The 121,896-nt window shown below is 35.5% G+C and overlaps 1 protein-coding gene across 2 annotated transcripts; it reads right to left on the bottom strand.

The window, feature by feature from the left end:
• Positions 1–5,080: 5,080 nt before the first annotated feature.
• TFPI (tissue factor pathway inhibitor) lies at positions 5,081–52,268 on the bottom strand. Of its 2 annotated transcripts, none has more exons than XM_022567226.3 (7): positions 51,516–52,268; positions 45,925–46,122; positions 39,594–39,638; positions 33,228–33,404; positions 32,455–32,550; positions 9,726–9,905; positions 5,081–9,052 (listed from the first exon to the last, which is right to left on the bottom strand). In XM_022567226.3, the coding sequence occupies exons 1-7, from the start codon at positions 51,634–51,636 to the stop codon at positions 8,946–8,948; spliced, it is 924 nt and encodes a 307-aa protein (XP_022422934.1). In that variant the 5' UTR covers positions 51,637–52,268; the 3' UTR covers positions 5,081–8,945. The 2 variants fall into 2 exon arrangements, with proteins under 2 accessions (XP_022422934.1, XP_089772706.1); XM_089916580.1 differs by lacking the exons at positions 5,081–9,052; positions 9,726–9,905 and adding exons at positions 19,107–20,232; positions 39,981–39,992 and having other exon boundaries at positions 39,594–39,616; positions 45,921–46,122.
• Between the last annotated feature and the right edge of the window lie 69,628 nt (positions 52,269–121,896).

Here is a 121,896-nt window from a genome sequence, read left to right as displayed (position 1 = left end):
TCCAATATTACTCATATATGAATAATAGTATAAGTTTCTGAATATTTGGAAGGACGACACAAGGAATAATGGTGATCATTTTTTAAACTTAAAATTTCTTAGAAACATAAGATATAGTTAAATACTTTAATATGAGTTTTACATGGGTTCATTATAAAAATAAAAACATTCACTGCTTTTTACCCCTTTTACCCATGTTCCATATTAAAAATTTTATAGCACCTCTTAGGCAATTATCTCAAAAACAAATTATTAAAATTTTCTAAAATTCTAAATATAAAAATTTTACATCTTTCTTCATTAATCTTGTTAACAGTAAAACTACTTAATCTCATTTCTCATTTTATGAAATTGTTACTTTAGCAAACAAAATTTACCTAAATTTTCCTACTCTAACTTTTAATTGCCTGATTTATTTGAATAATTCTTACAGATCAAACTATATTTTAAAACTTTGGGAAATAATAAATATTCAACACATTTTAATATCAATAGCTATCATCTTATGGATACTTACAATGCAGCAAACACTATGCTAAATACTTTCCATGTGTGCTCTCATTTACCCTCATAATCATTTCACAGGCAAAGAAGAGAGAGTCAGGCTTATTGAGTACAAATCCAAATTGGTTTGAATCCAAATCCTATGCTGTTTATTATTGCATTTGATTTGATGTTTGATGTTTTTCTTCTACAACACTTAAAATATTCTTCATTTGTGTCTGACAGTTTACTGGCAGCCAGTAGATAAAGAGAAACTGTGGGATTTACTGGATTTTAAAGCTTTTCTTCCCAATTAAATGATGGTATGTATGTGTGTGTAGCTTGTGAAGGAGAAAAATAAAGAGAATATGCAAAAGGTTGAATAAAATTTTTCCTAACGTATACTTAGCTTTATAATTCCACAAAATTTCTCATTGAACAGTGGCAGATATTTTGAGAAAAAAAATGGTAATTGTTTATTTCTTCATCTCTGGAGTAGAAACTTCTTGGCAAGATGGATCATTTAGGTAGCTCACAGCTGTTTGCATTTTGAAACTCTCTGGAAATCTCCCTAGAGTGATTTACAAATTTTGTAGAACGTTCTGTTGAGAATAGGGAATACGTTAAAAAAAAATTGACTTTTGAAGGTCAAAATTCTTGCTTTCTGATTCCAAAAATTGACTAAGAAGGAAGTATTGAAAGTTTCCTCTAACTTGAGAGCACCTGCAGCTTAAGAAAGAGAGGTCAGTAAATTGGAATTACACTCTTTATGAAAATACAGATTAAATACGGATGAAAACCCCAAAGACACTCAGGTTCATAACTGACTTAGCTGATATTATCTCATGATAAATGAAGAAGAGCAAATTATCAGTAGTGTTGACAGAAATGGCTTAATTTTGGTTCAATTGAATTTGCTTAAAACTTATTAGTTAGAATAAATTGTAGATTGAAATAAAATATTTTGGTACTTGAAATAATTTACGCTTCACTAAATTTTGCTAGCTCTTTCAAGAATTATTACAAAAAGAGATTAAATACTTTATCATAAGCAAAAACCAAATGTTAAGGCATTCAGAATCTTCCAAAGTGAGTGGGCCCCCTGTAAAGTAGTAACTTGGAAGCTTGTCATAAAAAACTTCTGTTGTTTATGGACTAATCAGGCACTGAAAAAGAAAATCTGTTGCAGGTGTAGTCAGTTTAGATAAGGCAAGCTGCATCCACATAGGCTAGTTTTGGAGGAATATAGCAGACCACTGAAAATGACTTCCTTAATCTACGTGGAATGTGGTTATTACCAACAGAAGAGCCTGGCCAGTGTTGACTTTTGTTTTTTAGTCACAGAACATCTTCACGTTTGTTTTGGCTTACCATGTATCGGTGTTGGAGGCTTTAAAATAGAGAACATTTTTATAAAATTCTAAAATGCCAAACTGGAAGAATTTTTATAAGCAGTCAAGTCCAAAACACTATTTCTAAATATGAGTAAATGTGGGGTAAACAAAATTAGATGACAAGCAAATTCATCCACCAGGTAGTGTCAGTATTTGTATAATAAACAATATCTCTTAGTTCACACTTCAGAACTTTTCCCCACAGCCTCTGATGGAAAGTGAAAGCCTTAAACAACTTTACATTTATTTTAGTTAACAGCTTTTTTGCAGCTAAGCACTCCAGGTACATAATTGAAAGATCAATTAGTACTAAATGTGTATAACAAGTAAAGAGCTATTCCTCATCCCTCAGACTTCCACATCCAACTTTTTTCTGGCTTCCTTCAGTTCTTGCTGTTGAGAGGCACAATTCCTTTTTTTATTTCTGCTTCTCGTATGTGACCTATTCCTCCATATTTTCCCCTGTTCTTTAGAATTTTCTCTTCATCTGTAGTGTTTGAAATTTCGTGTGTGTGTGTGTGTATGTGTAGAGAGTGTGGTGGGTAGGTTTCCCTTTGTTGAATACAATATCCCATTTCAATAAAGGAAACATGTTATTAGTTCTATAAAATTTCCCTCTCCTCAATTTTATCTCTTCTATTTTTGTAGAACTTCTATTACAACAAGTTTGGGCTCTTGAATTGAATTCCGAATTTTCTTACTCTTTTTTTCCTCTCCCATTTTCCTTTTCTATGGCTTTTTCCTTCTACAGCTTAGATATTTTCATCACTTTTCTCTCCAATTTCTTAATTTTAAAAATGTTTATTGTATTTTAGCGTTTTTTCTTCATAATCTAGTGTTCTTATTCTGTTCTTTCTCTGCAAATACTAATTATAAGGGTTACAATAAATGGAAAGGTATTTAGCTTTTTTTACATCCCTCAGTAACACATTGAATTTTTCTGTGGGGTTTTTCTGTAAAAGTCATTTACACATCTTTTGTGGGATTAACTGTTAAGTAGATTAGGGTTTTTGTTCTATTGTCACTAGTATGTGTTTTCTGTTTTTCTTTTTTTAAATTTATGTTTAATTTTATTGCTATTTTCCTATTTAGCCTACAGAAATACTATCGATTTCATATGTTAAAATTGCATAACGTAATCTTGCTGAACTCCAGTGTTCTGTTGTTTTAGATTCTCTTGGATTTTCAATTATGACAAGCATATTATATGCAAATAACTAATATCATGGTAATATTTATACCTAATTTCTGTTTCTCGTCTTTTTGCTTTGACTGTAAAACTAAGACAGCCTGGATATGTTAATAGCAATGGTAATAGAGAGCATCTTGCTCCTGTTCCTGAGTTTAATGAATATGTTTCTAAAATTTTACCCCGAAGTATTATATAATTTTTGGTAGATATCCTTTACCAGATTAAGGAAGGTCTCTTCTCCTTAATTTGCTAAATTTTTAACTCATAAAACAAGTATCAATTTTAATCAAATGATTTTTCTTTATTGAAAATGATAATTTGGCTTATACTTTTTGTTAATATTTTTTCATTACATTAAACAACAATCGCATTTGAACCATCTTTATATTTCTTGTAAATCATCAGTATTATTGGTTTTTCCTTTTGCCTCAAATAACAATATGGCTCAGTTACTGACCCTGTCTTTAAAAAATTTTTATATTTTCATCATGGATATTTGCTTTATTTTTGATTTATAAAAATACTACATTACGGTATATTTATCTTGGTTACTGAGTTTGTTTATGTCCCTTCCAATTTTGTGCCTGAGGCAAGCGTCTCACTTGTCTCACTCTACTCCCAGCCCTGCCAGTCAGATCACATATTTCAGATAGTGCTGATACCAGCCAGATATTTGGGAGTAAATTTGTGAATCAAACCTGGTCAGTCAGAAAGTTACATTTCTCTAAACATGGCATTTGGCTCAAGGCTGGCCATAAGACATTTGGGTCAAAGAGAGGGAGACCAGGATTTGTTTTTGTTTTTAAGTTAAGATTTTATTATTATTATTACTGCTGCTACTACTATTATTATTATTAAAGCAGTTTTAGATTCACAGCAAAATTGAAGGAAAGGTACAGAGTTTTCCCATATCTCCTCTACCATAACACATGCATAGCCTCTCCCGTTATCATTATCCCTGACCAGAATGTTACATTAGTTACAGTTGATGAACCTACATTGACACATGATCACCCAAGGTCCATAGTTTACATTATGGTTCACTCTTGCTGCTGTACATTCTATGTTTGGACAATATATAATGACATGTATCCATCATTATGGTATCATACAGAATATTTTCACTGCCCCCCAAATCCTGTGCTCTGTCTATTCATCTCTTCCTCCCCCATGCCCCCAACCCCTGGTAACCACTGATATTTTTACTGTCTCCATAGTTTTGCCTGTTCTAGGCAAATGCCATATATTTGGAATCATACAATATGTAGCTTTTTCAGATTGGCTTTTTTCACTTAGTAATATGCATTAAGGTTCCTCCATGTCTTTCCATGGCTTAGTAGTTCATTTCTTTTTCGTGCTGAATAATATCACATTGTCTAGATGTAACAGAGTTTATCCATTCATCTACTGAAGCACATCTTAGTTGCTGCCAAGTTTTGGCAATCATGAATAAAATTGCTATAAGTATCTGTATGCAAGTTCTTATGTGAACATACATTTTCAACTCCTTTGGGAACACCAAGGAGCATGGTTACTGGATGGTAGAGTAAGAGTATGTTTAGTTTTGTAAGAAATTGCCATACTGTCTTTCAAAGTAGCTATACTGTTTTGCATTCCTACCAGCAATGAATGAGTTGCTCTTGCTTTACCACATCTTTTCCAGCTGTTGGTGGTGTCAGTGTACCTTATTCAACCATCCTAATACGTGTGTAGCTCACTGTTGTTTTAATTTGCATTTCCATGGTGACATATGATGTGGAGCATCTTTTCATAAGCTTGTTTGCTGTCTGTATATCTTCTTTGAGGTGTCCGTTAAGGTCTTTGACCCATTTTTAATAGGGTTATTTGTTTCCTTATTGTTGAGATTTAAGAGTTCTTTGTATATTTTGGATAACAGTCCTTTATCCAATGTATGTTTTGCAAATATTTTCTCCCAGTCTGTAGCTTGCCTTCTAAGCTCTTGATATTTTGCAGAGCAGAAGCTTTTAATTTTAATGAAATCTAGCTTATCAATTATTTCTTTCATGGATCATGCCTGAGGTCGGGACTTTATTTCAATTCTTTGAGGTAAGAGAGTACAAACTTTTCTAGAAAACTTTACTCTGAGAGGATGTGGGACTTAAATTCTGGAAGTCATCTTGAAATCCTGTGAGATTAGAAAATAAAGGCAAAAAATGTTGGGCAGCAGAATCAGAAGTGAAGATAGATTGAATTCTGATGACAATATGAGACCCTGAATCCAACCATAATGCAGTCAGATACCTTTGACTTTTTCAATTTTTGTGATAAAAAATATCCCTGTTTTGTTTCAGACTGTGTGGGCCAGAATTTTTCTCATTTGTAAGCAAATTGATGAGGAGATCATACCTGTTGTCCTAAAGCTCTATTTTATTTATTGTTACGTTATATGATTAAATGCCTGTGCACCTCTCTCTCTTTGGTAAGATGAATTATCATGTATTATTACTCCCTTTAAAAGTGGTCTGAATAATCCTAGCCAAGACTTCAGCTATGTGGTTAGACTAGTTCAGAGGTTGGGCCTGAGCGGCTGACAAGATCAAGGTTTCCTGTTCTGCAAAGCAGAATGCAGGGAAGGCAACTAAGATGTGTCCATGTTCAAGTCCTTGAGAAAGAACTAAAGTCAAAGAACTAAAAGTCAAAAATTGGAGAAAGTAAATACAAATGCTAATTTCATAAAAACGAGACAAGAGCAGGAAGAGCTGGTGAAAAAATCAGAAAGTCCCCTAAATAGTTGGTTACTTTAATGTCATATTCTTCCTTCTTCTGGTATAAAAATTGGACAGGCCTCCTTCAATAGTCAGGATCCTTCAATAGTCAGGATCCTTCAATAGTCATTTATATAATATATTGTCATATGATATATATTTAAATATATTTATACAACTATATGAGATGATTGGTAGAAATATATATGGAATAAATTAAACGTAGACTATATGGATTATAAGGCATAGCACACTAATTTGCTGAGTAAGAAATCATAACACATGGATGCCCATTTATAACTGAAGGGATTATTAGCAAATTCCAATTAAAGGAGGTAAGTAGAGTGGAGCTTGCGGAATAATTTTTTTCTTTGTCTTAGAACTCTTTATCTTTGGAATAACTGAAGAGCATTAATTTTTACTTTTTGAAGTATAAAAAACTCATGAGTATAACAGTCACACTTTACTATTCAGGATAATATATTTTATTTCTTATACTGTAAAAAATAAAATCATTTGAGCAATTTTCAGCATACATGGTTAATTTTGAACAGAGAATAAACAAAGTCGGTAAATAAGCATTATATGCTGTATAATGTAATTCTATATAAAATTCACAGTTAGATGCATTTGATTATGCAAAATAAGGGAAAACAATACCACCAGCGACAATCTTATTTAAAAACACAGTAAACATAATATTCATATGCATTAAACATTGCAAACCATCTCTCAGTGTGTGTCTTTCTTGACTAAGTAATGAAGCCATGAATAGTTGTTGGCGAAAATAGTCAACTCACCAATGTGCTGTTTATATGTCCTTGGTAGCAACTTGCAACTTGACCTAGGGAGACTTTACCCTTTATTTAAAGCTATTGCTATCCATGTATAAAAGACAACAGGAATATTTCACAAGAGATTTTGATTTCCAAAAGCTCCAAATTCCACAGCAGAGACTCAGTTTAAGGCAGTTACTTATGTATGAATATTTGAAATCAAGATATAGAAATTTTCTTAAGTGAACAAATTGACACTATTTTTCAATGATATAATTTTTATGCCATAGGGTGTATATTAGAACTTTTCAAATTATGCCTCAAAATACAGTGATTTTATAGTTCACATCAGCTGTACCCTGACTTCACATGAATGGTCTGGAGGGGATCATATTTTTAAATAAAAAATCAGCATGAATAAACTAAGTAATTAAACATATATTCAGTGATCAGTGAATACCACTTTAAATTGAAATAGTCATGAAAGAGTAGTGTAGGTAAGTGCAAAAATATATATAAATATATCAAAATTGGGGGATGGGGTGGGGTTAAGTACCAATTACTGAGTCATCGAAGGATTTTGAGTGGTGGAGAAATATATGAATTAATTCTTAAGTGGTTGCCAAGGTTTGGGGAAGGAAAAGGAGTGAATAGGTAGAGCAAAGAGGATTTTGAGGACAGTGAAAATACTTCGTTTGATACTATAAATGGTGGAATCATGTCATTACACATTTGTCCAAACCCATAGAATGTACACCAAGAGTGAACTATAATGTAAACTGTGGACTTAGAATTATTATGTTTTGTCAATGTAGTTTCATCAGTTGTAATAAATGTCCCACTCTGTTGCAGGATGTTGATAATGGTGGAGGCCATGCATGTGTAGGGTCAAGAGTTATTTGGGAAATCTTGAAATGTCCTCTCAATTTTGCTGTGAACCTAAAAGTGCTCTAAAAAAATAAAGCTTAAGGAAAAATTTAAAAAATAAAAGAATTAAATTAATAATGATATGAAGAATGAAGTAGATGTAAAAAGCCTGGGAGTTAGATGAACTTTATGAAAAAGGAAGCGTTAGTGTTTAGAAACTGATTGGAAGTAGTATATGAGAGAAAATAAGAAATCAAAATGGGTTCAAACTTTCAAGCCTGAGGAGCAGGCAGAATTATGATACTATTGCTAGAGAGAAGTAATTAAGCTAAACTAAATGGATAAAGTGGTTAGTTGTTTCTAGATGACAAGTTCAAATTTTAATGTGAAATTTGAAGTGAACATCATAGAATCTGAAATATCTAGAAGGCTGTTGAGATGTCAGACTGTACATGACTCAGCAGAGAAGGAAAGGTATAGATCTGGATAAAGTGAATTAACTCCAGAGAAATGTTAGTTAAAAGCCTGAGAGTGAATAACACATATGTTTTCTAGTAGAATCTTCCTTGCTCATAATTTTCTCTTCCTTTTCTACAGAAATAACATGACTGTTTTAAAAGCATGAATTACTGGTTGCTTTGTGTGCAAAGCCTAATTATAAATGAATAGGTTTCAGGAGTTTTAAATATACTTGCTATTTTTGGTAAGAGAAAAGTTTGTCAAGCAATAAAATTAGGAAGTACATAAACAATTTCCTTTTGATTGTCACTAAGAAATTCCCTTTCCCACCAAGTCTTCTCTTATCATGATCTGTATTTAACACACAGCTATTCAGCCATCTTTACTGATATGATGAGCCATAAGCAAATAAAAGTTACATCAATCAAAATCAGGCAGGCACATGACGTAGAGTTGACTTTCTTTGTTCAGATATGGTTTGGCTCAAGATTGTTCGAGGTGCTGGTTAATGCAAAAGGAGAAAAAGTATGTCTAGGGAGGGAATCACATGACAGAATTCTGTTATTACCAGCTCTTTCCAAATGAGTGATCTTTCCAAATTGAGTGATCTTTATCAGAAGAAGATGCTTGCCACTATTTTAGATATGAAACCCCAAAACCACTTGATCTTTAATAGTTGTATTTCTTAATCTGGACATAGGCTGTAAAAAATATAATTGTATACATGATCAAAACAAATAAGTGACAACATATTCTGAAATAGGATGATCACCAAATGGTAAAATGGACTGATTTGATGTCAGTTGTATGATAAATTGTAGTTAAATGGCAGATAGTTAGAAAGGGTTTGAGAGAATAATAAGTTCATAGTAGACAGTTAATAAGTTATAGCCATAGAATAAGCAATTTGACCAGATAAGTAAAGGAACTCTGATGCAAATGCATTAATAGCAGGTAATATATGAAAAATTCATTAAAAAGATTTCAGGAGAGAAAAAAAAGTTTTATCCAAAATATTTAGTAGAAATAATGTTGTAATGTAACAAATTTATATCTTTTTAACAAAAATTTCTTCATATACTATTTTCACTGGCTGCTTCTTTCTTTTTCTTTTGGTTTTAATTAATCCCCCTTTTGATATTCTTTGGGTGAAACCTAAAAAGGAAGATAAATAAATTTATGCATGATAAAGTAACAACATAATAAAACATTTAATCTAAAATTTCTTCAAATTATCTTTTAATGTTTAAAACCAAAAAACATGTAATGGGTTTAAAAGTCTTTAATTTGTCTATATCTTTGTGTAAACAACCTCTTTCTAAGGATGTCACTTTGCATAAATGGGTAAACGTTATTGATTTTTATTATTCACCTTGAGCTACAAAATAATACTCATTTTATTAAAGTGGACATGTGGCTATGTGGAGTTATAGATGATTTTTATTTACATATTAATACTCTATAAATATGCAACATTTTTATTGTCAGAAGAAAGTAAATACATTAAAGTTTTGTGCATTAGAAAGCTTAAAGATATTTTGGTATAATCCTTTAAAATGAAAGCTTAGTATGTAAATATTAAAAGAATAAAATATTTTGTTTAAAATTGATTTTTTTCTATGAAGACACATTAAAAGGAATTACAGTTAACATATCTGGCAATATTATCAAAATGTAGTTGAAAAGGGGACACTTACTTAAATCATAATACTGTTTCTTATCATAAATAGAACTCATTCATACTTTCATAGATTAAAATTCATTCATAATTTCAATATAATTATTATCTTAAACACTAGTGAATTAATAGGAAGAATGTCCTCTATACCTTTTTTACAAGTCTTAAGACATGCTTTTTTAGAGGTAAAATTGTTTTCATTCCCTCCACATCCACTGTACTTAAAAGGGCGGCATTTCCCAATGATTGAATTGTAGTAGAATCTACTCTCATTGGCTTGACATAATCCTCTGTCTGCTGGGCTCAGACACCAGGAGGGGCCATAAAATTCTAAAAACATCAAGAAAACATGGTAAGCCATATATGATAGTTAATCTGAAACTTTCATATTTATTGTTTATAGATTAGTCTTGTGGCATGTTTATGTAAAACAGTAATCTGAATGAATTAAAGTAACAAAATTCATGTATTTCAATTCCAGGAAAATGTTTAACCAATCTCCAAGTGTCCACTATACTGACACCTTTCTCCAATAAATGTAAAAGTAGGTACATTTGTTAAAGGAAAGGAAAAGAAGTTGTACACTTCTTTTCAAATGCTACTCTTTATGTGACAAAACTAGTTGTACATAATACAAACAACCACTATTCAACAATTTAATTTGTGAAAATTTATTAACCATATCAATTTTTAAAAAAATTATCATTGTTTACATATCATTTGTTCATGAGTATTCAACTTTGCAAAAAAAGTCCTGATGAGCAAAATCCTTACTCATTGTATGACACAAACTGAAGCTGAGAAAGAGTTCTTTCCCTGACTAAAGTTCTGAATGATATAACATATCACAATTTAAAGCGCAGGGAATCAGGTATAGCAAATTCTAACCTTAAGCTTTGGAAAAGGAGCTCAGAAGAGATGATCTGGCTTAGTAATAAAGTTTTCTTGTGAATTGAACCATCAGTTCTAGATGAGTTAGATATTTTTGCAAAGGAAGGAATATTGCTAAAGGCAGGAAAGGTCAAACATTTACAGGTTTAAACCAGACAGACAGGCTGGTCTGTCAATGGGACCAACCACTTTCAAAAACAGAAGGAAAAAAAACATGCAATTAGGGTAATGAAAGGATAACTCATTTCCTTAAGGCGAAGCAGAAAAATGGTTTCAGCCCAATGATAATTTTTAGCTCCTTCTGGAATTCCTGTCAGTGAGGGGAAGCTGGTACTCTTCAGTAGCAGAGCTAAACTGCTTGATATTATTGGTAAATCAGTACTGCAGGTAAATTGGTGGATGGTCAGGAATCAATAAAAGAGAGCTTTGGTGGCTTTGCCAAGTAGTGAGATGTGGTACAGCAAATGCAGATGGAGAGGATTTGCTAAATGTACATCACTGGCAGAAAATAGAACTTTGAGGAATCCAGTAGCAATGAAGGCAAATAGGTTGTGCAAAAAAGCAAGAAGTGGTTTGATGGCAAGTGAACCCCAGGTGAATAGACTAAAAGAGAAATAAAACAATTTGAGAAAAAAATGAAAAAGATCTTAAATTGATAAACACAATTTTATAACCTCCTGCCTTCTATGTATTTAAATATTAGAGTGTCTTGATATAACGTCTCATGTAAAGAGAAATTCTGGAACATATAAGAGAAGCAGTGGGAATACTATGGGAATAATTTATGATAAAACATTGTAGAAAGGTGACATTTTCTGTCAATTCAAGAACTGAAATCACATTAAAAATTTTTGTATTATTTAGTCTTTGACTAGGTGTGTAGACACTGATTTTTTTTTTTTTTTTTTTTGCGGTACGTGGGCCTTTCACTGTTGTGGCCTCTCCCGTTGTGGAGCACAGGCTCCGGACGCGCAGCCTCAGCGGCCATGGCTCACGGGCCCAGCCGCTCCGCGGCATGTGGGATCTTCCCGGACCGGGGCACGAACCCGTGTCCCCTGCATCGGCAGGCGGACTCTCAACCACTGTGCCACCAGGGAAGCCCTAGACACTGATTTTAAAAGAAACTCCTAGGATCTATAAAACATCATTCAAAATCATGTAGTCTAATTTATGTTTGGCCTCACCCCATTTGGGGGTTACAGTGCATGATTATTGCCATCATAAATCAAATTTAAAATGTACTTGGTGAGAATGTGTGCTTAATTTTTTAGAAAATGTCAAGGTCTTTTTGCCCCAACAATGGCTCAAGTAAGAGGAAATTTCTAACAACCTAGGAGAGATATGTTCTAATTGAGTCCAATATTGTGCAAGCTTTTCCAATAGGAATGTTGTGGATTCTCATTAATCCACAGCCAAGAATATGAGATGATGAGATGGTTATCAGTTGCCACCACTTCTAATTCCATGAGTCATCCAAAGTCATCACCTATGTTCAGAAACAAATGAAATACCCCACAAGCAATTAGCCTGATTTGAGAAACAGAGAAAACAGAGGAAATTGCTATTTTTTGAAAAATTATCCTCAGAAAGCACCCACAGATGCTTCATAGTATATGTGTAAGTATGATGATATGATTTATACATCAATTTCACTTTAGCATTTTGTACACAAGATGTCATTAGCCCTCAGTAAGTTGAAAATAATAATATGGATGTACTTGTAAGTTGTACACTTCTTTTCAAATGCTAGTTATTATGTCTTAATAGCAATGGCCTACCTAAAGTTCCTTATTCCGGGACAGAGAGAGTTTTCTGATGACAGGGAGCAAAATCGTCCTTCTTTTTGCTTACAATCTAGAGTAAAACTGGCCCCATAACAAAATCAATGCCATTTCAACTTGAGCAAAAGTTGGCTTGGATATCTGGGGCTACAGTCCCTAGATTAAAGGTAACAAGGGATGTGTCTCTGTTATCACAGGCCAGGAGCCTCAAACATCTTGTGAAAGCTAGAACCAAAATGATCTCTCCAGTGGGATCTGAAACCATGGAGCACACACCACAGTTTTGGTGGAGAGATGTACTGGAGCGTCTGTATTCCTTTGACGACCCAGTCTTCCAACAGTTTGCCACTGACCAAATCTACTCAGAAGCCAGAGAAAGAGCATGAAGAAGGCAGGGGATTAGTTTGAAAGCAAACAGACAGTTGACAGCACAGATCCATCAAAAAGAGTTTTTCTACCTGTTAAATTGTCCCAGGCATCAGATTGCCTCTACCCGAAGCTCTTTGTGACTTCTGAATCAGAGGATGTGTGGAATGCTGCTTTCTGACAGCCTGGCATCTGGTGTGCAGACTTGAATTGTCCCTCTTACCAGATAGCAGCTCCTACTCAGAAAGTGTCTGTCCATGACTGACCCGATGACAGCTGTTTGTCTATCTCATTTATTTGTCCTGTTTTAATCACTACCTACACAGATCATCAAACACAACTCACATTTGACCCAGGTCAATATAGAGAAGTAAGAATATTTTGATTAGGGGGTTAAAGCTTGAAATTAATCACTAAGAATGTTGTATTTTAAATTTTAAAAATTATGTATTTAATAATGCAATAAATTATCATCAGTTGGGGATTCTTCATAATGTCATTACTCTTCAGAAACATGAATTATACCCACTACATAAACTAATCTATTTCTCCTAAAATCATTTAAACTCTAAGCAGTTAAGACTATCATTGGATTATTTTAGCATAAACAACAGAATTAAACTAATGAAGCAGATGGTTTCTCAAGGACATTTTAGCTCCAAGGATTTTTTGGGTCCTTGATTATCATCTGATTCAATCTCCAAAGGTGAGGAAATAGAAATATTTTTGCCCCCTGTGAGGAGATAAGCTTGACTGTTTTCAATTAACATATTTATTCTAGATAAACACAGGCACTCACCTATTCAAAATCCAGACTTTGATATCTACAGTGAAAGAAAATATAAAGATTTTGAAGTAGTTGCACAATGTGATATTTTGGTCTAGATTATAATTATTCACAGAAATTTAAGATCGAATAAAAAGACGCTAACCTGACTTCTGTTCTTTTCCAAAGTAATTTAATAACCAAATGCATTCTGTCTTGATCTCGCCATTAATAACAATTTGGATAGCTTCCATTTAGAGGGTCTATGATAGATTTCAGAATTCAGGATCCACTTATATTCTGCCAGGAGCTGCCATGATGTAGTATGACTGGTAAACTATAAGGTGATGCTCCAGAGCCAATGTTATATGTAAAGTGCCTTATGCAATTGCTTTGAAACTTACACACTAAACTTTGAATTTTGTACTCACTTGAATCTTTACTATGGTGTCTCTCTTACTGTCCCATTTTACATGCCTATATTTAGGCTTTTATTTTACCAACGAACTTAGGTTTTAGGAACTACCTCATCACTTGTTGAATAAATTATTTTTTGTCTTCTGAGATTGTTTTAGGGAATTGAATAACAAATCTTTCCTTTGAACAACAAATTCTTTTTTCCCATAATTTTATTGTGAAGAAAAAGATAAAGATTTTTATTTTCTAATTATACTTTATCATTGTAAAATGTTGAAATAATATAAAAGTATGACAAATATAAAACAAAAGTTCTCCATAATTTGACCCTTGTCCTTTAAACCACCACCAGTGGTTTGGGAATATCTTCCCCCAAATCGTTTGCATATGCAAACATATTAGTATACTGTTCTGTCTCATTATTATATTTGATAATATTTTCTGGCTTGTTTCCACATTTCTTCATCTGTACACGTCATTCTTTTTTTTTTTTTTTTTTTTTGCGGTACGTGGGCCTCTCACTGTTGTGGCCTCTCCCTTTGCGGAGCACAGGCTCCGGACGCGCAGGCTCAGCGGCCATGGCTCACGGGCCCAGCTGCTCCGCGGCATGTGGGATCTTCCCGGACCGGGGCACGAACCCGTGTCCCCTGCATCGGCAGGCGGACTCTCAACCACTGGGCCACCAGGGAAGCCCTACTACCTCATTCTTTTTAATGTATGCACAGTATTTAATTTTTTGAATTGACTACAGTATATTTAATCCATTATTGTGTATACATAGATTACTTCCGTTTATTTTTTTCAGTTCCAGACAGTGGCTCATGAACATCCTTATATACTGGTTCAGATATTTCTAGGAGATATTTCTAAAATTAGAATTGTGCAAAAGCTATATTCAATTTATAATTTGGTAGATGCTGTTGCCTTTTCCACTAAAAGTTTACATAAATTTATACCTTTACAATAGTGTTTAAAAGTGCCTAAACAATTTAACAAAAAGAAAAGTGCCTAAAAATTTTAACAAACTTGGACCTTACTGCATTGTATTTATTTACCATTTGTTGCTTTTATTTTCTCTTCATACCCACAAAAGTGGAAGTAATTGCTCATTACTCAAATGTTCTGCGAATTTACAGAAACTAAGGTGCCATTGATTTTAAGATGCACCATTATTTTATGCACTGTTTATAAAGAAAAAAAAATACAATTACACTGTTACATACCATAAGTTACAAGTTTCATCATGATCTGAACCATGTTAAAACATGGAAAAATATGTACCTCACAATCAATAAAATATGATAGTTTATCTTTTTGTGTCAACACCCCAAAAGTAAGCACATACATATACATATATAAACACACACAAAAAGCTGAGAGGGTATGTAATCAGTGGGAAAGGTGATCACTGTAGAGATGTTTTTATGAGGTAGGGAGCTTAGAGTTTACAACTCTGCAAAATAGATTCTTTTGTGCTAAGCCATTCTATACTGCTGGGGATCCTCCAGAAGATACTTTTACAGTATTTTATTTACTTCATGATGAGTTGGAAACAAAAATAGCAAAGAAATAGTAAAAGGAAATATGTTAGAATATTAATGGTGAGTGTCTCCACGTAATGCAAATATGGCTAATTTTTTCTTCTACTTTTGTATTTTTTGCAAGTTGTCTTCAATTATAATGCTCAAATTATGTAATAATAAAATATATAATAAATATTAGAGATATTATATAATAAAAATATTTTTAGGGGGATACCAGTGTTATGGGGTCATAAAGAAAGGCTAGAGATTATAATCTATTTCAGATTAGGAATGAAGAATAAACCTGTCACTTGTAAATTTACTATTTACAGATAGTAACTTTGTACTATAGGGAAAGCATGTATCTCCATTCACTAGGTAGAACTGGTGTTAAATGGGTAGAAACTGACATGCCATATAGAAAAGAGGGCAGGCAATGGGAAAACAAGCACTATGGAACTTTCTTTTTTCTGTGTGTACTGGGCCACTTAGCTGAGGTTGAAATGTAAAAGGTAAGCTGCCAGGACACTTGAAACTGAAAGGTCATGGGGAAATAGACTGTCAGAAACCTTGCCCAGACAATGAAGCCCCACAGATTAAACAGGAGGAAGGGAAATTAGGTTGATATTTATTCGGTTGGATTTCCTTGCCTAGATATTGCCTAATCCATGGACAAAGTTCACAAAACTATTTTCATCCAGGGATTTTTCTAAATAAAGCCACAAAGGAAGAAAGCCATAGTAAAATCACAAATTATGAGACTCTTATGAGTAAACTTATACTAAGATAATTATACCTTATAATACATTAGAAAAACTTTTCTTCATATCTGCAACATTGAAAACCCTATAAAATTTTAGTAAAAGGTGAAAAGTAATGCTTATTTAGTCCCTTGATCAGCTTTCAAGAAATTTTAATAAGCAAAGGAGGTAGAGGGAATATAGGTGAAGGAAAGCACAGGTCCGAATATTCCTGGTTTGTTGAGGTACTTCACAAACTCCAAGCTATCTGAAGAGCAGAGTACATGGAGAGTATAGTGGGACACAAGGCTGGAAAAGCAGATTTAGACAAAATTAAGAAGGTCCTTGAATACTAATATATTTGGTTTTTATGACGTAGATATTAATAAATGACTGAACATATAAAAGGATGAAAGAGACAAATTCTGATCTATCTTTATGCATGAAACAAACACAATCAGGCATGTGTCAGCTGAATCCAGTAGGGGACTTGCAATAGAGGAGAATATAAGATAACCCTAACTAAAGCAGTTACAGTGGGAATGGCTAAAATTAAGCACCAGAGTGAATGTGGGTAGTGAGACAGCTAGAAAGAAGGTAATTCTAATATTTCTAGACTGGTTGACTTAGAAGATGGAATATTTCTAATGTATTATGAAATATAATTAGAGTATAAAATATAGTCAGTAGTTTCAAAATTTGTCATTTTATCATGGCTTTCTTTCAATGTGGCTTTACTTAGAAAATTCCCTGAATGAAGATGGAATTGTGAACTATGCCTATGGATTAGCCAGCACATAGGCAAACAAGTCCAAGACGTTAGATAGAAGATGGAACTCAGGTTTTGAGAAGACAGAAAATTTTAATTTTGACAATCCTTCAGTGCAAGTACAACATCATGACTATGTCCTCCCTTCATCTATGTATGCCCCTATTTCTCAGGCATGCCTGTAAAAGACAAAACCACCCTCTTATTTATTATTATTAAACTCCCAGTCTGCATGACAAATCCTGTCATATAGAAGGCACTCAATTATTATTGAACTGAATCGAAATTTAGAAACATAACAGATCTGTACCTAAAGTCATAAGATAAAGTTGGAAACACAGGTTTGCAAGTCCTCTGATTAGAAATAAGACCCAAAGACACGAAACAGGTATTGGCATTTTATAATTATGTTTGAATTTTACAAGTGCTTTATGTTATTTCAGGTAATCATAGTATTAAGTATATTAAATACAGACACTTCAAATCAAGGTTACATACTTTAGTTGTATTAAAAATTATTACTAATAAAGTGCATACAAATGATACCCCTGATTATTTTATTTTTTCCTGCTTTAAACCTCTGTTGATACTGGATAATCATTGATACCACCATCGTGAAAAATTCAAATATTAATACCTTTGAGCTCTTATTTGTGCTAAACACTGGGTTAAGATAAGTCATTACAATCTTCCCCGAAATGTTATGAGCTATCACTCTTCACGTATAACAAATGAGGCACCTGAGGCTGAAAGTTGTGTAATTTTTTTCAAGGCCACAGAGAGAGTCTGCAACAGCAGAACTGGAATTTAAACCACATCTTTCTGCCCATAAAGCCAATGTTCTTAACCACTATGATATGTCTTCTGAAAACTATTTAGAAAACAAAAATAACTGAGCAAATATATTTAATAATTATCAGGTAAAATGAAAGTTGTCACAACTTATCCTTTATGTTTCATTCTCAAAGTCTCTGTTCTTTGAAGCTCAGATTCAGTATGTCTTAGAAGCTTCTTACCCTCAGTTATGTGAGTGGAGTTGGAATTTATCAAGTTTGTACAGGAGAAATATACCTAATCAAAACAGGTCATCAAACAAGGAGGCTGAAGACAAGTTTTGGGAGTAACAGTGCTGAGCCAAACTGTATTCAGAGAGCTCAAACATTTGAAGGCAAGAATTATTGAGTTGGCATGTTCAGCCTGGGCAGATTCTAGAAATAGACCAAAGTTCCAGGATTTTATGCCCTCTCTGATCATATTTGCACTGGCCAGTTGGATCCATTTAATAGCATTAAGATGTGATAGAAAACTAGAAACCTCATTCTGCTGTGTCCCTAGGAAAGATAAAGCTGGAATTTTCCTAAAATATACATTTTATATCAATGCTTCTCAAATTCATTCCTGCAAAGATTGTCCAGCATTCAAATAGAAAAAGGGCAAAGGCTTACACGCAACACAGAGTAGCACAGGGTTTTCTAACCTATTCCTATCTCATTCCTAACATGTCCTATAGCAGTCCATACCAAAATCATAATATAGGGATTTTTCCTTTTTAGCCAAAAACATGTGCCATCAAATAAATCAATGAATTAGTATTATTAATTTATTAGTTTGTAGTTTGTATTGTATTTTTGAATAAGTTGTTTTGATTTATAGTTGTGTAATGGTCACATGCCAAAGAAGTTTATTCCTACCATTTTACTTGTTCATATAAAATTAATGTCATTCAAAATAATTTGGTTTTCAAAATGGAGGTCTGTGAATTTTCTCTTTTAAAGGTATCCATATATTTAGAAACACTTCTCTGGAGGAATCTTATGACTGGGGCAAAAAATTTATCCTTGTTAAAACCAGAGATGGTTCAGGAAGAAAAGGATTAGCAAAAGTAGTCAGTGGTCACCTAGAGTGACTATAGTCAGATGGCAGCACTCTTGGCAGAGATGAAGTGCTACATTTTTGTTTCTCACCAGATCTCCTGCCAAGAAATAGTAGGTCTGATGAATCCTTACCACAAGTTGTTATCAATTTTTGTAAAGCCAGCTTGAAGGCACCTGATTCACCACGCAGGAATATTTAGATTATGAGGGAAGTTTCTGTGCTTCTTGGTTTGAGAACACAGTATGAAAAACAGGATACTTCTTTGGGACTATGGAAGCGGGTTGTTGATGAGTGGGGTTTTCCAGAATTGTTGACACTGCTTAGTGATTAACTGTGGTATACAGCTAAGTGTGTAACTCTTCAGTTGATGGAGGTCATTTTCTTTCCAAAAAATTTCCATGGTTGTAATAGTCTCCTTTATGTAACCACATCTTCAACAAGAGGCCAAATAGGTGACAACATTCTCTTGCAAATCTGTAAATTGACCATATCAGTAATGGTGTTTGGTGTCAATCAGGCAATTTCCGAGCATAACACCTCTTCCAGAAGGCTGATAACCAAAATTTTAAAAAAGATGTGTGTGTGTGTGTATGTGTGTGTGTGTGTGTGTGTGTGTCTTTTCTACCCATTTTTTTCACATATATATGGAATCTGGCCACTAGGTCATACAATGAATACAGTCAGGAGAGACATAGAGTTCCAAGTACCCAAATGGCCTTCAGAATACCATCCAATCATTCTCCCTTGACCTGGAGGCTGCCAGGAAGCAACATGGAACTAGGTCAGGTATATAGATGTTCATTTTCTTAAATAGCAAGTACCAGACTGGGTTGGCAATAGACTTTTGAAGCCTACTCAAAGTTTTTCTTTCCGAAATATCATATAGCTGGTGTAGTTCCAAGACAGCTATTAAGAGTTGATATACAGGGGCTTCCCTGGTGGCACAGTGGTTGAGAGTCCGCCTGCCGATGCAGGGGACATGTGTTCGTGCCCCGGTCCGGGAGGATCCCACATGCCACAGAGCGGCTGGGCCCGTGAGCTATGGCCGCTGAGCCTGCGCGTCCGGAGCCCGTGCTCCGCAACGGGAGAGGCCGCAGCAGTGAGAGGCCCGCGTAGAAAACAAAAAAACAAAAAAAACAGTTGATACACAGAAGCAAAGGAAGCTATGAGCAGCAGAAGGATAATCTACTTTTTTCATGAATGAGTCAAGTCCACTCAAAAGGCCCAGTACCAATATGAACACTTGAAAACATTAGTTTTTCTTTGCTAGTTAGATGTTTATCAAAGAGCTATATTGAGAGGAATATATTAACTCTATGCATATATTAAAACTTTATTAATAGTATCCTATGAAAGGCATCACATATACCATATAAATATTAAAGAAATACCAAAAAACAATTATTAACATATGCATAAAATGCTATGTAATCTTAAAATGAATATGGATGCATGAATGCAGATGTTCAGAAAGACTTGGTAAGTGTGATCAGCATTCTTCCAACCGTCATTTGTTCTTTCTGTTGTAACTGTGGATTACAAAATTAATAAATAAAAAAAATATTAGTCTTCTATCCTGTGCCTAACAGTGGGATAAACACTAGGGGAGGGAAGTCTACAAAATATATAATCCATGGTCTCTTCCTTCAAAAAACTTGTAATCTAGTCAGTGAGGCAGAGCTGACACATCAAGCAATATAAATATTAAATGAATCAAAATAAAAAGCCAGGGGAAAGAGAGAGGAAGAAGTCTTCCTTATGGTGGTAAAAAAGCAGCTTAGATACGATGAGGAAGGCCAGTGAGTTTTAGGTGGGAGAAAGCAGTGGATAACTTGTGTTTAATAATAATGAAGAGAGTGGATAATTTGTGTTTAATGACAATATCTATTCTGAATGGACAAAAAACTTTTTTATTTACAGGATAGTGAGACAAAATCTGGAATAGGTAGACAGATAACAGACAAATTTAAGCCAAGTGGATGAGGCTAAATTAACATGGGGAAAAAATGTATCCATTAAGTTAAAAAGCTTTTCTATAAAGCAAGAGAAATATGTAAATTTGCTTGACTCTAATATAATGAATGTATCTAAGTAGGCCAGTCATGTCAAAAAAGGTCATATCTTATACATGTTATATATAGCTCTGATTCTCCATCTCCGTCTTTTATGTCTACACATATACACACATATACATAAAATGTTTTACTTGACTTATGCCTGGTATATGACTATATTAATAATATATGTAGTATATCTGAGTTATAGCTGAACTCTGTGATATCTATTTATCCTCCTTATCTACCTATCTAATGTCTACAACATCTGGTTTGCCAGAGCTTGTATTAGTTCATGCTTATTTTTTGGTATATCATGTTCCAACATATTGTGCTTTTTAAAAATTGAAATGTTTTAAAATAAAACTATAATATTTATCCACCAAAATTACAAACCCAATTTTCTGTCTATATGTATATATTTTAAATAAATAAAATTTTTTTTTAGCATTCTCCTTTCATTTCTATTAGCATCCCAGTTTGGTTGACATATGATTGTTGTAATCTAAACATGAAGGATTGATAGTCTGAAGGAAACAGGTTAGACTGAAAATGGAGAAGATGAGAATGGACATTTCATCAGAAAAAGCAATAGAATTTAATGACTGACTAGAACAGAAGTGATCAAAAGAGATTACCAAATGCTCAAGCTGAAATAAATGGAAAACTGGTGGCAGAATTCTGAAAATTTGGAAAGCTGGAAATAATGATAACTATAAAGAAAATTTTTACAAATAAAATTCTTTTGGTTTCAAAGCCCCATGATACTTCTGCATGCCAATATTCTCAGTTTGTTTCTAGGAAACACATTTGAACTGTTTAAGTTCCCACATATGTATTTAGCTCTATTGTGAATTCTCTTTTAAAGGTTAATTGTAATTTTTTTACTGTATATGTACTGAAGCACTTATTTGAATAATTAGAGATTTTATAAGTGGTTGAAATACCACCTTTTCCTGCAAATGGGAATTTACAAAGAGTTGTTTTACAGATGAGAAACTAAGACCTGGGAACTAAGGCTTGTATTGCTCTGAATTACATGGGTAATAATGATAAATCATACTTATGTAGCACTCAATAGGTTATCAGGTACTGTCCTAAGCAAGTTATGTATATTGACTGATTTCACCTCACAATAAAACCTATGAGGTAAGTACTATATTATTAACATCCTCATTTTGCAGTGGGAAAAAATAAGGTTCTGAGAGGTTAAGAATTATCTTAAGGTTGCACAGCTAGTAAGTGAAAGAAATGGGATCTGAGACCAAGTCTTCAGGCTCAGAGTCATTTCTCTTATCCACTATATTTTAGTGCCAATCCCAGCAGGAAAGTCAAGAAGAACCAGTTGTGACAGTCTTTCATTCTGAAGATCTTACACAGAACTGCATACATTTAGAGATATTGTGTTAGAATTATTTCTCTCCCACATGTACTGAGCACATATTTATTGTAACTATGCAGAGATCCTCACAATTCAGGACAAAAAATCAAAATCAAATAATTTGCTCTCACTTTTGCACAGGGCCATGCTTACAAAACATTTATAAAAAATCTCTTTAGGGCTTCCCTGGTGGCACAGTGGTTGAGAGTCCGCCTGCCAATGCAGGGGACACGGGTTCGTGCTCCGGTCCGGGAGGATCCCACGTGCCGCGGAGCGGCTGGGCCCATGAGCCATGGCTGCTGGGCCTGCGTGTCCAGAGCCTGTGCTCCACAACGGGAGAGGCCACAACAGTGAGAGGCCCGCGTACCGCAAAAACAAAACAAAACAAAAACCTCTTTAAGGAAGAGCAAGTTTCAATATTTGAGGTCCCCTATGTAGCCTATTAATATTGAAATATGGAAATGAAAGGAGAAAATTAAACCTCAGTTGTGCTTAATAAGCATTCAAATATCTTGAGTCAAGAGGGTTCACTGGAAAATATATATTCTCATGCTAATTTGCAATATTATGGTTGAGAATAAATAGCAATTAAAAAAAATTACCAAACCATTTTCCAGTAACATTGAACAAAATTTCTAAAATGTTTTTCTATTATCATCAGAAAGAGAAACATTAAAATTATATTTATAAATATTTCACTTAATAACAACACAATCTAGCTATATTTTTGGAATATTCAAATACCTGAGGATTGTTTTTAATGAAAAGAATTTTAAATGAATGCTATTCTATTTGTATTGCAGGGCATATTCTTATTCCTGTACACTGAATCAAAACCTTAAAGGGTTTACATCTTTTCAAAAGAACCTAATATCCACGGAGAACCTTACACATTTGCTAAAACGTTGAACAAGTTTTTACATAAACATAGAACTGTATTTTCTTAAATTATTATAAAATGTATTTATATAATTGCAAGCAGTGACAGATGTAATACTTCACTGCTCTAATTATAAAATCTAAAGACTGAAGGCATTTTGAATATACTAACTCCCTCTGAAATTTTGCATGCCCTTTATGACACTGCAAGTACTATTGGAACACTATTTGAATGCCTGCAACTTGGGGAATTTAGTCACTGAAGCACTCATTCATTTTTGAAGACCTCACATTAAAAATAAACACTTTACAGAAAGAAATTTGTACTTTAGATTTCATTCATTAATTCTGATTCTTAGGCTGGGTTGAGGGAGATAAGGAACCGGGGGGATATGGACAGGGAAGACTGAAATGGAGAAGATTGAGTGAGGCATGTACAGAATTTAATTTTCCTTTCACATGACAGTGTTTCAAGTACTGAGAGTATATATAATGTTCTCTCTTAGATCTCACATCTCCTTACACTTTCCAGTCCTAAGTCTCAGTCCAGTGACTTCTAAGGTATGGCATTCAGGGCTGAAGCAAGTCCACAGACATCATCAGGTCAATGTAGGACTATATTCCTCATTCTAGATAAACCACAGACAACATTTGCAGTCCTTTAAATCCATCTGGGCAGAAGTTTTGCTTGCTTGTTTGTTTTTTGTAAAGAAAGATGCTCAAAGACATTCTGGTTCTGAACCCCGTCCAATTCTGACACATGGCTGGGGTAGAGAACCTGTGCCCCAGACACTATGTCTCTTTTTACCCTAAGGCTGAAATTTTAATAGCCGCAGAACTCTCAACACATGCCACCTTTACGTTTAACACTTATACGGACTGCTTCTAAGCAAAATCTCCAATTTCTGAATAAGCACTTGTGACTTTTTAAATTTAGAAAGAATTACATTCATCCCATTAACTTTCAACTTTTTAGGTTGTTTCTGTCTAGATATTTGTGGTGTCTGGTTATGTTTTCCAGTATTTCCATTATTTTCCCAGCTCTGCATTTTTGTGAGCATATTTCCTGTATGTTTGTTTAAATTTGACAAATATGTTGACAGGACAGAGTCCAGAAAAGTGTTCTGCATACATCCAAAAGAAAATTCTCTCAGAGTGACATAGCCTTACGGATGGTTAGTCACCGAATTCCTAATCTGTCCTGTGACTAACACCAGAGAACTTCTCCAACGCTATGCTCAATTTAAGAACACTTTAGGGGGGGACCTTGAAGATGGCGGAAGAGTAAGACGCAGAGATCGCCTTCCTCCCCACGGATACACCAGAAATACATCTACACGTGGAACAACTCCTACAGAACACCTACTGAAGGCTGGCAGAAGACCTCAGACCTCCCAAAAGGCAAGAAACTCCCCACGTACCTGGGTAGGGCAAAAGAAAAAAAGAAAAAACAGAGACAAAAGAATAAGGACGGAACCTGCACCAGTGGGAGGGAGCTGTGAAGGAGGAAAAGTTTCCACACACTAGGAAGCCCCTCCGCGGGCGGAGACTGCGGGAGGCGGAGGGGGGAGCTTCGGGATCGCGGAGTAGTGCACAGCGACGGGTGCGGAGGGCAAAGCGGGGAGATTCCCGCACAGAGGATCGGTGCCGACCGGCACTCACCAGCCCGAGAGGCTTGTCTGGTCACCCGCCGGGGCAGGCGGGGCTGCGAGCTGAGGCTTGGGTTTCGGTTTTGGACGGAGCGCAGGGAGAGGACTGGGGTTGGCGGCTTGAACATAGCCTGAAGGGGTTAGTGCACCACGACTAGCCGGGAGGGAGTTCGGGGAAAAGCCTGCACCTGCCGAAGAGGCAAGAGACTTTTTCTTCCCTCTTTGTTTCCTGGTGCGCGAGGAGAGGGGTTTAAGAGCGCTGCTTAAAGGAACTCCAGAGACGGGCGCGAGCCGCGGCTAAAAGCGCGAACCCCAGAGACGGGCGCGAGCCGCGGCTAAAAGCGCGAAGCCCAGAGACGGGCGCGAGCTGCGGCTAAAAGCACGAACCCCAGAGACGGGCGCGAGCCGCGGCTAAAAGCGCGGACCCCAGAGACGGGCGGGAGACGCTAAGGCTGCTGCTGCCGCCACCAAGGGGCCTGTGTGCGAGCACAGGTCACTCTCCACACCCCTCTTCCGCGGAGCCTGTGCAGCCCGCCACTGCCAGGTTCCCAGGAACCAGGGACAACTTCCCCGGGAGAACGCACGGCGGGCCTCAGGCTGGTGCAACGTCACGCCGACCTCTGCCGCAACGTCACGCCGCCTCTGACGCCGCAGGCCCGCCCCGCACGCAGTGCCCCTCCTTCCCCCCCCCACCCCCGGCCTGAGTGAGCCAGAGCCCCCGAATCAGCGGCTCCTTTAACCCTGTCCTGTCTGAGCAAAAAACAGACGCCCTCCAGCGACCTACACGCAGAGGCAGGGCCAAATCCAAAGCTGAGCTCCTGTGAGCTGTGAGAACAAAGAAGAGAAAGGGAAATCTCTCCCAGCAGCCTCAGAAGCAGCGGATTAAAGCTCCACAATAAACTTGATATACCCTGCATCTGTGGAATACCTGAATAGACAAGGAATGATCCCAAATTGAAGAGGTGGAATTTAGGAGCGAGATCTATGATTTTTTTCCCTTTTCCTCTTTTTGTGAATGGGTACGTGTATGCTTCTGTGTGAGATCTTGCCTGTATACTCTTGCTTCCACCATTTGTCCTAGGGCTCTATCTGTCCATGGTTTTTAAAAAAAATTTTTTTCTCAATAATTAATTTTAATTGTAATAACTTTATTATACTTTACCTTCGTTCTTTCTTTCTTTCTTTCCTTCCTTCCTTCCCTCCTTTAGACAACGAATCACCCCAAATTGAGGAGGTGGTCTCTGAGAGCAAGATTTATGATTTTTCCCCCTTTACCTCTTTTTGTGAAGGTGTATGTGTATGCTTCTGTATAAGATTTTCTCTGTATAGCTTTGCTTCCAACATTTGTCCTAAGGTTCTATCCGTCCCTTTTTTTTTTTTCTAAATATTTTTTAATTCAATAACTATATTATAGTTTATTTTATTTTTACTGTATCTTCTTTCTTTCTGTCTTTTTTCCTTCTTTCCCTCCCTCCTTCCTTCCTTCCTTCCTCCCTCCCTCCCTCCTTTCTTTCCTTCTTTGCTTCTTTCTTTCTTCCTTCCTTTCCTCCTTTCCTTCTTTCTTTCCTCATACTTCTACTAATTCTCTCTACTTTTTCTCCCTTTTATTCTGAGCCGTGTGGATGAAAGGCTCTTGGTGCTCCAGCCAGGAGTCAGGGCTCTGCCTCTGAGGTAGGAGAGCCAACTTCAGGTCACTGGTCAACAAGAGACCTCCCAGCTCCACATAATATTAAATGGCGGAAATCTCCCAGAGACCTCCATCATAACACCAGCACCCAGCTTCACTCAACGACCAGCAAGCCACAGTGCTAGACAACCTATGCCAAACAACTAGCAAAACAGGAACACAACCCCACCCATTAGCAGAGAGGCTGCCTAAAATCATAATAAGGCCACAGACACCCCAAAACACACCACCAGACGTGAACCTGCCCACTAGAGAGACAAGATCCAGCCTCATCCACAAGAACACAGGCACTAGTCCCCTCCACCAGGAAGCCTACACAACCCACTGAAACAACCTTAGCTACTGGAGACAGACATCAAAAACAACGGGAACTACGAACATGCAGCCTGCAAAAAGGAGACCCCAAACACAGTAAGATAAGCAAAATGAGAAGACAGAAAAACACACAGCAGATGAAGGAGCAAGATAAAAATGCACCAGACCTAACAAATGAAGAGGAAATAGGCAGTCTACCTGAAAAAGAATTCAGAATAATGATAGTACGGATGATCCAAAATCTTGGAAGTAGAATGGACAAAATGCAAGAAACAGTTAACAAGGACCTAGAAGAAATAAAGATAAAACAAGCAATGATGAACAACGCAATAAATGAAATTAAAAGTACTCTAGATGGGATCAATAACAGAATAACTGAGGCAGAAGAACGGATAAGTGACCTGGAAGATAAAATAGTGGAAATAACTACTGGAGAGCAGAATAAAGAAAAAAGAATGAAAAGAACTGAGGACAGTCTCAGAGACCTCTGGGACAACATTAAACGCACCAACATTCGAATTATAGGGGTTCCAGAAGAAGAAGAGAAAAAGAAAGGGACTGAGAAAATATTTGAAGAGATTATAGTTGAAAACTTCCCTAATATGGGAAAGGAAATAGTTAATCAAGTCCAGGAAGCACAGAGAGTCCCATACAGGATAAATACAAGGAGAAATACGCCAAGACACATATTAATCAAACTGTCAAAAATTAAATACAAAGAAAGCATATTAAAAGCAGCAAGGGAAAAACAACAAATAACACACAAGGGAATCCCCATAAGGTTAACAGCTGATCTCTCAGCAGAAACCCTACAAGCCAGAAGGGAGTGGCAGGACATACTGAAAGTGATGAAGGAGAAAAACCTGCAACCAAGACTACTCTACCCAGCAAGGATCTCATTCAGATTTGATGGAGAAATTAAAACCTTTACAGACAAGCAAAAGCTGAGAGAGTTCAGCACCACCAAACCAGCTTTACAACAAATGCTAAAGGAACTTCTCTAGACAAGGAACACAAGAGACGGAAAAGACCTATAATAACGAACCCAAAACAATATACAAAATGGGAATAGGAACATACATATCGATAATTACCTTAAATGTAAATGGACTAAATGCTCCCACCAAAAGACACAGATTGGCTGAATGGATACAAAAACAAGACCCTTATATATGCTATCTACAAGAGACCCACTTCAGACCTAGAGACACATACAGACTGAAAATAAGGGGATGGAAAAAGATATTCCATGCAAATGGAAACCAAAAGAAAGCTGGAGTAGCAATTCTCATATCAGACAAAATAGACTTTAAAATAAGGACTATTACAAGAGACAAAGAAGGACACTACATAATGATCAAGGGATCAATCAAAGAAGAAGATATAACAATTGTAAATATTTATGCACCCAACATAGGAGCACCTCAATACATAAGGCAAATACTAACAGCCATAAAAGGGGAGATCGACAGTAACACATTCATAGTAGGGGACTTTAACACCCCACTTTCACCCATGGACAGATCATCCAAAATGAAAATAAGGAAACACAAGCTTTAAATGATACATTAAACAAGATGGACTTAATTGATATTTATAGGACACTCCATCCAAACACAACAGAATACACATTTTTCTCAAGTGCTCATGGAACATTCTCCAGGATAGATCATATCTTGGGTCACAAATCAAGCCTTGGTAAATTTAAGAAAATTGAAATTGTATCAAGTATCTTTTCTGACCACAACGCCATGAGACTAGATATCAATTACAGGAAAAGATCGGTAAAAAATACAAACACATGGAGGCTAAACAATACACTACTTAATAATGAAGTGATCACTGAAGAAATCAAAGAGGAAATTAAAAAATACCTAGAAACAAATGACAATGGAGACAAAACGACCCAAAACCTATGGGATGCAGCAAAAGCAGTTCTAAGGGGGAAGCTTATAGCAATACAAGCCCACCTTAAGAAGAAGGAAACATCTTGAATAAATAACCTAACCTTGCACCTCAAGCAATTAGAGAAAGAAGAACAAAAAAACCCCAAAGCTAGCAGAAGGAAAGAAATCATAAAAATCAGATCAGAAATAAATGAAAAAGAAATGAAGGAAACGATAGCAAAGATCAATAAAACTAAAAGCTGGTCCTTTGAGAAGATAAACAAAATAGATAAACCACTAGCCAGACTCATCAAGAAAAAAAGGGAGAAGACTCAAATCAATAGAATTAGAAATGAAAAAGGAGAAGTAACAACTGACACTGCAGAAATAAAAAATATCATGAGAGATTACTACAAGCAACTCTATGCCAATAAAATGGACAATCTGGAAGAAATGGACAAATTCTTAGAAATGCACAACCTGCCAAGACTGAATCAGGAAGAAACAGAAAATATGAACAGACCAATCACAAGCACTGAAATTGAAACTGTGATTAAAAATCTTCCAACAAACAAAAGCCCAGGACCAGATGGCTTCACAGGTGAATTCTATCAAACGTTTAGAGAAGAGCTAACACCTATCCTTCTCAAACTCTTCCAAAATATAGCAGAGGGAGGAACACTCCCAAATTCCTTCTACGAGGCCACCATCACCTTGATACCAAAACCAGACAAGGATGTCACAAAGAAAGAAAACTACAGGCCAATATCACTGATGAACATAGATGCAAAAATCCTCAAGAAAATACTAGCAAACAGAATCCAACAGCACATTAAAAGGATCATACACCATGATCAAGTGGGGTTTATTCCAGGAATGCAAGGATTCTTCAATATATGCAAATCTATCAATGTGATAAACCATATTAACAAATTGAAGGAGAAAAACCATATGATCATCTCAATAGATGCAGAGAAAGCTTTCGACAAAATTCAACACCCATTTATGATAAAAACCCTGCAGAAAGTAGGCATAGAGGGAACTTTCCTCAACATAATAAAGGCCATATATGACAAGCCCACAGCAAACATCATCCTCAATGGTGAAAAACTGAAAGCATTTCCACTAAGATCAGGAACAAGACAAGGTTGCCCACTCTCACCACTCTTATTCAACATAGTTTTGGAAGTTTTAGCCACAGCAATCAGAGAAGAAAAGGAAATAAAAGGAATCCAAATCGGAAAAGAAGAAGTAAAGCTGTCACTGTTTGCAGATGACATGATACTATACATAGAGAATCCTAAAGATGCTACCAGAAAACTACTAGAGCTAATCAATGAATTTGGTAAAGTAGCAGGATACAAAGTTAATGCACAGAAATCTCTGGCATTCCTATATACTAATGATGAAAAATCTGAAAGTGAAATCAAGAAAACACTCCCATTTACCATTGCAACAAAAAGAATAAAATATCTAGGAATAAACCTACCTAAGGAGACGAAAGACCTGTATGCAGAAAATTATAAGACACTGATGAAAGAAATTAAAGATGATACAAATAGATGGAGAGATATACCATGTTCTTGGATGGGAAGAATCAACATTGTGAAAATGACTCTACTACCCAAAGCAATCTACAGATTCAATGCAATCCCTATCAAACTACCACTGGCATTTTTCACAGAACTAGAACAAAAAATTTCGCAATTTGTATGGAAACACAAAAGACCCCGAATAGCCAAAGCAATCTTGAGAACGAAAAAAGGAGCTGGAGGAATCAGGCTCCCTGACTTCATACTATACTACAAAGCTACAGTAATCCAGACAGTATGGTACTGGCACAAAAACAGAAAGATAGATCAATGGAACAGGATAGAAAGCCCAGAGATAAACCCACGCACCTATGGACACCTTATCTTTGATAAAGGTGGCAGGAATGTACAGTGGAGAAAGGACAGCCTCTTCAATAAATGGTGCTGGGAAAACTGGACAGGTACATGTAAAAGTATGAGATTAGATCACTCCCTAACACCATACACAAAAATAAGCTCAAAATGGATTAAAGGCCTAAATGTAAGGCCAGAAACTATCAAACTCTTGGAGGAAAACATAGGCAGAACACTCTATGACATAAATCACAGCAAGATCCTTTCTGACCCACCTCCTAGAGTAATGGAAATAAAAACAAAAATAAACAAATGGGACCTAATGAAACTTCAAAGCTTTTGCACAGCAAAGGAAACCATAATCAAGACCAAAAGACAACCCTCAGAATGGGAGAAAATATTTGCAAATGAAGCAAATGACAAAGGATTAATCTCCAAAATTTACAAGCAGCTCATGCAGCTCAATAACAAAAAAACAAACAACCCAATCCAAAAATGGGCAGAAGACCTAAATAGACATTTCTCCAAAGAAGATATAGAGAATGCCAACAAACACATGAAAGAATGCTCAACATCATTAATCATTAGAGAAATGCAAATCAAAACTACAATGAGATATCATCTCACACCAGTCAGAATGGCCATCATCAAAAAATCTAGAAACAATAAATGCTGGAGAGGGTGTGGAGAAAAGGGAACACTCTTGCACTGCTGGTGGGAATGTGAATTGGTTCAGCCACTATGGAGAACAGTACAGAGGTTCCTTAAAAAACTACAAATAGAATTACCATATGACCCAGCAATCCCACTACTGGGCATATACCCTGAGAAAACCAAAATTCAAAAAGAGTCATGTACCAAAATGTTCATTGCAGCTCTATTTACAATAGCCCGGAGATGGAAACAACCTAAGCGCCCATCATCAGATGAATGGATAAAGAAGATGTGGCACATATATACAATGGAATATTACTCAACCTTAAAAAGAAATGAAATTGAGCTATTTGTAATGAGATGGATAGACCTAGAGTCTGTCATACAGAGTGAAGTAAGTCAGAAAGAAAAAGACAAATACCGTATGCTAACACATATATATGGAATTTAAGGGGGAAAAAAATGTCATGAAGAACCTAGGGGTAAGACAGGAATAAAGACGCAGACCTACTGGAGAACGGACTTGAGGATATGGGGAGGGGGAAGGGTGAGCTTTGACAGGGCGAGAGAGAGTCATGGACATATACACACTAACCAACGTAGTAAGGTAGATAGCTAGGGGGAAGCAGCCGCAAGGCACAGGGATATTAGCTCGGTGCTTTGTGACAGCCTGGAGGGGTGGGATAGGGAGAGTGGGAGGGAGGGAGACGCAAGAGGGAAGACATATGGGAACATATGTATACGTATAACTGATTCACTTTGTTATAAAGCAGAAACTAACACACCATTGTAAAGCAATTATACCCCAATAAAGATGTTTAAAAAAAAGAAAAAAAGAATATATTGTACAACATGGGGAATATAGCCAATATTTTATAATTACTATAAATGGAGTATAAACTTTAAAAATTGTGAATTACTATATTGTACACATTTTACTTTATAATATTGTACATCAATTATACTTCAATTTAAAAAATAATAAATTTTTAATTAGCAAAAAAAAAAAAAAGAACACTTTAGGATGCTTTTGACGCACTGCTGCCATTACAATGATGAAGTTGATAATTCCTAGCATTATTTTATAAGATAAATTTGGTGCAGAGTTAAATATCATGTAAAAGTTTTCATGGGATATGTAATCAAAAGCCTACTACAAAGCATACTTTAAAATAGATTAGGAAAATTATCACTTTTCTGGGACAAAAGGTCTTAAGCAATTTTGAATCTCAGTATTTCAACACACCTATTATTAAATAAAAGAAGTAAAATTTTCTAAAAAGCATAGTTCTCATATACATTCTATTTCTATTGTTACCATGATAATATTTTTCTGGCAGCAATTAAAAGAGAGTCTTACCGAAGAAGCTGGGTACCTTGGTAGGCTGGGGAGTCAAGGAGTCATTATTCACAGCATCAAGCTGGGTTCTATAATCATCCACCTGGAAATCATTCACTGGAAAAAAATACAGCCAATTAAAATAGAAGACATTTTCACAAGCTCATAATTGTACGCATAAAGCAAAGCACAGAAGTTGTGTTAAGAAAAGTAGATGTCTAGAAATTTTATTCACATTGGTATGTTAAATTAGTGAATCTTTATATATCTTTATATCTCATATATATAAGATATATATATATCTTTATATCTTTATATATGTATCTTATACTATAATATTTTCACGAGTAACTTTGTGGTTCTTTGTCAAAACAAAAAAGGTAACAATTAATGTTTAAGTCACTCCTTTAATTTTAGGCTCAGATAAAACTGACTGATTTTAGGTGGTAGTTTCTAAAGAACCACGTGCTCTCAAATTTTTATAAGCCTAAGGGATTTCAGCAGTCCTACTCTTGTGCCTAAATTGTACTACAGTATTCTCAGAAAGGAAGATTAAATAATGTAACCTAAAGACAATTTCTATGGAAATAATTTCCACTATAAATTTCTTAATTATCTGTTTCTTAAATAAACTAACATGGTGACTAATTTCTATCAGATTAAGAGTTACTACAGTGGATCTTCATTTGCATGGCTGCAACAAAATCTGGGTAAGCCTGAACATCCTCTAGGATGCCTTATTTTAAAAAGAATGCCTATAAAATGAAGTAAAAGGAGATGAGAAATGAACGTACATGTGTCCTCACAGGTGTCCTTGCATTCTTCCAGTGATTCAAAGTTGTTGAGATTGCCAAGGCACCCACCATACTTGAAGCGTTCACACTGCTTTGATTGATTGTTATAAAAATACCTAGTAATATAACCTCGACAGATTCCAGCATCTTCTTCCAAAAAGCAGAAATCTGGCTTTTCTAGAAATTATAAAAATGTCAGAAAGCAGTATTCCTTTTTGTTAATAATTTAATTACGTTAATTAAAAATATAAATGGTTAAGTTGAAATTATTTAAGGAGCAAATATGAAAAGATAAAGATAAAAGGTAAAATATAACTTTATCCACAACTATACCTACTGTGACATTTAGAATAAGGGAGTTACAACTATTGTCATACATTGTGTCTATTGGAATTTCAAATTCTAAATTTCTCACAGTAAATTAGTAGGGCATTAACTATCAGCTCTTTCATGAACTGAGAGGATAAAAGATATTGGGTCTTTTTACCCTTGGTTTGGAAGTCCAAAATATTATGGCAAAAATTTGGTTTAATTATTTTTATTAAGCTTATGTGCATCAACATTTAGGAAAGATCTACAAATATTTCTTATTTTTCAGGTGTGCAGTCTCATTTAAGTATACTTTGTTGCTTCATTAGAATGGTTTCAATTTTTTAAAAAGGGAGAAGCTTTGAGGGGTATGGAAGCTTTCATGGCTATACTTAGAATTTCCTGAATTCTTATGCTGAAATTAATATCTGTATTAGGTATGACATCCTCCTCCACTGTGTCTCTTATTTTTCTTCCAGGCATTGGAATGACTCCAATAGTGCAGAGGCAGACAGGAAATACATGTTCAGGGATTGGAGAGGCTTTTGAAAAAGTCTAATACCCATTCTTTGATAGTGCTCCAAACCAGGCTAAACATAGCTGTCACAAAAGTTGTACCACTGTGATCTACATTACAAGCCTTGTTTACATGCATACTCTGGAAAGAAAAGCAATAAATTATTTTTAAAATTATGATGATTGCAAGATATATTGGGCTTGAATTTTTTAGGGCAAAGTTCCAATATCCCCATTTCTTTCCCCCTGCAACTATATATTACCATAGCTGCAAAAATGAACAGTAGCATCTTCTCACATCTTAAAGCATCTTGCATTTATCTCAGGGAAGCAATATTCGTGAGTGCTTTATTATAAAAACAGTATGTATTTAATAATGTTAATGATTTCTGCAACAGTAGAAAAACCAATCCCCTATGAAAAAATTGTTTTACTAATTAAAACATCCTATTTTAATATAGAGTAAAATATCTATTTTCTATGACTTCTCAAAGTACCAATTTGAAAGTTATTTTGTTCATTGTTTACTGCCTCTTGTTTCTTAAGGTGAATGTAACTATTATTCCCATGGTTAAGTTTAATATATGGGACAAGGAAAAATCCTACTTCTTTAAATTTTTATAATACACCTTATCTTTGATAAAGGAGGCAAGAATATACAATGGAGAAAAGACAGCCTCTTCAATAAGTGGTGCAGGGAAAACTGGACAGCTACATGTAAAAGAATAAAATTAGAACACTCCCTAACACCATACACAAACTCAAAATGGACTAAAGACCTAAATGTAAGGCCAGACACTATAAGACTCTTAGAGGAAAACATAGGCAGAACACTCTATGACATAAATCACAGCAAGATCCTTTTTGACCCACCTCCTAGAGAAGTGGAAATAAAAACAAAAATAAACAAATGGGATCTAATGAAACTTAAAAGCTTTTGCACAGCAAAGGAAACCATAAATGAGACAAAAAGACAACCCTCAGAATGGGAGAAAATATTTGCAAATGAAGCAACTGACAAAGGATTAATCTCCAAAATATACCAGCAGCTCATGCAGCTCAATATCAAAAAAACAAACAACCCAATCCAAAAATGGGCAGAAGACCTAAATAGACATTTCTCCAAAAAAGATATACAGATTGCCAACAAACACAGGAAAGGAAGCTCAACATCACTAATCATTAGAGAAATGCAAATCAAAGCTACAATGAGGTATCACTTCACACTGGTCAGAATGGCCATCATCAAAAAATCTACAAACAATAAATGCTGGAGAGGGTGTGGAGAGAAGGGAACCCTCTTGCACTGTTGGTGAGAATGTAAATTGATACAGCCACTATGGAGAACAGTATGGAGCTTCCTTAAAAAACTAAGAATAGAATTACCATATGACCAGCAATCCCACTACTGGACATATACCTTAGAAACCATAATTCAAAAAGAGTCATGTACAACAATGTTCACTGCAGCACTATTTACAATAGGCAGGACATGGAAGCAACCTAAGTGTCCATCAACAGATGAATGGATAAAGAAGATGTGGCACATATATACAATGGAATATTACTCAGCCATAAAAAGGAAAGAGATTGAGTTATTTGTAGTGAGGTGGATGGACCTATAGTCTGTCATACAGAGTGAAGTAAGTCAGAAAGATAAAAACAAATACTGTATGCTAACACATATATATGGAATCTATTTTTAAAAATGGTTCTGAAGAACCTAGGGGCAGGACAAGAATAAAGACACAATCATAGAGAATGGACTTGAGGACACAGGGAGGGGGAAGGGTAAGCTGGGACAAAGTGAGAGAGTGGCATGGACCTATATACACTACCAAATGTAAAATAGATAGCTAGTGGGAAGCAGCCGCATAGCACAGGGAGATCAGCTCGGTGCTTTGTGACCACCTAGAGGGGTGGGATAAGGAGGGTGAGAGGAAAATGCAAGAGGGAGGAGATATGGGGATGTATGTATACGTATAGCTGATTCACTTTGTGATACAGCAGAAACTAACACAACATTGTAAAGCAATTATACTCCAATAAAGATGTTAAAAATGTTCAGGTGCACCCTGCCCCCCCCACCCCCCAGGCTTCTGACCAACAAGGCTGTAAATCTGAGGTTCCACACCCCCCTCTTTGGGTTTGATTAATTTGGCTCACGGAACTCCAGAAAAGTTTTCTTACTAGATCACCAGTTTATTACAAAAGGATATAATTCAGGAACAGCAAGGTGGAGGAGATGCACAGGGCAAGGTATGTGGGAAGGGGCGGAGCTTCCCTCTCCAGGCATCCACTCTTCCCGAATCTCCCCAAGTTCAACAACCCGGAAGTTCCCTGACCTCCGTCCTTTTGTGTTTTTATGGAGGCTTCATTACACAGGCATGAATAATTAAATCATTTGTCATTGGTGATTGAACTCAACCTCCAGCCCCTCTCCCCTCTCCGGAGGTGGTGGAGGGGGAATGGGATTGAAAGTTTCAACCCTCTAATCAAGGGGTTGGCTCCCCTGGCAACCAGCAGTCCTCCCAACTGAGGAGCTGTCCCGGAAGTCACAAAATTAACATAACAAAAGATACATTTAAGGCTCAAGTCAGGAAATTCCAAGGGTTTTTTGAGCTCTGTGCCAGGGACAACAGGAGGAAGACCAACTATATCTTTATTATAAATCACAATATCACAAATAAGAAACATTCAAACAACCCAACAGTAAAATAAGCAATGGATTTAAACAGGTAATTCATGAAGATGTTCAACTTCACTCAGAATTCTAAAAGGAATGCCTATTAGAACCACACCGAGGCCTAGGTGTCTAGGCCAAGAGAAATGAAATCACATGTGCACACAAAAACTTGAACCCTAATGTACCTAGCAACATTATTCCCAAATGCCAAAAGGTGGAAACAACCCAAATGTCTATCATCTGATAAATGGATAAACAAAATGTGGTCTATCCATATAATGGAATATTATCCTGTCATAATAAGGAATGAAGTACTGAGATCTGCTACGACATGGATGAACCTTGACAACATTATGCTGAGTGAAATGAGTCAGACACAGAAATCCATATATTATCCATATATATCTATATATCCATATATTATATGATTTCATTTTTATGAAACATCCAGAATAGGCCAATCTATAGATGCAGAAAGTGGATTAATGGTTGCCTGGGGCTGGGGGAGCCGGAAGAAATGGGGCAGTGTCTGTTAGTGATTACAGAGGTTTTTTTTTTGGGGGGGTGTGATAAAAATGTTCTAAAATTGATTATGCTGATGGTTGCACAATACTAAATATACTAAAGTTATTAAATTGTGTACTTTAAATGGCTGAATTGTTTAGCATGTGAATTATATCTCAATAAAGCTGTTTAAAAAAGTTTTATAATATACTGTATTACAAGAGAAAGAAAAATACATTTGATCACTAATTTGATTTGTTTAGGTCTTAGTATGTATTTATGAAATTTTAAATCATATTAACAAATAATATAAGAATTCTATGTTTAACAAAAGGGAGTAGGTCAAAAATATTGCATACAAAGAAGAGAAAACAGTAACAAATTATTCTGAAAATATGATTAAGGAATTATACAACTGAAAGTTGCCATATTTATATGAGGCCCCATTCTAGGACATACATTTATTTTAGGAGTTGAAATTGCATACTTGTAAAATAATTCTGCTTAGGCCTAGAGTTTAATATATCTACGGTCACAAATTAAGAAATTCATTCCCAATATTCCTCAGATAAATAAAGTTCTAACGTTTGTATTGAATCTGCATACACAATCCTTGCTCTAAATTGATGCTCAGTTAAAACCCAGAAGGCAGGCTTTAAGATATATGCCAACTTCCACAAACCACATGATTTTCACTACTAACTTTTGTTTGAGGCTGCATACTTGGCAATTGTCTTAAAAAAAACTTTCTCCCAAAAGGGTTGTAAAGAATCCCCATTGTCTTTATAACTGTTCTGATGTGATGTTAGGAAGCATATCACAAAGTTGACTTCAAATCAATATGCTTAAAGGTCTTCATCATGGATTGGTTTTAGCATCTGAACATTTTTTACACACGTGAATAGTATCCATAGCTTTACTCTCTAACTTTCATATATAATATCAAATAAGAATGTTTCAATTCTGAATCATTAAATATAAATTAAGTAGCATAATTTTCCAGTAAATTTCCCCTGCATATAATTTTTTCCTAAATCTACATTTTTTTTTTTTTTTTTTGCGGTACGCGGGCCTCTCACTGTTGTGGCCTCTCCCGTTGCGGAGCACAGGCTCTGGACGCACAGGCTCAGCGGCCATGGCTCACGGGCCTAGCCGCTCCGTGGCATGTGAGATCTTCCCAGACCGGGCACGAACCCGTGTCCCCTGCATCGGCAGGCGGACGCTCAACCACTGCGCCACCAGGGAAGCCCCTAAATCTACATTTTTGAAAAAAAATATACTAATGTTTAAATGTTGAAGATATCATCTTTTACTTGATGGACAAAAAAACCCTATTTATAAATATGCTATATTCTTTGATATTACAGATAAGAAGAATTTCATTTAATTGAAGTATTGAACACTTCTGTAAAAATTAATTCAATATTTATAGAAAGTTATTTTAAAACTTATAAATAAATACATTTACTTATGTTGTTTGTACAAACTTTGCTGAATTTATTTTATAACTTTTGATTGAATTTCTGGACAGTAGTTTGTCTTAAGCTTATCAGTGAGTTATAGAATTTTTCAGCTCTTTCCCACATAATTAAATCAAAGTTAGTAAAACTAAAATTCACTTTGAATTATGTAGCTTTTTCATGTCCTGAATTAAATAATTTGATCTTTTTGTTCAATATTTTCTCATTTAAATGTAAATGCTGTGAATGGTAATTGAGCAAAGTCAGCTTCTAGACCTTTATTAAAAGGAGCATGTCTTTCTTCATCTCTTGTAACATTTTTCTTGTACTGATATAATATATTCACCAAAAAGTAATTCTTTTTAGTTAAAAACTATAAATAATTTAAATCACAAAATCAAAAATATGCAAATGCTAAATAATGTTGACAAAAGCAATTATTTATTGTTAAATATCTCCACTTATTTTTGCATACAGGCTGTTGACAACTCAAAGGCATATATATATTCAGGGTAATACTGGACGAAACTTGCTAAAGCCACACAATGCTGAGATTATGAAAGGATTAGAGATCTGAGAAATAAAGTAAGAACAGCAACATCTAAATCACTATTTTGGGGATGTTAAAATAGCATGTGCATGGCTCTGGATTGTTACTGATCTAATACCAGATATCACACTGAATTAGAATGAGTAAACACAGTGTTTGAAGTCTTCCCTTACCAAATATCATGTATGTTATTTCTACGTTTTCATTATATGCACTGAAACAAAACACCATTTCAAAGATCACATGGATTTATGATGAATCTCATAGCAGAGAAAGCTAAGAATTGAATTGCTAAGTGCCTTATGTAAATGCTACTAATGAGCATACAAATGAATATTCACCTTTTTGCAATGTTGTCTTTGTCCTTCTAGTTTTCTTTGGATAATCTGCAAGTAAAACAGTATATATGTATCAATTACTACAATTTATAATATAATGTTATGACTTTCAATTTAACAAACTAGGGTGATATGTTTATTACTATTAAAATTATTCTTATACAGAATGTCAATAAATAAATTTCTTATTTGCTCTACAGATTAAATTATTACAGTATAACCATGAAGTCACCTACATTTTAATATAATAATGTCTCAAAAACTATTTTAAAACTTTCTAACACATTTACAAAAATAATAATTCATGGTGAACTAAGTTTGCTATTCAAAATATCTATGATTAAAATAGTTATTTATTAAAATAATGTGAAATGTGAAAGTAATTCAAACAGCCTATTTTGCCTATAAAAACAGATCATTTCTATAGAGGAATGGAAGTAGGGGTGAAAGGAACCAGAATTACCTCCTTCCCCGATTCCTTCTTCTGCTTCATTATCTTAATCCAATTACAAGCTTCATTGTTATTTCCAATTACAGAGGAGAAATGAAGCAAATGGTATTTGTGATGTAATTTTTAGTTTAATCTCATAGAATTATTGGAATTACTCCACTTGAGAACTAGAATGCTACTTGTCTTTGACCCATTGTATTTCAAGTATGGATTCTAAATTCTAATTTAAAGGATAATGAAATTCAAATTGATATATTATGTAAAATTTTGATTTGTTCACGTAAACATTAGGAAAACTAAGTGATATTTGATTTGTTGTATAATCAATTGTTTTACAGAGAAAAGCTTTGTTCAAGGCAGCTTATTATTAGTTGTATGGCCAGAGAGACATAAAGGGAGGGAGAGAGAGGCAAGAGAGAGAGAATATGAGTATGAGTTGGCTTAAATGCCCCTTTCAGCCAGTGATCAATCAGGTTATTCTTTGGAGAGTAAAATGTCTACGAATGATAAGGTGATGTGGTTCATCTCCCTTTTGAGCTTTACTATGTTTTATTCAACAGTCTTAAAAAAGATGTGTGTGTGTGTGTGTGTGTGTGTAATTCTAATTGTATTTTAAATGTTAAGAAAACTTGATTTTTTTAAATTGTAAATAACCAACCCCCAATTAATGTTTTTAGATGGTGGATTGTCATAATAAGCTTAAAATATTTTAATGTACAATTAGTATGTTACATTTTTAATTTATGAAGGCAGGGAAAGAATATATACATATAAACAGTATATAAGACTAGAGAGCTGAGTAATCATTTTTACTCTGTTTTACCTACTGACAATAGCCACGGAACAGGAACATAGAGATGCTTGATTTCAATATTCATGCAATATTAAAAGAGAGAACTTGTTCCTTTCTGGTAACAACCATGGATACCCTATTTAATTTATTTTTATGCCAATTACAGTCTGAAAAGATAGATAAGGTTTACAGCAAATTATCCAAATTATCATATTTTCCTAGATTTATGCAGAACATAACATTTATTAATGATGTCTTAAGGAATAATGAGAGTATGTTTTACTAATTCTTATTTTAGTAATTCCTTGAACTCCATGTATATGAATTCACATTTTAATATTTCATCATGAATATTAAAATTAATATCAAAATTAATTCATAATTACCTGATACATTTAAACAATTGTAAAAAAAAATTTCTTTTGCCCTATTCTTTCTTCATCTTTTTGTTTTCTGTTGGGAAAGGGGAGGATAAAATCTGAATGCTAACTTTTGTATTTCATATTTGTTGAAGTCAGCCTAGAAAATTTTCCAAGTAGATGGGAAAAGACTCTATGGACAGAATATTCTTGTTACTGGGTAAGTCTTCACTATTCCAAACAAATAAAACACAAAATAAACTTAAAAATAAAGAGAATGAAAAAAGTATTTACATGCTCTTTAATTCCTGTGGAGAAAATTCCCACGTAAATCCCCATGAAAAGCCGCAAGTCACAGTTAGCTCAACTAATAAAATAGTAATTAATATAAACAGCATACCTATTGGAACCTTTAAAAGTTGCTGTAGAGGCTGACTAGCTAAAAAGCTAAGTGGGAATTTGATCTCTTTCATCTAATTCTTTAATTCCCACACTACATACACCTATTTTTCAAAAAATAATAATCAAATACAATGTTGTTCTTGTATAGGCTATGCGAAAAAAGCAACTAAACCAAAAGACAAACATTTTGAAAGCCATGTGTTTAGAAACCATTTTACAAACTATATTTTAATTTTTTCTACCTTATTAACTTTGTTACCATGTCTCTATTATTACATAGGTAAATACATCATGCAAGATTATATATATTTGGAAACAACTGATAAAACAGCTTTACATGCAAAAGGACAGCTGAGCATACATATCAAACTAAACACATCGTTAGTTCCTATTCTCTGAAATATTTGTCTTGACTTTATTCTCAGGCATGGTAATTTACAAGCCATAGTTCTCGAAGGTCTCCAAAATAAAACAAAAATTCAACTTCCAAGTCTTAATATATAAGATATACATCATATTTCTCCTTTCACTTCTGTCAGTTTTTTCTCTGAAAATTTTCCAGTTCTGTAATTGAGGCATACACATAGACATTGAGGATTTTTATGGTTTTTTGATTAATTGGCCCTCATTCCTATAATGTGTCTTCCCTTTCTCCTGCCAATATTCCTTGTCCTATAGTCTACTTTTACTAATCATTCTTCTGATCTGTGCTTGCATGGTATATCTTTTTTCATCTTTTCACTTTTAAACTCTCTGTGTCTGTATTTTTAAAACGTCTTTCCTGCAGACAACACGTACTTAGTTCGTGATTTTTTTATATTGCCTACGATATACCTTTTAACTGGAGTGATTATACCATTAAAATTTAATGTAATTTTAATATGCATCTTTAATTCATGACAATTTGGCTTCAAGTAATTAATACCACTTTCATCTGTAGTATCAGAACCTTACAACAGTAATCTCATATGTTCCCCCTCCTTTCCTGTGTGCTTTAGTTTTAAATCTTTTACTATTACTCACAGTGCAAGTCTGCTAGCAATAAATTTTCTCAGACATTGTTAATCTGAAAAAGTGTTTATCTCCATTATAAGAGTATTTTTAATAGATCTAGATTACTAATTGGCAGTTTATTTTTTCCTTCAGCTCTTCAAAGAAGATGTTCCATTTTCTTCTCTTGTGAATTGTTTCTTGATGGGAACTTGGGGATTCTTTCGATCTTCATTCCCTCATGTATCATTTTTCTCATTTTTTTATGATTTACTTTTTATCCACAATTTTCAGCAATTTGATTACTATATTCATTTGTGTAGACTTCTTTTTCTTTATTCTTTTTTTTTTGTGATTTTGTCAGTGTTCTTGGTTCTACAAGTTACAGTTTTCATCAAATGTGGATAATTCTTTGCCATTTTTTTGTTCACATATCTCCTGCCCCAACCGCCAGGACTCCAATTACACATTTTGATAGACTTCTTGATTTCCTGTCATGGGTTATTGGGCTATATTCTTTTTTGTTTGCTTGTTTAGCCTTTTTTTTTATCCTCACTGTCCTTCATCTTGAACAGTTACTATTGCTCTGTCTTTAAGTTTACTGACCTTTTCTTCTGTAATGTCTAATCTGCTTTAAGTACATCTGGAAAATTTCTTATTTTATATACTGAATTTTTCAGGTTTAGAATTTCCATTTAGTTCTCTTTTATATATTCCATTTTCTCCTTATTATGTTCATGTTTTCTTTAAATCCTTTACCATATTTATAATAGCTATTTTAAAGTCCTTGTCTACTAATTTTGTCACCTCTGTCATTTCTCTGTTTGAATTGAGCACTTTTTTCCTAATTATGGATCACAGTTTGCTTCTTCTTCAAATGTTTAGTATTCTGGGCAGGGGGGATTATAGATATTTTTGAATATTATGCTGTTGGCTGCTGGATTTTATTGTCTTCCATTAAAGAATGTTTTACCATCTTCCATTAAAGAAGTGCCTTCTGGCAAGTAGTTAAGTTACTTGTGGATCATCTGGAACTTTTAAGGCTTGGTTTAAGCTTCACTATGACAAGGTTAAAGTAGCTTTTACTCTAGGTCTAATTTAGTCCTAGTACTAAATTAAATATAAAATTTCTCCTAGTCATGTGGGAGCTCTGGGAATTGTTCCACTTACAAATCCCTGTAATTACTTTCTCAGACTCATGGAATTTCACCAAGTGCATGCAGTTTTATTATTCAGTAACAAACTCAAAGGGACCCTTAACCAGATTTTTTAGCTTTTTCTCTACATATGTCCATTCTCTCTCACATATTGTCCCTCAAAACCCAGCCACATCAGTCTACCAGTCTCCAATCTCCACATCCTCCACCATGGAGACCACCTTGCTGTGCTGGTATTTCCCTCCTTTAACTGTGGTCTGAAGTGCCTTCATGCAGATTGCTGGGGAGACCAGAGGGTTCACCTCATGTGTTTCCCATCTCTCAGAGATCACAATCCTGCACTGCCTTTTGATCAATGTCTGTAAACAGCTGATTCATATATTTTGCCCAGTTTTCTAGCTATTTACATTAGGAGAGAAAGTTCAGCTCCAGTTACTCCATCACAGCTGAAGATGGAATTTTCTCCTTAGGTGATTTTTTAAAAGCTTAGTAACTCTTCTATGTCATCTATATCCTTAACAGTAGCTTACTATATAAAACACTCATATATTCAAACAGTAATATCAATGACTTTTGAAGAGATAATGAGGAGATGGGGGCAAAAGACATATAGTTATGGTAGGCAGTAATGATGTTTGAGAAAACATTATAGCAGGGCATTCACTGAAGAACAAAATCATATTTGATTAATTTCTAAAGAAAAGAGTAACTTTTCACAAAATGGTGAAATAAAAGATTTGTAAATTATAAAAACTAAATAGGTATGTATTTCAGGAAAGAGGCCAGTTGATGAAATTAAGTAGGCTGCTACATGAAAAAGTGAGGATTACAAAGAATGAGGCAACCAGGCCTCTAGCCAAGGTGCTGAACCTGAGTGATACTCACTACAAAAGGATACTTGGCCCAGTATGGAATAGAACAGGGTATAGAAATCTGTGATGAATGGAAAATGACCAGGCAATCACAAAAACCAAAGGTACTACAGAGAACCACTGAACTGCCTAATCTGTGTTAGTAACATTTCTAGCACATCTATGGAGAGGAAAGAGGGAAATAAGTGCTCTGAGATAAAGAAATTCATTCACATCAGTTCTTTTCTGCCAGCTCTGGAGCATACAACAGTCACAGAGGAGAAAAGCTCTCTGTTTTTACCACACTGAGATTTTCCCATAGGCCGAGAGCATCATGATGCCAAGGCTGTTATGTAAAAGCTGTTTAGGAAAGCATTATCAGAGTGAAAATGCAGACCTGCCTGCTTTGCAAAAAGCAAGACACCAGTGTTAACTAAAGATACCATCGCTATAGCCCTACAGTTTAATTCAACTGTCTCTAAGAACATGCAGTGGGGAAATTTGGGACTAGAAACTGCAGAAATAAAGACAACTCAGGATTTTCTGTCTCTCAAGTAGCTCTCAATTCAGAAGAATAAAACTGAGATAAAAAACATTCAAAATTTTGACCAGTAATTGTTTGGAATTTATCTCAGTCTAAAGAGAGAAAACCACATGAAACATTGTAATTTGTAGAATTTGAAAAAAAAAAGTTGTTTTAACATGATTAAAAGAATAAAAGTGTTCAATAAAGTTTAATAGTAGAATGTGATATGCTTTTAAACCTTATAACTTAGTAAAACTATGAAAAGTTGGGTTCAGTAAGGTCTTCATAGGTCATCAGGGATGATATTTTCTACATTATTCCAAGGCTCCAAAGAGAACGATTTTACTTTCATATATATATTTCTATAATTTTCTAATTAGTAGCTGTTGAGAACCTCAAATTGGATTAATTCATTATCTTGACAGGGAAACAACTATGAGATCATTGTATTGGTAAAGGAAAGTCTAAGTCACTGCGAATAACAAGTTATTTCCTGTGAACTCATAGCTACCCAAGGAGGCTGAATTACACTTAATTTGCTGCAGATATAAAATCTCTTCTGCAAACTTAAGGGTTTTCTTCCCTCTTTATTATGGGGAAGAGTATAGGACAATAAGCTTACTGTATTTTATAATGACTGATACAAAAAAATGAAAAACAGTAGTTGAACATTAAAGCTAAAAAAGTGAAAAAGATTCCTTGGAATGTTAAAATAGTTTTAACGTTTTTTCTAAAATGATCAAATCTATGATTAGATCTAATAACTCTAAAGGTTTCTGGGTAATAAGTGTCTCCAGAAACCTACCTCTTGTACATTTTTCTTTGCACTCTTCCAGACTTTCAAATCGATTCTGATTTCCTTCACATCCCCCATATATAAATTCTTCACATTGCTGAGTGTGAATATTGAAAAAAAATCTCTTTATCATTGCTTTGCATGGGCCATCATCCGCTTTCAATGCACAGAATGAATGTACAAGTTTCAACGGTGGCAACTCAGCATCTACAAGGTAAAAATAAAAGAATAACATTCCTTTTCATTCGTTTTTAATACATCTTAATTTTAAGGAGAAGTGCAACAGTGATAAAATAGGCTGATATAAGAAACTATGAAAAGTTATCAAAAAGTTAGATAAAATATATAAACTCATCAAATGAGACAGGTCTTACCAACTTTATTAAACTTTAATAGTTGATTATTAACCAACTTTTAAGGAAAAATATCAAATATTTTTTCTAGACTCTTGTTATAGATGTTGCTTAAACTTGTACCAGTTGACCAATATGGAATTGAGTAGCAGTTATAAGGTAACTGATGTGTTGACATTACAGATAAGTAGAGATGTCTCCCTAATCCACAGCTGTGTCATTTTTTACATACAAAACAACTCTTTAAAAGCAACAATATCAGGGCTGGTACATGACTCCAATCCTCATGAAAGAAAAAGCAACAGAATATTTATATTCATACATGTATGTATATATCATACTACACTGAACCATTCCCTAGTTATGAAAATTTAGGTGTTAAATATTATAAATTACAAATAATTAATTTTCTTAAATTATACACACAAGTACTTCTTTTCTCTAGAAATTAATAACATTTTAGAGTATTGTATATATCTGTATATAAACAAAAATGACATAAAAAAATATATTTTCCCTTCATCACTGAAGTTACAACTGTCAATTTGAATTCAAAAATAAGCGAAAGCATTTTCTGAGTAGTACATTTATGCATGATTGTGAATGCTATTTATATTCCTTTCTTTACTTAAAGATTGATAATTCTATACATGACATTCTGAGTTGTTAAAAAGTTGTGAGAAGTTAGAAAGCTTCAAGGACCCTAAGTGGTGCATCTGACTGAGAGATGACCCACAATGTGTCACTGAATTAGCACTTTATGTTTTATCTGCTCTATATACATTTTTGTAGGGCTGACAAAAATTTGACCTATCAGTTCTATAAATATCCTCTCTTAGGAGCAGATCTTAGAATCTCAGAAGTCACATAAATAATTTTGAGAAATGAGCTAGAATAAAAACTGTCTGACATTTTCATAACTTATGGCTATATACCATTATTTCAGAAATTCCTATAGCACTTCTCATACAATATGATGGTCTTGATTCCCAAGTTAATGTTACTTTAGAACTCTACAGACACCAAATCATTGAAGCAGTGCTTCAGACAGGCACCTTTAATATAGGCCACTTGTAGAACACAGCTTTACCTGAGTTGCCAAACACTGTATACTTAGGGAAACTATGTCTTATAAATCAATAATTTATATCAAATTATTTCTCATTGATTATTCCCGCACTTTTGACTTTATATTTGATATTCCTTATCATCATGCCAAATCTTTTATTTTACATTTTCTGCATTAAGGATATAACATCTTATTTTCAACCTGCTATTTAGTAATAGTGCCACCAGGTGGTGGCAGCACACCACAAAGGATATTACACCATAGTTGTAGCAGTTGTCCTGGTAGTAACAGCTAACGTTTACTGAGTAATTACTGTGCTCCAGACATTTTGCAATTATATTATTTAACGATCACAACAACCTTCTGAATTAGACATTATTATCTCCACTTTACAGATTATAAAAGAGCACTGCAAAAATTAATTGTTCAGTTCACACCATAAGTGATGGCTTCAGAATTGACCCTCAGATAGTTTTATACCAGATACTGCTCACCTTCTTAATAACTGAGTGATATTATCACAGATCTGTGTGACTGAGATTCCTTAATTGGCATTTAAGTCAAGCACATAGATTTAATTTTACAATTTCCACTCAATAAATTTTTCTAAACTTCGCTTTATAAAAATTAAAAATGGTTTCAGTGATGAAAGCAGGTAATGATTTTATAGCAATTTCCTAAAGAAAACACTAAGAATTAACTTTGAGTAATGTATTTTACTAATTATTATCTAGTCACTCATTTTTACCATTCATATTTTATTGTATTTCTTACACGAATCCTATATTAGAATATTCTTTTGTGCAGTGACCTTGCAACCTCGCACTTGGGCACAGCATTCCTGACTTGGGGGAGTGATCAGGTGGCCCCTTTGGACACACAGCCATGCCGTGCCACTAAAAAGGGATGAAAGTTTGTCTTGTTTTGATTTTTTAATTTAGATAAACCTTTTCAAAAGTTAACAATCGTGTGTTGGTCATGTGTCAGGCACTGTGCTGTCATGGCAGATATGATAGTAAATTAGGTGGCAGTGACCACCCCCCCCCCCTTCATGGAGCATGCGGACACTAAAGACTTAGTTATATAAATATTCAAGAAGTTCAGGATGCTGTGTAAGTGTATAATAAGATACTTAAGCTTTTCTGAGGGGATCAGGGGTAACTTTCCCGAGACTTGAAGAAAGCGTTGACTGTGACAAGGATCTACCTAAGGCCATAAAACTGGAAAAAACATACAAGACAATGTAACAGGACTTTAATCTGATGTAGTAAGATAAACAGAATTATGGTTTATATGTAATTATTTTCATAATTAATTTCTTATATTGGGTTGGCCAAAAAGTTAGGGGTTTTCCATCACATCTTACGGAACTTTCTGGCCAACCCAATATTTTATGTCTCACAGTCTGAGAATTAAAATCTCAGTCTTCCCTCCCCCTGTCCTGGAATGTTGAATGGAAGGCTCATGATATATTTGGGGATGTGTCATATCCTTGACTATTAGAATCCTCATTCTCCTGGAATTTGTTTGGGAACCTAGAGCTTTATGGTTAACCTACTATCTATATATATGCTACTTGACTCTCTAAATAAAATATTTGATTTCTCTGGAAAGGAAGAACACAGACGTGTACTCTCCCTCCTCTGTGCTAGGAAATATGCCAGATGCTTTTATGCAGTTTATATAACAACCATTTAAATCTAGTTATTTAGATCACTTACTTATAGATTAGGATACTGGGAGTCAGAGAGTTTACATAAACTCATCTAATTTTGCAAAGCTGCTATGTGGCAAACTACACATGCATACTTAGGTCTGTCTGATTCTAAATGTTATGAAACACACTTGCCTTTCTCTAAATGCTCCCTGCTAATCTTGTCTCTACCAGTCTAAAGGAATTAAAAAAAAAAAAAAAACCTTATCACCACTATTTTTTAATCATTTTTATCTTATCAAAAAGTTTCTCTATTTCATCCTCCCTGCTGGTTGAACTAATTTTAAAAAGTCTACTATTGACTTGTGAGAGAAGCCGTAAAACCTTGTAATGTTTTTCAATAAAATGCTAGTACAGTATTTCAATGAAATGGCATACATCTATAAAATGATGGCATGACCTTGGCATAATGTGATAGATGGTATCTCCAAAACTGAATCGATACAGACACAGGATCATGGTATCACAAGATTAATTAAAAACAAAACAAAAGAAAACCAAAACTGCATAAGACTGTGCAGCCAGTCAGCTAAGTGGTCTTCAAGTCTAGCTTTAAGATCAAAATATTTCCTTATCCAGGTGGGTTTGGTCTGGATTTACCCAGAGATTTTAAACTTAGGTTTAATTACTGATGGGTTAATTCTGGTTTCTTGGCTGACTGTGGCAGTAGCAACAGTTTCAGGAACATCCTGGTTAACTGGCATGCATTTTCTCAGCCTAATTGAGGGAGCTTGGAGGAGGTGAATATTAGGAACACTTGGACTCTTTCTCCTCCCACTTTCTAAGATGGGATTGCCTGCTTTGCCCTGTTGGGACTTACTGTAACCTCTGCATTCCTTCTCTACCCAACCTCCAGAATATTAGAACTTTAGCCATCCCTTTTGAAAAATGAGTGGAATGAAGAATTAGAGTCCATCTCATAGTGCCCACATTCCTACTCTCATAAGGCACATAATGGTTTTTACTTTATCAAATAATGTTCCATCTTTAGGAAATTTTCCCAATAATATATACGTATTTTTTGGTGGCATATAATAATAAGCCTTTATTTTTCATTCATGGGTAGGATGTGAATGGCCCTTCTGATCCCAGCTGGGTTTGCTTCTTATCGACCGGTCAGCTGGGGGCTGCTGTAGGCTGGGCCTGCCTGGGCAGATGGACTTCAAGCTGTGGGTCCAGTTGGTCTAGACCTTCAGATCTGCTCCCAGTGTCTCATTTTTGGGTGCAGGCTGAAGTGATGTAGCATGTACCATTTGGCCACTTCCCTGTGCCAAGCTCTCAGATAGCCAAGCTTAGATGAGTCCCCCTTTTCTTTGTATCAACAGCAGCACCCTTATGCATGCCTCTTATTTCACTTACCACATTACACTGAAATAATCTGTCTACATTAAAGTCTCCCTTGTGAAACCATGAAATTTCGGAGAACCTGGTCTCAGTCATCACTTCTTCCCTAGCACCTACCAGAGTCTCAGGCACATAAGATATATTTATTCAATCTTTATCAAAGGTTAGTACAAGGAACAAAATCACATTAAAGAGCTGATGGAGATATGAAATCAAAATGTATTTATGGAAACCTTTTGTACATCATAAACATATATAGAAATGAATAGAAGCTATCACTTTGTTCAGTCTCTCATTATTAACAATGATGAGATTTTTATCACTAATTTACTAATTTGCCACAAAATATTACTTTTAAGAAAGAAATAAATCTATAATAACGATCACTACACAGTCTCCTCCTTGTTCTATTGTTTTATTGTTAAGACAGTTGATGCTTGAACAACACAGGTTTGAGATGCATGGGTTCACTTATACAAAATGTTTTTTCAGTAATAAATACTATAGTACTACATGATCTGTGGTTGGCTGAATCTGCATGCAGAATGCAGGACCTAGAGGAATCATGGATACAGAGGGCTGACTATAAGTTATATGTGGACTTCACTGATGGTTGGTACCCCGACCCCTGCATTGCTCAAGGGTCAACTGTATTTTATTTTTAGACACAGATCTTTATGGGATTAGAACTATCTTCTATTACCCAGATCTTCTGGTATCCTGCTTGACTAGATTCTTACTTTGGACTCATCTGAGAAGTTTTTATTTGAGGAATAAAGGCAAGAAGGAGAGAATGACTGAAACCTCAGATGTTTGTACTTTCCTTTTCCTTCTCATACTTTTCCCAGACAAAGGGTGACATCTAGGTTCATAGAGAGTTGTATCTATATCATTTTGCTCCTTGCAATTTTTCAGAGGTACTTCAGTATTTAATATATAGTCTGAGAAAAAAGAGATCTTCCTTGCTAAAGTGACTTTTTTTTTTGGACTAAGATTTTGGAAAAATGTCACTTCAATAAAAACTGATTTTTCTACAAGAGGGAGAAAAATGTATTAAATTTTTGGATTAAAACTGAGAGCGTTGACTAGCTTAAAAGGATGAATGCTTTTAACATTTTACCTGTAACGTTTGTATGTTCTTCACCTTCCTCAGGAACAGCATTAAGAGGGGCAGAGGCACAACTAAGCAGCAGACATACAGAAACCCCAAAAATCTGTTCTTTCTTCATTGCGTCAATCATCTCTGAAATACAGAACACAGTTATATCTAATAAATAAAATGTTAATGTGGATTTATATATAGACTAGTAGGAACTTTATGCATACCTCCACATGTAAATTTCTATGACATTTAATGTGTATTCTCATACATTTCTGTCCACAAATTCCATGAGTCATATTTAAAACATGTGTATTAGCATTCAATATTGTAGATACACATACTTTCAGTGCATATAGCTAATAATATTCAAGTACAGAGGTCATATTTCAATCTTGAAAATATACATTAAAATGGCAATAACTGAGAGACATGGGTAATCCTGATCAACATGACTAAGTATGTATTAAGAACCATTTTCATTTGCAATTCTATTTGCCACATCTTTCTCATAACTTTCTTTTTTGAGTCAGAACTAATTTTACTTTAATTTTTCTTGCATTTTTCTATTATTTCTTTAACGCAACTTTCAATTTCTGATTCCTCTTCCCTTTACTCCCATTTCAAAAAAGAAACACATTTCCAAATTTTCATCTTTGTTTCCTTTAAAGTATGTTTCTGTTTTTATAACCAATTTCCTAACCAGGTTTTCTATGAGATTGCAAACAAAACTGTTGAAAAAAGAAATTGTCTAACATTCTAGCCAGTCCTTTGTCCCAGTTCTTCTCCCTCAACTTAGGGAGTTATCTGATTCAAAAGAGTTTCATAGAAAAGTGACTTTAAGTGATAAATCAACACATTTACTCTCTATAGGAAACAGATTTCAGCAGGAGAGTGAGACTTCCTGTTTCAAAATTATTTAAAGATCAATAGCAAAAAATAATGGAAAAGCACATATAAATTTTTTTCTTTAAGGCTATTTTTCCTTTGGATTCAAAAGTGGAAGGAAATGTGTAATGTTTACGCAGCACGGGAAGAGAAAAAGAAGAGAATGCATGCACGTGTTCAGCCACTGATGCGATCGGAATCAGGAAGGAAAGAGCAATGTTATCAGTAAACATTCAGAAATGCAGGAACAGATATTCCATCAAAAACAATTTAGAGAATATTCTGTTTATGTCTATAGTGGATCACAGCTGCAATATACATCATTAAAGTGTAGTCATAATAAATAATAAAGTAATAAATGGCATTTGCTTTAAACTTCATTAAAATCACTAGTGAAATGTATAACCTATTTTCTCACACTTTGGAAATGATAACACATTTTTGAATTTTAGTCAGTAGCAGTGTTACAAAACTTCTAAATCATATCATAAAGTATTTGAATTCACAAATACATATGTATTTAAATGTATGTACAAATATACATATACACTGTTGACCTTTGACCAGCATGGATTTGAACTGCATGGGTTCACTTATACACGGATTTTTTTTCAATAGTAAATGCTATAGTACTACACGATCCACGGTTGCTTGAATCCTTGGACGTGGAACCGCTGATATAGAGGAATTGTGGATATGAAGGAATTGTTCATATGGAAGGTCTAATCAGAATAGTGTGACTACTTTTCTTCATGGACTAGATTCACATAGCTTCAGTATAGCATTGATAGTTTTAGTTTGGAAGTGTCCCACCACTGGACCAATATGTTTGAGGTGGAGAGCTACAGGAGACTAGCACAGATTTGGTGGACCCTAAAAAAAGTCAGGGGTCAGGGAATAGGAAAATGTCAAAACACTGCAAATCTTAATGTAAGTATATGAGTTTAAGGGTGGAGTGGACAGGTGTAGCTCCCAGGAGGAGTAGATTATTGCTTCCAGAAGAAATCAAGGGTGTTGGACAGAAAACACTATGAGTATGCTCTATAGAAAGCCATAGCTAATTAATGACTGACACAGAACTTGAATTCAAGTGAGCAGATTGCTAGTTCAGTACTTTTTCTTCTCCACAATGTCGCCTCTGAAAAGTGACCAAAACCACTAAATATTTCCATTTCTAAGAGCAGTGTAGAAGACTGATTTGGGTGTGCATGCCACTGAAAAAATAGTACAATTTGTTATAACATTCATAAAACTGTAATTTGTGGAGATCAACTAGAGTGAACTGATGTAATTATATATTATTGTAATGAACTTATTTTTAAATTTCAAAATGCATAATTACATTGTAAAATGACAAACAAGTTAACAAACCTGACCTGAAGCTATCCAGTGATTAACACACTTCTTACACATCCTTGTACCTTTCTGTACCCTATTGTCTTAAATAGCTGGCCCCATTAAAAATATGTATTACCCAACCTGGTATCATACACAAAAATTGATTCAAGAGAATTCAACCATCTAAATGTGAAAGATAAAACATTAAATTTTAGGAGAAAAAACATATGAGAATATATTCATGATGAGGTTGGCAAGCATTTTTGAATCAAGATATAGACAGCACCAATTAAAAATAAAATACTGATAATTGGATTTCATTAAAATCAAGAACTGTTCAACAAAGGAAGCACCCTTAAGATACTGAAAAGGCAAGTTGTGAGGAAGTATTTGAAATTCATATATCTTAAGATTATATATTGAAAATGTATAAAGAACTACAAATAAATATGCAATTAAAAATGAATCAGGGCTTCCCTGGTGGCGCAGTGGTTGGGGGTCCGCCTGCCGATGCAGGGGACACGGGTTTGTGCCCCGTTCCGGGAAGATCCCACATGCCGCTGAGCGGCTGGGCCCATGAGCCATGGCCGCTGAGCCTGCGCGTCCAGAGCCTGTGCTCCGCAAAGGGAGAGGCCAGAACAGTGAGAGGCCCGCATACCCCCCCCCCAAAAAAAAAAAGGGATTAAAGATTGTACAGGCAGTTTTCAATAGATTATATATATACAGCCAATAAGCACATTAAAAGATGCTCAACATCATTACTCATCAAAAAATACAAATCAGCACTGTTATGAGATACCACAACTAAAATTAGTAAAAACTGACAATACAAAATGTTGGTGAGGATGTGGACCTTTAACACTGTTGGTGGGATTATGCTATGGTCTGAATGTTTGTATTCTCCCAAGTCCTTATATAGAATTCTAACTCCCAAAGGTGATGGTATTAGGAAGCAGGACCTTTCAGAAGGGATTAGATCATGAGGGATGGGATGTGTTCTTATAAAAGAGATCCCACAGAGGTCCCTTGTACCTTCCATCATGTAAGGACACAGCGAGAAGGCACCAGCTATGAACCAGGAAGAGGGCTTCACTCTTGCTAAATCCTCTTTAATTTATGATCTGTCATCAGAAGTTATTTAAGCAAGAATATATTACATGAATGTGTTGAGTTAGTGACTAGTTGTGCATAATAATATGTTAGTCACAAAGGGAGATTTAAAAATCTAGAGAAAGCCTTGACCCTTAAGGAATTTATGCTCAACCAATTGAATTAAATACAAATGCAATGTTAGGTGCCAAGATGAATTGTGAGAATATCTTTGCATATACCAGGCACATAGTAGTGGACAATAAATATATGTTAAATTATTTACCTTGAATAAAAATAGTATTTATACATTAGGGCAATAAACTAGAAATTCTAAGCTCAGCTCTGCCAGCAACCTAAGTAACCTTCGGAAATTTACGTTTCTGAACCTGATTCATAAAATGCTTGACTTGGGCTAGATTGTCCTTAAATTACATTTCAGTTCTAAAAATTTATGCATTTGAACTAACACATTTTCCTCACTTTGCGGAATAACATAGTTATGTCGTATAACTTACATTTTATAGTCACTTTAATGATAATTTGCAGCATCAATTTTAACCTTTTTAGTCAAGGTATGTTCCTAGAATACCAGTTCAGCAAGATGTTATTAGTTATTATGTTTAAAAAGTGTTCATAGATTAATATATATTTATATCTAAGTTTAAAATTTTATATAGGTTTCTTAACTCTAGGACTTTTAAAGAATGCTTAATGTGGTAATGTGCAATAGTATCTTCTATGGGAGATATAGTAACTGCATTTCCAAATTTATATGTCAAGGGACTATTTTCCCATAAAATATTTTTGGAAAATATCTTGAGAGATAATATTACAGATAAGAAAAAGTCAGTAGGTTTTCTGAGCTAGAAAAATATTAAAAAGTATGATATGCTTTGTGCATTAATAAAATCCAGCATGTATGGAAAGATGTTGAGAGGGAAAAATTATAAGTGGAATTAACAGCTAGAATGTTGCAGATCAGATTGAAATTATGAAAAGGGAGTTATCAGTGGAGCTACAGAGAAAGGGGCAGGTATTTTGAGTTAGTATTGATAAAACTGAGTCATTGAATAGATACAGAATATGAAGGTCAGAGGATTCAAGTATATCCTGAGTGAACAGTTGTGTGCTAGTCATACAACTTGGTAAATTAATGTAAATATTGATTGGTGTACATATTAGGGACAAATTCGGTCAGGACAGATTACATTTGAGGTTATGTTTTCTAAGTGGAACAGTATAAGGGCAGTTAAAGACACAAGGCAGGAGATAGGAAATATTTTGCGGAAATATTTTGCTGTAGCCCCATCATCATCATCATCATTAGGGAGGATCATTTTGACAAGGGAAAAGGTGTCCAATATGTCATTCCCAGCTCCCCTTTCAACTTTATTTCCTGTCAGTCTTTTCTGTAATTACTCAGCTTTATGGATACTGCCTACTAATCCCTTGGCTCCACTGAAGCTGTTGATTCTTGAACATAGCATATTCATTCTAGGTTTAGTACTTTAAATTTGTTATTTCCTGTCATGGGGGCACTCTTCTACAAGATCCTGGAATGACAGACTCCCATCTTTTAGTTAGGACACTTGTCAGGTATCCTCTCTCCAAAAGACCTTGTTTGAGCACCATATTTAAAAAGTAACAACCACCAGTTCCTCTATTACTCTCTATCTCAATAACTTGAGGGGTTTTTTAAAAGATTTTTTTGTCTTTTCATTATTGAATTGTAGGAGCTCTTTATATATTATGGATATAAGTTCTTTGCCAAATATATATAAATATTGTATATAAAAATATCTATCTTAGTCTATCTTATCTCTTCAATTTTATATGTATCTTTTGATAAGCACAAACTTTTAATTTTGATAATTTCAATTTAAAAAAATGTTTTAATAGCTATAACTATATCCACAGAGTTGTATAAACATCACCACAATCAATTTTAGAATATTTTCATTACCCTATAAGGAAATTCCCCACCCTTTAGCCATCACCCCCAGCAATTTTCCCATCCTCACGTTCCTAGGAAACCATTAATATAATTTGTTTCTATATATCACCTAATTCTAGACATTTCATATAAATGGCTTTGAATCTGGCTTCTTTCATTTAGCATAGTGTTTACAAGGTTAACCCATACTGTAGCTTATATCAGTACTTAATTTCTTTTTTAAAAACTTTATTTGTTTTCGGCTGTGTTGAGTCTTTGTTGCTGCGTGCAGGCTTTCTCTAGTTGCAGTGAGTGGGGGTTACTCTTTGTTGTGATGCACGGGCTTATTGTGGTGGCTTCTCTTGTTGCTGAGCACGGGCTCTAGGCATGTGGGCTTCAGTAATTGCAGCACACGGGCTCATTAGTTGTGGCTTGTGGGCTCTAGAGAGCAGGCTCAGTAGTTGTGGCACACGGGCTTAGCTGCTCAGCGGCATGTGGAATCTTCCCAAACCAGGGCTCGAACCCGTGTCCCCTGCATTGGCAGGCAGATTCTTAATCACTGTGCCACCAGGGAAGTCCCAGTACTTAATTTCTTTTTATTGCTAAAAGTATTGTATAAATATACCACAATTTATTTATCCATTCATCATTTAATGAACATTTGTGCTGTTACTACTTTTTGGATATTATGAATAATGCTGCTATTAACATCTGTGCACGAGTTTTTGTGAGGATATGTTTTTATTCCTTTTAGGTATATACCTAGGAATGAAATTATTGGATCATATGATAGTTCTGTTTAGTCATTTGAGGAACTGCCAAACTGTTTTCCAAAGCAGCTGCACCATTTTACATTCCTAAAAGTAATGACTTGCTTTGTTTTTGGAATAGCACTTATCACCACTTACATATTTATTTGCATACATAGTCACTGTCTCTCCATCACTAAAGCATTTTCCATTCTTAGCATAACATTCACAATTCTATGTTCAATACCCAAAATGATGACTGACATAAGGATAAATAAATGAATTAATATGGATAAACTTTGTGAATTAAAATTAGGCTACAATATGGATCATTGGATATATCCATACAGTTTTATTTATTTCTACCAATGCCACCAAAAAATAAAGACATTAGAATCAATGTGATGGAATATCCATTTATCCACATTTATTTTTCTAATTGTGTCTTTTGTATTGCTTATTCCACTTTTCTGGAAGTGTAAAATATTTTAATTGAAAAATTTGTTTAAAAAGAAATTTTTCAAAGAAAATGTAAAATGAATAGAGTAGATTTCTATTTGTAAAATTTTGCTTAAGTGATAGGTAATTTGCAACTCAAAGAAAGAAGACAGGGTGATTACTTAAATCCAATCAAAAGAGATGGTGAGTGTGTAGGAGAGATGACTAAAGAAAGGTGTGCTTAGAAAAGAGGTAATTAGGTGAAAGAAATGTATTATTTATTACTTCACTATTTATTTATGATATTAATATTCTTGAGAGGGTATGTGAAAGAAAGGCAAGTGGTCTGTGTGAATCTTGTAAGTGAGGAGCAAAAATGGAAAGGAAAAATGAAGAACTTTGAGGTTTTCACTTGTTGAGGATATGAGCTCATCTATGAACTTCATATCAACTATAATACTCTTAAAAATCCTATCCTATATGAAATATTACACCCATGTTAAGAAAACTGAAGCTCAGAAAGGGAATATAATTTTTCCAAGCAGAATGAAACTGAGCTAATATTTGCACCTATATCTGTGTAACTTCAGAGCTCAAGGTCACATCACCATACCAAGCTGCTGTCCCAAGAATTGGTCAATCTGTCTCAGCATTGTCTAGAAAGCACCCTACCTCCAGCTGCCTTCAAGGTTATTCTGGTTTGCTTGACAAGTATATTACTGTGGTAGAGGTGGTTATATCCCATATGGAAACAAAGAGCCATCAAATCAATCCAAGTAATGCCCTAAGTAACATCTCTCTCCCTCCCTCCCTCCCTCGCCCCTTCCTCCCTTCCTTTTCTCCTCCATCCCTCCCTTCCTCTTGCATGTTTAGTGGTTAAGAGGAGGGATCTGGATTAACACTGTGATATGAGCTGAACTGTGTCCTCTCCAAATTCATATGTTAACGTCTTAACCCCCAGTACATCGGAATGTGACTGTTTTTGGAGATAAGGCCTTTGAATAGATAATTAAGGATAAATGAAGTCATTGGGGTGGGTCTTATGACTGGTGTCTTTATTAAAAAAAAAGAGAAAGCAGACACAGAGAAAGACTGACTACCTATAAACCCAGGAGAGAGGGCTTAGAAGAAATAAATCCTGTTGACACCTTGATCTCAAACTCTAGCCTCCAGAACTGTAAGGAAATACATTTCTGTTGTTTAAGCTACCCAGTCTGTCATACTTTGTTTATGGCAGTTCTAGTAACCTAGTACAGACTGTAAAACTTCAAATACCAGTTCTGTACCTTACTACTTATGTGAATTTGACAATATATTTATCCTCTCTCTGCCTCTATTTACTCATTTATAGACTGGGTATTTTACTAAAACCTATTTCAGAGAGTGTGAGGATTAAATGGAAAGGTCATTAGATTGATGACTAATACAATAAATTTTAGCTATTATAATCATTTTAAGTAATCCTTGACATCACTTTGGGTGTACTGTAAAAACGGAAGCAAAATATTTTGCTTATTCTTTGTTGAGCTATATTGAGCTTATTCTTTGTTGAGAATGTCATCTCAGACTCTTTGAAAATCTAAACAATTGAAAATATAGCACTGATTTGTAAAGACCTTAGGCCCAAACTGAGAGACATTTTTGTGATAATTTGGTTAGGTATGGGAGGTTTCTTGGGCTACAAGTTGTAAGATGAGGCAGTACAGATCTTAATGTAAAATGAATGTTTTTCTAAGAATCCAAGTCCATTGGAACTAGAAATATGTTGGCAATTTGGCTTTGGTGAGAACAACTCAAAGGAAATGGCAATGGATGTTGATGTGGATAAGAACTTGTGGCAGGATTCAGAGCAAAAAGCTCACAGGTAATGGAAGAGACCAATAGTAGGCTGGAAGGATAGCATTAAATTTCTTTCTTTTTTTTTTTTTTTAATTTTGGCTGTGTTGGGTCTTCGTTGCTGCGTGCAGGCTTTCTCTAGTTGCTGCGAGCGGGGGCTACTCTTCGTTGCAGTGCGCAGGCTTTCTCATTGAGGCAGCTTCTCTTGTTGCGGAGCACGGGCTCTCGGTGTGCAGGCTTCAGTAATTGCAGCACATGGGCTCAGTAGTTGTGGCATGCGGGCCCTAGAGCACATGGGCTTTAGTAGTTGTGGCTCATGGGCTCTAGAGTGCAGGCTCAGTAGTTGTGGAGCATGGGCTTAGTTGCTCCGCTGCACGTGGGATCTTCCTGGACCAGGGATCAAACCCGTGTCCCCTGCATTGGCAGGCAGATTCTTAAGCACTGCACCACCAGGGAAGTCCCCAGCATTAAATTTCTAATACATCATTTTGGGAAAGGCATATAACAACATGTAGGCAGTTATTACTCTATTTTATCATTAGTTTTGGGGTACACTCTTGTTATTTTATCATCTTATAAATTTATCTGGAAAAATCACATGTTGTGTTTACGTGTATATTATCATCATGGTGCTTATATAATTTAAACTTCCTAGTTCAGATTTTCCTTATCACATATCATTAAACTTTTTCTTTTTTAAAATTTTACTAGTAATCTCTAAGTTCAATGAGTACTTTGCCATGTCTAAAAGAAATTTCATGTTGGCTGCTTATTTATTTGCAGTGTAGCAATGAAAGACAGGAGAGACAAAACCTGACAACCAGAAAAAAAGGAAAAATATAACTTGAAAAATAATTCCAATTTTCTGCTCAGCAGTGGCAATGTTGTTATCCTCTTGGTGTTTAATACTTCCCTCCACTCAATTTGGCTGAACCCTGTGGGGGGCTGCCCAGTAAAACCTAGTGCCTGTTTTTATCTCTAACCTTTGTGCTTTCTTGGCTGTTTCTCATTTTGGGTGAGTTTGCAGTGCCCTAACACCAAGGATAATGAATGAAGAAAGGTAACATGAGAATAAATCTACAGTAAGGGGAGGAAGACAAAAAGCCCTATCGGTATTCTTACAGTTTTCTATTTTTTTTTAATGTTTTGAAGTTCATTTTTTAATAAGTAGTATTTTCAAGTGAAAATTCCCAAATATTCACAACAATTAGAGTCTGGAAATGGATTTTTGTTAAATATATTTCTCAGTAGACTTCCAACACTTGTTCCTGAATAGAGTTACTGAAATTGCATAATCTCAGGGAGAGATTTGAGAGCCAGATTTTCCTCAGGAAAAGAGTATTTTTCTAAATAAATACATTGTGGAAATACAAATGTTTGGGCAGTTTCCCAAGAGAGATCTAAGGCTGTGTAACTGCACATTTGCCACCTAGCAAATTCTAACAAGTCAGTACAAAGCCTTAGCTCTTTATTAACTCCCCCCTGGATCTCACATTACTGAGGCATTGAGTCATCGCTACAAGCATTATTTTGGTATCAGGATTATTTATCTATGACCTACAATTAAAATTAAGATCAAATTTCCTGAGGCTCTGGCTGTATGGTATATTCACCACATTTATTTTAAGAATGATAATAGAAGTACAAAGATATATCATTATAAAACATTTGTATTTTGTAATGATTTATTATTTTTTGAAGTGGTTTCTTACCTATTAGGTTACTGTATCTTTTTTTTTAATTTATTTAAATTTTTGGCTGTGTTGGGTCTTTGCTGGGTGTGGGCTTTCTCAAGTTGCGGTGAGAGGGGGCTGCTCTTCGTTGCGGTGCACAGGCTTCTCATTGTGGTGGGTTCTCTTGTTGCAGAGCACGGGCTCTAGGTACGTGGGCTTCAGTAGTTGTGGCACACGGGCTCAGTAATTGTGGCTCGCGGGCTCTAGAGCGCAGGCTCAGTAGTTGTGGCGCATGGTCTTATTTGCTCCGCAGCATGTGGGATCTTCCCGGTCCAGGGGCTCGAAACCGTGACCCCTGCATTGGCAGGCCGATTCTTAACCACTGCGCCACCAGAGAAGCCCCAGGTTACTGAATCTTGATAATAATGCTGTGTAGCCAGTGGGGCAGGTATACTGAATTTATATTAGAGATACATGGTTTGTTTTCCAACCTCATATGCCCAGGTGGCTAGTTAGTGACAGAAGCAGGATAGGATCTCAAAGCACCGTTAAAATAAACAAGATTTGTGGAATAGAGACCAAATCCAATACAGGAAACTATAATTAAATGTATTAATCACTTAGTCTCTCTCTGTTTATTTCTTTTTGCAATATACCTTTATTGTGACTTGAAGACGATGATTAGGCAATATTACTGTGGGAACTACGGGATAAAAATTGATTTCTCAAAATAATTGATTTCTCTGGTTTGCTAATCTTACAAGTACAATTAACTGACCAATATAAGTTTTTACTGTGATCATTACTGTAATTTTTGATTCAGTAAGTTGCCGAAATGTTTTCTATTCCTAGCTTTAGCTCTACACTTCATTAGTAATTATATTTATTACTGTGTAAATATTTCCACATCACTCTATCCATATATATGGGTAGCTGGTTTCTGGCCCAAGCCTTAGCGAACCATATTAGAGAAGGGAATAGGTCATAAACCTTAGAAAACTTAGGTGTTTTCCTCTCATACCTGGGAAGAGGATACAGAAGTTCACCCATCAGTCAAAGCCTGAATGAACAGATTAGAAGAAGTCTACACAAGGGAACATCTAAAAGAGGTACTTGAAAAATCTGTTAAGTAACATATTTTCTCTTTTTTTCCCAAACTTTAGAAGAAATAGAAACCACATATACATGCATTTTAAAAAATCTTGGCTAAAGACTAGAGTTGAAAAGAGCAAATTCCTATTTTATTTAAGCCCCATTTCAAACATGTAATTATAGTCAGCTCTTGAAATATCTGTGATTAATTTTCATATTGTAGATTAAGTCTTTGTTTAGATTTTCTCTCTAGATGCCTGCTTTTAAGCCACCTTATTTTTTGTTTTTACCATGGGGTGGTGAAATTACAGTTTGTCACTTTAATGATAATAAATCATAATGTGAAAAGCAGTTTCCAATAATGAGCCTTAATTATTATTTCTTTCTCATTTATATTTCACACTCTGTCTAAGATAATGTTGTTAACTTATCCTCATTTGATAGAGAAAACAAATAGTGGTTCAAAATGATAAAATAACTTTTCTAAGAAAACAGCTTGCAAGTGGTTGTGCAGATGTACTAATTCTAAAGCAGATGCCTTAGTTATTGCTTTATACTGTCAAATTAAAAAAAAAGTTTTGGGGGCTTTCCTGGCGGCGCAGTGGTTGAGAGTATGCCTGCCGATGCAGGGGACACGGGTTCGTGCCCCGGTCCGGGAAGATCCCAGGTGCCGCGGAGCGGCTGGGCCCGTGAGCCATGGCCGCTAAGCCTGCGCGTCCAGAGCCTGTGCTCCGCAACAGGAGAGGCCCGTGTACCGCAAAAAAAAAAAAGTTTTGGTAAAAGAAAATTTAAATATTATTAAAAATTATATTTACACATTCCTCTGTGGATTGATTAGTGTGATTTGTTGTAATAAAAATGGTTAAGTCAAAATTTGAAAAAGACACTACAGATTTGATTAAGGCAGCCATCATCTTAGAATGGAACCATGCTCCAAAGCATGTTGGCAGCGTAAGTTTTTTGGAGCTCTGAGCATGCAATATTATAAAGGAAGTTTATGTTGATAGGCCAGCTGGTAAAAATTGAGTGAAAGAGCCTCAATGCTTAAGGTAGGCAATCATCAATGACCTAGTCCAGATTTGAGGTCTGGCAAGAATGCTGAATTAGACCTCGTTCAAGGTAGTTTTTCTTTCCTATCACTTCCAACCAGCCAACACGGCTTGAAATGGATCTTTGTCAGCTAAGGATACAAGCGATTTTGTGGATAAAGCTCACAGGAGCTATCTTAGTCTACTATGGCTGCCATAAGATGATACCATGAACTAGATGGCTTAAACAACAGAAACAAATTTCTCACAGTTCTGGAGGGAAGTCCAAGACCAAGGCATTGGCAGAATCAGGCTCCTGGAGAGAGCTTTCTTCTTGGCTTGCAGAAACCACCTTCTCTCTATGTCCTCAAGTGGCCTTTCTTCTGTGTGTGCATATATAGAGAGAAGGATCTCTCTCCCTTCCTCTTCTTTAAGGTCACCAATCCTGTCAGATTAGGACACCACTGTTATGACCTCATTTTAACATTAATTATCTCCTAAAAGTCTTATGTCCGAATACAATCATATGGGGGATTATGGTTTCAACATATGAATTTGGGGTGGGAGGGACACAATTCAGTTCATCATAGCAGGAGCCCTCCTAGTTTCTTAAGAAAGTATCTCTAAACTTGGTTAGTAGATTTGTTTCAGAAGCAAGGGTCACTTCCCTTTTGTCATTAGGCTGTGGGAAGAGATACATCAGCCCTAGAGTTTGCTTTTTAATATGTAAGCCAATTCTTTTCTTTCTGCACAGTTACAGACTACCATGTTCTATTTCTTGTTGCTTAAAAATTAAGCCTGAGGCAGGACTGGCCATGGCCTGCCACATTCCTATAGGAAATGTAGAATCACCTATACTATAAGGATGCTTAGTATCCAGTTCTCTCAATTTATGTGCTTTTGTTGGGTTTTTGTTGTTATTTACTAAGAGGCGACGTGTTCTGAGAAAATTGTTCTGTATAATCTCTTCTAGGAAGGTGTCTTTTAAAGTTGACAAGAAGGAAAGACTTGGCAGGTAAAACAGACCCTCACTGCCTAATCCCTTCTCTGCTTCATTCCTCAACTGTAATCACAAATCATATGTTCCAGAGCAGAAAGCACTGCCCTGTATGTCAGTCCTTATAACTTGAAATTAGAGAATAATTTTTACTCAGCCAGTTAGTTTTCTGGGCTATGAAATTACTGAGAAGTTTTATTTTAAGATTGGATTTTTTTTGTAATTTTGCATAATAAAGTTTATTAAATTTTCCTAAGGGCCTGAAAACTAAGTATGTACCATTTGCTGCAACATATTAGGAAAATGAGAAGTTATGATTACTCTTATGGAAAAGGATGTAGAGACACTCCCAACTGCAGCAGAGAGGAAATTCTGTGCTAAATCCCTACTCACAGGGTCTTCCTTACCTCTCCACCTCTGGAATCATGCTCTGATTCAATCTCATAAATGCTATGGATATATTGGTTCTGTATCAAATCTCTGCACAAATGGAGTCTTTTCAGAATCCTGCCTTGAACACTGAGACAAAATAGCTCCATGATTATGTTCCATTCCTTTTCATTTTTTTAAAAAATCACTGCACTTATCCCTATGTAACACGTTTGCTTACTATCTGTTTTCTCTGTCCTTAAATGTGGCAATTATATCTGTTCTTTCTGGTATCTAATAGGAGCTCAATAAATGTTTATAGAACAAATCGATGAATTAAGAGTTCTGCAAAAAAGAAAGTAAAAAGTCACTGGAGAAATTTAAAACAAATGTATAAACTAAAATTATTTAAAACTAAAAAAAAAATTATTTAAAACTGTATGAATGAGAGGGGACATAATGGACTTCAATTATAACTTAATCCTCTACTAGATATGGCAATAAGTATTCAACTAATTATTTCTTCCTTTTCTCCACCCTTACTTCTAAGAAAACCTGCCCATATTCTCTACTCATAAAGTCAGCTCTCCAAACTCCTATTGAATGGATAATAATGAAGTCACATTAGCATCTGGCCACTGCTGACTTGCCAAGCGGTAGACATATATACAGAGTCAGATGATTTGCTGGTCTATAGAGAGAGGTGTGGTGTAGACTTCCAGAGAGGGCCAAATAACAAGAGCTCACTAGAGAGGCTGCGATGGTGATCTTAGTTGTTCTTTTTTTAAAAAATTTTATTTATTTATTTTTTATACAGCAGGTTCTTATTAGTTATCTATTTTATACATATTAGTGTATACATGTCAATTCCAATCTCCCAATTCATCCCACCACCAACAGCCCCCCACAACCCGGTGATCTTAGTTGTTTACATTCTAGTCTCTGCCTTAGCTCATGACTGTATATTCTCTATAATACTCCATCTATCAAGGAATTCCAATTGTGCCCTTGAGGTCTTATTATATGTGTTGTTTATTTCATCTAAATGAATCTTGTTTTATGATACATAATTAAAATGTGATATATTTTATTATCACCATAATTGACATAATGGTCAATGTCTTTTTATTTTAAAAAGTCAATAACAGAAAAGTAAATGTATTTAAGGAATTTTTTCTATGTGTATTTTGCAACAATTTAGTTATAATTTTATGATACAAATTTAATTTTTTCACTCAAAAATATCTATAGTATATTCTTTTAATATAACTTTAAGACTATAATAAGCTTATAAGTTCTAGGTACCTAGAAATTTTATTTTTCCCATCTTTACAATGAGAAAAATACAAAAAATGTTAACAATAAAACCATCCAGAAATTGTCTATTTAATTTGTGTTTGATGCCATTTTGAAAAAAATGTAGTTTGGTTTTCATCTAAGTGATATATCTGTATAAATCTAAAGTAAGCATTCTAAGGTGGTTACTAGAGCCTGAGGGATGGGGAAATTGGGGAGATGTTGTTTAAGGGCACAAACTTATAGCCAGTAGATAAATAAGTCGTGGAGATCTAATGCACAGCATAGTGATTATAGACAATAGTACTGTATTATAAACATCAAAGTTGCTAGGAGACTAGATCTTAATTGTTCCCACCACAAAAAAGAAATGATAATTATGTGATGTGATAAAGGTATTAGCCAATGCTATGGTAATAATCATATTGTCATGTATTAATATATCAAATCTACACATCATGCACTCTAAATTCACACAATGTTATATGTCAAATATATCTCAATAAAAAAGTAAGCATTCTATTTCGTATTATTGAGATAGTATGAATCATAGGTAAAATTTTACTATGACTATGTATTACTAACTATAATAGATTTAAATAAATATTTTCATCCAAAGCAGGAGAGTTTTAAGTATTTGTAAGATACTCATTGGAGCCATGAAATGAGAAGCTCAATATGTAGACATGGAGATCAGGGTAGACATCTCTGTAGAGACAGAAATGTGAGAATCAAGATAAAAATGAAAATTACTCTGTGGAGTGCTGAGGTTGATTTGATTAACAAGTACTTAGGTAGCATGTGATATGAAGCAGGTGTTCTTCTGAATGATTGTGCAAATACTAATTCACATAATCCTGACAGTGACTCTATAAGGTGAGTGTGAAGATGGGGAAGGAACACCCTATAAGTGAACTGTGGAGAACAAGGATGAGGGAAATAGGTCTAAGAAGAAGATTAAGAAATAGACAGGGAAACAAAAGGAAACCTGGGAGGCTGTAGTGACATAGGTGCTAAGGAAATGAATACTTCATTACATTGGCACAAGTTGACAATGTCTAGAGCACAGAGGGTTCAAGTACAAGAGTTAAAAAACATGCATGGGGTTTAGTGACAGTGGCATTGTCAGTACCCTTGCACACTGCAAAATAAAATTTGGTACAGTGGTGGGGGGCAGCAACTGGTGACCTGAGGAAGGAATTGGAACAAAGGCTGTGAAAACAGCAATTGAGGATATCATTTTATAAATCTATGCTGGAAAGTAAGAGAGGGTGTTTGAGGGAAACTTTTGTGGAGGGCTTAGTTTAATATGATTCTGCCACTAGAGAGGAATAGACAAAAGCTAAAAATAAAATAAATAGAGACTGAGATCCTGGACACAAGTAAAGAGGGTCTAACCTTGGCCTGAAGAAAAGAGTAACTTCCATTGAAATGAGGTTTTCTCTGTGGGGAGAGAAATAGGACACATTTTTCAGGTGTGTGTGTGTGTGTGTGTATGTGCGTGTCTTATGATGGAGCTGTTGAAGAGTAGATAGAAAGTTGAAGATTTTCGGACTTCCCTGGTGGTGCAGTGGTTAAGAATCTGCCTGCCAATGCAGAGGACATGGGTTCGAGCCCTGGTCCAGGAAGATCCCACATACCATGGAGCAACTAAGCCCGTGTGCCACAACTACTGAGCCCACGTGCTGCAACTACGGAAGCCCACACACCTAGAGCCCGTGCTCTGTGATAAGAGAAGCCACCGTAATGAGAAGCTCATGCCCCGCAATGAAGAGTAGCCCCTACTTGCCACAACTAGAGAAAGCCTGTGCGCAGAAATGAAGATCCAACGCAGTCATAAATAAATAAATAAGTAAATAAAAGAAAATTGAAGATTTTCTTGCTGTGATTCAATTTTCTATGTGAAGAAGAGGCTGAGATTTTCTGTTCAAAATGTCAAGAAATAATGGACTTTTAAAAATGTGACAGTATGACATTTTCTCCAGGTAAAATAAAATGGCGTATCGAAAATCTTAAAGGATTATGGGCTGCTGGAATCCCAAACTATAAATTCATAGTAATTTGTGCCTTCAAAATTCAGTGCTCTTTCCCTCCAGAATCAGGAATTAAACTTTTGAAGGATTCAGAGTTGGATTTTATCAATTGGACAGAGATAAAGGACAAAAAAGGCAGAACTTTGAGTAGTGTTGGCAAGGGGAAGTATATAAGTGGCTTATTATTTAATCGTCGACTAAAAATTTTTCCTAAATGTGTACTTTCTTTGTTAAAAAACGTAGATGAGACTTTAAGGTACTGATATGACACTTGGGAATTTAAAAATATGAAAATGACTAAATGCACAATCTTTTTAAGAATAGAAATATTACATTTTTAAACAATGTAGGTATGCAACATCGACAGTTATTAGATATGGCAGTACATCCATCCACCAGACGTAATATTATACAAAGTTAAATTGGTAATGATAATGACTAGAAGATTAAGAGGGGATTAATCATGGTAATATGAATTTTAAAAGCTGTATACAAAAATATATGTACACTTTAAGATAAACTAAGCAAAAATTGGTGTTTATACAGAAAAATATGCTTTAATAAGGGAAATAAGGTCAGTGAGATTATGGATATATTTTTGTCTTTTTTTTTTTAAACTTTGTAAGGTGTTGTTTCAGTCATCTCATTTGCTTATGCAACAACAATTCTGTCACTTTTCATTGATAGATAAACTGAATATGTTCATATGTCCAGTTCTCAGGGAAGGATAGCCTATGCCCACCTAAGGAATAAATTCATAAACAATAAACTCTTCATTAATCTACATTAATCATGGTGATTCCATTTCCCTTACAGACATTGGTTTAGATATTTCTATTTCATAAATCTCTGACCAATGAGATGAGAAAGGAAGTATGCTATCTTCCAGGGCTGGGGAACTTTTGAAAAAGGTCCTTATTCTAAATGAGCCACATGGGAGGGCACATATTTCCTTCCACTTGTTTTGTCTGTATGTGATGCCTATGACTGAAGCAACCATCTTGTAATGTTGAGAACTATCCCTACATAAGGATGACCTGCTGTTAGTGATGGAAATAAAAAGATGGAAAGCACTTAGATCTGTGTTGAATTAACAAATCTTGAAGCAACCTCTGTACTTTGTATAATGTGAACTAGTAAATGGCCTCATATTTAAGCTACTCATGCTACGGATTTTGCCTTCTAGCAGCCAAATGTAACCTGACAGTTATTCTGCTGTTTTTATTTCACAAACTGGCTATTAACCAACTTTTTCAGCATTTTTGATTGGAAAATGCTTGGAGGATGGGAAAATAATATCATTACTATAAAGCTCAGGTCAGAATCCCCCTTTTTTTTTAATTTATTTATTTTTAACATCTTTATTGGGGTACAATTGCTTTACAATGCTGTGTTAGTTTCTGCTCTATAACAAAGTGAATCAGTTATATATATACATATGTTCCCATATGTCCTCCCTCTTGCGTCTCCCTCCCTCCCACACTCCCTATCCCACCCCTCCAGGCTGTCACAAAGCACCGAGCTAATATCCCTGTGCCGTGCGGCTGCTTCCCACTAGCTATCTACCTTACTACATTTGTTAGTGTGTGTATGTCCATGACTCTCTCTCGCCCTGTCAAAGCTCACCCTTCCCCCTCCCCATATCCTCAAGTCCGTTCTCCAGTAGGTCTGCGTCTCTATTCCCGTCCCACCCCTAGGTTCTTCATGACAACCTTTTTTTTCTTAAATTCCATATATATGTGTTAGCATACGGTATTTGTCTTTTTCTTTCTGACTTACTTCACTCTGTATGACAGACTCTAGGTCAATCCATCTCATTACAAATAACTCAATTTTGTTTCTTTTTAAGGCTGAGTAATTCCATTGTATATATGTGCCACATCTTCTTTATCCATTCATCTGATGATGGGCGCTTAGGTTGTTTCCATCTCCGGGCTATTGTAAATAGAGCTGCAATGAACATTTGGGTACATGACTCTTTTTGAATTTTGGTTTTCTCAGGGTATATGCCCAGTAGTGGGATTGCTGGGTCATATGGTAATTCTATTTGTAGTTTTTTAAGGAACCTCCATACTGTTCTCCATAGTGGCTGAACCAATTCGCATTCCCACCAGCAGTGCGAGAGTGTTCCCTTTTCTCCACACCCTCTCCAGCATTTATTGTTTCTAGATTTTTTGATGATGGCCATTCTGACTGGTGTGAGATGATATCTCATTGTAGTTTTGATTTGCATTTCTCTAATGATTAATGATGTTGAGCATTCTTTCATGTGTTTGTTGGCATTCTCTATATCTTCTTTGGAGAAATGTCTATTTAGGTCTTCTGCCCATTTTTGGATTGGGTTGTTTGTTTTCTTGTTATTGAGCTGCATGAGCTGCTTGTAAATTTTGGAGATTAATCCTTTGTCACTTGCTTCATTTGCAAATATTTTCTCCCATTCTGAGGGTTGTCTTTTGGTCTTGTTTATGGTTTCCTTTGCTGTGCAAAAGCTTTGAAGTTTCATTAGGTCCCATTTGTTTATTTTTGTTTTTATTTCCATTACTCTAGGAGGTGGGTCAGAAAGGATCTTGCTGTGATTTATGTCATAGACTGCTCTGCCTATGTTTTCCTCTAAGAGTTTGATAGTTTCTGGCCTTATATTTAGGCCTTTAATCCATTTTGAGCTTATTTTTGTGTATGGTGTTAGGGAGTGATCTAATCTCATACTTTTACATGTACCTGTCCAGTTTTCCCAGCACCATTTATTGAAGAGGCTGTCCTTTCTCCACTGTACATTCCTGCCACCTTTATCAAAGATAAGGTGTCCATAGGTGCGTGGGTTTATCTCTGGGCTTTCTATCCTGTTCCATTGATCTATCTTTCTGTTTTTGTGCCAGTACCATACTGTCTTGATTACTGTAGCTTTGTAGTATAGTCTGAAGTCAGGGAGCCTGATTCCTCCAGCTCCTTTTTTCGTTCTCAAGATTGCTTTGGCTATTCGGGGTCTTTTGTGTTTCCATACAAATTGTGAAATATTTTGTTCTAGTTCTGTGAAAAATGCCAGTGGTAGTTTGATAGGGATTGCATTGAATCTGTAGATTGCTTTGGGTAGTAGAGTCATTTTCACAATGTTGATTCTTCCCATCCAAGAACATGGTATATCTCTCCATCTATTTGTATCATCTTTAATTTCTTTCATCAGTGTCTTATAATTTTCTGCATACAGGTCTTTCGTCTCCTTAGGTAGGTTTATTCCTAGATATTTTATTCTTTTTGTTGCAGTGGTAAATGGGAGTGTTTTCTTGATTTCACTTTCAGATTTTTCATCATTAGTATATAGGAATGCCAGAGATTTCTGTGCATTAATTTTGTATCCTGCTACTTTACTAAATTCATTGATTAGCTCTAGTAGTTTTCTGGTAGCATCTTTAGGATTCTCTATGTATAGTATCATGTCATCTGCAAACAGTGACAGCTTTACTTCTTCTTTTCCGATTTGGATTCCTTTTATTTCCTTTTCTTCTCTGATTGCTGTGGCTAAAACTTCCAAAACTATGTTGAATAAGAGTGGTGAGAGTGGGCAACCTTGTCTTGTTCCTGATCTTAGTGGAAATGCTTTCAGTTTTTCACCATTGAGGATGATGTTTGCTGTGGGCTTGTCATATATGGCCTTTATTATGTTGAGGAAAGTTCCCTCTATGCCTACTTTCTGCAGGGTTTTTATCATAAATGGGTGTTGAATTTTGTCGAAAGCTTTCTCTGCATCTATTGAGATGATCATATGGTTTTTCTCCTTCAATTTGTTAATATGGTTTATCACATTGATAGATTTGCATATATTGAAGAATCCTTGCATTCCTGGAATAAACCCCACTTGATCATGGTGTATGATCCTTTTAATGTGCTGTTGGATTCTGTTTGCTAGTATTTTGTTGAGGATTTTTGCATCTATGTTCATCAGTGATATTGGCCTGTAGTTTTCTTTCTTTGTGACATCCTTGTCTGGTTTTGGTATCAAGGTGATGGTGGCCTCGTAGAAGGAATTTGGGAGTGTTCCTCCCTCTGCTATATTTTGGAAGAGTTTGAGAAGGACAGGTGTTAGCTCTTCTCTAAACGTTTGATAGAATTCACCTGTGAAGCCATCTGGTCCTGGGCTTTTGTTTGTTGGAAGATTTTTAATCACAGTTTCAATTTCAGTGCTTGTGATTGGTCTGTTCATATTTTCTGTTTCTTCCTGATTCAGTCTTGGCAGGTTGTGCATTTCTAAGAATTTGTCCATTTCTTCCAGATTGTCCATTTTATTGGCATAGAGTTGCTTGTGGTAATCTCTCATGATATTTTTTATTTCTGCAGTGTCAGTTGTTACTTCTCCTTTTTCATTTCTAATTCTATTGATTTGAGTCTTCTCCCTTTTTTTCTTGATGAGTCTGGCTAGTGGTTTATCTATTTTGTTTATCTTCTCAAAGGACCAGCTTTTAGTTTTATTGATCTTTACTATTGTTTCCTTCATTTCTTTTTCATTTATTTCTGATCTGATTTTTATGATTTCTTTCCTTCTGCTAGCTTTGGGGTTTTTTTGTTCTTCTTTCTCTAATTGCTTGAGGTGCAAGGTTAGGTTGTTTATTCAAGATGTTTCCTGCTTCTTAAGGTGGGCTTGTATTGCTATAAGCTTCCCCCTTAGAACTGCTTTTGCTGCATCCCATAGGTTTTGGGTCGTTGTGTCTCCACTATCATTTGTTTCTAGGTATTTTTTATTTCCTCTTTGATTTCTTCAGTGATCACTTCATTATTAAGTAGTGTATTGTTTAGCCTCCATGTGTTTGTATTTTTTACAGATCTTTTCCTGTAATTGATATCTAGTCTCCTGGCATTGTGGTCAGAAAAGATACTTGATACAATTTCAATTTTCTTAAATTTACCAAGGCTTGATTTGTGACCCAAGATATGATCCATCCTGGAGAATGTTCCATGAGTACTTGAGAAAAATGTGTATTCTGTTGTTTTTGGATGGAGTGTCCTATAAATATCAATTAAGTCCATCTTGTTTAATGTATCACTTAAAGCTTGTGTTTCCTTATTTATTTTCATTTTGGATGATCTGTCCATGGGTGAAAGTGGGGTGTTAAAGTCCCCTAATATGAATGTGTTACTGTCCATCTCCCCTTTTATGGCTGTTAGTATTTGCCTTATGTATTGAGGTGCTCCTGTGTTGGGTGCATAAATATTTACAATTGTTATATCTTCTTGTTGGATCAATCCCTTGATCATTATGTAGTGTCCTTCTTTGTCTCTTTTAATAGTCCTTATTTTAAAGTCTATTTTGTCTGATAGGAGAATTGCTACTCCAGCTTTCTTTTGGTTTCCATTTGCATGGAATATCTTTTTCCATCCCCTTACTTTCAGTCTGTATGTGTCTCTAGGTCTGAAGTGGGTCTCTTGTAGACAGCATATATAAGGGTCTTGTTTTTGTATCCATTCAGCCAATCTGTGTCTTTTGGTGGGAGCATTTAGTCCATTTACATTTAAGGTAATTATCGATATGTATGTTCCTATTCCCATTTTCTATATTGTTTTGGGTTCGTTATTATAGGTCTTTTCCGTCTCTTGTGTTCCTTGTCTAGAGAAGTTCCTTTAGCATTTGTTGTAAAGCTGGTTTGGTGGTGCTGAACTCTCTCAGCTTTTGCTTGTCTGTAAAGGTTTTACTTCTCCATCAAATCTGAATGAGATCCTTGCTGGGTAGAGTAGTCTTGGTTGCAGGTTTTTCTCCTTCATCACTTTCAGTATGTCCTGCCACTCCCTTCTGGCTTGTAGGGTTTCTGCTGAGAGATCAGCTGTTAACCTTATGGGGATTCCCTTGTGTGTTATTTGTTGTTTTTCCCTTGCTGCTTTTAATATGCTTTCTTTGTATTTAATTTTTGACAGTTTGATTAATACGTGTCTTGGCGTATTTCTCCTTGTATTTATCCTGTATGGGACTCTCTGTGCTTCCTGGACTTGATTAACTATTTCCTTTCCCATATTAGGGAAGTTTTCAACTATAATCTCTTCAAATATTTTCTCAGTCCCTTTCTTTTTCTCTTCTTCTTCTGGAACCCCTATAATTCGAATGTTGGTGCGTTTAATGTTGTCCCAGAAGTCTCTGAGACTGTCCTCAGTTCTTTTCATTCTTTTTTCTTTATTCTGCTCTGCAGTAGTTATTTCCACTACTTTATCTTCCAGGTCACTTATCCGTTCTTCTGCCTCAGTTATTCTGCTATTGATCCCTTCTAGAGTATTTTTAATTTCATTTATTGCGTTGTTCATCGTTGCTTGTTCCATCTTTATTTCTTCTAGGTCCTTGTTAACTGTTTCTTGCATTTTGTCCATTCTATTTCCAAGATTTCGGATCATCCGTACTATCATTATTCTGAATTCTTTTTCAGGTAGACTGCCTATTTCCTCTTCATTTGTTAGGTCTGGTGCATTTTTATCTTGCTCCTTCATCTGCTGTGTGTTTTTCTGTCTTCTCATTTTGCTTATCTTACTGTGTTTGGGGTCTCCTTTTTGCAGGCTGCAGGTTTGTAGTTCCCGTTGTTTTTGATGTCTGTCTCCAGTGGCTAAGGTTGTTTCAGTGGGTTGTGTAGGCTTCCTGGTGGAGGGGACTAGTGCCTGTGTTGTGGTGGATGAGGCTGGATCTTGTCTCTCTAGTGGGCAGGTTCACGTCTGGTGGTGTGTTTTGGGGTGTCTGTGGCCTTATTATGATTTTAGGCCGCCTCTCTGCTAATGGGTGGGGTTGTGTTCCTGTTTTGCTAGTTGTTTGGCATAGGTTGTCCAGCACTGTGGCTTGCTGGTCATTGAGTGAAGCTGGGTGCTGGTGTTAAGATGGAGGTCTCTGGGAGATTTCTGCCGTTTAATATTATGTGGAGCTTGGAGGTCTCTTGTTGACCAGTGACCTGAAGTTGGCTCTCCTACCTCAGAGGCAGAGCCCTGACTCCTGGCTGGAGCACCAAGAGCCTTTCATCCACATGGTTCAGAATAAAAGGGAGAAAAAGTAGAGAGAATTAGTAGAAGTATGAGGAAAGAAAGAAGGAAAGGAGGAAAGGGAGGAAGGAAGGAAGAAGCAAAGAAGGAAATAAAGGAGGGAGGGAGGGAGGGAGAGAGGAAGGAAGGAAGGAGGGAAAGAAGGAAAAAAGACAGAAAGAAAGAAGATACAGTAAAAATAAAATAAAGTATAATATAGTTATTGAATTAAAAAATATTTAGAAAAAAAAGGGACGGATAGAACCTTAGGACAAATGTTGGAAGCAAAGCTATACAGAGAAAATCTTACACAGAAGCATACACATACACCCTCACAAAAAGAGGTAAAGGGGGAAAAATCATAAATCTTGCTCTCAGAGACCACCTCCTCAATTTGGGGTGATTCGTTGTCTAAAGGAGGGAAGGAAGGAAGGAAAGAAAGAAAGAACGAAGGTAAAGTATAATAAAGTTATTACAATTAAAATTAATTATTAAGAAAAAAATTTTTTTAAATAAACCATGGACGGATAGAGCCCTAGGACAAATGGTGGAAGCAAGACTATGCAGACAAGATCTCACACAGAAGCATACACGTACCCATTCACAAAAAGAGAAAAAGGGAAAAAAATCATAGATCTCGCTCCTAAAGTCCACCTCTTCAATTTGGGATCATTCCTTATCTATTCAGGTATTCCACAGATGCAGGGTATATCAAGTTGATTGTGGAGCTTTAATCCGCTGCTTCTGAGGCTGCTGGGAGAGATTTCCCTTTCTCTTCTTTTTTCTCACAGCTCACAGGAGCTCAGCTTTGGATTTGGCCCTGCCTCTGCGTGTAGGTCGCTGGAGGGCATCTGTTTTTTGCTCAAACAGGATGGGGTTAAAGGAGCCGCTGATTCGGGCGCTCCGGCTCACTCAGGCCGGGGGGGGGGGGGGGGTGAGGGGCACTGCGTGCGGGGCGGGCCTGCGGTGGCAGAGGCCGGCGTGACGTTGCTCCAGCCTGAGGCCCGCCGTGCGTTCTCCCGGGGAAGTTGTCCCTGGATCCCGGGAACCTGGCAGTGGCGGGCTGTACAGGCTCCGCGGAAGAGGGGTGTGGAGAGTGACCTGTGCTCGCACACAGGCCTCTTGGTGGCGGCAGCAGCAGCCTTAGCGTCTCCCGCCCGTCTCTGGGGTCCGCGCTTTTAGCTGCGGCTCGCGCCCGTCTCTGGGGTTCGCGCTTTTAGCCGCGGCTCGCGCCCGTCTCTGGAGTTCCTTTAAGCAGCCCTCTTAAACCCCTCTCCTCGCGCACCAGGAAACAAAGAGGGAAGAAAAAGTCTCTTGCCTCTTCGTCAGGTGCAGACTTTTCCCGGACTCCCTCCCGGCTAGCCGTGGTGCACTAGCCCCTTCAGGCTATGTTCAAGCCGCCAACCCCAGTCCTCTCCCTGCGCTCCGTCCGAAACCCGAGCCTCAGCTCGCAACCCCGCCCGCCCCGGCGGGTGAGCAGACAAGCCTCTCGGGCTGGTGAGTGCCGGTCGGCACTGATCCTCTGTGCGGGAATCTCCCTGCTTTGCCCTCCGCACCCGTCGCTGTGCACTCCCCCGCGGTACCGAAGCTCCCCCCTCCGCCTCCCGCAGTCTCCGCCCGCGAAGGGGCTTCCTAGTGTGCAGACCTCCCACTGGTGCAGGTGCCGTCCTTATTCTTTTGTCTCTGTTTTCTCTTTTTTTCTTTTGCCCTACCCAGGTACGTGGGGAGTTTCTTGCCTTTTGGGAGGTCTGAGATCTTCTGCCAGCCTTCAGTAGGTGTTCTGTAGGAGTTGTTCCACGTGTAGATGTATTTCTGGTGTATCCGTGGGGAGGAAGGCGATCTCCGCGTCTTATTCTTCCGCCATCTTCAAGCCGTCCTCCCAGAATCCCCTTTTCTTATCATTAAAATTATTTTGGGACTTCCCTGGTACCACAGTGGATAAGTCTCCACGCTCCCAGTGCAGGGGGCCTGGATTCGAACGCTGGTCAGGGAACTAAATCCCACATGCATGCTGCAATTAGGAGTTCACATGCCACAACTAAGGAGCCTGGGAGCTACAACTAAGGAGCCTGCCTGCCGCAACTAAGGAGCCTTCCTGCCGCAACTAAGGAGCCCGGCTGCCGCAACTAAGACCCAGTGCAACCAAATAAATAAACAAATAAATAAATATCAAAAAAAATTATTTTGCCCTTAAAATAATGCCTGATGTTTTGCTTTATAAAAGTCAGATTTTCAGATTATATTCTAAAACTACACCCAGACTAATGATAAAATATGGGAAACAATGAAGCAAAACATTCTGAACCTGGTAAGTAAATTAATATTGTAACACAGTAAAATAAAACCAAAACAAGCCTCCCCAAATAGTTGCAAACAAGCCTCCCCAAATAGTTGCAGACTATTCACTCTAATCATGTTTACTAAAAGATTGGCCAATCCTTCAGGAAACATCTATTGGATTTGGCTCTTGTTACAGGAAGTCATATTTCTGGACAACTGCTTAATGTGGAATTCTTTAATGTTAGCAAATATGTCAAATCACAACATTTATCTGTATTTTAGATTGTGACAATTGCACTGATAAAAAAGTTTGTTACTCTCTCTCTCTTTTGGATATGAAGTGGTTGTTAGGTATGATTTTATAAAGCCGGGAAGTTTCCTCTAGGAATGAAATGTTAAAAGCTGTTTACTGTGTAGGTCTAATTTCTTGTCATTTGTAATACTATGAGAAAGAAAACTTAAAAAAAAAAAAAATCCCAGAGAAAAGAAATAGCTATGCCAGGAGAAAAAAGCGAATATCTTCATGTTACACCAAATAGCATACAACATATGTAAACTAAGTTTATTTAAAAAAATTTAAAAAGCTGAAGTGAAGGGCAATGTCATAGAATTATATACTGCTAGAGATATAAAAGACTACAGGGAGGGCTTCCCTGGTGGCGCAGTGGTTGAGAGTCCGCCTGCCGATGCAGGGGACACGGGCTCGTGCCCCAGTCCGGGAAGATCCCACATGCCGCGGAGAGGCTGGGCCCGTGAGCCATGGCCGCTGAACCTGCGCGTCCGGAGCCTGTGCTCCACAACAGGAGAGGCCACAACAGTGAGAGGCCCGCGTACCGCAAAAAAAAAAAAAAAAAAAAACCCCAAAAAACTACAGGGATAAGTATCTAGAATATCCTGCGTTTTTTAATGAGGACACTGAAGCCCTGGATCTAATTTTTTCTCTCCAAAGTCTTACATTTGCATATTGACAGAGCTTCAACTCAAACACAGGAATTGTGACCATCCCAAAAAAGGGCAACTGCAAGCTTAAGAAAGACCCACTATTTTCATAAATATCTTCTACTTTCTTTTTTCCCCTAAAGTGAATTTCAGATTATTTACATTCTCTAGAAATTAGCAATTCATCAAAACATAAGTAGGGGATTTTTATTCTCTGTTTTGGACTAAAGTTCTATAAGTAAAGTAAGTCAAGAAACTCACCAATTATTTTTTTAAACTTTTGTGTTTATATTTTTAAGAGGAAAAATGATCTCCCTCTAAATAATAATAGGGAATATTAATTCTTATTACTAGCTAAGAGAGAAGAGTGAGAGAACTGGATGTGGAGAAGGAAAATTGAGAAGCAATAAGAGAAAGCGGGAAAGTCAAAAGATAATTATAAAGTTTAGTGGAAATGTAGGGAGTTCCCTGGTGGCACAGTGGTTAAGAATCTGCCTGTCAATGCAGGGGACACAGGTTCAAGCCCTGGTCCGGGAAGATCTCCCATGCCATGGAGCAACTAAGCCTGTGCACCACAACTACTGAGCCTGCACTCTAGAGCCCGTGTGCCACAACTACTGAAGCCCACATGCCCTAGAGCCCACGTGCCACAACTACTGAGCCCATGTGCTGCAACTGCTGAAGCCCACACACTCTAGGGCCCATATGCCACAACTACTGAGCCCACGTGCTGCAACTACTGAAGCTCACATGCCTAGAGCCCATGCTCCGCAACAAGAGAAGCCACTGCAGTGAGAAGCCCGTGCACCACAATGAAGAGTAGCCCCTGCTTGCTGCAACTAGAGAAAGGCCACATGCAGCAATGAAGACCCAATGCAGCCAAAATAAATAAATAAATTAATTAATTTTAAAAAGAATAGTGGAAATGTAAATATGTAAAAATATTTCTGAAATTTGTAAGAAAGGTCCAAAGAGAGTGTATATATTTTACTAAGAAAAATACAATGAACAAAGCAAAACAAGATAGAAATACATAATAAAAGAAATAATACCAAAGATTCTTCCTTATATCGTTGCCCATAGCTAACAAAACTCTTAGAAAAAAGGTGGGGAATTATTTTGTCTAGATATTACAGTTAAATTTGTAAGACATTTTGTCAAAAGAAGGTGGCATTCATTTCTTTGAATGAGTTCACCTTTCCTCATCACAGGGACTCTTCTTAATCTAATACAGTTTAACAGCAAAGATCTTCATAGTATGCTGTTTGTTTTTTTTTTGCGGCACACGGGCCTCTCACTGTTGTGGCCTCTCCCGTTGCGGAGCACAGGCTCCGGACGCGCAGGCTCAGCGGCCATGGCTCACAGGCCCAGCCACTCCGCGGCATGTGGGATCTTCCCGAACCGGGGCATGAAGCCGTGTCCCCTGCATCGGCAGGCGAACTCTCAACCACTGTGCCACCAGGGAAGCCCTATGCTGTTTTCATTTCTTTCCTTTAAGCAGGAAAATAAATAAATAGATAAATAAATAAATAAAACTTGGTATTATATATCTAAACCAAAATGGAGATTTCTGAGGATATAATTCTGGTCAACTACTAATGCCAGTAGCCCCAAATGGAAGGAAAGAAAAAAGAAAAACAAAGGAATACAATGAATTTTGGTGTGAGAAAAGAATTGAATATATTAACTATATCTTTATTATCATTACTGTCCATATTAGAAAGAAAATTACATAGAAAGACCTACGGCTGCTTCTATTTTTTCTCCTGTTTGTATCTGCTCTTCTAGGCATCCATTATTTAGTAAGATAAGAAAATGGTATTTCAGGACCGTTGCTTCTCTGATTATGTCTATCAATCAATCTCCTGATTACATAATTTATTAATTCTAATTAATCTATTAATTAATATTGAGTATGACATCTTAGGAGGTATATGTATTTTGGAAAGACAGTTGAGACCTTCCTAACAGGTTTCTAATTAGAACCTTGATTCATAGCTTATGTAATTCAGATTATTTTACCTTTTTTAATTTTAAAGATCAATAGATAAAGTCAAGTCTGCTTCCTCATTTTCCCTCAAAGTCTGTTGCCATCTTAGATTTTGTCTCTGCTTAGACAAATATATTGGAAACTTCTCAACTTCCTGCTTTTGATAGTATCTGTTGTAGTATGAGAAAAGGAGAGCAAAATGTTAGTCCATGTATGGGAAGTTCCCACAAAATATTCCTATACTGTCATTTCCTTGAGGGAAAGAGAAGCAAAATTTATACTCGATATACCTGAGGCTAGATATTTATAACATTCTGGTGTCAGATAAATAATCAGGTAACTTTGTTTCTGACTATGAAAGTGTTTTGATTCCAAATATTAGCTAAAGTTTTTATACTTAAGTACAATAAACATGTTGAACCAGTAGATCAATTTTCTCCCTCCTCAGTGAGAGTAATTCTGCGGGTAAAGTAAGTCCGAAAGTAAAAAACCCAGGAATTTCTGATTGTGCTCTAATGAAAAGCAACTGAGCTTAGTTCAAGATTGGAACCGCAGCTGTTGGTGACTACACCCATGACATCCTGAGTTCAACTTTCTGAGTCATCATTGTAAAGGAACAGGGGCCCCAGGCAGCTAAGTCATGGTCCTCCAGGAACCATTAACATGTTAATCTTCGGCCACTTCCATTCAGACTGTAAAATGTCAGACCCATGAAACAATGAACTATGGACTCAGAGAATGAAAGGAAACTAGTGCTACTTCCTTTTTTACTCATAGCATCCAATAAATAGTTCTTTTTTCTCTTGGTTCCTCACATTGAATGCTCATTATTTTACATTTTTATAAATATCTGCTAGTTTCTCTAAATTGCCATTCCTTTTTCTCCTATCCATATTCTACCTAACACATAATCTCAGGAATCAGATAGCATGTTCCTGTTAAATGCCCTACTTAATTCCCCTGATTGTAATTTTTTGAGAATGAAGACCAGAGATTTTATTTGTGTTAAGTTACTTCAAATCCTAATAGGTTAATTTATAAATGATTAAAATTTATCATATTGGGCTTCCCTGGTGGTGCAGTGGTTGGGAATCTGCCTGCCAATGCGGGGAACACGGGTTCGAGCCCTGGTCTGGGAAGATCCCACATGCCATGGAGCAACTAAGCCCGTGTGCCACAACTACTGAGCCTGCACACCACAACTACTGAAGGCCACCCGCCTAGAGCCTGTGCTCCACAACAGGAGAAGCCACCGCAATGAGAAGCCCGCGCACCGCAATGAAGAGTAGCCCCGCTTGCCGCAACTAGAGAAAGCCCACGTGCAGCAACGAAGACCCAACATAGCCAAAAATAAATAAAAAAATAAAAAATAAATTTATAAAAAAATTATCACATTGTACACTTTTTGTACCCTGCATAAGTTCTAATATATAAAAAGCACATAGTTAATGCTCAGCTTCAAAGATATTAAAAATTGAATCTGCTTATTCAAGTGTAACGATTGAACTGAAGATCTTAAAATAATTTAATCTCTTCCAAGCCTTCTCAGAAAAGATCTTTTCTCCAAGATTTCTTATACATAGGATAACTTATCCATCTCTACCCCACCCTTATCCCTCCTATGTCGAGTTTATCTGCCTTTGAAATCCTTATCTTGCCTTCTTCAAGATATATTATTACTTGACGCTCATTTTTGATCCCAATGCTATACACTGTTTTCCTTGGATATTTAATCATGTCTCAGATATATTTTCATGGTGATATGTAAGCTCCTGAGAGATCTGAGGAAAACTATACATTCCCTTCTAAAGAGCAAATACATGGCTCAGATATTTTTTCACACATGTTTTTGAGGACCATCCATGAATGCCCATTTACTCATATCCTTTCGGAAGAGGCTTCCAGTACCTATTAGGAAGGATAGATGGTCACTTGTATCTCTTTGGCCTCTGAATAAGGAGATGGTAATATGGAATGCAGGTGGTGGTTGGGAGAGCAATGTTGACATAGTAGTGATAGGGCAAACACTGTTACCTAAGGAACCTTTTCCTTTCTTTAGGGATATAACTAATAAATGCAAATGGCTTTAAAGGAGTTTCATCCAGAGTTCACCACAAATAGAAAAACAAAAAAAACCAATAACCCTCTTTTGCCATGTTAATTGAGGCTAATCTAAATTCTCCCTAAACACTTTTCTTCCCCTGGAACATTCTCCAGCAATTCCTTAAGAGAAAAACATACAAAAAGAGGTTAATCCTGGGAAATCTGAAACTTGAAAAAAATTATTGGCACTGAAAGGAGGGCCTGAGTGTTTCTAAGGTAAATTGCTTATTTCATAATTTTTTTATAAACATGCATTAGTGCCAGGATGTAGATGCCATAATGATTTCTTTACTGTGTACCTGTTTTCCTTTCCTCATAGACTGAATAACTATGGTAAAGGAGACTAAAACCACAGAACTCAAATAAGATGCATAGAAACTTCAATAATGTACACACTCTTACATAATTATAAAAACAAATTCTAATGCTAAATATAATTTTTGTTTACAATATTTGTCATTTGGGATTATCTGTTTATATCAATTGGTATATATAAGCAGGAAACACCTGAAACATCTTTCATAAAAAGAGAAAGTTTTAAGTCGTGCTGTCAATGAACTTTCACAGCTTCCAACATGTAGAAGTATCCAGGAATCAGGGGAGGAAAGATAATTATGAGAAATTGTGATAGGAAACTATCAGTAAAGGCAATCTTTAATTCATTGTAAAACTCTGGAGGCTTTAGGTAAATAACACTCAGCACTCAGAGTTTTGGAAATGCCTGTTGAACAAGTGAAAATTTGATTGGTTTTAAGCTTGTAGAATGAATGTGTCATCTAAAATAGAAGAGAGTAAAATATTAGCCACCCAAACAACTACCGTTATCAGAAAATCATAATGAAACAAACTGCTTATCTGAAATGAAATAATTATTTTTTAGAAATAGTGAATTTAAGTTTTTCATTGTACAATCATGTAAATATATTTACTCATGAAACATAGTTTCTGAGATATAGCAGGCAAAAAATGTATTTATCTTACCCAGGCCAATGAACAAATTACAGTTTATATGCCCTTAAAATTTCTCATTCTATTTATGTTTATTTTGTTTTTTAAGATATCATTAAAATATGATTTTAAAAAGTAGCCCTTCCACTGCACAGCAAAGGAAACCATAAACAAAACAAAAAGATAACCCACAGAATGGGAGAAAATATTTGCAAACGATATGACTGAGAAGGGATTAATCTCCAAAATATACAAACAGCTCATACAGCTCAATATCAAAAAAACACAAATAACCCAATCAAAAAATGGGCAGAAAATCTAAATAGACATTTCTCCAAAGAAGACATGCAGATGGCCAAAAAGCACATGAAAAACTGCTCAACATTGCTAATTATTACAGAAATAAAAATCAAAGCTACAATGAGGTATCACCTCACGCCAGTCAGAATGGCCATCAAAAAAATCTACAAACAATAAATGCTGGAGGGGGTGTGAAGAAAAGGAAACCTACACTGTTGGTGGGAATGTAAATTGGTACAGCCACTATGGAGAACAGTATGGAGGTTCCTTAGAAAAGTAAAAATAGAGCTACCACATGATCCAGCAGTCCCACTCCTGGGCATATATTCAGAGAAAACCATAATTCGAAAAGATGCATGCACCCTAATGATCATTGCAGTACTATTTACAATAGCCAAGACATGGAAGCAACCTAAATATCCATTGACAGATGAATGGATAAAGAAGATGTGGTACACATATATAATGGAATATTACTCAGCATTAAAAAAAGAATGAAATAATGCCATTTGCAGCAACATGGATGGGCCTAGAGATTAACATACCAAGTGAAGTAAGTCAGACAAAGAAAGACAAATATCATATGATATCACTTATATGTGGAATCTAAAAGAGATACAAATGAACTTATTTACAAAACAGAAACAGACTTACAGATTTAGAAAACAAATTTATGGTTACCAAAGGGGAAAGCTTGTAGGGAGGGATAAATTAGGAGTTTGGGATTACATATACACATTACTCTATATAAAATAGATAATTAACAAGGACCTACTGTATAGTACAAGGAACTCTACTCAGTCCTCTGTAATAACCTATATGAGAAAAAAAACTGAAAAAGAATAGATATATGTGTAACTGATTCACTTTGCTGTACACCTGATACTAACACAACACTGTAAATCAACTATACGCCAATACAAAATAAAAATTTAAAGAAAAATAGCCCTTCTACTTCCAGCCACAATGGATTAACATTGGATTTATCCTCCCACCTGAAACAACTTAAAAAAATAAAATAGTCAAAATGTATTAAATGATGGTTTTCCGCTAACTAAATACTGGTCAGTGAAGAGCAGTGATCCCATAAGGATGGGAAACAAGAGTTCAGCCCTACATTCTGATTTGCTCCAGCACACTGACTGAAGGGAGTTTCCACATTCAAATTCAGGAAGAGGAGGTTCTGGAATTGCCCAGTGGTCTCCCTGAGTTTAAGAGAAAGCACATTGTCTGCAGAGGCCAGGGTAGCTAGAGTATGCACGGTTAAGTAACAGAGTAGAGAGCTATAGAGAAGAGATCCAGAAATCTTCAGATGGCCCTCAAGTCTTCAGCCTAATACTGATCAGTACATATACAAGAGAAAAGTACCCAAGTTTGGGTAAAGAACCACCTTAAAGGGCTAGAGGGGAATAACACTTAGAACACATGTAAAGCTGTGAATATTTTCTTGTCCCTAAATTGCAAAAACCTCCATTCATGGTGCATTAAGCAGAGTAGTCAGAAAGTTTTTTTCTCAGTACTGGGAAAAAAATTAACCATAGAATAAACATTTCTCTGATTCTGTCTAACAAAGCTTGACAGTGAGATAACAAAATACAAAATTGTTTCCAAGTAATTAAACTGCAACTCAGAACAGAGCTCAATATTATTTACAGGAATACAACATATCAGCACTTAAGAAGGTAAGATTCATAATATCAGGCATTCAGATAAAAATTATAAGGTCTGCAAAAAACAGTAAAATATAACATAATGAGAAGAATCCAAATGACACAGAAATGACACAGAAAATAGAATTAACAAACTAAACTAAAATTTTAACTGCATTCGTAAACTAAACTAAAATTTTAAACTAAAATTTAAACTAAAGTTTAAACTGCACTCATATGTTCAAGAATCTAGAGAAAATATTGAGTGTGTTAAATAAAGAAAGAAGATAGAGACTCAAACTGAGTTTCTAGAGATGAAAACAACATTATTTGAGATGAAAAATACACTAGATGGGATTATAAACACATTGGACATAGAAGAAAAGATAAGTAAATTTGAAGATATAATAATAGAAACTACGTAAATTGAAACAGAAAAAAACTAAAAATATTAATATTTTTCTTTTACTATTTTTGATTGTGGTAAAATAGATATACCATGAAATTTGCAATTTTAACTATTTTTAAGTGTACAGCTCAGTGGCATTAATTACATTTATATTTTTATGCAATCATCACCACCATCTATTTCCAAAATTTTTCATTACCTCAAACAGAAACTTTGTATCCATTAAGCAATAACTCACCATTCATCCCTTCTCCAGACCCTGGTAACCTCTATTCTACTTTCTTTTTCTATGAATTTGCCTATTGTAGATATCCCATGTAAGTGAAATTATATACTATTTGTTTTTGTGTGTGTGTCTGGCTTATTTCACTTAGAATAATGTTTCCAAAATCATTCATGTAGCATGAATCAGAAGTTCATTCATTTTATTGTCACGTATATTTGAAATTGCTTGCACATAGAAGAGTGAGTAGGCGTTTGATATTTTGATATAATCATTTTGATTCATTTCCTGGGATACTTTGAAGTTTATTCCTAAAAGAACTTTAAGAATATTACCAATATTTTGCAACAAACACTACTATTCTGGAGACTCACCCAATTTATGAGATTTACTCCATTTCTAAGCCTTGTGAAGTAAGGAATGAGGTGATGTTTAGATTACAGGATTATTACAGGATTCAAGGATGGGATAGATGTTGGTAAGAAACATGATTGGAGAGACAGAATGAGGTTGGCAGCAGGGTGGTGGTGGCATTGAGGGTGTGGTACAGTTGAAGGGGGTCAATGGCACTCTATGCTTGGTAATAAAAACACCACAGTATATCAGTGCTGTATTGATGGATACTTTTACATTCCTGATGTTGAAATAGCCTAATCAACAACATGTAATATTTATTCAGTCTAGAGAGAATGCTACCATCACATTTTGATTGAGGAATTTCTTGCAGTAAGTCTGTGTCTCCCCAGGCACCTGTGGTCTATCAGGTGGAGCAAGTGAGACAGAAATATTGCAGCACTGGGACTCCTAGTATGGATCATGGACCTCTTGTTTTTAAAATAATTAAAAAATATGGTTGTTCCAACTAAGAAAGAGCATAGAATCACAAAGGAAGGCCTGAAGAGAGATGAACATAGCAGATTTGACATGCATCCAGTGCTTTTTGTTATTGCTTTTGAAAAGAAGTGGAAATGACTAAGGTGCCCTCATCCTATTGGTAGCTGAATCCTAGGCTCTGGTTCTACACAGCACCTGCCACTTGAAGTGAAGACAGGGAGAGACGGGTAATGGGAAGACTGGGCTCCTAGAGATAATACATCACACCAAGAAAGCAGTCACTGAGGATCTCAGAGACCCAAGAGAGGAGGTCTAGCATAAAGAGAACTCTCTGGAATAACTCGCATCCTTTCTTCATTTTGGTGAGATTTAATATCCAGAAACAAGGACTTCAATAGTCACTCCATGTCTTGAATTCAGATTTCTCCAAATGCAGATGGTAACAATCAAATAATTATAGTATTGGCATATTTCTATTAAAAAAATAATGCATTTAAAAGTATTTTTGTTTTGGGACTTCCCTGGTGGTAACACTCTGTGCTCCCAGTGCAGGGGGCCCGGGTTCGGTCCCTGGTCAGAGAACTAGATCCTGCATGCTGCAACTAAGGATCCTGCACGGCACAACGAAGATCCTGCGTGCCACAACTAAGACCTGGTGCAGCCAAATAAATAAATACTTTTTTTAAAGTATTTTTGTTTTAAAAAGGACAGCTCTGCAAATTAAGTTTCCTGAGTTACATGTTTTAGATGGTAAACAAGAAAAGGGTGGCTAAAGACAGCCTTTATTGAGAATAGATGAGTTGGACTATAATACAATTTTTAGATCATGTCTACATATCAAAAATAAATTTATATAATTAATTTTAATCAATATTATTCTACTTATTTAATTTATACCAATAAACAAGATTTTTTTTGAAAACCCTATTCTGAGTACTTCCCTTTCCTTTTCATATTGTCTCTCCTGTCCCACCCCCCCCCCTTTTTTTTTGGCAAGGATGTTTTACTTTTTTTTCTTCTATTAAGTAGAGATGTTTGATTCAGTTGAAATCTGTATTAAAAGTTTGTGACAGTGAATTTAGTAAGCCAACAATTCCTAAAGAATCTATAGCATATCTACTATTTGGTTAGATTGCTAGGTGTTCTGGGAATAAACAAAACCTTTTCAGCTTGGCTTTTTTCCTCTAGTAGTTTGTCATCTGTCCAATTATCATTATCATTGAATGGTTTTTTTTTTTCTTATAACTTTATCTATTCTTGGCTCCGTTGGGTTTTTGTTGCTGTGTGTGGGCCCTCTCCAGTTGCAGCGAGCGTGGGGCTACTCTTCGTTGTGGTGCGCAGGCTTCTCATTGTGGTGGTTTCTCTTGTTGTGGAGTACCAGCTCTAGGCATGTGGGCTCAGTAGTTGTGGCACTCAGACTCAGTAGTTGTGGCTCGCAGGCTCTAGAGCGCAGGCTCGGTAGTTGTGGTGCACAGGCTTAGTTGCACCACGGCATGTGGGATTTTCCCAGACCAGGGCTGGAACCCATGTCCTTTGCATTGGCGGGCAGATTCTTAACCACTGCACCAACTGGGAAGTCCCTCAATTATGTTTTGAATTTGAATGATGTAGATAACTAAGATCAGGAAATTAATTCTTAGGAAGGAATGTTAGTGTTATGAAAACTATAGTTTAATACAAAAACAATTTTCTATTTCATAGATTATTATTTTTAAATTTAGCAATACTGTTTATAGTAGAAGATTCTAGGCAAAATAGTTGTACAATCAATAAGCAAATGAAGCCTAGAGTTATGGACAACCAATCAGACCAGCAAGCACTACCTGATGGCATAACCCATTTGAACAGGACCACATTTCCCAAAGAGGTTTTGATCTAGTCATTGGAGATAAAAGAAATGCTTAAAGATATCAGACTGTACCTTTAAAAACAGAAAACAAAACTTGTACAAGTCAGCATACCTAACAGAGAACGGAACCAAATAGTAGTATATATGCCATTAAAGCTCTCTAATAAGATTGTATAGTTACCTGAAGAAGACAAATTTGGCTTCCCAATATAACCATTCAAATTGTAAAAAGTAAATATTTTAAAGTTTTACATCTGTAATGTTAATTATCTGTATTTACATTAATAGTTTTCCAACTCTGTTGATCCTAAGGATATTTTATACCATTTTATTAACCCATAGGCCCCAAATTAAAATTTCATACTCCAAAATACTTTCAGAGATTATTCACCCTTCAGTTTAAGTATTAGATAAAATATAGATTATATGTCTTGAAATAATCATGCACTAGAATGATGAGTATAAAATAATCCTAAAAATGTTTTATGAAAGGTTAAAAAACTTTGCAATATCTCAAAACTGACACAATTTTTCACCTCTATGCTTTTACACATAATAAAATATGACTCTCTGGGCTGTATATTTCCTGCTTGGGTTCTGCCCTTTGTATTTAATGTTATCACAATTATACAAAGTCATTTTGTGACTAATTTCCAGAGCACTGAGTCACAGTGTGGCTGTTACTTATCTTTTCTTTTTTTTTTTTGCACAGCACTGCTCTTGACCCTCATTTTTCCATTAATACTCATACAAACAAGTGCTTTCCATAATTAATTTTTTTTGTTTCATTATTGTTCTGTGGTTGTGTACTTCTGTACTATGTGCTTTCTTTACTACCAGAAGCTAAATTTAATATCGTTTTATAAGCAACAAGAATATGACAGTACATCATATAGGTATGTAATCTATTGCTTTAATTTATGTAATTGTACTATATATAGTGCAATCCTATCTATTCTTATTTTAGTATATTTAGAATATGAGCTTTTGTTTTTGGAGACTTGTAAAATATTTTCTTAGAGAGATTAGTTAATGCTGGCAAGAAATATTTAGACTACAAGGATTCTAATGTTTATACCTTATTTTAAATATCACCAATTAATGGCAATGAAAGAAGTTTCTTTAAACATAAGGCTGCCAGACAGTCTCTTTATTATATTTCTTTATATGTTACTAAATAATGTTTAAAGGTTAAAAAAAAACTTCAGAAAACTCCAATTAAAGACACAATTAGTAAAGAACTGCCACTACAAGCTGAAAATTATAAACAAGGCTACATCTCACCAACTTTTTATGTTCATGGTCTTAAAAGCATAATCCTATACTGCATATATATTTGCTTAAAACTAAATGGAAAATGCTGAGAATTTAGTTTAGCATTGCAATGAGTTTGTTTACAGAGAAGGGTCGATTTTCATTGTGGGGTTACAGACAATGGTCCTCCCCTACAAGTCTTTGCCTCTCAGCACCCTGGTTCCCCCCACCCCCCGCCAAGGAAAAGAAATAAAAGTTACTTCTCATGGGCTAGAAAGTATATTGCCAAGTACTCACGAGTAAAATCTCTGAAGAAAGTTCTTGGAAAGATTTTTTCAAAGCGGAGCTGAGGTCATTTTGTTTTCCTTTCCAGGCATTGAAGAGAGGATTTATCTTTTCTACTTCTTCTTTTAAACAGATCAGGAAACTGGGGAGTGAAGAATAATAAAAGAAATGCAATCTGATCCTGCCAGCAGTGAAAGGGCGAGGTAAGAATTTGACTTTTATCCAGCTCAATGTCGCTCCCGTCTGTTGGAGCAAAGAGGAGCCTCAGAGCTGGTCTCAGAGATCACCCACAGCTGGGAATAGCCAGGCTTCCTGTTTAGGTCACTCCAACTCTTTTTAGGCTAATTTCGCCAAATTATTCAAAAGCCTTTTCAATTATGAAGGAAACAGACAAAGGAATCAGCTTACACTAAGATTTCAGAATTACTATTTTTGCATAACGATTTCTTTTACTTTCCAGGATTCTTTGTAATCAGTTAAAAAAAAAACACTTTTTTCCCCCAGATCTATATATTTTTAAACTATATTTGTCATCATGTAGTTACTTAATAAAGTGAACCTTTTTTTTTTTTGCAGTTTATTTCTTCTTCAAATTATTTCATCCATGTTGTCAATATATTTGTGAAAAACACCTGAGGGCTATTGAAATTCCTTTGATTAGAGAGGCAATGCAATGTATTGCCTGTTGCTGAATGTCAGGCTGTAAACCCTGCCTCAGTTACTTACTAGCTTTGCAATTTTGGTCAATTATTTAAACTCTCTGTGCCCCAGTTTCTTTTTCCCTAAAATAATGATAAAAGTTCCTAAGTTTGATATAAGTAGTAAATGGATTAATACATATAATATATATACATATAAATAGACATAAATAGACATATAAAGCACTTAGTCCTCCACACATAACAAACCTTCAATAAATGTTAACTATCATGTTTATTGCTGTTGTTTCTATCATAATTATTATTTTACATGATATGTAAATATTTAAAGGCATCACTCACTTTGCTCTGCTCTAGGTCACTATCGCTTGAAGTTAACCCTTAGTATTTCAGTAATGGAATTATGGCCATATCAGGCTAAGATCACTAGAGATTTCGTAAGATGGCGGAATCTTCTTTGCCATGACGGCTGAAGTCATTTGATCAGAAAATCCATCAGTTTCTTGTTTTTTCTATCTCTGATTGTCTTCATGTCTTCAACTTTTCTTGCGTCCTTCCTTTGACCTCTGGGTAAGGGGTTGTTACCGAGTCCAGGCTCATACTGCTCGCCTCAGGACAGGCCAATAAATCAAGAGATGGGCTGTTGGGGCAAGGAATAGCGACTTTATTCAGAAAGCCGGCAGGCCGAGAAGATGGTGGACTCCTGTACCAATGAACCATCTTGCCTGAGTTAGAATTCAGGCTTCTTTTATACTAAAGGGGAGGGAGAAAAGTCAAACCTTTCCTGGTTCCCATCAGCCTCTGGAGAGGCTGTGTTAATTTCTTCCTCTCTGCAGTCATTCACAGGTGGGCCTAGTCAGGATGTTTTCTTGTGAGCTAAACAAAAGTATTTTAGTTTAATGCTCATTACCTGGGAGGCAGGGTTCCCAGAGATGGGCCATTATGTATAATTTAAGCTTATAGGCAACATCCCTTTAGTGATTACCTTGTAACAGAATACAAAGGTCCTTCCCTATTACAGGGTAACTTTCCCTCTTGTGTGTTTTTACTATTTATTGAATAATTCTTAGGTGTCTGGCACATAAATTACCTCATTTAATTCTCACAGCCAGCTTGTGAAGAAAGCCCTCTCTGCATGACCATTTCACCATTTCATGGATTTAAGAAGGTTAGGTATAGTTTGTGGAGCTCTGATTCAAATCATGTAGTCTGACTTCAGAGCACAGATACTTAAATACTCTTCCATGTTTCTTTCTCACCCATGTTCTGGATTTCATACCACAACAAAACTTTGCTGTGTGTTGAAACTTCATTTTTAACAAAGTTAAAAGCAGTCCTTCCCCAGGCCTAGTTCAAGAACTTTGCTGCATAATTATTACCCCCTATTACCTGTTGCAACTCAAGCACATTCAATGTTCCCTTCTTGCTCAGATTGTTGAGGAAAGTTGCCTGTTCTTGGACTGGAGTGGACATTGACTCATTTTTTGGCCAATCTGCAGGCTCTACTAAGGTAGCGGTAAGCTCAGCAAATCAGATTTCCTTTTTGGAAACTTGTACTAAGAGCTATAGATAAAAGTATACAGTGCCAGGCTCTTAACTAAAAAGCCAAGATAGAGGAAGTGCTGACATCCAAAATGGTGTGCACCAGATGATTATGTGGAAAAAGCTAGTTGAGAGTGAATGGTGAAAGGGATGAATGAAGGAGGGCGTGTAACCTCTGAGAGAGAAACAGGGAAAGAATGAAAGCAAGAGCAAGACTGAGAGATGAGATGAGTGATGAGAAAGTGATGCCTGAGCTCTACAGTAACAGTCCTTCCCAGGCCTAGTTCAAGTTTTTCTAAGTACTCAAGAATATATACCCTTGTAATAAACCCTTTTTTTCCCTTAAGGTCATTTAAGAAATCTCTTTTTCTTACTATGTAAAGAACCCTATTTGAAAGAGCCACAACTGAGCTGAAATTATTTTCTCAAAGATCATTGATTTCATATTTAAGTTGCACTTGACATCAGTGAAGACTTTTTACCGTTTTTATTTCCAGGTAATTTACACACACTTGAGTATTCTTGTGCTGAAGAGAATGTGGGAAATTGACGTAAACTATTGTTAAGGTAAGACAACCTGATGCTGTCACTTAAGGGCTCTGTGGACTCAGGTTTTCTCTCCCTGAGGCTTGCGTGAGCTCCTTTTTGAGGTTTTATTACTAGTTTGCCTATCTATTGTGTACAACTCTAAGTCTAAATTATTTGGATAAAAAGATTTTCTCACCAACAACTTGACTATGTGCCATCGTATCTTAAAGTTCTTTGCATCTAATCATTATCTGGATGTTCCAAGTACCCACCTAATACTAAACACTCTCCTTTTCATTTCTCACCATACTCTTAATTTTGTCTTTCCAACTCTCACACAATTCAAATAACGTTTCAGATTTTTATGAGCTTTATGAGAAGTTCATGAGTTTTATGATTCTGTATTTTTCATTTTCCTGCCAGATGATGTGCATGTCCCACATAAAGGTTACTCTTTAAAACTGGATCACAATAAAGATGACCCACAAAGGGGACTGAAAATAAATCCTTTCTTCATAAAAACCCTGTAGATTTTGGGATAGTTTGTTATCAAGCATAATTTAGGAAGAGATAAATAATATACTCCCTACCCCCTTACCTTCTTCCCTTAAAGATGTGTTATATTGACCACATATATATTATTATGTTATGTAACCCTGGACCCCATACCTTCAGTCCCCCTGGTGTCCTATGTTCCTTTTCACCCTTGGTTGCGTGAACACAAACAAAGAGAGAAGAGGCCATGGAAAGGAGAAGCAAAAATGCTGAGAATAAATTCACAGTCCTGTTCCTGAGGGAGATTAACCACTGCTGAGCTCACCTGAGTTTCAGTAAATACTCTTTCTCTAGGAAATCTGCCTGGAGACTCCCTTCAAAGAAAGTCCAATCTCAGATAACAATGGAAGGGAGTAATCTTAATTTCTATAGTTTCTACCTGCTTGCTTCTGCATTTGAATGTCAAGACTTGAAGTTTATACTTTCAACAACTTTGCGTTTTATCCTTTAATCTAGACTTTAATTGCTTTGCTTTATTTATTTTCTAGATTTAAAACTGGTTTTAGGCTTTTAGTTTTCCGGTCCTTTTAATTATTTTGTAATACTATTATTCTTAATCATTCTTCTGATTTATATTACTAGTACTATTAATCCCATCTACAATATTTTAACTAGTTTTATTACTTTTAGTGTTATTTTAATTCTCATTTTTATGGAAGTGTCTATCTTAAGTATTATTATTGGTACTATATTGATGAAGATATAATGTATGATGCCCATGTGTGTCAATATAGCACGGTGTAAACCAGGAAAGATGGGTCTTTATTTCCTTCAAGTTGATATAGCAGCAAGCCCTCAATTCCCTAGGATAGACTATCCTTCCTTAACCAAAGTAGGACTCAGTGACTCTAAGATTACCACATTGAATAATTTGATAGGCCCACAGAAGAAAATTATTTCCAACCACTGGCTTACCTATACTGCCAGGACAGACACTGGCAATTGCATGAAAAGTCTATCTTCTCACAGCACATACTTTCATTCTGAACCTCCCAGAAAGATTGCTTGTATGGATAGGTAAGTTTTATTCCAGTCTCTACTACCAACATACATATATTAATTTACTACCTTTTATTCACTGTGTTTGAGGGGTAGTTACTTATACCGTAAATCACCTCTCTTATTGATTAGGAATGCTAAGGAAAGTTTGCCTCAGAGAGGATTATCCTTATATCCCCATTCCTATTGTTTTAGATTTAGGGAGTTAATCCCTTGATTAACTCAGAAATCCTTGCTGATTAGATAATGTGATCCTGCCCAGAATTTCAAAGTATAGGACACCAGCTACCATCTCATTTTCTCCTTTATTGTAATGTCAGCTGGGTTTTTGGATAATAATTTTCCATTCAAAATATTTTATTTTTATATCTCTGTTAAATATACATTTGTATTTTCACTATTCTTTTCTAAGAGGACTCAGAAAAACAATATTATACAGTGCCATTTGGAATTCTGAAAAAAAAGGAAAAAAGGCACACTATGATGGTGGTTTTATGATTATCTGTCTCCCTTTGTCTAATGATAATAAGACCCAACTACAAAAGCAAGAATGGTTGGTAGGCAGAGTTGAGTAGAGTTTTGGTAAGAAGCATAAAAATACTGTTAACAGATAAATTTTGTTTTAGAAATTTAAAACTTGTTTCTCATAAGTTTATACATTTTTATTAAATATTTTTACTTTACAAATTTCTTAGGGAAAACTTCAAAGTATAAAATAAGATAGCATATAAATATACCACACAGACGTATTTATTAAGCACCAACTGTATGACAAACACTGTTCTAGGATTTAAGGAAACCGCAAAGAACATGACAGATACAACTCTGTCTTCTTGGAACTTTAATTTTAGTGCCATAAACTGAATGCTACTAATGATAACAATTCTTACTTAGTGAATTAGGATTACAGCAAACAAAAGAATGTCTCACCTTTTAAAATATCTCCTTTTAAAGCTGCTTAGAAAGAAGTTATTCCAGGAGCTGCATGTGAGAGTTTATTTCTTCTTTCTAGTTTATAAAAAAATGTGTTAGTTTATCTTGTGGAGGTTTTCATCGATTATTCATTATCTGAAATTTAAAGACAAACTATTTATTACCATCTTGATTAATTTCTTAAAATTTTTAGAATAAAATTTCAGGGTTAAAAATTATACTTTTGGGGGCTTCCCTGGTGGCGCAGTGGTTGAGAGTCCGCCTGCCGATGCAGGGGACATGGGTTCGTGCCCCAGTCCGGGAAGATCCCACATGCCGCGGAGTGGCTAGGCCCGTGAGCCATGGCCGCGGAGCCTGCGCGTCCGGAGCCTGTTCTCCGCAACGGGAGAGGCCGCAACAGTGAGAGGCCCACGTACCGCAAAAAAAAAAAAAAAAAAAAATTATACTTTTATATCAGTTTCTAGCCACTTGAACTTCACAGTCTGATAGTACCCATAGACCAACGCCCTCAACAACACTTTTCTAAAAATTAACTTATTTATTTATTTATTTTTGACTGCGTTGGGTCTTTGTTGCTGTGTGTGGGCTTTCTCTAGTTGGCGGCGAGCAGAGGCTACTCTTCGTTGTGGTGCGCGGGCTTCTCATTGCGGTGGCTTCTCTTGTTGTGGAGCACGGGCTCTAGAAATTGGAATGCGATCCAAATTTTCAGGAACAGCGAGGAAAACGGTGGTACTCTGGTTACTATTTTCCTTTAAATTGTATGAAAATGATTCATTTCTTGCTCAGAAAAACTCTTCGGAACTATTTGTGATAAATTACTGCCCTCTGTTGGCAGAATGTTATATAAGTCTTAATTTATATTTTAAGAGTATTTAAAGTTAGAGTTATAACAAATCTCATCAACAAGATGAATAATTAAATCCCAGAGAATGGAAGTGCCTTGCCCAAACAGCCATAGCTTTTAAATGACAAGGGCAGGATGAGACCCTGGGTGTCATGATCTACCATGTCTTTTTTTTTTTTTTTTTTGGCTGCTTGGGTCTTAGTAGTGGCATGCGGGATCCTTTCCGTTGTGGTGCGTGGGCTCTTCATTGTGGTATGCAGGCTTCTCTCTAGTTGTGGCGCGTGGGTTCCAGAGCGCGGGGGCTTTGTATTTTGCGGCACGTGGGCTCTCTAAAGGCACGCAGCTCAGTAGTGGCACGCGGGTTTAGTTGCCCAGCAGCATGTGGGATCTTAGTTCCGCGATCAGGGATTGAACCCACATCCCCTGCATTAGAAGGTGAATTCTTTACCACTGGCCTACCAGGGAAGTCCCCTACCATCAGTCTTGTGTTGACTAAGTTAAAAACAGTAAACTTTTTTGCCTGAGAATATTTCCCATTTTCTGAGTCAAAAACGAAGTTTACAACAGTCAAAGGAATTAAAGAAATTATTTTATTTTAAAAATTGAAATAAGATGTTTGTTCAGGTTAAAAATATACCATGCAAAAAATAAAAGTGAAAGAGAAAAATAAACATCTTTCTCTCACTCTTCATCTAGATTCCACTCCAAGAGGTTGCCACTATTAACTGTTTCTTTGTCGTTCTGGAAATTATATATGTGTGTGTGTGTGTGTGTGTGTGTGTGTGTGTGTTTCAAAATTGAAGTACTGTTCTCCGACTTTTTACAAATGTAAAACATATTTTAGAGTTTATTCCATATTACTTTGCAGAGATATAACTCATTTTTAAATATGACTTCCTTTTATTGACACTTTTGAGGATTACAGACAAATTTAGAATGTCCTTATTTAGGATTACCTGACATTTCTTGTAATTAATTTACATTGTGAATCTCTTCTTGGACTTTTACACTAGTGAAGCTGTTTTGTTCTCATTTCATCAGGGGACACTTGATTTGGGTTTGTCTCATTACTGATGACAGATGTTAACTTTGATCACTTCATCAAGGTGTTGTCTGCAGGCTTCTCCATTGTAAGCTACCTAGTTTTTCTGCTTCTGTGCACAGATAGGATTGAGTGGCAGAAATGCTCAACAAAATCAAAACAATTACCTTGTCACATCCTTTCTCTCAGGTAGCAAGAAGAGTAGATCTTAGATGCTAAGTGTTATTTTCCCAAGAGTGCTGAGTGTCCATTTCCTGGCTTCTTGTTTAATTTTAATTCCTCTTTCTGGAAGAATACACAAATCAAGGAGGTATCTGTAGTAGTTACTCTTGGAATGTGGAATGGTTTGGTATATTAAACAATTCATGTAACTCTGAACTTTTTCATGTGTAAGTGTATACATAACATGTAGAGTAAAATAATAATTCTTTTCATTGGCAGTTAGATGAACACTGAACACCAGAACTGCTGACAGTTTTTTCTTAAAACATGTAATAATACAATCATATTTTCAAACATTACATTAAAATTTCAGCCATGTGAATTTTTACTTTAAATTTTGATATTAGTTAAAACTTTTCATGTTGCATTTGTATTTTAATAAATAATTTTGATTGCTTTAGAAGAAAAAACTTTTAAAATAAAAGAAAATTTTTAATACTTAAATTTAATTTACATTTTGGACAAATTATTTCAAATTGCAGTAGAGGAAAATTATGTGATAATATTGATTATCACATAATTATTAATTGTGCTGAAATGAAGGCAAGAAAGATCAATGGTATGGAATAAATATACAAATACTCATAAATTATGTATGTATTTAGTTTATTATTCATCCAAGCAGCACTCACCAATTAACCTAATATCCAAATATGCACAATAATAACTCAATTGGGATGTCTTACAATTTTGTCAGCTTTCAGCCATATAAAAATTATAGCTTTACATATCTTACATATCTTACAATTTCATCTTTATGAAGTATATTTGTCTAAGTAAGATAGAAAATATTTTTTGTAGTACTTTTCTAACTTGATTAATAACTTTTAATATTTAACACATGTTCATCATTATGCCTTGCTGCCTTTCACTTTACTATAATGCAAACAGAGCATTTTCTGAATCATTCATTTATTATTTATTGACCACCTACTACATGCCACTATTGGGACTATTGCAGTAAACAAACCAGATAAACATTCCCATTTTCTTGGAACTTACATTTTAGTACATTTTTCATCAAAAGGGTCAGGGGACATATTTAACATATTCAGGCATGTGATATTACTTTTGCCCTCTTAGTGGCACACACTAACTTTCTCAATTTTCCTCATTGGCATGACAAATTTTGCTGAATTAACATGTGATTTTGGTAGGAGAAAGTCATAACTGCAGAAGGATTCATCAAAAGGCTTGGAGGAAAGGTCTGGCCTTGGGGAAAATGTTTAGGGGGCAAAAGAAAGCAGAAGAAAAATAGAAAAATGTCAATGTAGCCAACAGTATCCTCAAAATTTAACGAGTAGAATTTAAACAAGAAAGAAAGAAAATATAAATTTAAACTGAGTTTTGTTTCAGGTTGGAAAGGTATTCCAGAAAGTAAGCAGAATAAGCTTGATTAATTGGTACTGTAACATGTAAAATAAGCAATCACAAAACTGTAGCCTTTATATCTCCGTGGAGACATAGTGATAAACAGCTGCTGCCCATTTTGCACACACAGAAAAGTAAGGTTAATTAGAAATGCTGTAGTTGCAAATTCAGTTCCAGTAACAGCAAAATCAATTCAGCAAAAGGTATTTTCAAGGCATGTTTTTTTGTGAGTTCTATTAGGATTGTGTCAGATCCATATATTAGTGATTCATTAGACAGCTTAGAAAGTGGGGTGCCTGCCAAAAACCCACCTGGGCTGAGAAGAATATCTATTTCTACTTTTTTGGCAACAGTAATTTCTCTCTCTTTTGAAGTGGAAGTCATTCAAAACCCAGGTGACAATCATTATAACCAAAGTCGGACTAAATAATGAAGTCATAAAGACAATACGTGGTTTTCATTCTCTCACAAAAATTTGAGATGAAACGCATAAATGACAAGGTTGATCTAGATTTTTCACGTTTATCTTAAAGTCAGGGAGTGTACCTTTGCTTCCACAAAAATGGATGACAACTGAGTAATGCATTTACTTCAGCATGGTAGTTCAGGCTAAATTACCTATATGTCACTAAGTGTGGAAATAATTTTTGGTGAGTATCAACATTCCTTTATGGCACATGGGTTATGGGGCTGTTTCTCATCTTGGGACATTTCTGCTGATACTTGTTCTATTCATCATGCTTTGTGGATAGTTTTACTACTCCTAATCAATAAGGACCCAGACTTACCTTACTCTGAAACAGCCTTAACTCCAGTCCATTTTACAGCCTCTCTGCCTCTTTAGAAGTAGTCAATATCCTGAAGTTGGGTGAATTTTTCCCATTTATGATGTTGTACATTGCTATATATGATATTTACACAGATAATTTACACAGTTGCTCCCTTTTTAATGTGAGTAAATAGTATTATACTCAACTTATTCTTTTGGACCTCTCTTTTTCACACATCATTACATTTCTGAAATGTATAATGGTCATATGTGTGGATCTACTTCTTTTGCTTTACCTATGGTATAGTATTCCATTTATTAAAACATACAATTAATATTTTCCATTCCTCTGCTGAGGAGTAGTAGATTGATTAGCTTGCTTGCCCTTGTTTCTGCTTCAGTGAACATTCTTAAACATGATACCTTGTATAAATGTAAGCATATCTTCAGGGTAGATATGGAAGACTGGAATTGCTGGCTGGTAGAATAAGCAGTTTTCTAATTACACAAGGTATTGTTAAACTGCTCTACAAAGTAGTCTCACCAGAGCACTATATAAGAGTACTTATTTCTCCAAATGCTTACCAAAAGTGTTGTCAGAATTTTAAATTTTGCCTAACTGATATGTAAGAAAAGATGTCTTATTGTAGATTTGATTTTATTTATTAGATTTTTTGTGAGAAAGTGTTCATGTTTATTGGTTTACTCTTCTGAGAAATGCCTGATCATATCCTTTGACCATTTAAAATATTTGATTTTCTGTTCTGCCTTTTTCTTGTTTAAATAAGAGCTGTTTCTTATAGATTCTGAAAAAAAATCCTCTTGGTTCTATGGAATGGAGATTCCTTCTCCAAATATGTGTCTTGTCTTTTTAGTTTGTTTAGAGAATTTTTTGTCATATAAGAATTAACATTGAAGTAGGTAAATATATCAATCTTTTCCTTCATGGCTTATGCTTTTAAATTTTTATTTTAAAAATCCTACTACCATAATGTGATGAATATATTATTCTATGTTTTCTCTAAATTTTTACTTTTAAATCTTTATCTTTGAAATCGTCATCTTTGTCTTCTGTTTCAAACATTTCAAAGTTCTTCAGCTATTTTTCCCTTTATATCTTCCATATAAAGTTTAATATCTGGTGTGCCCATTTCTTTGAAAAACTTAATATTAACTGGTATTGCACTAAGTTAATAAATTAATTTGGAAAGATTAAGCTTGAACAGTTAAGGGAGCTGGACTTTAGCGATCTGGTGGATGTACTGACCTTAGCTAGGAGACAGGCAGCTCATCCACAGAAACAGAAGTGAAGGCTGGTTAAAGGCTGGCTTCATGGATGTGCTACTGCTGCGATCACACAGGGCATTGCACTGAGAAGGGTCCTGTGCTTGGTTTGATACCCTGCTGTCATTACCTTGAAATTGATAAATTTTATTATGTGTCCCCCAAATATGTAGCTGGTCCTGGAGAGGATATGGGTTCAGTTGCAAAGCATGGGTAGATAGGGTGGTGGGTGTATATGGAAGAAGCTTTTATTTTCTCATGGAATAGGACATAAAGGTCATTTATCTCCCTGTGCTGCATTCTGGGTTATGTCTCAAGGTCTCATATTCAATTCACCAAAACTCCCTGTGCCTAATCTGCTTTCAGTTGATTCAATTAATTTATTTTATTTATATATATTTTTGAATTTTATTTATTTATTTTTATACAGTATGTTCTTATTAGTTATCTATGATTCAGTTAATTTTTAATTGCAGTGACTGTACTTTAATTTTATAAGTTCTACTTGATTTTCTTTCAGTTCTGCCTTTTTTCATAATTTGGTGTATTTTTGATTTATGCTTTTAGTTTCTTGTTTGTCTTTAATAACTTTATACATACTTATTTTCTGGTCTTATTATTCTTTTGTATTTTTTTTCTATTTTTTTTTTTTGAAGTTTTTAGGTCTTTAATCATCCTGGTGGCTATGGCTGCTAGTGATCATTTATGATGCTAACAATTTTGGAAATGTCCTCACCTTCACAGTGAGGTTGTTTGTGAGAATCTTGTCTTGGATTGTGTATCTTTTCAGAGAAATTGTGCATGTGCATATGCCAGATATCCCAAATGACTGCTATTATCCCACCTGGGAAATTTTGTCACCTTTTCTTGTATTTTATTCCATAAAATTGTCATAATGCATTAAGTTTATTAGAACAATACAACTTACTGTCATTACTGGAAAATTGTTATAGAAAAATACAATCTATGATGTCAAGGATATGACTCACTCTCCTTGAAAGCGGCACCATTGTGTAGTGCAAAACCTGCCAAAAAATCCATGATGGTGCTGGTTTCACCTATTTTTAAGCTTCTTTTTTTCACTCCTACGGTCATTTTAAAACCATTAGAGTTGTGCAAATTTGATCTCAAACTCACTTAAGGAGCATGCTCATTGATTTAAGTAATTGAGGGAAACTTGTTTTCCTGCTTTAATCCCAGGAAAATGTTCCTATGATCTACTTGTGCAGGTGCATAGATATTGCCATAGTCTTCCTTTTCAGTAATTGTGTAACTCTTTGCCTATGTCAATTATTTGTAGGTGGCTCAGTTCTAACTTCCTGTTCATATAGATTCAAAACTTATTTCTTGTCGCCATGGGTATGTAAAATTAACTCAGTGCCCAGCCACAGCCACAAGATCAGCCTACTATCTCCATTTCCTTTCTTGCTTTTTCCCCACCAGCCCTGGGTTATTCTCATTCTATACTGTAAACACAACAATATATTGTATCAGAAAAGTTATATTTTTATTCAGCACTCGAGAAATTTCTAGCCAAAATTTTTTGTGTCATTCTAAGCATTGCCTCAATCAGAATATTTCAATTGAATTCCACTAGTTCAGGAATTTACATTTTCCCTTCAAAACAAGAGGACAACTATGAGGACAACTACAAAGACAAAGTCAAGTTTTTGAACACCAATGCAAAATAAAATATTTATATTCCGCAAGTCCCTACTCCCAACACTTTACTCTTTACTCTCAGTAGAAAATTTTATTTTGTTTGGGGAGAAAAAGGAGACTGCCAGATAGCATGTCATCAAATTTCCTGTTCCCCACTAGCAATCTTTTCTTTATTCATGTTATACCTTTTTTCTAAGTTGTATGGATCATGGTTGAGTTAAAGCAAACAGAATCTACGATCTATTGTACAGCATAGTGTCTATAGTTAACAATACTGCATAGTATACTTAAAATTTTGTTGAGGATAGATCTTATGTTAAGTGTTCTTATCACAAAAAGAGAAATAATATAATAATAATAATAAGGAGGGTAACAGAAACTTATGGAAGTGATGGATATGTTTGTGGCATAGATTGTAGTGATTGTTTCAGATGTGAAATTAAATATGTACAGATTTTTGTGTGTCAATCACGTCACAATAAAGTGGTTTAAAAAGAATAAGTATATTTTTACAGTGTTCTAAATGGGTTATAAATCATTGAGAGAGCTGTCAAAAGAGACTCTAATGTAAATTATCAATAGTAGAACTGTTGCCAAAGCACCAGCAGCTCCTTCCATAATAAGAACTTGTCTATTGCATTGGTAAGTTGTTTCTATAGTTGCTGTTTCCAGACAAATGCCAACAGATACACATGAGCACATGTGTGCATGCACAAAGCACACACACATACAGACATGGTGCCATTACAATTGCTCACTTCAGAACCATGCTGCCTCTTCCACAATATGTGCAAATAATTAGAGAAACACGCACTCTGCTTCCCTCATCAATAACCTCAGTTCTGTTTTTATTATTAATTTTTATTGGAGTATAGTTGCTTTAAAATGTTGTGTTAATTTTTGCTGTATAGCAAAGTGAATCAGTTATACGTATACATATATCCCCTCTTTTTTGGATTTCCTTCCCATTTAGGTCACTACAGTTCACTGAGTAGAGTTCCCTGTACTATACAGTAGGTTCTCATTTGTTATCTATTTTATACATAGTAGTATATATATGTACGTCAATCCCAATCTCCCAATTCATCCCATTCCCCTCTTCTCCCTTTGGTATCCATATGTTTGTTCTCTACATCTGTGTCTCTATTTCTGCTTTGCAAATAAGTTCATCTGTATCATCCTTCTAGATTCCACATATAAGTGATATTATATGATATTTGTTTTTCTCTTTCTGACTTACTTCACTCTGTATGACAGTCTCTAGGTCCATCCATGTCTCCACCAATGGCACGATTTCGTTCCTTTTTATGGCCGAGTAATATTCCACTGTGTGTGGGGTGTGGGGTATGTGTGTGTGTGTGTGTGTGTGTGTGTGTGTGTGTATGTATATATATATATATATATATATATATATATATATATATACCACATCTTCTTTATCCATTCCTCTGTTGATGGACATTTAGGTTGCTTCCATGTGCTGGCTATTGTAAATAGTGCTGTAATGAACACTGGGGTGCATGTATCTTTTTCAGTTATGGTTTTCTCCAGGTATATACCCAGGAGTGGGATTGCTGGGTCATATGGTAATTCTATTTTTAGTTTTTTATGGAACCTCCATACTGTTCTCCATAGTGGCTGTATCAATTTACATTCTCACCAAGAGTGTAAAAGGGTTCCCTTTTCTCCACACCCTCTCCAGCATTTATTGTTTGTAGATTTGGCCATTCTGACCAGTGTGAGCTGATACCTCATCGTAGTTTTGATTTGCATTTCTCTAATAATTAGTGATGTTGGGCATCTTTTCATGTGTTAGTTACCCATCTCAATAACCTCAGTTCTGATTCAAGTCTCATGTAAGTGCATTTGATTATGGAGTCTAAAACACATTTGGAATTCTAGCTATGAGGTAATCTGGGATTTGTTTTAAGCTTTCCTGTCTCTGCAGTATAGAAGGAAATACTACAAGGAATCTGGAATAAATATTGAATGAGTAAATCTTTAATATCTTCCCCAGAATATTTCATTTGGAGCTTATTTCATTTCACATCCTCAAGTATCTCCATTAATTACTCCTATCACTTTTTTTCCATATTAGCTCTTTCTGTACATCAGTAACATAATCAAGTTTCATCCCTCTTAAAAAGGAAAGCAACCTCTTCCTTATACTTGCTTTCTGTTTAGTATTTTACAGCCTCTTTTGGCTTTTAGAATAAAGACTCTTGAAATAGTCAATACTTGTTATCTGCACTTCTGCATCTCCCAGTCTCTACTTCAGTCATAGCAAAAGTCTTTTTCCCAACACTGTTCCAGTGAAGCCCTCCTTTCTAATGATTGCAATGACTCCCTATTTGCTAAGTCAAATGGACACTTTTCAATGACTATCTTGACCTCTCTACACACCTTGACAGGGGTCACTGTGTCTTTTTAGAAATTTCCAAATGGTTTTCTAAGTTTTTTTTCACAGTTTTATTCTATAGATCCTCTTTCTCTGCTCATCCACTAATTGCTGATATTTTCCCAAATTTTATACATTTCTTTCTTCTAACCTAAAGGCTGAACCTCAGTTATCACCCTCATATCCTTGGTATCAAGTATACCACATATGTATCGAATCTCCAATATTTTTCTCTAATACTTCTTTTCTAAACATAAATGTTATACTTTTAATTAGCTACTGTATATATCCTCTTGGATAGTCATAAGATGTCTCCAGAACATCATGTATAAAGCTGAACTATATCATTGATTTCCTAAACCCATCTTTCTTTTTTTTTTTCCTGCGGTACGCGGGCCTCTCACTGTTGTGGCCTCTCCCGTTGCGGAGCACAGGCTCCGGATGCGCAGGCTCAGCAGCCATGGCTCACGGGCCCAGCCGCTCCGCAGCATGTGGGATCTTCCCGGACTGGGGCACGAACCCGTGTCCTCTGCATCGGCAGGCGGACTCTCAACCACTGCGCCACCAGGGAAGCCCTAAACCCATCTTTCTTGATACCCTAGAAGATTCTCTTAACTCCTCCTTCTCCCTTATGTCCTGTGGATTATAGTTCATAAACAGTATTTTTATCTTTTCTGTCTCCTCCAAACCCACAGCTACCACCTTGGTTCTTCATTTCTTATTCAATAATTGCCATATTGGTCTTCCTATCTGCAGTCTTAGCCTCCTATAATTTAGTGTCCAAATTGATATCAGTGTGATCCTTTACAAATAAAACACTGATTATGTCACTCCCTATGTAAATATTTGATGCATCAACTTTACAAATACCTATTAAATACTATGTTTTAAGTATAATACAAAATAGGCATAGTTTCAGTAGTCTCAGAATATATAATATAAAATAATCATTGCAGTGGTATACCTATCCTATGACACGAGAGTGAATTATTTTTCTTAACATCTACCCATCTCTTATATGACAAAATTATTATTTTTTAATGACCATGAAGTTAATTTATACATAACATTGGAGACATTGGGTATTCCATAATAGATGCAGACATTGCTGCAATTGCTTCCTAGTATATTTTTGTTGTTGCTGTTTTTGCTTTGTTGTTTTTTCCTTGTTGAGTTCCACTGGATTGACAGGAGGAGAGGAGTTTGTTGGGGAGTGATAGTATTAACTGTGAGGAGAATAGCAAAGTGCTGAAAAAGGAGACGCTGGACTGGCTTCACACCTTCCCACATGGATGAGAGGACTGAAAAAGGAGTTAGTCACTTAAGACTTAACCTATGGAAAATAAAGAAAGGAACTTTCAACTCACTGACTTTCTAATGTTTATTTTGGCTACTGAAAGGGTTTTCCACTTATATCTGTTATGACATAGTGGTTAGCAGTGTAACATTTCAAGTGAAAACTCATTTTAATTGTTTCATGTTGGTGTATTCAATTTTCTTTCTGAAATTTACAATAATTATGAACAAGTTGCTGGTTATACAAAAATATTGCAAATGATTACAAGTTCCTCCAAATTTTTATAGGAGAAAAAAGTACAATATTTATACAGTAGTTTTTATATCTACTTAACAATTGTGTCTATCATCCTTAGGTACAGTCTTATAAAATAAGTTTTTATGTAAATAAGTGTCCAATAATTAGTAAGTGAATTTTAATACAATTGGAACATCTGCAAAACAATTTAAGTACTACTACCTCATAATTCTGATGTAATATTTTATTTTCTTGATTTGTTCTTTAGTTTCCCAATAACGATTTAACAGTAAAAAAAAAAAAAGAGGAGTGAATTTTAGTTTTAAAAATATTATTTAAATTTAGCAAAAATTTTCATGTGTGGGATAAAAATTTGCACTTGCCAAAAATTATTATTCCTTCCAGTTCATACTCTATTTCAATGTTTTAAATTTTAAACACACATGCACAAAACCCAGGTGGTTACATAAAATGACAGAATTGAAATAACGTAAGTTTTTTTCTCCTTTTTTATAATCACTGTGTTATCATAGTTTATTTTGAATCCATTCATTAAATGCAGGAATATGTGGTTCCCCAGGATCGGAGAATCAAATGGCACAAGAATTGAGCTGGTAATTAGAACAGTTTTATAGTCTTTGAAACTCAGCCCTATTCATCTTAAAACTCCCAAGTCAAGCCTGATTCAGTACTCTTCTTCCCCCAACACCTCTGGCTCCAACACTTGGAGAGTCTCACTCTGAATATCTCTGCCCCTGCGCCCTCTCCTTTTTTTTTTTCTTTTTTAATTGGGGTACAGTTAGTTTCTACTGTACAGCAAAGAGAAGTAGAGTTCCCTGTGCTATACAGCAGGTTCTCATTATCTATCTTATATATATTAGTTAGTGTGTATATGTCAATCCTAATCTCCCAATTCATCCCACCCCCGTTTCCCCCCTTGGTGACCTTACGTTTGTTCTCTGTCTGTGTCTCTATTTCTGCCTTGAGTATGATTTTTCCAATAAAACTGTCACATAAATCCAAAAGAATAAAAAAAAATTTAAAAAAAGTGAGTTGGAATGATTCTGCACATTTGTTAATTGAGTGTTATGTACTATTGGAGTTAACAGAACTAACATCCACATAAAAAACAATGTCTATAAGAGGGTTATTAGCAAAACTGTGTTAATTTGAAGCTTACTATTCCAGTTATCTATTGACGAATAACAAACCATCCTAAATCTTAGTGGCTTAAAACAATGACAATCATTTATTTAGTTTGCACAGCTATAAGTATGGGTAGGCTCAGTGAAGACAGTTTGTATCTTTTCCAAGTGGCACCATCTGGGGTAGCTAGGAGGACTGTCGGGTGCTGGAATCTTAATATTCACTTACTCAAATGTTGAACAGTTGATGCTGTCATCTGGGGCCTCACCAGAGAGTGAATCAAAGAAAAAAATGCATTGGATTGAGTTAAACAGAGAGGAAGACTATTCAAGTATATTGCAGTAGAGTTAAAGACTACTGCAATAGGGAGAGAGATTGAAGAGTTTTTAAGTGCTGGGGTGAGTCAGTAGAAAAGTACTAGAGGACATTAGGGGAGAATTTGGTCAATGGAATTAGGTCATTTGTGTTGGCTAATTTATCAAATTTAGGCTCCTACCCTCCCTCAGACACTGGGAAATAAGGGTGATATCTTTCTGAATGATTGCATGTTAAAGGAATGGCTCCCAGGTCCTCAAGAAAGACTTTCCTAGGTTATAAAACTGGCAGGAGGCTGAGAGATTTACATTTCAAAAAGGCAGAGAAAGAAGAGATGACTGCAAATCTTCTAAAGTTAGTGCTCTAAAAAGAGGAATGTCAGAAAGACAGGAAGAAAGCTGTGTACAGTTTAATCAGCTGAGGGGACGTTAAGGCCATCTTGGTCAAGTGTCATCAAGAACACCTCCATGTAACCTCTGCAAGTTACTCCTTGGCTTCCTCATAGTAAGGGTGACTGGGTTCCAAAAGCAAGCATTACAAGAAAGAGACACTTAAGACCTATTCACACTTCTGCTGCATTCTACTCAACAAAGCAGTTACAGAAGTCCACCCAAAGGCAAACAGAGGGGAGAAAGTTTCCACCTCTTGATGGGAGAGTGACAAAATTTTGGAAGAGCATATGGTACTGGAAATACCATTGCAGCTGTTTTTGAAAACTACAATCTGCCACACTGGCATATATAGCATTAGAATTCAGCAATAACTGCAGAAGAAATTGTTTAGAATTAGACCAATAAAATATTTTTCTGGGAGGACTATTTTATCACTGACTGTTTAGAATTGCTGGTGCATTAAAAAGAAAGACTAAATAAGTTGATTTTATTATTGTTTTTACGTTTTCTAGAGAAAATACACTCAATTACTGCCTATACTCATGCAGTTCCTTTGCACTGTTCTGAACTTGCTAAGATATCACCCAAATCCTTCTGACTAAAATACGAATTCCCAATATTGCCTTAAAAAGGGCTTCATAAACTAAGAATTGCCTTTCCTTTAGAACTGTTATCTCAGAGTCCCCAGTTGCGCCTTATATTCTAGATATACTGAGAATCTTGCAGTTCTTGGAAAAAAAAAAAAAAATAACTGACTTATTGCCTTTTTTTTTTTTTTTTTTGTATGTGCTTTCCTTCTGCCTAAAGTGAAAACTGCCTCAGCTCTACCTATCAATTCAGGTTTCACTCTTCAGGAAGCCTTCTTAGACCACCAGCTGAGACCTTGGACCATTCAGCCTCAGACATAGATATCTGCCATCTATTAGGGAGTTGAGTTCTGACTCAGCTTTTCCTGTCAGATGTCTAAGCCCAAGCTCCTACTCACAATGCAACCTTGTCACTTTTCTAGGACTCAGATCACCCCAAGATAAAAATTTGGAATTAGATTCATGCCCTCTAAGATCCACATTAGGGCCAAGAGTTCTTGGCTTGTATATTAGCTAACTTGTGTATTTGCTCCATAGCATCAAATAGAGACTGTAGCGGCGTAATTCACACCACTTTATCACTAAGCCAAATGTATTAAGCTACTTTAGATATACAGACACCTATCCTTGGCAGAATGACTGTGAGTAAGAGGAAATCTGCAGTTTCTCTCACCAATGCTTTCTTATGTTTATCATTTTTGCCAGGAAAGTACTCCTTAAATAGGATATAAATCCTTTGCTCTCTTGCTTCTTTAGAAATAAAACAGTCATCTTTCTATTTGGAAAAAGCTTTCATGTACTTCAATCTATTATCCAATCTCATTCAGTCTTTAACAGAGAGAATAAATCCAGATCTCTTAATGTCCCATCACACGTCTAATATTCTAGTGTTTTAGATGCTATTTAATTAGTTTGCTTCATGGAACTTTCCACTGATTATCTTCTTTTTCATCTTTTTTGCAGACTGTAAATGTATATAGAACATGTATTTCATATAATAGAATGATTATTTCATGGTTCTTACATGCAATAATACTGGTTATACACTTGAATAATTTGCTTACTTGTGAAATTCCTGTGATGCATCACAGAATGAAGCTTTGCTTTTTATTTGCTCTTGCCTGGACTGTTTCTTCCTGTACTTGCACATAACTAGAAATTTGCCATCTGTGACTTACACAGTTTGTTTTTCAAGTTATTACTAAATTTCCTTTTCTGTTTCTTGTTTCTGATTCAGTGAACCAAAGTGACTGTACTGTAAACCCTGACAGTCTTTTTTTTCTTTTTTGTAATGCAAGTCCCTGACTTAAGCTTTGATTGCTGAGATGCCACTTCAAAGGGGCATCCACTTCAAAAATGGCTATCTCGAATATACACATTGCCAGCCATATAACCAGATAAAAAACCAGGTGGCCTTCCCCCACTAAGGCTCCTTTGTTTAAAGATCTTGGTTGATTTCAATGACTGAACATTTCAGCCACTTGCTTTTTTCCTTCCTTGCTCTGAATTTCCACTCTCATATTTTAAATTCACTAATAAAGAGTGAGCCCATGAAACCCTAGGCTCCCACCCTCAACCTCGGTAAAAGCAGAATCCCAGGACCGTTCTCAATCTCTCTGTCTGAGACCTTGCTGTGTAGCTCCAGGTGTGCCATGTAATATCCAGGTCTTGTAAGTAATAAACCTTTCTTTTTTTTTCAAAGTTTCCTGATAATTATTGCTGCAGGGCATCTTGCAGTCATAATAAGGACCATAAGGGCCTATCCAGCCGTAACATTGGTTTTGGGTAGGCTGAGACCAGCACAAAACAATTGGCATAGTCAGCAGGACTCCAAGATTACCTTTGCAATTGTATACCTTTTACCTGAAACTTGCTTACTAACCACCTAATTCAGGTGGGTAACACTATCTGGGGAAGGGACACTGCTTGCTGAGGTTCTGTCCCACTTATGTGCTTTTGGGTACTGCCTCTGTCATGTGTTACCTGTGGTATTCAACCCAAAATGTCAGGGCTGCCATAATATTCCAATGATCTTCCCAGAGCAGTGTGATCAAGGCCATATGGTCTAATGAGGTGATCAGACCACTATTTATATAGACTTTAATTAACTACTAATGTGCATGAGGGTCTTCCTCGCCTCAAGACCAAGAAGAGCTAAGGAGGGTGGATTGAATTGAAAAGCTTTGGGCACTGACCAAGGAGAGGTTCTGAGCTAAAGGCACAGGGAAAGGATTCTCATAGGTGAGGAGGATGGGAGACGTCCATCTGCGAACCCTGAGTTTGTGGGTCATGGCTGGACTACATGTCCTAACTCAGAAGAATGAAAGAGCCTTGAAAGGAGGCCAGTGGCATCATCAGAGAAAAAATACAAAGAGGCCTATGGTCACTTCACTCACTGCTGTTGCTCTTCGTTCCCTGACCCAGTGGGATATTGTGGGTCCAATCACTGGTATGATATTGCTAAAAAAAGAGAAATAATAATGGACAAATATAAATGTCTTGAATATCTGGTGCCAGCACCTCCGAAGAACCCTGAAGAGGTACAGCAGTTCCTTGATAAATGCAAAACCCCATGGAAGCTTCCTAGGTGTTGTTCAGTGGCATGCATACCAACATGCCAAGACTCTGGAATTACACTCCAGAAACCTAGGGGCTTCCCCCAGAAACCATTTGTGTATCGTACAAGTGGAGGCAGATTCCAATCCCAGAGAGATCAGCTGGGACAATTCTGGAAAGGAAAGTGACCACCCACGAAGAGGGCTCACAGTGGCATCATCCAAACCTTTGCAGTAACAACACATAAGATTAAGGTAATGGAAGAAAAACAGTAAGTAAAACTGACATCAAAAAGTATTACCTTAACTGAAATTCAAACCTTTCTTAAAGATTTTATGTAGCAAGTAGGAAAGAGGGGAGCTAATCAGCCATTGTCGGGTGTTTGTTTGGAAGGGGCTCTGAATTATTACTCATGGTTCCCCAAATGCCTCAACTGGTCAGTATCTCTAATGACCTTAAAATGTATAACTTTCTTAAAGATCCATAAAGGATATATGCTTGCTTCCTCTGAGATACCACAGATCTTGAGCCCCCTTGGCCTTCCCCTGAATGTGTCAGAATTAAGAAACATTCCTCAAGAGGTATCCCTACTGCCAAGGGAAAGGCTGTCAGGGTTCTTGAGGCCTCTAGAGAGGAGGAAGAGGGAAACTGGAAGGCAAAGGCCCCCAGAGCCATCGATATTCATACCAGGGCCCTCCCTCTCCTCATCTGGGTATTTATTGCCTGGTACCCTGCCCATTCTTCCATCACGGTGATCACTGCTAAGGCTCACCAGTGAATGGAAAACTTTAGATGAGGCTTGTCTCCTGCCATGAAAAGTTGGCGTGGTCCAATGGGCTTATCATTTCCATGACCATAGTGACCAAAATGACGCCCCTCTTTATGTCCAACCCTGAACATGTCCCATTTGACCCTGAGTCCAGAGAAATTATCTTTACAAGGTGCTTCCCCTAATTATAGGGCTGTGCTACTACATTTTATTGGGATTACTGAAACCATCCAAAAGGCACTGAAACTCCTAGGAGAAAATTTACATTCTTTCTCTATCACTTGAAGATGTAAACCTTACCATGTGTTGGAAATGTAAACACCCCAGGTGGCAACTAAAACACTGCCCACAGTCACTTGAGACTGAAGGGTTTAAATAGCCGGGCGGGGGGAGGTAGGGGGGAAGGGGCCTTTTAAAATACAAACTGCTGTAAAAGTTCTCTTGCCCAAAATCTAGTCCGCAGCCTCCTTAAGATTATTTGTCAAGGACAAACACAAATCTTAAAAAGTCTTCTCCACAAATGTTAGTATAAAGTTTCAGCCATTGAAGCAGGTAACTTCTACTTGTTCTGTCTGTCAATCTGGATTCATCTGTTATTTGTAAACTAGTGAGTTTTATATTGCTGTACCTGATTCATGGCTAAAATTTTGGAACAGAAGCTATAGGGTCTCTGTTTGTGTCTGTCTGCATGTTTACAAAAGTCTATGTATGTATGTTAGGTGTATGTGATTATTTTTTCTTCTCTACCTCTGGATGGTATTGCCAAAATTAATTCATAAAAGAACTCTATTTGTCTTAAAAATAAACTCTTATGAATTAACTATTACTTAAACTCAGAAATATAAAAACTAACCCCAAAGTTTTTCAAGTTTACATGATCTAGGATAATTTTTGTTAAGTAAAAGCTAGTTTATATTTGGTTTAATTAAAATAAGTATGTCTTCAGAGTTATCAGTATTAAATATAGTGCAGATAAACTATTTATATTCTACCTGAGTTTTCTAGTCAAATAAATTCATGTTATCTCTATTATAAAATCTGTCAGCAAGAAAAGTAGCTTGGGATGATGGCTGACTTTTTCTACTGCCTAATGAAGTTTTCACAGGTAATCTAAACATAATTGTTGGGAGCAAATGATTTAAATAGATGTAAGTAGGAAAAGAGTTTTTAGGTGAACTTTTCAGCAAGAATTATGTGTTATAGTATGTCTATTTAAAAATAGTTTCCCAAATCTTTGGTAACTTCCAGGCTTAGACTTTTGCTGAGTTAAAATAAATGATGGGAATTCATTGACTATCTAGATCATTTCCAAATAAGATAAACTAGTAAAACATTAATTATCAAACAAGTCTAAGTTTACCGACTTTTGACCTCTTATTATAGAGATTTGAGTCTGTTAGTAAACATGATTTTTGCAACATTGAAAAATTATTCTATGAGGAAATGTATGTTTCTACAAATTATAAAATATATTCACAGATTTGCCAAACTTAAAAAATGCTGGTGTAAGAGACAGTTCACAATTGCTTACTTCTTAGTTTTCACTAGAAATTAAGGTTTTGAAGTGTTAAGGACCCTAGTTAATATATGTAATTAAAACTCCTAGAAATAATAAGGAAAAAAATCTCAATATGCAAGAAAAGTAAGATGTGTTTTGGGTAAGAAAGCTATGATGTATGGAGATGCATTTTTAAGGGAAATGCAAGTAATTATTTTGGGTTTTTTTTTTTTTTTTTGGTCTTTTGTCCTAAAGCAAAGCTGGTTATTTCAGAATGAGAAAGAGGTGAATAAAGGAAAAAATGGTATAGAAAGTTGAGAAGAGAGAGAAAAAGAGAATTTTACCTTGTGTGGTCAGGTTGGCTAAAATTGAATTGTTATTATAAGAGTTTTTTTTAATAACATTTAGTATCAAAGTACACTTATGCAATTTTCTTTCATCTGCCAAAAGGACAAAGGTTTTTTGGAATATTGGTCTGCTCCTCATAAGAGATTGTGAAAGGTATTTCTTTACCTTTTAAGTGATCTGGCTACAAAGCAAAGATTATGAGTTTTATCAGAATAATTTTGTGCTTCATGTTGTCTTAATCAGGTCTTTGATAACTTAAGAAAACTGAGTTTCCTCAACATTAAAAGAGCTGTTTTGCTTACAACTATGTAACCTCCTGTATTTGCCTTTAAAATCTTTTGTCACTTTGGTTAAGTAGATAATTAAGTACTGTTTCATAATAATTGGTGATCCTATTTTGTCAAATGTCCAAAACCTTTTGATATTTTTGACAGACTTCCCAAAATCAAATTCTAAATGAAGTCTTTTGACCTGGAAGTAACTTTGGGATTTCCAGAGGGCCTCTCCTCATAAAAGAGAAACATTAAACTAATTAGGCTTATTTGACATGTTAAGTTATATGGGAAGCATTGTCAAATAAGAAATAATGCTAAACCTTCTTTATGGATATATGTTATGAATATGTGTTTCAGAAATTATATGAAACTGAAAATCTGATATGTAATATTATCAGTCATAATTCTAGTTATCATCTTGAAATGTCCTGTGTTAGAGAAAGAACCAAATTTCCTTATCAATTGCATTATAATGAACACTTATCAGATCTTTAACCATGGGCATTTTTAAGTCTTTCGTCACTTACAGATAGCTTTTGTTTTACTCTGATGCTTTTGCAAAAGTGCTTCATCTTCAAGGAGATTTGTGGAAGGGACTCTGACAAATACAGGTTTCTGCTGTCAGATCATACCACTGAACTAGGTAAGAATTTACAGAACTCTAAGAAAAACTGGATTCATAAAATAGTAACAAAAGATCAAGATCAAAAATTAATTACATAGGACTGAATGAATTGATGAATGTGATTAAAATTTTTTTATGACTTTTTGTTTGAACATTGCTGGCCCTTTCATCTTTTGTTTTCCAGATTTAAGAAAACTTTTTCTCTTAAGCTATGACTTACAGCAATTTGTTAAAGTATACCTTTGTGAACAAAAGTCAAAGAATTACTTTTTCTCTTTACTTGATCCCTCCAGAATTCTGAAATTCTCAAACTAAAACTGTCCGTTCCTCCAAACTATGCAAGCTAAGGTAGGACAACTTAATATAAACTTCAGAGAAATCATCACAATAGCTTGTGTATGGACAATCTTTGTGTCTGTTGCTATGTGGCCGCTCAGAAGGATTACCAGAGACATTCAAACTGCTAACCAAGAACCTGCATTAGATTTCCACTGCCTTCCCTCACTCCATCTGAAGATGCTTTAAACTCAACATCTAGAAATCTTGATTGGTCAACCTTGGGACTCAGACTGGGTTTATAGTCTGCTCCAACCATTAACCATTTTTTTCTTTTGTTTCTATAGAAATGCCTTTTATTAAGTAACCTGATGCAAATAAGCACCATATATACCTAACTCTGGGAGCCCACCTGCAATACCACCTCCTGAAAAGAGACACGACCCTTTAATTAAACTGACCATTCTCAGAACTAAGAAACTGATTTGATGAGATATGGAACAATCTACCAGCTCAGGTCAGATTCAAACCAACTTACACCAGATGACCCAAGATGTTAAAATACTTCACAATATTACCCAAATCTTTGAGCATATTCCCAGTCTGGTCCCCAAGATCACTGACATCTTTTGATGGCTGGATCCTTTCAAGTTTGATGCAGCGGCTACCGACTGGATTTCAAACCATTGCCTGTACAATTGCTATAAATTTGCTACTATAACCCTATTTAGATATGTAATTTCTGGGTTACAACAATGCCCTGTCCTTGAATTTTAGCATATTAGATATCATATCAGTTTTTTCACCATTGACTCTGAGGCCTTCAAGTATTAATTCTGCTTACCTCTAATTCCTTATCTGCCTTGTTCTGCAGCAGGCCATGCATAAAATACAGGACCAGTCAGGACCACTTCACATTAACATTAAACAATTCAGGCTGAGGGCAGGAGGGAGCAGGAAGTAGCCATTCTTGTGTATTTCTAGAATGAAATGCCATGACTTCCCTGACTGGAAGTGTTAAGCCATCCCATGGAGTAACATCAGGATCCCCAGATGATTACCCTTTTTAAAGATTATTCTGTTTTTCCTAGTTAGTTTAAAAATAAAAATCTAATTTTTATCTTAGAAAAAATAAAACCTCTTTAATGTAAATATTTCCCCCAAAGAAAACCACCATAATTTACTTGGGTAGAGGGGAGGAGAGGGATAGAAAAGGAAAAAAGATTAAATTGAGATTTGTGGGGGGCATAAGTAACTTGAACTCTGGACATGGACATGGATCTTTACCATTAGTAAGTGTTCTGCTATTCTGCAGGAGAGGAAGGATGAAGCTAGGGTTAGAAACAATTCAGGATTGACCAGAGATGAAAGCACTAATTCCAATTAGGGTGGGGGAGAGGATTCAGAAATACTGGAAAGCTTTATTTTCCTCACCCTGCCAGATCAGAAGTTGGCAACTCTGTATTAAATATCATAACAGCTGGGATGAGGAAACTTCACAGAAGGGCCACCCTAAAAGCCAGAAATGGAAAAATGCTAGAGGAATAAACACAATGAAATCCCTCAGGAAAACATATCTGGCCATTGGGTGGGTATCAGCCTTGTGTCATACTTGGTATTTTTTATTCCCGTGAAATAAAGACTTTTTTTCCTTTCAAAATAAAATAAAATAAAATAAAAGTGTTGGGATCAAAGAGAAAAACCATAAATGGGACTTTAACTAAATTTTTTTAATAAGAAAAAGTTATTATAAGACTGACATAATATAGCCAATGCAGATTGAAGAAAAATAAGAAAGACTGATGAAGTGTCCAAATTAAAACATTAGGAAAAAAAAAGAAAGTGAAGCCAAAGAAACAGAGAATGTAGATCAATGAATGTTGAAATAATTAAATAGAAAACAGTACAAAGTAGTCTAAACCAATTGGCCAAAAACTTCTTTAAAAATGTCAGTTAGATAAACTTTTAACAAATCTGACAAAAGAACTATAAGAGATAGCAAAATTATGAAATATTTAGATTGATAAAAATAGATATAACTTTAGAAAAAGAAGAGGATAAAAGAACAAAGGAATTATAAAATATTATGAGCAATACTATGGCAATAACTTAGAAAACCTAGAAGAAATAGATGATTTCCTATAAAAATATAATATAAACTATCAAGAATGACTTCAAAAACATAGAAAGCAATCACCAAATAATGATCAATAATTACAGAAAACAATTGGAAAGATGTTTGTAAATCTCCCATTGAGAGCCATAAGAGCCTTATTGTTTTATAATTGAGCTCTATCTAAACGTTAAAGCTCTATGTAATATGAAGTATTCTAGATCATAGAAAAATGGAATTTTTCTCATGTCATTTTATCCATTTATCATAATCTTAATATTATAACATGTTAAAAAACTCTAGAACAATTCACTTAGCTTTCTAAATACATTGTTCAGAAAATTAAATTCCCATAATGTGAAAAGAATAACAACAGAAATAGAAAGGATTTACACAAAAATTAAGTTTTGTTCAAAATTAGGGCATCAATCTTAAGTAATTACATATACACATTAAAAAAGAGAAACCGTATGCCAAAAAGTATTTGCTAAAACTCTGTTTCCAATCTGAATTAAATTTCTAAACTTTATTAAGGAAATAGGAATGGAAGAAGACTCCTTAAAAACAATGAAGAATATTCACCCACACTCACAGATAAACCAGCAAACAACATATAAAATAGTAAAATACTGAGATAATTAAAAATAAGAAGACAGGGATGTTCATTATCATGATATTTTTCAAAATTATTTTTGTATTTTCAATACACACTGTCCAGTACAGTAGGTGCTGTTCATATGTGACAATTTAAATTAAAATTAATTAAGTTAAATGAAATTAAAAATCCAGTTCCACAGTTGCATTAGCCATGTGTGCCTAGTAGCTACCTATTGGCAGTGAAGGTTTAAAATATTTACATTACTGCAGAACGTTCTGTTGGACATTATTTTTCTACGTAATGTGACAAGACAATACAAAATAAAACAAGTTGTATATGCAAAAGAGAGAGAAACTTACTCTTAGATCTAGATAACATGAGTGTATACCTAGAAAACTAAAGAAACTGTGAGTATATCAATAAGAAAATTTGTTGATTGTTTAGGTTAATACACAAAAGTCAGTATAGCTTTTTATCTCTACTAACAATTGCCATTGAGAAATGGAAATAAAAATACCATCTTATGGTAATAAATAATAAATAGTAAATGATAAAATGCCTATAAATAAATTTTATGGCAAAAATGAAAAACCTATATAATTTTTTTCAAGACCTGCACAAAATGGAGAAACCACGTAGCTGAATAAAAGTGATTGTAAAATTAATGAATAATTTCAAACAAGTCCACAATAATTTGATTTTACCTTAGATTTTAAATAGGTTTTTATAGGTCAGAAGAATTATACCTAGTAAAATTTTAAAGAATTGGAAGAGGAGGTTCTGTTCTTGTTTTACTAGATATTAAATTTGAGTATGAAAACATTGTATGCAAAAGAAAGTGTATTGTCATATTAAGGCACACAGTATCTAGTGAACTATATAAAAAGCAGTTTTGGAAGAGATATAAACCCTATAAAGGAACCTAATATAGTATTATAAAGGAAATATTTTAGTTCAGTGGGAAGTTATTTAATAAATGTTGTTGATGGGGTCGATTAATCATCTAACAGAAGAACAGCCAGATTCTTACTTCATTATTTAAAAATCAACGTCAATGAAGTAAATATTTAAATGTAAAGAAAATGAATAAATATTGTACAAGAGTAATAGCATTTAGAAAAACGGAGGGGTTTTTTTGTACGGCAAAGGATACCACAAAATAGCTAAAGACTAAGACAAATAAATAATAGACTAAACAAGTATATCTTAACATAATCTATGAAAAGTTAATATCTCCTACAAATACTCCTGATAAACTGGTTTAAGAAAAGACAGATATCAAGTTATAAAAATGGCAGTTGTTGTAGACATGGTTAGTAGCTATCAAATATTCACCAAACCCAGCTTGCTTGTAATTCCCAGCCCTACTGAAAGTTAGGTTGGTGCTATGGGACTAGTTAGTGTAAGAAGAAGTGATGGGTATTATTTGGAAGCTAAGGCTGCTATGAGCTGATAGGCCTCCTTTAAAATTCTTTGCTTCTTTGGAAGCTCCCTTGGAACAAATACTGCAGGTGGTTCAAATACAACATTGAAGAACATTTTTTAGTCTGTGGGTTTGGGATTGCTGCTAATCCACTTTGGGCATGTAACATGATTGAGAAGTAAAATTCTCCTGTGTTATACCATCAAAGTTTCTGGGTTAACATATTATCAGTATATCCTAGATTATCCTAACTAATACAGCAGGAAATTTACAGAAGAAGAAATATAACAGCAACAAACAACATCATAAAAAATATTTTCAACCTCACTCGAGGGAATGCAAATTAAAGCAACAATTAAATAATATTTTTGTCTTCAGATTTACCAAACTTTTAAAATTTGGTAATATCCAGTGCTATAACATGATGAGGGAAATGAAATTCTCTTTCCTTTTCTTGAAAGCCTTGCTACAATTTTTTAAAAAAGTAATTTGTAATATCTATTAAACAAAAGAAACACTCATAATCCTTAAACTAGCATTCCCACTTTTAAAAATGTTCCTACAGAATAATATAATAAAAAATAAAAGCAATAGTAACTAAATACACACATATACAAAGATGTTTGTGGCAAGCAGCATGACTGCAATATAAAACTAAAAAGTAAACTATGAATATCCATCAATAGAAAGAAGATTAACAAACCTGATCTGAGGAATAGTTAATACGTTTATCAAGAGATTTTATTTTACATTACAATGTACTATTTGTGATCCATATTTTTGGAAAGGAAATGAATAACTTCTACATGTGCGTGTATTTAATATATTCATATGAATATAGAGGGAGTATGGAAGAATATACAAAAGATATTTGAAATTTATTAATTCAAGGTTGTGGGAAAGGAGATGTATGACTAGAGATCATTAAAGTTATCTTCACATATTTTTGCATCTTTCACTTGAGGCAATATGCCCATACTAATTTGGTGATGAAAGAAGAAAACTAGTCAATTTAAATATTACAAGAAGGACAGTCTTTCATATGGACAGACATTGAGATAATTTGTTTATAATTTCATAATTGGTAATTAGCTGCAAAAACCTGTATGTTTCTCTCTCAAAATTTCCATCATTTGATTTTACATATGTTGCATAAAAATAGAGATGGGGGGCTTCCCCGATGGTGCAGTGGTTGAGAGTCCGCCTGCCAATGCAGGGGACACGGGTTCGTGCCCCGGTCCGGGAAGATCCCACATGCCGCGGAGCGTCTGGGCCCGTGAGCCATGGCCGCTGACCTTGGGCATCCGGAGCCTGTGCTCCGCAATGGGAGAGGCCACAACAGTGAGAGGCCCGCATACCGCAAAAGAAAAAAAAAAAATAGAGATGGGTTCTAATTATGTTTCAAATAAAAAACACCGGTAAAGTATCTTAATGTTTTGTTAATATAATCAAATTCAGCATGAACAACTTATGTTAAGTGAAAATTGTTAAAAGTTGTTTCCCTGTAATTTTCACTTATTGCTTACAGTTTCCCTTAAGACTGAAGGAAATGTTATTTCCCAGAGGGAGCCTTCAAATATTTAAAGGTAACTGTAACTGATTATCTATGCTTTTCTTGAGAATTTAAAAATTCTCAAGTTTCTTCACCCCTCATATTACATACTTCAACATCTTACCTGTTCTCAAGATGCTTTCAGTTGTCAATGGCCCTCTTAAAACGAGGCAACAAGGACTGAGCACAGTACTCTAGATGCAGTCTAACCAGCTGGAGTTCACGGTTGGCTTATTTCCTCCCTTTGTTTTCAAATAAAACAGAATAAAAATGAAATTAAGGCAGACTTAATATTGGCTTGGCCAAAAAGTTCGTTTGGGTTTTTCCATAAGATGGCGTGGAAAAACCCAAACGAAGTTTTTGGCCAATCCGATAAAAACCTCGTCACAAACAGGTTTTATTGAATCTGTGTTCAACTAAGAATCTCTCTAACATTTACTTTCCAGTGTGAACTATTATCAAATTACATCTCCCTTATAGTATAATTCTGTGATTGATGTGACATTTTGTATGCACCCTTGTTAGTTTCATAGTGGACAGTCCATTTTTTTCAGCCTATCATGATTGAATTAAATTGTGATTTTTTTTTGGTATCTATTGTATTAATTTTTCCACTGTGCTTTTAGAAATGGTGAATTATGAGGTCAAGTTTTCAATATCAATGATATTAATGAAAATAATGAATAATGCAATGATGAGGACATAGCAAAGTAACATGACTGTGAAGTCCTCATCCTTCCAAACACATACAACACACAATTTAATTTTTGCAATTAAAAGTCAT

The sequence above is a fragment of the Delphinapterus leucas genome, chromosome 8 (genome assembly GCF_059928025.1).
Source record: "Delphinapterus leucas isolate spDelLeu-1000000601 "Yukka" chromosome 8, BTC_Dleu_Yukka2, whole genome shotgun sequence".
Classification (NCBI taxonomy): domain Eukaryota; kingdom Metazoa; phylum Chordata; class Mammalia; order Artiodactyla; family Monodontidae; genus Delphinapterus; species Delphinapterus leucas.
The sequence above is the reverse complement of the archived record's forward strand: the minus strand, read 5'-3'. Positions and strand labels throughout refer to the sequence as shown.

What these genes read in the sequence shown, in the direction of transcription:
- TFPI (XM_022567226.3), bottom strand. Translation starts at nt 51,636, where the DNA reads ATGATTGACGCAATGAAGAAAGAACAGATTTTTGGGGTTTCTGTATGT. An exon ending in AGAACATACAAACGTTACAG is followed by an intron (nt 46,123 to 51,515) that starts GTAAAATGTTAA and finishes TTTACCTTGTAG; the next exon opens with ATGCTGAGTTGCCACCGTTG. An exon ending in GGACACCTGTGAGGACACAT is followed by an intron (nt 32,551 to 33,227) that starts GTACGTTCATTT and finishes ATTTTTTTCCAG; the next exon opens with TGAATGATTTCCAGGTGGAT.